Source organism: Oryx dammah, unplaced genomic scaffold (genome assembly GCF_014754425.2).
Source record: "Oryx dammah isolate SB20612 unplaced genomic scaffold, SCBI_Odam_1.1 HiC_scaffold_23, whole genome shotgun sequence".
NCBI lineage: Eukaryota > Metazoa > Chordata > Mammalia > Artiodactyla > Bovidae > Oryx > Oryx dammah.
Genome location: NW_024070207.1, coordinates 24,904,997 through 25,049,092, shown reverse-complemented (window position 1 = coordinate 25,049,092; position 144,096 = coordinate 24,904,997). Strand labels below are relative to the sequence as shown.

At 43.5% G+C, this 144,096-nt stretch overlaps 2 protein-coding genes and 1 non-coding gene across 3 annotated transcripts; all 3 read right to left on the bottom strand.

Annotated features, from left to right (window-relative positions):
* Positions 1-48,303: 48,303 nt before the first annotated feature.
* SLC25A5 (solute carrier family 25 member 5) lies at positions 48,304-51,158 on the bottom strand. The gene is made up of 4 exons (XM_040265144.1): positions 50,895-51,158; positions 49,429-49,915; positions 49,110-49,250; positions 48,304-48,712 (listed from the first exon to the last, which is right to left on the bottom strand). The coding sequence occupies exons 1-4, from the start codon at positions 51,003-51,005 to the stop codon at positions 48,555-48,557; spliced, it is 897 nt and encodes a 298-aa protein (XP_040121078.1). The 5' UTR covers positions 51,006-51,158; the 3' UTR covers positions 48,304-48,554.
* Positions 51,159-61,094: 9,936 nt separating this feature from the next.
* Positions 61,095-103,712, bottom strand: SLC25A43 (solute carrier family 25 member 43). The gene is made up of 5 exons (XM_040265141.1): positions 103,387-103,712; positions 96,029-96,270; positions 90,813-90,985; positions 63,525-63,659; positions 61,095-62,723 (listed from the first exon to the last, which is right to left on the bottom strand). The coding sequence occupies exons 1-5, from the start codon at positions 103,659-103,661 to the stop codon at positions 62,523-62,525; spliced, it is 1,026 nt and encodes a 341-aa protein (XP_040121075.1). The 5' UTR covers positions 103,662-103,712; the 3' UTR covers positions 61,095-62,522.
* Positions 76,828-76,900, bottom strand: TRNAE-UUC. The gene has a single exon. It is a non-coding gene; the product is annotated as a tRNA-Glu (tRNA).
* Positions 103,713-144,096: the final 40,384 nt, after the last annotated feature.

Genomic DNA, 144,096 nt, shown 5'->3' with positions numbered 1-144,096 from the left:
TAAGAGGGCAAGATACCTCTGATCTGAATGAAAATGGGATCTGGGTATGCAACCCAAGGGAGCTACCATCCTGTCAAGTAGCTGAGAATGTTGCTTCCTTGTGTGGACATGTGGGAGGGACACGTGATAGAGTAAGACATGATAACTGAGATCAATACAAGTTATCTGTTGACTCTTTTGTTTCACTTTTGCTGTTTGTGAAGGAGCGTTGTATACATAAATATTTAATGTCACGCTGCTTCAGTGACACCAGTATGTAGTGTTTGCATCATGTTTTTATCTGTTCATCTGTATTGCAAGGTGTTGGGGCAAGAAGAGTACTTTCAGTTCAGTTCAGTTCAGTTGCTCGGTCGTGTCTGACTCTTTGCGACCCCATGAATCACAGCACGCCAGGCCTCCCTGTCCATACCAACTCCCGGAGTTCACCCAAACTTATGACCTCCTTATATTACTTACATGGCTTGTACTTAGCATAAGGCATGTAGTAAGAGGCCGATGGGAAATAGTAGGGCATTTTTCTTTGCTATTTCCCTCCTGATTTCTGAATTTGGAAGGAGAAGTAGTTTAGAGTGAGGGTAGATGTGAGCTAGCAAGAACTGGAAGAAAATAGGGGTGGGAGGCCTGGGAAAGCCTGGGATTGGGCTGTGTGGCCAGGATCTCACACTGCATTTAGCTTTCATGTCTCTTCAGTCTCCTCTGATCTATGACAGTTTTTCAGTGGTATCTCCTACTTTTAATTTGCATTTCCCTAATGACAGATGATGTTGAACATATTTTTCTTTTTTTATTGTGGTAAAAAACATGTAACATAAAATTTACTGTCTTAACCATTTTGAAATGCACAGTGTTGTGCAACAGATCTCTGGAACTTTTTCATCTTATAAATCTGCAAGTATATACCCGTTAAACAATAACTCTCCCTTTCCCCTCTCCCTAGTTCCTTGAACCTCCATTCTACTTTCTATCTCTATGGATTTTACTACTTGAGAAACCTCATATGAGTGGAATCATCCCAGTAGTTGTCTTTTTGTGACTGGCTTATATTTGGCATTGAATAATGTCCTCAAGTTTCATCATGTTGTACCATATGCATAGAATTATGCATAGACCATATTTTGTTTACACATTCATTCATCAATGGACATTCCCGTTGCTTCTACCTCTTGGCTGTTGTGAATAGTGCTGCTGTAAAAACACTGGGTACAAATATCTCTTCAAGACCCTGCTTTCAATTCACTTGATTATATATCCAGAAGTGGGATTGCTGGAACATACGGTTGTTGTTGTTCAGTTGCTCAGTCATGTCCAACTCTTTGGGACCCCATGGACTGCAACATGCTAGGCTTCCCTGTCCTTCACCATCTCCTGGAGCTTGCTCAAACTCATGTCCATTGAGTTGGTGATGCCATCCAACCATCTCGTGCTCTGTTGTCCCTTTCTCCTCCTACCTTCAATCTTTCCCAGTATCAGGGTCTTTTCCAATGAGTCAGCTCTTCGCATCAGGTGGCCAAAGTATTGGAGCTTCAGCTTCAACATCAGTCCTTCCAATGAATATTCAGGGTTGATTTCCTTTAGGATGGACTGGTTTGATCTCCTTGCAGTCCAAGGGACTCTCAAGAGTCTTCTGTAACAACGTAGTGTGAAAGCATCAGTTCTTCAGCTTTCAGCCTTTTTATCATCCAACTCTCACATCTGTACATGACTACTGGAAAAACCATAGCTTTGACTGTACAGACCTTTGTCAGCAAAGTAATGTCTTTGCTTTTTAATATGTTGTCTAGGTTGGTCATAGCTTTTCTTCTGAGGAATAAGAGTCTTAATTTCATGACTGTAGTCACAATGGAAACAGTGATAGACTTTATTTTCTTGGGCTCCAGAATCACTGGATGGTGACCAGCCGTGAAATTAAAAGATGCTTGTTCTTTGGATCATATGGTAATCCTGTTAAATTTTTTTGAGAACCCTCCATACTATTTTCCACAGTGACTGTACCATTTTTCATTCCCAGCAGTAATATACAGGGCTCCAATTTCTCCACATCCTCACCAACACTTATTTTCTGGTTTTTTTTTTTTTTTTTTGTCTGTTTCTCTCAGCTTGTAGGATCTTAGTTCCCTTCCAGGGATTGAAACTGGGCCCTTGGAGGTGAAAGCACGGAGTTCTAACCACTGGACAGTCAGGAAATTGCCTTTTTTTTTTTTGATAGCAGCCATCCTAACAGCAATGATATATCATGGTTTTGACTTGCATTTCTTCAGTGATTAATGATGTCGAGCAATTTTTCATGTGCTTTTTGGCCATTTGTATATTATATTTGGAGAAATGTCTATTTGAGTCCTTTGCCCAGTTTTTAAATTGGATTATTTGATTTTTTTCATTGTGAGCATATTTTTACTTGCTAATTTTCCATCTATGTATCTTCTTTGGTGAAGCATACGCTCAGATCTTTTACCTATTCTTAAGTTGGGTTTGTTTTTGTATTGTTGATTTTTAAGAGCTCTTTATATAGTCTGGATAGAAATCTTTGATCAGGTATGTGATTTGCAATATTTCCCAGTCCATGGTTTGTCTTTTCTTTCTCTCAATAGTGTAATGCCTTTCTGCATGACCCAGGATCATGCAGATTTTTGTCTATATTCTAACAGGTTTATGTTTACATTTAGATCTATGATCCATTTTGACTTAATTGTTGTATAATGTATGAGGCATGTGTTAAGGTTTTTTTTCTTTCATAAACATGTCCAGTTATTCCAGCACCATTTGTTGAAGACATTCCTTTCACCTTTCAGTGCCCTTTGTGCCTTTGTCAAAAATCTGGGAATTCCTTGGTGGTCCAGTGGTTAGAACTCAGAGCTTTCACTGCCATGGGCCTGGGTTTGATTCCTGGTTGGGGAACTAAGATCATGCAAGCTGCATGGCACGGCATGGCCAGAAAGAAAAAATCAGTTGACTGTATTTTTGGACTTTGTCTTCTGTCTATTGTCTGTCTATTCTTGCATCAATACCACACTATTTTGATTTGAGTATTACAGCTTTATATATATCTTGAAATTGGGTAGTGTGACGCTTCTTTGTTCTTTTTTAGAATTGTTTTACTTACTCTAGTTCCTTCGGCTTTCCATATAAATTTAGTGGAATGGTATGGTATGTCCAGAATTCTTGCTGGGGTTTTGATTGGAACTGTGTAAAATCTAAAGATCAGGTTGGAGGACTTCCCTGGTGGTCCAGTGGTTAAGAATCTGTCTTGCAATGCAGGGAACGTAGATTTGGTCCCTGGTTAGGGAACTAAGATCGCACATGCCACGGAGAAAGTAAGCCTGCGAGCTGCAACTACTGAGCCTGTGCTCCACGACTAGAGAGCCCGTGCGCTGCAATGAAAGATTGTGCATGATGCAATGAAGATCCCACGAGCTACAACTAAGACCTTAAGGTAAGGTAAGGTGAACTCGCTCAGACTCTTTGCGACCCCACGGACTGTAGCCTACCAGGCTCTTCCATCCATGGGATTTTCCAGGCAAGAGTACTGGAGTGGGTTGCCATTTCCTTCTCCAGAGGATCTTCCCAACCCAAGGATTGAACCCAGGTCTCCCGCATTGTAAGCAGACGCTTTACCGTCTGAGCCACCAGGGAAGTCTCTAACTAAGACCTTATGCAGCTAAATAAATAAATATGATCAAAAAAAAAAAGATCCAACTTGGGGAGAATTGACTTCTTAATAATATTGCATCTTCCAACCCATGAACATGGTCTATCTCTCCATTTATTTAGATCTTTGATTTCTTTTGTCAGTGTTTTATAGTTTTTCATGTATAGATACTGCCAATATTTTGTTCATTTCTTCTGATGTATACCTTCATTTCTTCTGATGCTATTGTAAACCTTGTTATTGTTGTTCAGTCACTAAGTCGTGTCTGACTCTTTGTGACCCCATGGACTGCAGCATGCCAGGCCTCCCTGTCCCTCACTATCTCCTAGAGTTTGCTCAAGTTCATGTCCATTGAGTTGGTGATACCATCCAACCATCTCATTCTCTGCTGCTCTCTTCTCCTTTTGCCTTCAATTGTAAACCTTACCTCCTTTCAAACAAGGGAAATCATCTCAAGATGTATTTCCAAGCTCGCTAGGCTTATTCTTACATAAACTCAGGCTGTAATTTCCATTTATCTACTGACCCCAGGCCCTGAGTCCTCAGTGTGACTTGTCTTATGGTGTTGTTCTGACTCCCCAGAACCAGTGCCTGAGTATTGCTCTTTTCTAGTTGACAGTAACTCTGATCATTGCTTTCGGGGAAGGCCATACAGCAACTTCATACTACATACTTGTGGCAAGGTCAAGGGGGATGCTTCAACTCTTGGTTCAGAGGTCTCTGGGTCAACCAGTCTGGAATGGCAACAGGCCTGGGAAGTGGGCAGTAACATTTCATTATAGCAACAATGATTAGAGTTAGGTGTACATAAGCCAGACCTATAGTTCTTGATTCAAAAAAAAAAAAAAATTACAAAAATCTGTAGGGTAACAGTCTTCTGCCCAAATATTTTAAGTCACTGCCAATGAGTCCTATTGATCAAACATTTTGGCTAAAGCTTTGAACTTGATTTCTATTATGGCAGCCATGCTTAACTGAAAAAATAGATACATCTTACCTTCTTTGAATATTATAACATCTACCCTGCAAGCTCCCAATTTAGAGTCATTCCTACAACCTGCTTTCTCTGATCTTTTACCCAAATAGATGAATGTCCACATCTTATAAATTAGTGGAGTTTGACATTGTAAAGTTATGTTTCCCATATCACATGGGTTCTCACCATAGCTGGTTAATCCTACTATGTGTTTTGGGTCAGCCACTCTCCTGTTCCCCTCAGGAACAATTTAGAGCCTCCACCACTTTTCCCAAACTTCTCTGCCTATGCGGCTTCTCTCTCTGCAGATGATTTTCCTCCCCAAAGCACCAAGAACATAGGGGCACACTTGGTTGCATATGCTCCCATCCTTTTCTCTATTTAGTCTCAGAGGAAGAGGTGGCCCTCTTCCTGCTCAAGGCTCATCCACCTTTTATTCAATCAACTAAAATATATATTAAGTATTTATTATTTGATAGATATTGCACTAGAAGCTGGGGATATAGTGGAGAACAAAGCAGTTCACATTCTGGGGGCAAGAGTGACCAACAAGTGAACAAGAAAATTATCAGGGGCTTCCCTGGTGGCTCAGTGGTAAAAAATCTGCCTGCCAATGCAGAAAGACACGGGTTCAGTCCCTAGTCTGGAAGATTCCATGTGCCATGGAGCAACTAAGCCTGTGTGCCACAACTATTGAGCCTGTGCTTTAGAGCCTGGGAGCCACAGCTACTGAGCCCACATCCCAGAACTGCTGAAGCCCAAGTGCCCCAGAACCCGTGCTCCCCAGCAAGAGAAGTCACCACAATGAGAAGCCCACTCCCTGCAACTAGGGAGTAGCCTCCGCTCGCTGCAACTAGAGAAAGCCTGCATGCACAGTGAAAACCCAGCACAGCCAAAACTAATACAAAATAGAGAAAGAGTTCACAAGCTGATCAACTCGTGAAACACATATCTTTTAACATTGCCCTGAGACTGCTTTGTTGTTGTTGTTAGTCGCTCAGTTGTGTCCGACTCTTTGGCACCCCGTGGACTGTAGCCCACCAGGCTCCTCCGTCCATGGGATTCTCCAAGCAAGAGTACTGGAGTGGGTTGCTGTTTCCTTCTCCAGCGACTCTGCTTGGAATGAAATAAACAATACATATATATTTAAAAAAGAGAAAATTATCAGTTAAAATGCATGATGTGATAGAGAGTGACAGTGGTCAGGATGGACTGTAAGGAGGGGCCATTTGAGCCATATAAGACCTGAAAGATGAGAATACAAAGTCAGCCAGGTAAGGACCAGGGAGAAAGCATTCCAGATGATGGCAATGGAAAATACAAAGGCCCTTTGGAGAGAGAAGCTTAGCATGTTGAAGGAACAGAAAGAAGGCCAATGTGACTAGACTGTAATGAGTGAGAGAGAATGAAGAAACAACAAGAGGTGAGGTCAGAGGAGTGCGCAGGAGCCAGGCCATGTGTGGCCTTACAGGACTAAATAAGGATTTGGGGTCTCAAAAGTACAGGGGGAAGTGACTAGACTCTCAAGCAGAGGAGTAACATGATTTATGTTTTAAAATCATTCTGGCTGCTACATGGAGAATAGTTTGTTGTTGGGAGGCAAGAAGAGAAGCAGGGAGACCAAGGAGGAGACTAGTGTAGTAGCCCAGGTGAGAGATGAGAGTGGTTGGACCGGGGAAGCAGAGAAAGCAAGAAAAAGTGAATGGAGTGGTGTTCTGGAGGTTTTGTTATCAGTACTAGCTGATAGACTGTGAGAAGTGAGGCGAAGAGGGAAATCAAGGACAACTTCTTGATTTGTGGTCAAATAACTTGGATGAATTGAAGTGCAGTTTATTGAGATGAGGAGGAACCCATTAAGGAGATAGCCAAGTACTCTGTTTTAGACATGTTATGTTTGAAATGCCTATTGACTATTGAAGTGGAGATGTCAGCTAGGCAGTTGAGTATGTAGTCAGGCGGGGAGGTACAGCTAGAGATAGAAATTTGGGAGTTTTCAGCACATTAGTGTTATTTAAAGAGATGTTATCCATGAGATAGGCTGAGACTCCCAAAGATGTAAGTGTAAATAGCAAAGAAAACAGGTCCAGAGATTGAATCCTGGTGCACTCCATCTTTAAATGGTCAAGAGATGAGGAGAAATCAGCATGGAAGACTGAATAGAAATGGCTAGTCAAGTAGAAGGAAAACAGAAATATCCTGACAGCTAAGAGAAGTAGGTGTTTTATATCAGACAGGGGCCAGTTAAAAAACAGAAGCCACACTCAGAATTGTAAACAGGAAAATTTAACATGAGGAATTGCTTACTTAGGTGAGACCTATTCTTCCTGGTAAGAGCTGAGAAGCCAAGGAGGTAATGGTTAATTAACCCAGAAATTTAGCAACAGCAGAAAGCTGCTTCTCTCAGTTCAGTTCCGTTCAGTCGCTCAGTGTGTCTGACTCTTTGCAGCCCCAGGGACTGCAGCACGCCAGGCTTCCCTGCCCATCACCAACTCCTGGAGCTTGCTCAGACTCATGTTCATTGAGTCGGTGAAGCCATCCGACTTCACCTCTACTGGAGGTAAAAGTGATGTCACTTAAGTCCAAGATCAGGGACCATACAGCAGAAGCAGGAAGGCTAGCCCTGCAGGAGTTTTGTCCATGGGGGGAGGGCCTATCCAGGGGGAATCATGGGATGTACAGTCACCGCTAGAGATGACACTCCAAACAGAGGGAAAGGAAGGGGAATACCCTCACTTGTCCACTTCTCCTGCTCTTTCATCTTAAGCCATTGATTCTCATTGGCCAAATGTATCAGGAAGTCAGAGGGACAGGGTGGCTGGGAAATGTCTGTTCTATGCAGCAGAGCAGGAGAAGAGGGAATGGCTCTGAGAGCAAACAGCCAAATGACCATCACATGTAAGTAACATGATGATTTGGAAATGGCTGTGGCATTTAGTGATATGGAGGTCATTGGAGACCTTGACAAGAGCAGTTCAGTGGAGTGGTATGAGCAAAAGCGTAGAGGAGTGAGTTCCAGAGAGATGAAAAGAGGAATTGGAAGCCATGAATACAGGCAACTTTTTTTTAGTGTTGCTATAAAAGGAAAAGAATTGGGAGTATATGAAGTGGGAAATAAGGTTGACAGTAGGTATTTTCGAGATGGGAGAAATAACAGCATATTTGAATGGTGATGAGGAAAAAGCCAAGACAGAAAAAAAAGTTGATAATGTAGGAAAGAGAAGAATTACTGGAGTGATGTACTTGAGTAGGCAGGAGGGGATGAGATCCAGTGCAGAAGTGGCATAAAAATAGGATTTGGAGAAAGTCATTCATAAATTTAGAACAGGCCTTAAACATCACGTGCTCTAATGTCCCACATGCAGGGATTCAGACACATATTGGTCCAGGCTTTGCTTGAAAGTCTCCAGTGAGGGTAAACTTACAATTTCCCAAAGCAGCCATTACCATTTTAAGACAAATATAGTTGTTAGAAAAATATTCCCCTTTCAAAACAATCAGATTCAATTAATGCCTTGTTCTGAATTGGGTTTTGGTTTGGACAAACCAGCTATAAGGGTCATTTGGAGGTCAATTGGGAAAATGTAAATATGTGGTATTAGACGAAATGAAAATTTATTATAATATTATAATGGTGGAGATTGTTGGCTGAAAAAAAGTTTGCAGAACAGTGTGGAGAGTGAACTTATTTGGTGTATTATATATTTGTTCATGTGTACTCACATACATATGCACATAAACAGAGATCTGAAAGTGTACGTATGCATTAAGATATTAACAGTGCTGATCTTGGGTATGTCATTGAGTTCTAGTAGAACTTAAGTAAATAGATCTTACACTGTTTTAGGGAATAGAAAATGTTAAAATTTCCCAATTTTTGATATGAAATAGGATAACTGATACCAAACCTGACAGTGATACAGGAGAAAGAAATATATGGACCAATCTCACCTGCAAACAGATATAAAAATCCTGAGTATAGTTCTAAAAGTTCTAAATAAAGTATTAACAGATAAGATCCAGATGAAATTCTAAAGGCAATTTCATTAATGTCAGGAACAAGACTAGTATGCTTGCCATCACTGCTATTACTCAGTATTATTCTGGAAGTTCTACCTCACTGAATAAAATCAGAAAATTGAGAGAGGGGCTTCCCTGGTGGCACAGTGGATAGGAATCTGACTGCCAGTCAGGGGACATGGCTTCCATCTCTGGCCTGGAAAGATTCCACATGCCGCAGAGCAATTAAACCCATGTGCCACAACTACTGAGCCCAGGCACCTAGAACCTGTGCTCTGAAATAAGAGCGAAGTCACTGCAATGAGAAGCCCTCATACTGCAAGGAAGAGAAGCCTCTGCTTGCTGTAACTAGAGAAAGCCCTTGTACATCAGTGAAGACCCACCACAGCCAAAATAAATAAATCTTGAAAATACAAACAAAAAACCCCCCAGAAAATTGAGAGATAGAAATATTTAGAAGACAGCATCAAAATTATTATTGTTTTAATTAGGCTTTTTAGGGTGTTACAATAGATATTCAAGTTATCATAAATGACAAGAATTTATTGTAAGGATATACATGAGAATAAGGAATCATGAATAGAAGATATTTCTTAATTATGATAAAAGGTATCTGTAAAAAAAAAATTCTTACACCAAGTATCATACTTAAAATCTTGCCTCCTAAAAGGAAATGAGCGAGGGATTCCCCATATTACCATTGTGTTGGAAATCCTAGGCAGTGCAATAAGAGAAGTAAAAAAACAAAAACTTTAAAGACTTGGAAAGGAAGAAACAACACTGTAATTGTTAACAGAAAACAGGATTGTGTACATAGAATATCCAAAAGAATTGAAGGATAAGCATTTGAATTGATAAATGAATTTAGAAAGGTTGCTGAACATGTGGACAACATTGAAAATCAATTGTATTTCTGTATATGATCAACAAACAGTTGGAAACTTCAAAAATATAATGTTAAGTCATTGCAATAGCATAAAAAGTACCCGGGGATAAATCTAGAAAAACACATGCAAGGCCTTGACATAGAAGGCTATAACAGATTATCGGGAAAAATGAAAACCTAAATCAGTGGAGTGATATACTGTGTTCACAAACTGGAAGATGCAATATGTTTAAGGTGTCAATTCTCTGTTAACTGATTTATAGATTCAATGGGACCCCATTCAGAAATCCCAGCGTTTGTATATGTGTGTGTAATTGCAGGAGAACTGACAAGCTAATTTAAATTATATGGAAATAAAAAGGTCCAAGAATAGCCAGAGCACTCTTGAAGAACTAGTGGGAAGACTTATTCTACTAGGTATTATCTTACTATATAGTGAAAATAATTAAAAGAGCAAATAGGCAGTGATAGGCAAATAGATCAATGAAATGGAATAGAATGTCCAGAAACACCTGGACATATCCTATACAGATATAACAGATATACTACAAAGGTGCCACTGGGAAAGGATTAAAAAAAAAACTTTGCTGGGACAACTGTCTATCCATATGGCAAAAATAAAAGTTGACCACTCCCTTATATCATCCACAGAAATCAATTCTAGGTAAATCATAGATCTAAATGTGTGAAGTAAAATATAAAACTTCTAGAAAATAATACAGCAAAATATTTTCATTGTCTTTGGGAAATGAAGGACCTTCTAAAACACAAAAATACTAATTATAAAAGAAAAGATGGATACATTTGATGACATTAAAATTAAAAGAGTTTGTGTTATTAACAGAGTGAAAAAGCAAGCCACAGAATAGTGTTAGTCTCTCAGTCATGTCCAACTGTTTGCGATCCCATGGACTGTAGCCCACCAGGCTCCTCTGTCCCTGGGATTTTTCAGGCAAGAATAGTGGAGTGCATTGCCATTTCCTTCTCCAGGGGATCTTCCTGACCCAAGGATCAAACCAGGTCTCCCGCATTGCGGGCAGATTCTTTACCGTCTGAGCCAGTGGGAAGTAATACAGAAAAGTATATACAGAAGTAATACAGGAAGTGATACAGAAAAGTATATATAGAAACTCATAGCCAAAATATCTAAAGAACTACAAATCATCTTTTAGATAATAGAGGGTTTGACTTTTGACTCTTTGGGCACCAGTGCAGTCCCCAGATCCCCAAAGGAAGGCAAAGCCACTTATTCTTTTCTTTTTTGGCCTTGAGGCTTGCTGGTTCTTAGTTCCAGACCTGAGGTGGAACCTGTGCTCCCTGCAGTGTAAGCTCAGAGTCCTAGTCACTGGACTACCAAGGAAGTCCCAAGGCCACTTATTCCTTTTGCCTCTGAAGGCAGAGCCAGAGTCAGGGAGGGAGGTGGGAAAGTGGGACTTTGAAAGAGAATTTGCTGTCTAAAGACCCTAATTGAAAGGATTTTTTCTCTCAGAAGGACTAGAGGGAATAGGTGTCCACATCCCATCATGCCCTTCATCATAGCACCTCAAAGGACAAGTGAGTGGAGTACTTTCTGAAGGTAGAAGGGTGAACTGCATAAACTCTAAAGGTCAATTCTTTTTTTAATATTTATTTTTGTTTATGTGTTTTTTTTCTTTTTTGTTTGCCTTTTTTTTTTTTTTTTTGGTTTATTGGGTCTTAGGTGCAGCATGCAGTCTCTCTCTCTTTTTTCTTGAGGAACCTCCATACTGTTTTCCATAGTGGCTGCACCAACTTATATTCCCACCAGCAGTGTAGGAGGGTTCCCTTTTCTCCAGATCCTCTCCAGAATTTGTAGACTTTTTTTTTCCACTTTATTTTTTAATTGGAGGATAATTGCTGTACAGAATTTTGTTCTTTTCTGTCAAACATCAACAAGAATCAGTTGATTCTTGTTCAGATTCTTGTTCATGCGATCTCTTAGTTGTGGCAGATGTTATCTAGGTCCCTGACCAGGGATCGAATCCAGGCCCCCTGCACTGGGAGTATGGAGTCTTACCCACTGGACCACCAGGGAAGTCCATAAAGGTCAATTCTTTTTCTTGGGGGGGTGGTGATTTTATTTTATTTTATTTATTTATTTTTAATTTATTTATTTGTTTTAATTGGAGGCTAATTCCACCACAATATTGTGGTGGTTTTTGCCATACATTGACATGAATCAGCCACAGGTGTACATGTGTCCCCTGGTCCTAAACCCCCTTCCCACCTCCCTCCCCAACCCAAAGGTCAATTCTTAATTTCAGCTTGCTTCTGCTGGCTCAGCCCTAATTCCAGACTGAGGAGGAGGAGTTTCAAGGAAGCCTCCATCTGTCCTCCCAGGCCTCGAGGTTGGGGGTGGAGTGGGGAATCCAGGCCTGAGAATCCAGTGAGGCCTTTGGAATGAAGCTGGAGAGAGGGAGTTATTAATAGGCATTCCTGTGGGACCTCCCCTGCCTCCCCTGTGAGTCCAAGCAGGGTTTGGAGGGCTGCCAGGCCGGCATCTGGTTTGGCTCTCCCACTTCTAGGCACCAGACACAATCTCCACTCCTTGTTCATTCGTTCTGACCTCAGCTCCTGCTATGACCCCCCTCAGCTCACTCCCTCCGGCCCTGGTGGTCTTCTCCCTGACCCTCAGATATGTCAGACACACTCCTCCCTGAGACCTTTGCATTTGCTGTTCCCCTGCCTCAAACACTTTTCCTTCAGGTATAGGCATGGCCCATCCCCTGCCCTGTTTCAGGTCTTGACTTAGCTGTCATTTTCTCAGAGAGGTCTTTGCTGCCCATTCTATCTAAAATTTCATTACCCGCCCCCCAATACTTCCTATCTTCCTTCCTTGATTTCCTTTTCCCTTCAGAGCCTGTGTATTTTATTTACTTATTTATTTATTTTTGACTGTGCTGGGTCTTTGTTACTATGGGAGCTACTCTCCAGTTGCAGTGCACGGGCTTCTCACTGCAGTGGCTTCTCTTGTTGCAGAGCACAGGCTCTAGGGCCTGTGGGCTCAGTCATTGTGGCACATGGGCTTAGTTGCTCCTTGGCAAGTGGGATCTTCCTGGACCAGGGATTGAATCCATTTCTCCTGCACTGGCAAGCAGATTCTTCACCACTGAGCCACCAGGGAAGCCCTCCTGTGTATTTTTGTTGCTCATTTTGTTTACTGTCTGGCACTCCCACAGTGAGGACAGGGATGTTTTTTGGGGGGTCACTGTTGTATCTCAGAGCCTAGTAGTTCCTGGTAATGTAGGAGATGCTCAGTAAATAATGGTTGAATGAATGAATCAGCGCTTATTGAGTGCTGACTAGGTCCCCGCCTGTGCTGGGTGCTGAGGGTATGATTGAGAAAGATGCAGGCCTTGACTCCTCAGGGAGTTTGCTGTCTCTTCAAGGAAAGAACGACAAGGAAGCAGGTCTGTTGGGAGCCCCCATTGTGAGACCCCAGACACGAGGAAGAATCCTTGCTTGGTTCCTGCACTCCTGCAGTTCTTGATGGCAGCCCCACTCACAGTGGTTTGGTTTCCAGGTTTCAGAGTGGGGGCCGAACAGGAGACTGCACCACCAGAAATGGGTCCCTGATTTTTTGTTTGGCTTCTTTGAAGCTGGGCCTGAGAAAGGAGCCCCTGTAACCTGTTGGCTGCTGCACTGGAGCCCCGCCACTGGGCCCTCTGCAGCAGTGTCACAGCGTGCCCACCCTGACCAAGGGACTCGTCACCATGCGCTGTAATCACCCATCGACCACCCTGGGGCCACGCTAGAAGATGAGCACGGGGCAGGGCCCAAGTCTGTGCTGCTCACAGCTCTAACCTCTCTCGCTGTGTACTAACCCAGGCCCTGGACCACACTCACCAAGGAGCATGGGCACTGCGGGCCACAGTGCCCGAGTTTGAATCCCAGCTCTGCCACTTACTACCTGTATAATCTGGGGCAAGTCACTTAATATTGCTTGTGCTTCAGACTTTCCATCTGGAAAATGGAGACAATAGCAATACCCCTCTCATGGGGTTATGAGAATGAAGTGGGTTAATATTGCAAAGTGCTTAGAATAGCACTTGGCACATGGTAAGTGTCTGATAAATAGACACATGCTAAATACTAGCTATTGCTTGAATGAATGAACTGCAGTGATGGGCACCCCCACCTGTGCTAAGCTTAAACGTGAATCCCATGTGTCTCTAGCTCTGGAACAGCTCAAATCGACTGAATTTCTGGTAATGGTGTTAGGGAAATTTTTTTTTAAAGTAGTCTTGTTTAGGCTTCAGAGACAAGCAGAGCAGGCTTCTGACCTTGCTTCTAACCTACCTGGACACTGCCCTGATTGGGAGTGACTACCTGCTTTGAGTGCAAGACTCACAGCACTATAGATAAGAGGGGGGAGACACCTTGAGATTGTTGAGCCCCTGGAGGGGGCCTGGCCAACCAAGCCCCAGGCATAGCTGCATTCCAAGTTTTACAAAAACAAAACAAAACAAAACAAACATCATTAACAGGAAACCAGGCTTGCAGTTTGGTCACAGGTTGATGATGATATTAGTTTTCGTCTGTCCAGGGATTATAAGCAGGAACTCTGAACTGTGATCTTTGAAGTCTTACTCATTGAGCAGACACGCTGCCTGGGATCCTTTTCCCAATCTGGACTCCAGATGTGCTGTGACATGGGACTTTAAGTATGGATGTTGGTCAAAACCCAGTTTGGTGATGTATTCTCTGCTCTATTTCTCTTTTCTTTTAATGTTAGTATGTTGAATGTAAGCTAGATAATTCTCTAATAAATATCTGTATTATTTATTTGTATATAACGAGTCACTTATTTTGTTAACAAATCCTTTGAACCTGAGACCCAAGTGAAAACTTTCGGAAAAACAAATGGAGACCAAACCACAGCACCCAGGCTGGCCACCCTCAGAGCAGGTTTCTGTCTGTGTCCTCTTGTATCCTTTCCTGACTTGATCTCCATTTCCGCCCTGTAGCAGTGCTTGTGGCACCCTTGGTGTCCCTACTTTTCATCTGCTCTGCCAGGGAGCTTCATTTCCCTCCATCTCTGTTTTTACATTTGGGGCATGGTGCCCTGATCCCTTTGTGAAAAAGCTTAGCGCTTTCTTATTGTCTGCAGGCCAGGGCTGGGTTCAGTTCAGTTCAGTCACTCAGTCGTGTCCGACTGTTTGCAACGCAGCACACCAGGCCTCCCTGTCCATCACCAACTCCCAGAGTTCACTCAGACTCACGTCCATTGAGTCAGTGATGCCATCCAGCCATCTCATCCTCTGTCGTCCCCTTCTCCTCCTGCCCCCAAACCCTCCCAGCATCAGGGTCTTTTCCAATGAGTCAACTCTTCGCATGAGATGGCCAAAGTACTGGAGCTTCAGCTTCAGCATCATTCCTTCCAAAGAAATCCCAGGGCTGATCTCCTTCAGAATGGACTGGTTGGATCTCCTTGCAGTCCAAGGGACTCTCAAGAGTCTTCTCCAACACCACAGTTCAAAAGCATCAATTCTTCGGCGCTCAGCCTTCTTCACAGTCCAACTCTCACATCCATACATGACCACAGGAAAAACCATAGCCTTGACTAGACAGACCTTTGTTGGCAAAGTAATGTCTCTGCTTTTCTAATATGCTATCTAGGTTGATCATAACTTTTCTTCCAAAGAGTAAGCGTCTTTTAATTTCATGGCTGCAGTCACCATCTGCAATGATTCTGGAGCCCCCAAAAATAAAGTCTGACACTCTTTCCACTGTTTCCCCATCTATTGCCCATGAAGTGATAGGACCAGATGACATGATCTTAGTTTTTTGAATGTTGAGTTTTAAGCCAGCTTTTTCACTCTCCTCTTTCATTTTCATCAAGAGGCTCTTTAGTTCCTCTTCACTTTCTGCCATAAGGGGGGTGTCATCTGCATATCTGAGGTTATTGATATTTCTCCCGGCAATCTTGATTCCAGCTTGTGCTTCTTCCAGCCCAGCATTTCTCATGATGTACTCTGCATATAAGTTAAATAAACAGGATGACAATATACAGCCTTGACGTACTCCTTTCCCAATTTGGAACCAGTCCGTTGTTCCATGTCTGGTTCTAACTGTTGCTTCTTGCACTGTATACAGATTTCTTAGGAAGCAGGTCTGGTGGTCTGGTATTCCCATCTCTTGAAGAATTTTCCACAGTTGGTTGTGATCCACGCAGTCAAAGGCTTTAATGTAGTCAATGAAGCAGAAGTTTTTCTGGAATTCTTTTGCTTTTTCTATGCTCCAGTGGACATTGGCAATTTGAGTTCTGGTTCCTCTGCCTTTTCTAAATTCATCTTGAACATCTGGAAGTTCTCAGCTCACATACTATTGAAGCCTGGCTTGGAGAATTTTGAACATTATTTTGCTAACGTGTGAGATGAGAACAATTGTGTGGTAGTTTGAAGAATCTTTGGCATTGCCTTTCTTTTGGATTGGAATGAAAACTGACCTTTTCCAGTCCTGTGACCACTGCTGAGTTTTCCAAATTTGCTGGCATATTGAATGCAGCACTTTCACAGCATCATCTTTTAGGATTTGAAATAGCTCAGCTGGAACTCCATCACCTCCACTAGCTTTGTCCTTGGTGATGCTTCCTAAGGCCCACTTGACTTCACAATCCAGGATGTCTGGCTCTAGCTGAGTGATCACACAACTGTGGTTATCTGGGTCATTAAGATCCTTTTCATATAGTTCTGTGTATTCTTGCCATCTCTTCTTAATATCTTCTGCTTCAGTTAGGTCTATACCATTTCTGTCCTTTATCGAGTCCATCTGTGCATGAAATGTTCCCTTGGTATCTCTAATGTTCTTAAAGAGATCTCTAGTCTTTCCCATTCTATTGTTTTCCTCTCTTTTTTTGCATTGATCACTTAGGAAGGCTTTACTTATCTCTCCTTGCTATTCTTTGGAACTCTGCAAAGGATGGACATATCCTTCCTTTCCTCCTTTGCCTTTCACTTCTCTTCTTTTCTCAGCTATTTGTAAAGCCTCCCCAGACAACCATTATGCCTTTTTGCATTTCTTTTTCTCGGGGATGGTTTTGATCACCACCTTCTGTAAAATGTCACAAACTTTGGTCCATAGTTCTTCAGGCCTTCTGTCTATCAAATGTAATCCCTTGAATCTATTTGTCACTTCCACTGTATAGTTGTAAGGGATTTGATTTAGGTCATACCTGAATGATCTAGTGGTTTTCCCTACTTTCTTCAATTTAAGTCTGAATTTTAAAATAAAGAGTACATGATCTGAGCCACAGTCAGCTCCCGGTCTTGTTTTTGCTGACTGCATAGAGCTTCTCTACCTTTGGCTGCAAAGAATATAATCAATCTGATTTCGGTATTGACCATCTGGTGATGTCCATGTGTAGAGTCCTCTCTTGTGTTATTGGAAGAGGGTGTCTGCTATGACCAGTGCATTCTCTTGGCAAAACTCTGTTAACCTTTGCTCTGCTTCATTTTGTACTCCAAGGCCAAACAAGGCCCGGTATCTCTTGACTTCCTACTTTTGCATTCCAGTCCCCTATGATGAAAAGGACTTTTTTTTTTGGTGTTAGTCCTAGAAAGTCTTGTAGGTCATCATCTTCTTCAGCATTGGTGGTTGGGGCATAGACTTGGATTACTGTGATATTGAATGGTTTGCCTTGGAAATGAACAGAGATTGTTTTGTCGTTTTTGAGATTGTGCCCAAGTACTGTATTTTGCACTCTTTTGTTGACTATGAGGGCTACTCCATTTCTTCTAAGGGATTCTTGCCCACAGTAGTAGATATAATGGTCATCTGAATTAAATTTGCCCATTCCAGTCTATTTTAGTTCACTGATTCCTAAAATGTCAGTGTTCACTCTTGCCGTCTCCTGCTTGACCACTTCCAATTTACCTTAATTCATGGACCTAACATTCCAGGTTCCTATGCAATATTGTTCTTTACAAAATTGGACTTTAGTTCCATCACCAGTCACATCCATAACTGGGTATTGTTTTTGCTTTGGCTCCGTCTCTTCATTCTTTCTGGAGCTATTTCTCCACTCTTCTCCAGTAGCATATTAGGCACCTACCGACCTGGGGAGTTCATCTTTCAGTATCATATCTTTTTGCCTTTTCATACTGTTCATGGGGTTCTCAAGGCAAGATTACTGAAGTGGTTTGCCATTCCCTTCTCCAGTGGATCATGTTTTGTCAGAACTCTCCACCATGACCCATCCATCTCAGGCGGCCCTGCATGGCATGGCTCATAGTTTCACTGAGTTAGACAAGGCTATGACCCAGGTGACCAGTTTGGTTAGTTTTCTGTGATTGTGGTGGGTTGCCATTTCTTACTCCAGGGGATCTTCCTGACCCAGGGATTGAACTAAGACCCAGTGCAGTCAAATAAGTAGATTAGTTAATTTAAAAAAATCACTGGTGTAGTCCTCAAAATGTGGGAGGTATCATAGCCCTCCTGGGAAACGTACAACCTTGCCATCAGATTGTTTGGGTGCTATCATGTACTGCCTGTGACCTTGAGCAAGTCACTTTACCTCTTAATGTGTCAATGTCCTCATCTAGAAAGTGAATAGTACAGTCACACCTTGGAGATACTGTGGGTTTGGTTCCAGATCACTGCGATAAAGCAAATATTGCAGTGAAGTGAGTCATATGAATTTTTTGGTTTACTAGTGCATATAAAAGTTATTTCTACATTATACTATAGTCCCTTAAGTGTGCAATAGCATTATGTCTAAAATAAAAACATGTACATACTTTAATTTAGACTTTATTTCTAAAAATACTAACCAGCCTCTGAGCCTCCATCAAGTCATAATTTTTTTGCAGTAGTAACATCAAGATCACTGATGATGGATCACAGTAACACATATAATAATGAAAATATGAAATATTTCAAGAAATATCAAAATGTGACACAGAGACATGAAGTGAGCAATTTGCTTTTAGAAAAATGGCACCAGTAGACTTGCTCAGTACATGCTCAGTGGCTCAGTCATGTCCCACTATCTGAGATCCCATGGACTGTAACCCACCAGTGTCCTCTGTCCATGGAATTTCCAGGCAAGAATCCTAGAGTAGGTTGCCTTTTCTTACTCCAGGGGATCTTCCTGACCCAGAGATTGAACTTGAGTCTCTTCCGTCTCCTACATTGGCAGGTGGATTCTTTATGACTGAGCCACTTGGGAAGCCCTTACTCAGTGAAGGGTGGTCACAAACCTTCAATCTGCAAAAAAAACACAGTGTCTGCAGGATTTCCCTGGTGGTTCAGTTAAGACTCCACACTTCCATTGCAGGGCCTATGGTTTCAATCCCTGATTAGGGGACTAAGATCCTACATGCAGAGCCACCAAAAACAACAATGACAACAACAACCTCTCCCCCTAGTATCTTCAAAGTGCAGTCAAGTGAAGCACAATAAAACAAGGTCTGGTTTTCTCCAGATATATGCCCCAGTGTTCACTGCAATACTATGGAAGCAACATAGATGTCCACTGACAGAGGATTGGGTGAAGAAGATGTGGTGCATATACACAACGGAATATCATTCGGCCAAGGAAACAGTGCCATTTGCAGCAACATGGATAGACCCAGAGATCGTCATACTGAGTGAAGCAAGTCAGACAGAGAAAGACAAATACCATATGATATCACTTATATGTGGAATCTTAAAAAAGGCTGCCAGTCTTAAAAAAGGCTGCCAAAACATAAATAGAGTTACAAATGTAGAAAATAAACATGGTTACCAGGGGGTAAGGGAGAGAAGGGATAAATGAGAAGATTGGGATTGACACATACACACTACTATATGTAAAATAGATAACTAATAAGGCCCAATTGTATAGCACAGGGAACTTTACTCTGTAATGGCCTATATGGGAAAAGAATCTAAAAAAGAGTGGGTATATATATATATAACTGATTCACTTGGTATACATCTGAAACTAACACAACATTGTAAATCAACTATACCCCAATTTTTAATTGAAAAATTAAAAAAAAAAAGCAAAGTCTGCCTGTACCTGCTGTATAGAGTTCTTCAGAGGAAAAAAAAAATGACATCATAAAGGCACACCCCTGGGGCTTCCCTGGTGGCTCAGTGGTAAAGAATTTGCCTGCCAATGCAGGAGACTTGGGTTTGCTCCCTAATCTGGAAAGATCCCACATACTGAGGGGCAACTAAGCCCATGCACCACAACTACTGAGCCTGTGCTCTAGAGCCTGGGAGTCACAGCTACTGAGACCACGTGTCCCAGCTACTGAAGCCTGCAAACCCTAAAGCCTGTGCTCCACAACAAGAGAAACCACTGCAATGAGAAGCCTGCACACCGCAACTAGAGAGTAGCCCCTGCTCACTGCAACTAGAGAAAAGCTTACACAGCAATGAAAACCCAGCACAGCCCCAAATAAACAAGTAATAGTTTTTTTAAAAAGCAAAGCCCTTAATAGACTGTGTGGAGCATGATCAAGTAGGCGTTATCATTATACTCTGTGCATGTGTGTTTCTGAGACTAGAGGCTGGAGGATGGTGGACAGTGGTTGGAGATATTGGAACTCTTGCCTAGATCTGACAGGCTGCTGGAAGGAGCTGTAGGAGCTATCCAGCACTGGAGGCTGTGGGCAGCCCCATCGTATTTCTAAGGTAGTTGGAAGCAAGATCAACTCCCCTTGTATCTAGAATGCTTTTAGGGCAGAGCAAGGCAATGTTACTCTATTGGTCTGCCATTCTCTGTGTCCTAAAATTTCTACAATTAGAGTTGCTGATAGCTTGGGCAAAAAACTTGTGCTCAGTAGCAAGTCTCTGCTCCACGCACATTATCCCCAGATGCAATCTGCATTGGCCCAGAGGTCTGTGGGGTGGCTGTGATCTTGTTGCCTCTCTGCCTCAGAAAAGGAGCCCAGGTGAAGCTGAGTCTGCAGAGCTCTGCTGGGGGCCAAGGCAGGCATAGAAGACCCTTTCCTGCTGCTCAGTGGCCATTCCCACCTGCACCTATGGTCACGGCAGGGCCACCCACCAAACCCTTGGCTGACTGTCTTCATGTGGAAAGAAGGGAATTTGAATCCTGACAAGGCTCACCACTGCTTTTGCAACAACTTTTGTATACAGCAGACGGCGCTTGCCACCCAGGTGGCAAAAGGATTCCAGCAATGCTGAGATGTTTGTGCTCTCAGCCTTTGGGCGGCAGAGGGGTGGGGGCGGTTCTGGGTGGAGCCTGAGACGGCTCTTCCTTTTCATCCCAGAGTGCTAAACAAAAGTTCTCTGTGTGCTGCGACATGAAAAAAGTTGCTTCACATTGTTATTAATAAATCATATCTAATCCTTCTGGTCAAGTACCAAGAATTTCACAAGTGCCCCCCTGGGGCCTTGGCATCTTGAATTAACCCATCCATCTTACCCCCCAGTTAAAGCTTTGTCTCAGGTTTTCAGGTATGATGGAGGGGACTTTGTTTATCCCTGTTTCACAGATGAAGAAACTGAGGCATTAGTGAGGTTGAGACCTACCCAGTGCAGTACTGGCATAGCTGAATCAACCTGGTAGGGGTAGCTGGCTTCCCCCACACGAGAAGATGTGAGAGCATAGCCTAGCTGAGAGCCAAGCCCTCTAAGGCTGCCCAGCCAGCGCAGTACCTTTACACTCTGCCCACCAGAGGTCAGTAGGGTCTAAAGGAGCAGAGGGGGTACCTGAAGGCGGCTCCACGGCAGTGGCAGGTGGAGCTCTTCTCTGTGATAACAGCCTTTCCAGGATGTGCCTCCTCCCCAGACGGATCAGGAGTTGTGCCAGGCCAGGGATGTGCCTCTCCTGGGAAGACTGTGGAAGTTTCCAGGGGCAGCCGCCTTCTTGTATGGCCAATCCTCAGAACATGATGAGCCAGTTGTGGCAGGTAGTGCCTGTAGGTGCGGGCTTCCCAGGTGGCTCAGAGGTAAAGAACCCACCTGCCATGCAGGAGACGTGGGTTCTATCCCTGGGTCGGGAAGATCCCTGGAGAAGGACATGGCAACCCACTCCAGTATTCTTGCCTGGAGAATCCCATGGACAGAGGAGCCTGGGGGGCTACAGTCCATAGCGTTTCAGAGTCAGACATGACTGAGCCACTAAACAGCTGCCTGTAGGTGGAGCACCTATCCCACGTGCCCTGTGTCTGGAAGGCCGCGGTCATCTCCACAGGACTAACAGTAACCAAAAATATATATCACAAGGTTGTGTCCCCTGGGCCAGAACCTTCCTGGGTGAGGGATGCTGAGGGTGGGGGAGACTTGAATAGCCATCTATATAAACATCCCCAGGATTTAGAATCAGGACCTGGGTTTGAATCCTGACATGTCCTTTTATTAATCATGACCTTGGGCAAGTTACTTCCCTCCCCTAAGCCTCACTCTCATAATTAGTATCATGGGGAATAATCATACCTGCTTTTCAGGGTTGTCCTGACCACTTACTCATCCCCATTTGACACATAGCAGAGGTCCTAGCGAGTCCTGTCCTAGACTTGCTACCAGAATCAGGGCACATGATGCTTAGATTTAATACCTGGCACACTGTAAGTGCCAAATTAATGGTAACTTCTCTTTGAATGTCAGGCCATGAATTGGGACTCAAGGGAGCAGGCAGCTGGAGGCATTCTGAACAGAAGAGTAGCAGGAGAAAAACACTATTAGGGAAGGTTGCAGTGCAGAGGCAGGATTGAAAAAGGCCAGCCTTATCACTTCCACAGGGTTCTTATGAACATCATAAAGCACAGGCAGAGCAAGAGGCCAAGGGCTGGCTCATCAGGACTTGAGCCCAGACTGCAACTGGGGACCGGAAGTAGCAAGAGGGAGGAGGGGCTGGGAGGAATCCTCCTCTCTGCACCCTGGAAGCTGCTGGGCTTCATTTTCAGATCACCTTGCCTGTCTTTGGGCAGTGGTTTCAGGATGTGGGAAAAGGTGTGGATATGTCTATACTGCAGCAAGGACGTGAGCCAGGGTGTTTGAAGGACATGAGAACACAAGGGTATAAAAATGCCACCCTGTGGGTGAGACTCCATTCCTCTAACCCAGACGAGGGCATCATGGGATGCAAAGACCCCATCATGGTCCTTGAGTCCTTCAGTAAACTGTCAGCCATGAGTTTACCCAAGTCTGTCAGAAACTTGTCTTTTTCAGCTTCTCTCACCAACTGGGATGTTTTCCGCATGTTTGCTTCCTTCTAAAGAAAGTTTTTTCTTAAAAACACCTCTCAGGACTTTCCTTATTGTCCTGTGGTTAAGACTTGATGCTCCCAATACAGAGGGGTTCCATCCCCAGTTGGGGAATTAGGGTCCCACATGCTGTGTGCCACGACCATCCTGCCTTCCAAAAAACCAAAGCCAAACAAAAGAACCACACCTCTCCCAAACTTCACATGATGCCCTTTTCCTAGGGTATCAGCCTTCCCCTCTGCCCACCAGATTGCAGGTGTGTGTGTCAGCAGTACACAGCACGGCTGGAGGAAACCAAGGAGATCTTCTAGAAGAGCCCCTTTAGATAATTTTCTAAAAGCTGGCTTAAAACTCAAATTCAAAAAACTAAGATCATGGCATCCAGTCCCATCACTTCATGGGAAATAGATGGGGAAACAATGGAAACAGTGACAGACTTTATTTTCTTGGACTCCAAAATCACTGCAGATGGTGACTGCAGCCATGAAATTAAAAGACACTTGCTCCTTGGAAGAAAAGCTATAACCAACCTAGACAGCATATTAAAAAGCAGAGATATTACTTTGCCAACAAAGGTCTATTTAGTCAAAGCTATGGTTTTTCCAGTGATCATGTATAGATGTGAGAGTTGGACCATAAAGAAAGCTGAGCACTGAAGAATTGGTGCTTTTGAACTGTGGTGTTGGAGAAGACTCTTGAGAGTCCCTTGGACTGCAAGGAGATCCCACCAGTCAATCGTAAAGGAACTTAGTCCTGAATATTCATTGGAAGGACTGATGCTGAAGCTGAAGCTCCAATACTTTGGCCACCTGATGTGAAGAACTGACTCATTGGAAAAGACCCTGATACTGGGAAAGACTGAAGGCATGAGGAGAAGAGGACGACAGAGGATGAGACGGTTGGATGGTATCACCGACTCGATGGACATGAGTTTGAGCAAGCTCTGGGAGTTGATGATAAACAGGAAAGCCTGGCGTGCTGCAGTCCATGGGGTCACAAAGAGTCAGACATGACTGAGCAGCTGAACTGAACTGAGACTGACAATCAGAGGCATGAAGTGACTTGTTTAAGGTATTACAGCTACTAGGTGGTAGGTAAAACCGGAAATATCCATAGACGTCCAGTCGGAAAACTGACCTGTATTTTTCTTCCCAAGCCAAATGGTTTCCCATTTAGGTTGTATTTTTCTGGACTTCCCTCATTGCCTCTATTCTCTCCACCCCACCCCTCAATTTCTTTTCATTCTGTCTACTTGTCAGGTGTAGGTGCCAAACTAGCCTAGGCCAATCAGGAGAGCCAGCAGCAGGAAGTAGAGCAGTGGACCCTGGAGGAGGGCATAGCAACCCACTCCAGTACTCTTGCCTGGAGACTCCCATGGACAGAGGAGCCTGGTGGGCTATGTCGGACATGACGGAAGCGACTTAGCATGCAGGCAGGTGTTCTGTAACCGGGAAGTTCAGACACCAATTGTTGCTCTTCCAACCTAGGAGAAAAGTCACCTCTGCCACCATCCCCTGCACCCCTCCCTAGCCCCCACTCCATCCCGTGCCCTCCGAGGCCAACGGAAGTGCTAACTGGGAGCCATCTGCTCTTGGCATCAGCCTGAGAACATCCTGGGCAGCTGAGAGCGCAGTGCTGCCCTCCTGTGGTATAGGGGATGGGAACTGGCGAGGGTGCCGATGCAGACACAAGGGCTCAATAGGCTCTGAAAGGGGAGGGTTCAAACAGATTTACAAAAGTCCCACTCTCTGCCAGGCACCCATGTCCCACCGAAACTACCCCCCACAACACATCTTCCAGCTGGTGCCTTCTGAGCACACCATTCATGGGGGTTTGGAGAAAAGGAGAGGCCTGCTGTGTAGTTTGCAGAGAGGCATGACTCTCTGGACTCCCACGTCTCTGGGTCACTAGTACTGTTGCGCTTACGGCTCCACACCACTATTAAGGAGACATTGTAAAACCATGCCTTCTTCTATCAGCAGGCCCTGGGCTGAATGACCTGGGGAGTGGACCAAGTTGGAAGTTCTGGTATGCGTGTCTGGGTTAAAATATTAAAACTTTCTGTTTCCAGGCCAAACTTTGCCCCTGTGCTCCAGACCACACACTGTGGCTTCAGTTCAAGCACCTCCTGGCCAGCCCCACTCGGCTGTCCCAGAGGCAACTCAAATTTGATAGCCCCAACCACGCTAGAATCCTTTCTCTCCCCCTCAAACCCACAGTCTGTCCCTCCCAATGAGCCCGTTCTCAATAAAGTCACTGATGCTCACTTATGTGGCCAAGCAGGAAACCTGAGCACCCCTCTCATCCCACTTGTCCACATGTCTGGGCACCAAGTCAGGCCTCTTCCATTCTGCACGTTTTCACTTCATCAGCCTAGCCCTGCACACCCTGGCAAGACTTGAGGTCAGGCCACACCATCACCTGGACGTGCAGTCTTGGATTCTTGATGTGTTTTCCTGTCTCCAGGTCCCCCATCATTCCTACCCACCCACCTCCATTCTCCACCCTGTCCATAACCAGTCCTGAATGGCGCACCCAAGGCAACAGGAAGAAGGCCCTGCCTGACTGAATAGGTCTTTATCTCGAGTCTCAGGTACCTGACGTTCCAGTCGATTCTGGGGACAGACGCCGACTTCACAGCTAGCTCACGCTTGACCACAGCCCAGTTTATATGATTTATCCTACTGATATCAGATTTTCCTGGACAGTAAGGACAGAACATGAAGTGGAAAGGAAATTTTGACACCAGTGAGGAAGTCAGGAGCATGCCCAGAATAGGGTGATGCACCTGTCCACAGAGCCAGAGGGCATTTCTGGGATTTGGGGAAGTGGCTTCCAGAAAAGGGGTAGCCTGGGTCCTGCAGGGACCACTGGGAAGGAAGACTACCCCGGCAACAGAGAGGTCTCAGGTGGGCAGCTCGCACAGTGACTGGGGAGCTCCAGGTCTTTCTGGGATGGAGTCACTGAAGATTTCCCAGAGGGAAGGTGCTCAGATCTTCCAGAATGTGGTCTGGGGCTTCCTTTCAGAAGAGAGGGAAGAACTGGGGAGAGGAAATTGAGGGTGAGGCTGTAAAAGCAGTTCCCATTCTCCCCCTGAGACTTCTGACCTGAGGAGGTGAGAGCCCCACGTTTCTGCTCTGGGTAGGTGGGGCCTGATTCTCAGAGTCTGAAGGAGGCGTCTCACTTTTCTTTCCTGGTAAGTCTTCACAAAACACAAGGCTCTCTTCCCAACCCCCATCCTCTAGGTCTGCCAGAGAGACAGCCCCTTACAGCAACAGCCCCACCAGCCCCCTACTATAGTCCTGCAAGACCAGGTTGAAGCCCAAGCCCTCCTTGGCTGCTCAGACAGATCCAGGACACCACCCCACCAGTCCTCCAGCAAGGTGACATCACTGGACTTCTCGGGAAGGGACCACCATGCTCATCTTTGTACCTCTAGGGTGAAGTGTCCCCTAAACATAACAGGCACTCAGAAAATTAGCCCTATGCCTCCCTCTGCTCAGCCTACAGCATGCTGCCTTTTTCTCTCCATCCTTGAGCATCCTCTGAAGCCAAGCCCCTTCCCTGACCTCTATTGAAATTATATCTTTAAAAAAAAAAAAAGAAAATTTTTTTTTGGCTGCACTGCATGGCATGTGGGATCCTAGTTCCCTGACTAGGGATTGAACCTGTGTCCCCCTGCAGTGGAAGCATGGAGACTTAACCAGTAGAGTACCAGTAAAATCTCAAGAATATACCTTTGTACCTTCCCTCCCAGCCCTGTTATACAGTGTATGTGACAATGATTCCAAATCTGTAAACTACCAAAAGCTACAAATTAGAAATCCAAACATGAATCAACATTGTGGTGCAAGGTCTTTTTAAAAAAATATTTCTGTTGTATGTATCTCATTGTCCTCCAGATAAAGCCCAGATTCCCACTGTGGCACTTAAGTCAGTTCAAGATTTGGCTGCTGCCAAATGGGGAGATGTTGGTCAAAGGGTACGAATTTCCAGGTATGAGTCAGTTCTGGGGATCTAATATACTGCCTGCTGACTATGGCTAATCATAGTGCATTATAAACTTGAAAATTGTTAAGAAAATAGATCTTAAATGTTCTCAGCACAAAAACGAAATGGTAATTATATAACATGATGGAAGTGTTAGCTAACACTAGGGATGGTAATCACTTTGCAATACGAAAGTAGACCAAACCATCATGTCCTATACCCTGGTCCTCTGTCTGTGACACCTGATCATAATTGTTTTATTATTTGGAAATAATTTCAAATTTTAAAATGTTGTGCAAATAAAAATAGCACTAGGAACACTTGTATACCCTTTACCCAGATTCACCTATTGTTAAAATTTTATCCTGTTTCCATTATCATTTGGCTTTTCTCTCCACACACACACTCTGTATGTACAGTTGACCCTTGAAAAATATAGGGTTAGGGCCGCTGACCATCTGAGCAGTCAAAAAACCTGAAAATCCATGTATAACTTAGAGTATCTGTATAACTTATACATATATGTGTTTCCTCTGTGTCTGCAGTTCTACACCCAAGAACTGTGTAGTATGGTAGTATTTACTTTTGAAAAAAAATCCCCATATAAATGAATCCGTGCAGGTCAAACATATGTTGTTCATAGGCCAACTGTACATCTTCAAGGGCTCTCTCTGTTTCTGTCTCTCTCTCTCTTTCTCTATCCATATATGCACACTTAATTATGTATGTATAGTATATGGTCACACACCATACACATATATACCTATTTGTATATCCATCTTTACACACTCATACACTTTTTCTGAGCATTTGAGAGTAAGGAGTACACACCATGACCCTTTAAGCCTCCACTTCAGTTTGTATCTCCCAAGCACAGAGGCATCCTCTGCCATAGCCATGGCCCAGCTCTCAGCTCATGAACTGAACACAGTCACAATACTTGCCTCTACTGTCCATATTTTTCTTTTGTCAGGTGACACACTGATGTCCTTCAGGACATTCCTCCCTGTCTAGTACCAGAGTTACTCTAGGGTCAGGTATTGAACTGAGTTGCTCCTTCTTTAGCTTTCATTAAACTGGAACATTCCACAGCATTTTGGGGGTCTTTTATGACCTGGTGATTTCTGAAGACTACATACAGTTCCTTCTCCTGCTAGCACTTTTAACAGAATGAATGCTCCTTGTGTTGTTTCCTCATGAGTCAACTGGGGTCGTGCCTCTCTGCTGGCACGCTGCTGTGGAGCTAATATGCTTTCTGATGTGGAGGTACTCAGTGTACGTCTGTCTCTCATTGGTGATGTTAATTTTGATCACCAGTTCAAGATGGTGCCCGATTTCTCTACTCTGTTGTTTCGTTGCTCAGTCATGTCTGACTCTTTGCGACCCCATGGACTGCAGCATGCCAGGCTTCCCAGTCCATTACCAACTCCCAGAGTTTGCTCAAACTCATATCCATTGAGTCAGTGACACTTGTCTTTATAGCTACTCTTCAATCTCTCCCTTGCCCATAATAAGCAGCCTGTGGGGAGACACTTTAAGATTATGCAAATATCCTGCTTCTCATTAAAAATCTCCACTAAATTTAGCACCTATGGATGGTTTTTGTCCAATCTATTCTCTATAATGATTGCTGTAAAATGATGCATTTCCAGCTTCCACACTCCCTCCATCCACATTTACCAGGGTCAACTGTATTTTAAAATGTGTGTGTGGAAAGAGAGCCCAGATGATAAAGGAAACAGGACAAAATTTTAATTTAAAAATTTACCACTCTCTAGGGAACTTCACTAGCAGTCCAGTGGTTAAGACTTCGTGCTTCCACTCAGGGGGCACCAGTTCAATCCCTGATCAGGGGACTAAGACCCCCACCATGTCACGGTTTGGCAAAAAAATAAAAAGTAAATTAATTAAAAAATGAAATAAAATTTACCACTCTAACCATTTTGAACCACTTTTGGTTCACCACACCTGCTAAGAGCTTCCCTGATAGCTCAGTTGGTAACAAATCCACCTGCAATGCAGGAAACCCAGTTTCGATTCCTGGGTCAGGAAGATCCCCTGGAGAAGGGATAGGCTACCCACTGCAGTATTCTGGCCTGGAAAATTTCATGGACTGTATAGTCCATGAGGGCACAAAGTGTCGGACACGACTGAGCAACTTTCACTTTCACATCTGCTAAGGGCTCTTGGCTAATTCCTATTCACCTTTCAGTCTGGGCTACCACAAATGGTGGCGTGCAACTCCAGGGGGGACCCTTTACATTGTAGCCATGTCCAGTGGCAGCCGTGGGTCTTGGTTTCTCAGAAGTTCCTGCTGGAAACTTTCCCAGATTCCCCAAGTGTCAGTTGGACAGTCCTGCTCTTTGCTTCCAATGCTCTGTCTGCTAACCCCATCAGCATCCTTGTCATGTTATATTATCATTGTCTTCTTACTTCTCTGCTTCCCTCATTGGGATATGAACTTGTCAAGCGTAGAACTTTCTCTTTCTCCTTCTCTGCTGTGCCCCGCCCAGAAGATATATCCAGCAAATGTCAAAACAGTTAAAGAGTTGGGTCTCGTATTACAGCTAGTTACCTATATGGCCGGCTTCTCTGGTAGAGGACAAAGTCTTTAAGGGCAAGGACCACACTTAATTCATCTCTGTATCTTCTGCCCCTCCCCTTAGTACTTGGCACAGAGCCTCGTTTTGTAACAGGCGTGGAAAGAACCTTTGCTAAATGAGTCCTCATGTGTATACTGGTCGTTAAGGAAACGTGTTTATTCCCTTTCCACAGAACTGCACTGAACTCTGTGGGCAACGCCTGTGAACCATGTGCTGTGCCCTTTGTACCCCCACTCTTCTAGCCCAGCTGGGCCCAGCCCTGCCTGGTCACAAGGCACAGGGAATGCAGGGGCCTGTGGTGGGGATCACCAGGGTTCTTGTTACTGAGTGTGACTCTGAGAGTGACCAATGGCTGTCAGGGACCCATCCTGAGGCCTGAAGCCTTCCCAGATGACAGTCCCTGGCTCCTTCCAGGGACCCTTCCCAGGAGCTCCTGGCTGAACTATACACAGTTGGCAAGCTGATCTTGGATGCCTTTCTGGTGCTAGATCATTTGGAAGGCACGCTGCTCTGTGGTTGGGTTGATGTGGAAATAGGAGAGACCTCGCGAGACAGCCTAGGAGGAGCTGGGCTGACCACCCGTCCCTTTTGTCTGAAGCTTAGCCTGCCACTCGGGCAGAATGACCTCTGATGACTGCCCAGCTCTGGACCTGGATTCCAGGCTTTCATCTTGCTCAGCAGTCCCTCAGAGTGGAGGTCCGTTGCCATAGCAGCACCTACATCTTTGGGGAGGCTGAGCCATGCCCCCAGCTTGGCAACTAGAGCAACTCTTCCCAGAAGGCCCTGGCTGGCGAAGCTCTGGAGAATGCTCAGCTTAGCCCCCTAGAGGCAGAATGGAGCCTCAAAAGCAGCCCCAGGCAGGAGTCAGTGTAGTGAGACAACTCCACCTTTATGCTGAAATTTTAGCCTAGATACCAGCTGTTCTTTAGGTTTTCCTCTCTATGTAAGACAGCACTCAGTTTTTTCCCAGTAGGAAAAAAAATGCACCCAGGGGCCCAAGATCAGTTAAGTGAAACTCTTGAAACTTATAGTTGGGAATGGCTAAATTCAGGAAAATAGATATAACACGGGAACTGCTAACATTAAAAGTTTTATTTTTTATTTCAAAAGCACTTATATAGCATTTACAGTATGCCAGGGACTGTTTTAAATGCTTCACAATCTAACTCATTACATTCTCAAGACAATCTTTTAAAGTAAGTACAGTTATCATCCCCATTTTTACAGCTGAAGAAAACCGAGGCACAGAGAGGTTACATAACTTGCCTAAGATCACACAGCTGATCAGTGGCAGAGTCAGGACTCCAGCCCATAGTGTGACCCCAGACCCTGTTCTTTTTACCCTTCTGTCCTGCTGCCCCCCTGGGTTTGCGAACCTTGTGAGAACAGAGCAGGACAAGGAGTGGGCCTTCTCCCTCAGCACTCTTTCTTCCTTGGGCACTTTCATTATAGATCAAGTGGAGTCCAGCCTGTCCACTAGTCACCTGAGGAGGAGTGAGTGAGAGAGCAAGAGTGTGTGTGAGAGAGAGAATGCGAATGAAGGCACTCTCTGAATGCTTGGATGCTTCTGGAAAAGCCAGCTCTAGCAGGGACTGAGACATACCGCCATGGTTCCAAAACTCCTGCATTTTATTTCCTGAGCCAAAATTCTGAGCTGAATGTGCTTAGAGACTCCCCAGAGATGAGCATGGCATCTCTTTAACCCTAGCCTCAGGCAACAACCACCACCAAAGAGCAGCCAGAGCTAAGCTTTGGCTTGACAAATAAACAGCAGGGAAAAAACTGAGTGCACCAGGATGGCGTTTCTGAGCTCAGATGTGAAAGGTGACCTGCTGTTTACAGTCAGCAAGGCCCCAGTGACCTCTTCATAAAGCTCAGTCCTGAGAAAGCACAGTCAATGGGTAGCATGTCGGTACACCTGTGAGAACCTCAACTAGACAGAATGGACTCCCAGGCATGGGTGAGGGCAACAAACTTCGGAGCAAACAATCCTGCAACCAACATACTTTTTTGGCAGGCCTGTGTGTTTGGCCCTCTTCTGGGCACTGGGAATACAAACGTGAGTAAGAATGCTACCATTTGTGCTGACCTCTTGCATGCTCATGTCTACAAAGATGATCCCTGGTTGGGGGGGTTATCGGTGGGATCTGGGGACAGAAATCACTTGGCGGTAGTTGGGGACCCGTGGTGGGAGGGTGATCATGTTGCCACTGCAAACCCTTTCTGCCTTGTGAGTTTTGTCTCAGAGGCACATGTTACCTGTATATGACCTCTGCAAAAATAAATAACATAAGAGGGAGAGAGAAACATGAAGATGAGTAAATAGGAAAGTCAACAGCAGGATAAGGGCCCACAAGGACATGTTCAAAGAGCTGTGGGTTGTGGGTAATGGAAGAACCAGGACAGAAAGACTGAATTTACCAATTTGTCTTCCTGGCTTGGGACATAGGCCAGGCTTTAGCCATGCCAGTTATTTTCAAGAGGTTTTTTTTTTTTTAACAATGTCCTCACTAAAGTAAAAAAAAAAGTGTGTTTTCTAGTCTTCCCCCCCCCAAAACATGTCCCATGAAAAAACTACTAACCTGACAAGAATGTGGAGGCAGGTGAGGCCTGCCCAAGGCAGAAGGGATTTTGTCCTTCCACAGCTTCGGCCTCCTCCTCCCTGCTTCGTGAACAAAGGTGACTGCGTGGTAAGAACCATTCACCTGGCAAACACACACGGCTCCCCAGCCAGGCCTGCCCCAGGCACAGAGAAGTGTCTCTCAACAGGCTGGGTGTCTGGCTGGTCGTCGGCCAATGCTGCCTGCTCACCGAGCCTCACCGGGCTGAGGAGCTGGCCCAAGCCTGAGAACAAGGGTCAAGAAAGCAGGTTCTGGTAGTTTTCAGGATAACAAATGGACACCGTCAATTTTCTAGTGTGGAGTACGTCTTTTCTGGATTGTATGCTGACAGTCTTCAATCCTGGTCTGACTTTCACTCACATGCCCCTTGCTACCTGCCGGCTTCCTTTCTCACTATGATCACTACCCTTACCGAACACTTTTGTGGGCCAAGCTCAGGCTAAGTGCTTTATATGTATTGTATTTCACGCAGTCCTCACAAACACCCAGTGAGGAAGGGACTGTGGCCCTCTTGGCTTTATAGATGAAGAGACTCAGACTCAGAGAGACAAACAGCTAGTAAGTGGTGGTGACCAGACAGTGGTTACAAGCCCGTAATCACTGCACTATTAAGGCTTTTAAGCACTCTGTGGTACTGCCTCTCATAAAGTTAATTTTAATATTAGCCTAATCCAACCCTATTTAGGAAGGGTTGCTGCCAAAAAATCACTTATGATATCCTAAAGTTAAATATAAAAGTTTTTCTGTGATTTCTTTTTTGGGGCTATTTAGGCCAAGGCTTTCCTCCAAGGGCCTAGGTACCCAAGGGTTATATGGGTGCATACCATTTGGTTAGACAGGAATTGAGCCCAGCTCAGCTGGCCCTGAATCAGGGCCTGAAAAAAGATCTCTTTATAAGACCAGCATGAAAATCTTTAGACCAGGCCCCAGGGACTAAACAATGCCAAGAGCATCTTTCCAGTTTATTGCCCCTAGCTTGGGGTGGGGAAGGTTCTGCCTGGAGATGAGTATTTTGTAGCTGATAGCTGAAGCTGTTGTGGGAGAAAAGCCAACTTCTAGGTCCCATTGGGTCATCACCTTGGAATTGTAGATGCGCATTTAGGATTCAGAACAAAGAAACTTTCTGACTTCCTTATTCTGTATTCTCCATTTAGTCCTACAGTGGGTACTCCTGCAGACAGACAGTCCCTGGGACTCTTCTTCTTAGCTTGCTGTCCTGGTGGTTAATTCTGTGTAGACTAGGCTGAGGGACAGCTAGTAAAACATTGTTTCTGGATGTGTCTGTTAGAGTGTCTCTGGAACAGATTAGCATTTGAATCAGTTGTAGAAGTAAAGAAGGCAACCCTCCCCAGTGTAGGTGGGCATTATCCAATCTGTTGAAGGTATCCCACTCTCCCTGCCAAAAGGACAAAAGGCAGGGAAAAAAGTCAGATTTGCTCCTTTTGATTCGTCTATCTTCTACTGGGCTCAGACACTGATGCTCCTGGTTCTTGGGCTTTTAGACTTAGACCTAGACTTATGCCATTGGCCACCTGGCTCTCAGGTCTTAAGACTCGAACTGAGTTACATCACCAGTTTGCAGATGGAAGGTCTTGGGACTTCTTGGCCTCCATAATCACATGAAGGTGAAAAAGTGTTAGTTGCTCAGTCGTGTCTAACTCTTTGTGACCTCATGGACTGTAGCCCACCAGGCTTCTCTCTGTATGGAATTCTCCAGGCAAGAATACTGGAGTGGGTAGCCATTCCTTCCTCCAGGGGATCTTCCCAACCGAGGGATTGAACCCTGGTCTCCTGCATTGCCCGCAGATTCTTTACCATCTGAGTCACCAGGGATCACATGAGCCAATGTCTATTATAATACACACATTCTGTTTCTCTGGAGAACCCAGACTAATAGACTTACTCTCATGGATTTGCATTCATCTTCTAACATGCTGAGGCTGGACACCAAGGGACTTTTCTAGCAATAGTCACTGGAGACACTCTTTCCTTCATATCTCTTCCCTGGCTTCTTCCTGCTGAGGTAAGGACTCAACTGCCTCCCTGTCTGGCCCGAGGGTCCTGCTGCACCGACCCCAGGGCAGCTGCCCTGTCCTTGCTAGCACAGACACAGTGGGCTGATCTGTGACCTCGCCCACCAAGTCTGAGGACGTTCACTCTTTCCCTCTTCCTGGAATGCCCTCCCCACACTGCTCTCACCACTCCTGCCTCTTCACCTTCAATGACTCAGGGTAAAACCCACCTCCTATGCACCTGCCATGTGTCTTCCAAGTTTTTTCTGTATTCAATATGTAGCCCATTGCTTTATGATTACTATTAACAATAACAAGGTCTTCAGGGGATTTCCCTAGTGGTCCAGCGGTTAAGAATCCATACTTCTACTGCAGGGGACATGGGTTTGATCCCTGGTCAAAGAACTAAGATTTCACATGCTGCATGATGCAGTCAAAAAAACCAACCAGACAAAAACAAAAGAAAACAACACAAAAATGCCAAGGACTTCAGCTAACATTCATTGAGAGCTGTTGTTAGATTTTCTCTCATTTACACATTATCTCATTGAAATCCCACAGCCACACTATAAGACAAGTGCAATAACAATTACTCTCCCTATTTTCCAGATGAGGAAACTAAGACTCAGGGAAATTAAATGTCTTGTCCTAGGACATAGAGCTAATAAGTGGTAGAGCTGGATCTGAACCTAGGTCTCTCTGATCCCAGAGGCATTCTTTAAACTAATGTGAAATAAATAAATAAATAAATAAATAAATAAATAAACTAATGTGAGTTTACCTGTTCTCTTCCATTAGATTCAGTTCGTTAAGGGAGTCTTTTGTTTCTTCGGGATTTTTCCTCCAAACACCCAGTCCTGGGCTCTGCTTGGAGTGGGCTGCCCGATTGATCTCAGTTTGCAGGAGCTCTGCTCTAACCATCACACCCTGCTGGGCATCAGCCTCTGCTTCTATTCAGCTCAGAGAGGGAGATGCAAACAGCAAGGCAGCCAGGAGCTAGAAGCAGGAGGCAGCATCAAGTGTGAGCAATGACCAATGACCCCCCTGAAGTCAGGCAATGGCTCTGTGGCTTCCTGCTGCTCACCTCGTGGCCACATCACACTTGCACACCTCTGGCAGTGCAGCTAATGAGGCAGGGAAAATAAATGACACCAACATCCTGTTCGTGCTTGTGCTTGTTTGGACAGCTGGAGTATCTATGCGGGAAGATCACCTTTTAATATCACTTCATATCACGGCAACCAGACTCTGCCAGACATCATCTGCCCCCTTGTGGACTGTGCTTCTCTGACACTTGGGGAGAAGAGGACAGGAAAATAGACGCAGTCTCTAAAATTCCTGGGAAAATACCATTGTCTGAAAATCTTGCAGGGTCTGAGAACTGGTGATTTTCATTGACCAGGGACAACAGAAGCCCTTGTGAGCCTTCTGGGTTCTTCTACTCTGACTGGGGCTCCCGACAGCACCTGGCTCCTTGCACTTTGCAGTTAAACCCACTTAGCAGGTCTCTGCATCTTTTTGAGCTCCTACCTGTCTCCCGTTTTAGTCTGCAGCCAGCTCTCAGCAGTCTTCTTTTAAAAATAATAAGTCCCCTTCCTGCTCCTTTTCCCATCATCCCTTTCCTTTCGTCTCCACTGCCCCTGCCCTAGCTTGTCCTAATCCCCTGCCAGTTAGAGCAGCCTCCATGCCTGCACCTCCTCCCCTCCCGCCCTGCAACCCTCGCCTCACCCCACTTTGCATAGGAGGTTTGCGCTGTCAACAGGGTTCAAGTTCAAAATCCCCAATCTTCCCCTTAGCCGAAATTACTGACTGATGGCCTGTTGTATACAAGTTCAGTTCAGTCGTTCAGTCGTGTCCGACTCTTTGTGACCCCATGAATCGCAGCATGCCAGGCCTCCCTGTCCATCACCAACTCCCGGAGTTCACTCAGACTCATGCCCATCGAGTCAGTGATGCCATCCAGCCATCTCATCCTCGGTCGTCCCCTTCTCCTCCTGCCCCCAATCCCTCCCAGCATCAGAGTCTTTTCCAATGAGTCAACTCTTCGCATGAGGTGGCCAAAGTACTGGAGTTTCAGCTTTAGCATCATTCCTTCCAAAGAAATCCCAGGGCTGATCTCCTTCAGAATGGACTGGTTGGATCTCCTTGCAGTCCAAGGGACTCTCAAGAGTCTTCTCCAACACCACAGTTCAAAAGCATCAATTCTTAAATCGCTCCTCAGAAATCTGTTCCAGCCTCAGGGCTGGGATCACAATGGCTACCAACAGTTTCTGAGGGTTGCCACAGGCAATTTATACACATTCTGTCCTTGAATCTCCAGGATAATTCTAATTGAATCTCCAGGTATTATTATCAGAATGGAAAATGAGTCTCACAGATGTTAGACAAGTCTGTGTTCCTCTAATCTCCATCTGACTTGTGAGGTGTGGGAAGCTTTGGTCTCAACTTGGCCAAATTCATTCATCTCTGTCCCTTTCTCCCCTCCCTTCCACCCCTCCTTCTTTCTTCCCTCCCTTCCCTCCACACTTATCAAGATCTTACTATACTATGTGCCAAGGATTGTGCTAGTCACTGGGGATACAATAGTGAGGAAAAAACTACCCTCTGGCACTTGCAGTTTGCAACCATTCAATCCTTCCTGCCTCGCTCCTCTACTCAGGCCATTCCTCTGTCTAGATGGTCTTTCTTCCTTGTATTTCTTTACCAAAATCCAATTCAATCCTCAAAGCTGATCTCGAGTCTGAGTCTAGTGCCTGCCAGGGAGCCTTACCTGACCATCCACCCATAGTGATTGCTACAAGTCACTTGACATGTGCAAGACCTTCTTGTATCCTTAACTTCCACATTTATGCATGGATCTTGTAACCCTGACTTCGTTGCAGAGAGCAAGCCAATTCTGACTCCATGTTGGAACTGTTTCTTTGACTTGCTTTTCATTGCTAATCACACAGAATGGTTAGCCTCAGAGAATCCTGCCCCTCTGCCTAACCGTTAAACTAAAGTGCCTTTTTTCAGAACCCTGTGTACCTGGCAGGAAGGAAGAAATTAACACATCCCCTGCCTGAAGCTTGCCATTCTAGGAGATGTTTGCAAAATTAATGGCCTTTTTACTTTGCTTCCTCCCCTACCCTCATCTCTGATCTATCAAATAACCTGGCATCCAGACCCAATAAGATGGTTATTTTGAGGCGCAAGCCTGCCATCTTCTCAGTCTGCTGGCTCCCCGATTAAAGTATCTTCCTTGCCTCAACACCTCATCTCTTGGATTCATTGGCCTGTTGTGCAGCAGGTTGAGTGAGCTTAGAGTCTATAACAACTTGACTGTTCGTCTCATAATGGGAAACATTTTCACTCCTCAAGAAGCATTTATCCGAGCACCTACTATGTATTTTTAGCAGTGCAGAAAGTGATAAACCTTTGTGGAGCCTCTTTGAATTAACAAAAACTTTTCATAAATAATTTATCATTTGATTATCACAAAATGCTACCACTTCCATTTTATTTTTTGACTTAGAAATGGTAATTTAGATTACTTAATAAATATATTCTCCTCATGAAAGTGGAAATACTATAGGTCTGGCTACCATACTCACTGACCTCCCCTATGCCTTCCCATTCCAGGTTCTCTTAGAGATACAGATGAAGACACTGAGGCTCAGAGAAGTGACCAAGGTCACAGAGCGAGTGTGTGGCGATTTTCTGACTCTAAATCTCTTGTTTCCATTTTTCCACGCTGCATCCCATGAGGAAAAGGACCCTGGTTACATATCTGTGTCCCAGGTGCTGTGCACAGGGCTCTTCACTGAAGCTGGGACTCGGCGGATATTTCCATTATCAGTGGGCTTTCCCGCACACCGGTTTCCTCTGCACAAGGCACTCACTGCCTCTGGAGGAGGGCTACACCGGCCCCACCCGGTTAGTGAAGGCTAAGGTGTCAATTGAGGACACACAGGCATCCTGCTAGGCGCCCCTTCTGCCACCTCCGTGCTCTGACATCGAGGACCCCGACACTCCCCTGGGGAGTCATTATAGTGGGACTTCATGGAGGTGAGTCAAGTGTTCTCTGGGCACTCGCTCTGTGGCTACCAGCGTGCCAGGGGCCGCGAGTGGTGGTGAGGAGGGCTGATATTTCAACCCTTCTGATATTGTTGTGGAGCCAAGACTTCCCAGTACACCAGACACACTTAGCGAGCCAGCCGGCACATATCCGAGTTCTAAATTATGCAAGCGTGGATGATGCTTTAGGGGATCAGGGCAGGAAGAGTATGGCCACAGTGGTCAGAGAAGGATACTTGGAGGAAGTGGGCTGGCCCAAGCCGGGTGGAGAGCAGCTGGCGTGGAGGGCGCCGCAACCCCCTGGAGCCCCGCCCCCCACCCCCCACCCCCCAGGCAGCAGTGCCGGGTAGAGCAGAGACGTAGCGCGCCCTCTGCAGGCAGCTGCGAGGAGGCTACTGAGCCCGGAGAGGCGAGTTCGCCATTGGTTGCGGCGGCGGCTGCGCGGCGGGTCTCCCAGCGTGGGTCTGTCAGCCAGCCTTGCATTTCCAGCAGCTTTCAGTCGTCATCAGGCCCACGGCAGCCTCGTTTTCCCCTCAGGGCGTGCCCAGCCTTCCTCTCTCTTAGTTGCCTGCAGTCGCCTCCGTGGCAGGAGGGGACATCTCCCTCTGCTACTCCCTCCACTCCCCATCCGCCGCAAAGACTATTGTCGCCAACACGCCGAGAGCGCCCACTACAGTGTTTCCCTTGAAAAATCCGGCACCTAAACGGACGAGGCTGGCGGTCTCCAGAGAATCCCGTGGTCATTTCACATCTAAGCGCAAATTCTGTGCCCAACTCAGTTCCAGGAGCCTCGCAAGTACTAACTCATTTAATCTGCACAATAGTGCTGTTCTTGACCCTAGTTTACTGCTGAGCAAGCTAAGGCACTGAGAACTTAGTACCTTGTCCACCTCCTGGCCTCACACCTGGAAAGAGGCAGAGCCCTCCTCTAACCACTATACCAAGGTGTCTCCTGACGCTGCAGACATCGGGTCCTTCCCCACCCAGGCGGATGGTTCCCTACACACCGCTCTCCTTCCTCGGGTCTCCCTGGTCATTTTCCAGGAACTGCAGCATCTCCTGGCTCTCACTTATGTGGGGGGCGGGGGGTGGGGTGGGGCGGAGCTCTGCTTTCAGGGTTTTTAGCTGCAGGTGCTATTTATAAACATATATGGCTTGCCTCAGTTACCCCCATCTGGAAAATGGTAATCACAGCACCTGCATCAAAAAGCAGCTGAAAGGATTAAATAAGAGAACCCATACACCACTGGAAGAGTGTCTGGCCCACAATGAAAAGCTCAAGAAATGACAATGGGTGAGCAATAAGAGACCGAATCCCTGGGGGCTTCCCACCCACTTTCAAAACAGGGAGCAAACCCACTTGCCTTCAGAGTAGATCAGAGGGTCACCTTCACTCTAGGGTTCTCTTCGGCTTTCTGTGGCCAGGGCTGTCTTGGAAGCGGGGAACATCAGGCCCAGGCACAGGAGTATGCCTGGTCTAATCAGCCCTAATATATCACGTGGGTGTGCAGTCGGTACAGCTCTGATGGCAGCGTCCTCAGGTGCCCCAGTAACATGCCTATTCCTCTCCCCTTGGAGTGGCCTGAGTCATGTTGTGTGACAGTCAGTGTTCAGCACTGTCACCATCACAACCAGATATCCATCAGGTATTTACTTGATGGAGGGATCTGTGTTTGGAGTTCATGATCGAATAGGCAGCATATATTCCCAGGAAGCTAGGGGCACTTGCTGTGGAGTCATATCTATTTTTCACATAGATTTGGGGAAGAGGGGTTTCTAAAGCCCTGGCTCTAGCATGGACCACATAGCAGCAATACAGAAACACGGTGATTCCCCAACCCCCTGCTGTCTCCAGAGCCTCCCTCTAAGCCCAGGAGCTGGGCAAACAATAGATGCCAGTCAAGAAGGCCCAGTGCAACATATTACTGCAGAGTTGTTCCCAGGGTGCAAGAGGCTGGATCCAGTCAAAATTTACTCCTGCAGATCAATAATCAAGGAGCAAAGTTCATACGTTCATTCATTTCTCCCTCCAATGGACATTTACCACACAAAGTTTTCTGCTCCATGTTAGGAATGTAAAGAGGAACAAGACACAGCCCCTAATGGGGCCAGACACTTAGTCATTACACAATGACACAAACATCAGAGTTCATACACTTAATTATTTCTTGAGTACCTACTATGTGCCAGGCACTGTTCCAGGCACTGGGGATACAACCATGAATTGAGCATAAATACTTTAGCAGTTCAGAGGAAAGGGCAGCAAGCACTGACTAGTGGAGTCTGGGAAGACTTGTGGAAAAAGGGGTGATCTCAGCTGGATCTTGAAGGACTGTGCCTTGGCAGAGGTAGGGAATGGCAGCTTGGGGGGGTCAAGTAACTGGACAAAACTTCTCTCCATTTCAGTAAACAAAGAATGTCACTGCCATCAAGCCATCAGCCACTGCAGTTGCCACCTTCCCACCCTGGTGTGCCCTGAGGGGGAATTCAGAATGGCTAAAAAAGAAGATACCAACCCTAGATGCATATCTGAGGAATAATTTCAATGACCCTGGATTCTTGCATCTTCTATACACACAAAAGTGCTACAATCATTAACTTGAGATGTCTCCACTGTATCCTGGTTCCTCCTTTGCTTTTCTGGAACATTTCCTAGGAGCTATCTGAGAGGCCATCTCCTCGAATATGGTCCTCAAAAAGGTCCCTGAATAAAACATACCTCACACCTTTTAGGTTGTGGTTTTACTGCAGTCATAGTACATCAAAGCTTAGAAATATGAGCATGAACACCTGGTGAGGGAATGGCAAGTGGTTTGGTTTGGGACTTTGGAGCATGCACAGATGTAGCAGAACAAAAGGCACAAGTTACTGTCTCTCCATAGATGGTTCAATCAGCTAAAATAGACCAGCGCCCTGGTGTCAACATTTTTCTGAGACCTGCCCCCCACCCTTGGCAAGAGGTCAGGGGGCGTCAAACACCACCTGGTCATGTGGTTGTGTTAGCTGGGTTGAGCCTTACCCAATGGTCCAATAACACAATAGCCCCCCCTGCAGGCAAGTAACCTTAGTAGGGGGCTCAGCATTCCTTGCTAAGAGCCTTCTTTTAAAAGGAGTGTCTGTCCTGAAAAAGTTAAGGAAATTTGAATAAATCAAATGTAGCTTTAGGTTAAAGTAATTATTCTTGAACAATAATTCTTAAATTGGCTGGAATAGTAAATAACTCATATTCTAAAATTGAACTCTGTAAACAGTGCTTTGGTTATTACAATTTCTATTTAATATTTGTCAAGTGGTTGTCTGTGGTTGAAACTAGTCAGTTTTCATATTTTAATATATCATGACTCAAAATAAATAGCTGGACAGGCTCACCTTAAAGTTCTCTTTGAAAGTCAAGGACAGCTCAGAGTGCATTACCTCACCTCTTCAAGCCTCAGTTTCATCAGCTGTAAAATGGAGCTTATAATAATACCTACCTCTCAGGACTATTGAGAGAATCAGGAGAGTTAATCCAGGCAAAGTGAATAGCACAACATTGGCATATAGGAGGTCAAAATAATTAGTTATGATCGTGATTCTGTAGTTTTAGAGAAATCATAGTATTTGGTTGTATTGATTGTTTAATCAGCAGGAGCAGGCTTAACAATCCAATCTGTCTAGCTCTAGAAATTCTGAAAAGAGATTTGGTAGAAGATTTAAGAAATGATGTTGCAGCTAATACTGTTAAAACACACACACAAACACATACGTGTGTGTATAACTGAATCACTTTACTGTACATCTGAAACTAATACAACATGGTAAATCAGCTATATTTCAACAAATTTTTTTTTTAATGGGGACTTTCCTGGTTATCCAGTGGTTAAGAATCCATCTACCAATGTAGGGAACACAGGTTTAATCCGTGGTTGGGGAAGATCCTACATGCTGTGGGGCAACAAAGCCTGTGTGCCCCAACTACTGAAACCTGTGCACCCTAGAACCCATGCTCTACAACAAGAAAAGCCACTGCAATGAGAAGCCTGTGCACTGCAACCAGAGAGTAGCCCCTGCATGCCGCAACTAGAGAAAGTCCATGCACAGCAACGGAGATCCAGCCAAAAACAAATAAATAAATGAAAATGATATTGTAACCCAAACAAGAAAAGTTGATCTCCAATTCTCCTGGTAGACAGACTGAGGGACTAATCCATGATGAGCTCTGATGTGACCTAAGAGAGACAGGGAAGCATGGAGCTGAAGTGGGATTACAATTTCAGTGGCCAAACTCCCAGCTTTCTATCCTAACTGGCAAGCAGCATGCTTTTACCCAGAAGTCCAAGCCCTCAGCCTCCAACCTTCACTTCTAGGGTCAGCCCACTACAAGGCTCAGTTTTTATAATAAAGGGACTCTTAACTCCTGGACTGAATTGCAAAAGTGAAAGGAGATCTTTTGCTTCCAAAAGTCTCAGTGTTGCCTCTCCCCAGCAGCTTCTTTCCCTAGGGAGTCACATCATAGACTTGGGTAATCAGGCAGGGACCTCATGGATTCCTGGAAATACTGTAAGAACAAAGGGAACCCTGATGATCACATAGCTCTCCTGGGCCAGCAGGGCAATGGGGGTCTGGGTGTGAGGCAGGATGGATTTTTTTTGGCCTCTGCTCCCTTGAATAACCAGAATTGTAAAGTAAGTGCTCTAACTTAAGAGTTCAGGATTACCACCATAATCACACATTCCTATTCAGTGCATTCCAAGTGTTTTTTTTTTTTCTTTCTTCACAACCTTTTCTTTCTTTGTGAGAGAGAGAGATTCACTTTCTATGGGACATGTGGCATTTTCACGACTGTTTTAGAAATCTGTAGGTCAGGGATAAGTCCATTACATCAGTATCCCATGGATGAAACAAAACTCATTTAAGGCATTCCAATAAAACAGTAACAATCATTGTTGTTTAGTTGCTAAGTCATGTCTGACTGTTTGACCCCATGGACTGTAGCCCACCAGGCTCCTCTGTCCATGGGATTTCTCAGGGAAGAATACTGGGGTGGGTTGCCATTTCCTTCTCCAGGGGATCTTCCCAACCCAGGGATTGAACTGGGGTCTCCTGCATTGCAGACAGATTCTTTACCATCTGAGCTACCTGAGAAGCCCAGTAACAGTCAGCAAAACTGTGTAAAGCAGGTGTCCACTTTGTTCTAAGCACTTTACACATATTAACCCTGTTAATTTTCATGAGGTAGTGTTCTTATCTGTGTATGACAGATGGGGAAACTGAGGCAGAAAGCAGTTAGGTAAAAATTGGAGAGTTGTCAAGTGAGAAAGTTTGGTCTTTGAAAATGAGACCTCAGCAGAAACTGACACAACATGGTAAAGCAACAGTATGTGTATTAGTTGCTTAGCCATGTCTGACTCTTTGCGACCCCATGGAATGTAGCTCTCCAGGCTCCTCTGTCCATGGAATTCTCCAGGCAAAAATACTGGGGTGGGTTGCCATTTCCTTCTCCAGGGGATCTTCCCCACCCAGGGATCGAACCTGGGTCTCCCGCATTGAAGGCAGATTTTTTTTTTATCATCTGAGCCACCGAGGAAGCCCTCAAATCAACTATACTTGAATTTAAAAAAAAAAAAAAAAGAAAAGAAAAAAAAAGAAAATGAGACCTCCAGTCCAGAAGAGTCTTATGAGCAAGTCCTGGGCGAGAAGATGGGGAGCAGTGAGGATTTCATGTACAGAGTTGCCTCCAAATTCCTTCATGTACAGGGTTGCCTCCAAATTCCTTCATCTATTCCAGCTCCACCAGCAGGTGTAGATGCAGGTTTTGTGGGGATATCAGTTTATATAATTATATTATTTGGCTGCCCCCTTTTAAAAAACACAAACATATCTTTTGAACATTTTACAAAGCCCAATGATGAGATGAATATATCGCTGTGGCACCTCTCAGGGCTGGGAAGGGGCCCATGCAATGGGTGGCTTCAAGGCTAAAGCATCGTTAGGTTCTTGGCACGTCTCTATCAGGAGAGAGTACATTTGCTTCTCACCCAGCAGGGCATTGGAAACTCATTTAGACAGAAGCATTTCCCTTTGCACTCCCAAACACAAAGCCCTAGGAAGCTGATGTCAATAGTGGTCTAGCAAAGACTTTGCCCTAGTTATGTCTTTATGGCCACAACCATCTCCATTGTGGGAATGAAAACATTAGAGACGGTGAAACGTGTCTTGTGATTAGATCCCAGAAGTTCCCACTAAAAATTTCCTCCCCTCATTACAAAAGTCACCCAAGGAAATGAAATCCCAGGATGGGCACCTCTCTTAAACTGACAGTTATGGATTAATACTTTTAGCCTGTAACTCAGTTGTGTCTCTGAAGAGTGTATAGTGAAAATACTGCCCAATCTGTCACTTGAACATTGTTTATATTTGTTGCCGGGATACCAAAGGCTCTTTTAAGCCTTTGGCTAAGAAGAACACCATGCATCTGAACTTGTTCACCTGCATTTAAACCAAATAAATGACTGAAATGATGGGAAAGCTCCTCCAAAAATTTTGAGTGGAACACAAGGTACTTTTTTTTGTGTCCAGAAATTGTAGCATCCAGTATTTGTTGTTGAAATAAATCGCCACTTGCATACCAAAGTGCATATTACAGATAATAAGATGAGGCTTTGAAAAGACGGATATTAACTATTTTGAGGTAAATCAAACCTCCTTTGACCCAAACTCCAAGCTGTAATTTTGTTGCTCAGCTTCTTGGTCTCGAAATTAATGTAAATCTTTACATTTGCAATTTTACTTGCCAACACCAACCCACCCACACAGTCTGCAAATGACTGTTCTGAGTCAGAGACTATTCAACTTACGACTGTGTTAGATAGTTTAAAATGTTCTCGGGGAGGATTAAATCACCTAATCCCAGTCCTTTCACTGATTCTGCTTTATGTAAAAATGATGGAGCAAGAGAACATCTCAACTGGAAGGAACTTTAAAGGAGAAATTAAGGTTCTGATGTGAAAAGTGACTTGCCCCCAGGTCACTCAGCAACCAAAGCTAAAACTGCAAAGGAAAATACTGGCTTTCTTTTAAGGTTTTAATAAAGGATCACATTTAGAAATCCTTGCTCAGAATCCAGAAACTACCCGTTCCCCACCCTCCTGCCTCCAACAGCGTCTGTAAGTCCTGGTCCCCAGAGTCTGACACTGGTCTAAAAAGAATCATGCCATTTTGAATCCAAGCTGTCAGAATAGGATTCAGATAAAAAAACAAATCAGCTACTCTCACAACAATATGCATTACAAATTTTTTTTGTCTGAATAGACAAGAAACTGTTCATAATGGTTACTTTTGAAGACAAGGGTTAGGGATGGGACAGAGGAAATGCTTACTGTTCATTTTACATCTTTACTGTTCAACTCTGAGGACCACGTACAGATACTAACTGTGTTAAAAAACCCCAAAACAAATTAGAAATACTATGCTTACAAACCTCCTAGGAAAAAGGAAACATACCGCAGGAACACAGACCCTTGAAAATCTAGCATCTGGCACGGCAGTACTTTAAAATGTTTTTGTACCTTAGTATCTGTAATGGCAGAGGAGGCTGAAAGGGTTCCCCCTGGGGTCTGAAGGCAGTGGCAGAACTCTTTCTACAGCTTTAAAATACATTCAGATTGTGCAATAGACTCGCTAACATATCCACATCTCTTTTAATACAAAATAATGGCTTAAATGACTTACCGTCCACGACAACTGCCCCTGTGGGAAGACACCCCTGGTTTCTTTATCCAGTGGTGGCGGTCGGAACACCCGGAGCACTGCCTCCGGTGACTGAGCCGAGTGGCCCCTGGAATGGAGAGCGAGGCTGTGTGCAAGCTGACCTGTATACTGGCTCTCTCACCTGGAATCGGGCTTCACAGATTCTGTTAGGCTTTGAATAGTAACAAAACAATGGCATAAATTAGGGGGTTGCTAAGATTGTGTACTATCAATGTTCGCATGAGCATAATGGACATAATGAATTCTATAGCACTATCCTGCACAGCTTGGAGAGATTAAAACCACTTTGTCTTTAAATTAAATTTCAAAAATCATTGAACAAGAATAGAAAGAGGGGGAAAAAAACACACCTCATCTATGCCAGCCACCCAATTGTAGGAAGCACCACTTCTTTCTGATCATTAACGCTTGGTCCTAGGTTTATTTTAATAGCTGCCAGCTCAGTGAGCCCACATCTATTGTCATAACCATAAAGGGGGCTTGGGTTCTCTTGTATTATGGTTTGCAGCCCTAAGTGAAGAGCCTCTTATCCCCTTTCAGGATCAAATTCTCTGAAAAAAGACCCAATCTGAAGTTTATTTTATATAAATCCTACACAAAATAGTGTATCTAGGCTGTTGCAGAGAAAAGAGAAGTGGGTTTGAGTTCATTCTTAAGTAGTTCTCTGCTTAGGCAGATCTTCATTCCACAAAATGGATGTCTAATTATGAAAAACTCACATCAGAGAGCTTACTAGATGCCGGGCACTACATTGATTGCTTTACATGCTTTATGTTATTTAACTCTCACTCCCAAGATGCCAAGGAAATATGGCTAGCACTGTTATATCCCCATTTTACAGATGAAGAAACTGAGACCCAGGATAAGTGACTTGTCCAAGGCCATAAGTTAAGTAAGCAGCAGAGCTGGGATTCAAATCCAGGTACTTCTGATTTTGGAGCCCCTGAAACCTTAACTGTCTCTTAATAATTATCATAGTTACCACTTACAACATTATGTATGTTCTATGGTAGATGTGGTGGTATTCACTCAGTTGTGTACAACTCTTTGTGACCCCTTGCCCACCAGGATCCTCTGTCCATGGAATTTTCCAGGCAAGAATATTGGAGTGGGTTGCCATTTCCTTCTCCAGGGAATCTTCCTGACCCAGGGAGTGAAGTGGAATCTCCTTTAATCCTTGAAACATCTCTCAAAGGCAGGCATTATTAGTATCCTCATTTTATAGATGCAGAAAACTGAGGCTTGAAATTAACTTCCCCTACAGCACAGTTGTGGCAGAATCCAGGCTTGATACCGGTAGTCTTGTGGGGTTTTTTTTTTTTAGCAACTTTACCAAGATATTTTTTATTGTATCACTGAAGGTAAGGGATAAATCCATTATATAAAAACATTGTGTATATTTAAGGTATATAACTTGGTATGTGTATATTGTGTTGACTCAGGTGCTTGGCCAGGTGGCACATAACAAAAAACACTAGGATCCTGTGGGCAATAACGCCTGCCATGCAGACCCTATCTGTGAGTGGCAGATAAACATGCTAGTCTATGTCGCATTCCTCAGGAACTTTCACCTGTGCAAGTGGATTACCTATCATTTTCTACTTTGAATGTTGTGGTTTGCCAGCCATGGTGCTTCCTACAAACCTCGTTTTAGGTAAAATCCCTGGATTTCTGAGGCTACAAGAGCTGCAGAAATTGCAAACACATTCTCATGTGGATCCCAAGGAAGGACTTTCCCATAAGAAACACACATCCTCCATTAACTGGGCTGATTAAAATATCAGCCAAAATGTAGATGCAGTTTCCTTTTTGTAAAGTGAGATTTGGGTTCTTGGCAGCTCTCTCCATAATCTTTAACAGTATTGCCATCTCAGCACTGCCTAACTATGCCAGTTCTAATCCTCTGCTTTGAACAGGATTAGATTGACTTGAGACAGGTGAAGATGAAGGAGGGAAGGCAACTGGACAAAAATTGGTTAACTGTTACCACCTTATGGGCTTCCCTGGTGGCTGACAGTAAAGAATCTACCTGCAATACAGGCCTGGGTTTGATCCCTGGGCCAGGAAAATCCCCTGAAGGAAATGGCAATCCACTCCAGTACTATTACCTGGAAAATCCCATGGACAGAGGAGCCTGGTAGGCTACAGTCTATGGGGTCACAAAGAGTTGGACACGACTGAGCGACTTCACTTTCACAACACTTTTGTTTAAATGAGATGAAACTCATGGAGGAATGAATTTCATCATAAAATGAGATGAAATTCAAGTGTAAAATTCAGCTAGTACTTCATTAATAAGCACAAGATAGGAAAGGTGGTTCCAGAGTGCTTTTCAGAGAAAGCTCATCAGCTGTCACTGTCCACAGGCAATGGACCAACAGTTTTCGGTTGCTCTGGGTCTGGAATGTCAATGGGTCACACAGCCAAAGTATTCTTTGCTAAGTGGATGGCTGAAGATTGGTTTTAGAAGAACGCTCATCACCTCAGGATATACTGCAGCATTTACTCAAACGTAGCCCTTACTAAATTATCTAATGTACTTTTAAATGAAAATAAACCACAAACAAAAACTATTCCAGGTATTTTTTATTTCTTCAAATTTGTTATTTGCCAGGAGTGACTGAAATAAAAAATTGGGTCCCATCGTCATCATGGAAATGGCTTTAAGAGAAAACTGGTCAGGTGAATATTATTGCTTCCCATTTTCAACCAGTAAATAGTTGCCATTGATAAATAGACAGCTAACAGTCTGTCAGGAATGCTCAAGATATGTTATATAATACAACATGCCTAGTCACAGGAGAAAAACTAGGAAATAACTTAGGTGAACTTCTTGATTTCATCATACAGGACAAGCACAAAAGCCCCGCCCATGCCTCTGAGAACATTGGACCACGCGCCTTTGAAAAAGGCTTTGGCTCCTTCGTCACGAGCAATCTTCCTCCAGCAGTCAAGCGTGCCTGTGTACATGATATCAGCTGCAAAGGACAAAGACAAAGGGTTGGTGATCTGAGGCTGAGGTGAAAAGTCCTTAAGTTTAACTAGACTAACCCAGAGCCCCACCTCTAAGAGCTATCGTCAGTTTTTAAAAATCCAACATTTACACATTAGTGTGGCCAATACTGCAATCTTAATATGGTGACTAAAGGACAACGGGGAGGTGCAGACAACCTGCTGGCCTTAACCTCTAACACCAGGCAAGCCCCCTTGGGCATAGGCACCCAAAGGGCCCACTGAAAGGAGACTGTGCAGTGGACGCAGACCAATCAACCCCACCTGGGATCGCAACACACTGCCATTTTCAAAGGCAGGCATGGCTGGTCTGTGCCCATGTGCCATGCCCACATCTGTATCTTTTGCTCCAGTGGAACTTACTGCCTTTGCGCCCTGACTGCATCATCATGCGGCGACGCACAGTGTCAAACGGATAGGAAGTCAACCCAGCAACCGCCGTGACTGACTGTGCGATCATCCAGCTGATGAAGATATGAGTGTTCTTGGGATCTGGAAGCATTCCTGAGAATAGAAGAGACACACTTTTGCCAGTAAGCAGAGTCTTCCTGACTTGTTTTCCACGTCCCCCACCCCCAACATCTCTGTACACAAAGGGCTGTACAGGGTGACGCTGGCTGCCTTCAGACAACCCTTTAAAGGTTCTCACATGGACAGTTCTGAAGCCCACGGGCAAACTTACCCTTCGCAGTGTCATAGATACCGAAGTAGGCAGCTCGGTAGATGATAATACCCTGCACAGACACGTTAAAGCCTTGGTACAGGCCTCTAATCCCGTCAGATTTGTAGATCTTAACCAGGCAGTCACCGAGGCCTCTGAATTCCCTTTCAGCTCCAGCTTTGCCCACGTCGGCTGCTAGACGGGTACGGGCAAAGTCGAGAGGGTACACGAAACACAGGGACGTGGCCCCGGCGGCACCACCTGATGCCAGATTTCCTGCAAAGTAGCGCCAAAACTGGGTCCTCTTGTCCACACCACCCAGGAAGATCTGCTTGTATTTATCTTTGAAGGCAAAGTTGAGAGCCTGGGTGGGGAAGTATCTGATCACATTGGCCAGGTTACCACGCCAGAAGGACAGGACTCCCTGCTCCTTGGGGATACGAACCACGCAGTCTATGATGCCCTTGTACTGCTTATCTGCAGTGATTTGCTTGCTGGCATGCTGCACCTGGCAGACAAGGAGGCCAACAGAAAGAGTGATAATCACAAGAAGGGAAGAGAATATAGCATCTCAACCGACACCCTTAAAGGTTAGCTGGCTCCCACCTGCCCCAAGTCTGGCCTTCTAGGTCCCACAGGTGGGACCCTCCTAACCTTCTGCCGCTGTCACAGCTAGAAGCATTAAGCCTCCACCCCTCTGGGTGAGGAGGTGCCACCCTCAAGTGGAGCCGTGACCTTTAGACCTGGGAGAAAGGTCATTATCTCAGACCCTGGTTCAGAGACATTAGGGCGCGTCCCACGTCAGGTGCGGTCACCCTGGTGACCGTGGTCTTCGCCTAAGGTCCCTGGGAGCAGCTTCCCTCCCGCTCGGGTCCCCCTCTCCTGGAGGTGACCCGAGGGCCACCACCCGTCAGCCTGTGCGGGCGCGCCCTCTAGAGCCGGAGTAGCAGAACGCGCCGCCAGGCCGCGGGAACGCGCCGGCGGCTGCGCGGGGGCAGACGCACAAGGGACACGCGCTTCCCGGCGCCGGCTTCCGGCCCGGCCGGTCTGAGCGCGGCTGCCGGCTGCGAGGCCGCTCCACCGGCCGCATGGCCTCCCCCAGGCTGTTATCTCCTTGCCACGACCCTGAGGTCCTCGGTACGGGCAGGTGTCCCTCTTTTCAGCGTCTTCGCCCTTGACCCAAGGCCCGGGAGCCAGTCACTCCTGGGCTGCCCCATCCGAGTTCGCTGCCTCTGGGATGCCCAGGCCCTGGTCTTCCTCCGCCCACCCTCCGCCCCCGACCCTTTCCGAGATCCTGAAGTTCAGATCACTAAAACACCTCTCTCAAGTCTGCCTTTTTTGGTCCAACCCCGCGGCCACCCCCGCTCCCACGCTGCCACTTCCCTGGGCAGATCTCGAGGGCTGGTTCCCCTCAGGCCCCGGACCACCGCTTCCCGCGCGGCCCCTCCCCCCACTTCCTGGTCAGGCTCTCGGATTCCGAGACGTACCTGCAGCAGCAGCTTCACCCGCTCGATGGGCGCGACCGCGGTCTTGGAGATGGCCGCCGCCACTCCACCTGCCAGGAAGTCCTTGGCGAAGGACACGGCGGCATCTGTCATCTTGGAAGGAAAGAGTAAGCGGACGACTGAAAGATCGACGAGGAACCGGCTTGCACTCCGGGGCTCTGGGGCGGAGCGAAGCAAATGGCTGATTTATATAGGGGGAGCCGGCGCCCGGGCGGCCGGCGTCGGGGGCGGGCCCTGAGCCCCGGCGCGCGGGGCGGCGGGGCCGCTGATTGGCTGAGCGCGCGGAGGGAGGAGCCGTGGAGTGCAGCAGGGACCGCCCTCCGCGCTTCCCCGGGCTCGCCCGCAGCACCTGACCCGGCCCGAGGAGGCGGCGGCCCCAGAGTACCTGACCCGGACGCGGGACCCTCCGGGGCGCGGAGGGGGAGAGGTCACGGTGTGCCTGGACCAGGGTGAGGCGCGGTATTTAAGGGGACCCTAAAGAACCAACAAACAACATCCCCCCTCCTCGCTACCCAAATTTGGTTGTAAAGAGAAATAATATTGAATGCAATATTTAAAAAATTCATATAGATAAACTGTGGCGCGCTGGTCGGTCGCCTGTTTTTGTAAATCAAGTTTACTTGGAGCCCCAGGGCTAGGGTGACGGTGAGGCAAGTGAGGCAGGGCCCTGCCAGTGCAAGAAGGGAGCCTGTCTTTATTCAGAAATTTGAAATGTTGTTCATCAAGGATTTTTGTATTCCTTTGGATTTTTAAATGGTGCATTAAAAAGAATCATTCATTTTGATTCCTGAGTTGTTTGGTGTCCGCTAACATTTGGCACCCGGGCAAGTGCCTCACTCTCCTCACCCTAAGTCTGGCCCTGGCCTGGAACTTTGCCAGTGTTCTGTTCAGTTCAGTTCAGTCACTCAGTCGTGTCCGACTCTTTGCGACCCCATGAACCGCAGCATGCCAGGCCTCCCTGTCCATCACCAACTCCTGGAGTCCACCCAAACCCATGTCCATCGAGTCGGTGATGCCATCCAACCATCTCATCTTCTATCATCCCCTTCTCCTCCTGCCCTCGATCTTTCCTAGCATCAGGATCTTTTCCAATGAGTCAACTCTTCGCATGAGGTGGCCAAAGTATTGGAGTTTCAGCTTCAACATCAGTCCTTCCAATGAACACCCAGGACTGATCTCCTTTAGGATGGACTGGTTGGATCTCCTTGCAGTCCAAGGGACTCTTAAGAGTCTTCGACACTACAGTTCAAAAGCATCAATTCTTCATCACTCAGCTTTCTTTATAGTGCAACTCTCACATCCATACATGACCACGGGAAAAACCATAGCCTTGACTAGATAGACCTTTGTTGGCAAAGTGATGTCTCTGCTTTTTAATATGCTTTCTAGTTTGGTCATAACTTTTCTTCCAAGGAGTAAGTGTCTTTTAATTTCATGGCTGCAATTACCATCTGCAGTGATTTTGGAGCCCAGAAAAGTAAAGTCAGTCACTGTTTCCACTGTTTCCCCATCTATTTGCCATGAAGTGATGGGACCACTGGTGAAGCCAGAGGAAACTGGAGGAGCAGCAGAGCTGGGACACTGTCTGCGTGCCCCAGACCCTGGTTTGCAAATGCAGTTTATCAAAGATCTTGCAGGGAATTGGCAGAGGAGCATGCAAAAGGACTGGGCTGGAGGGTTGGGAAATTATTTGAGCCAGAAGCCAAAGCATAGAGGGTATATCGTTAAGGTTAAGAGGTTGTGTGAACTAGATTGGTATTTGGGTCTCTGTGCCCAGGTAAAGCACTCTTGCATTGAGTGGATTGCTAATCTCCAGAAAAGTTTAGAGGAATCAACAGAACTAGATTGACACACCCATTGTTGTCAAGAGACAAGGGCTTGTTGACTCCCTTAATCTCTGCACTGGGAAAACGTTTGCCACACATGTCCTTAAAAACCTACTTGTTAGCTTAAGTGCCCTTCCTCAGATTCAGAAAAGAAGCTGAAGGTGTCTTCACAAATCCTATGTCTAAGTCATCACAGCCATGTTTACAAAAATAACTGTTGAAAACACCCACTGTAGCTGAGCCCTAGGTACCCAGCACACTGAAAACATAGATGGCATGCCACTCAATTTCTTGCCCTCTCCCACCTTCTCCAGATCTGCCTGTTAAAGGACCCAACTCTAAGATTCCTCCGGGCATGTCAGGTTCTTCCTCTAAGTATACTTTGCAATTCATTAGTCTTTCCATGAACCCGAGCAATCCAAAGTGATGACCACAAACAGCACATGTTCAGAGAAGAGCAATTTTCACTCCAGTTTTGTTGATCCTGGGGGCTATCTTTGACCAGTGTTCTGGAGAGTCCACTTGGTTCTCATTAGTTGATTATAATAGAAATGCAGCTGGATACAGAAATGACCTTGCTGTGCAGTTTCAATGATAGAGTGTGTTCTCTGAAAGTGATAGCCAATCCTCTACCTCTACTGGTGAGAGAGTGAACAGTGAAAACAAAACATCAACAGCATTTTGTTTAGAGGGAGGTGGTTTTCGAATGCATTTCACTATACAATTCAAAACCTTTCTAGTCTGAACTCTTGACATTCTGATGAATGCATTTTTATTCAAATATTAATTACTCTGACCCAGCTCACTATCACCTATGTACCCTTTTCTTTTTTAACCTTTCCTTGGCCACATCTGCTACTTCCATTGAGCATGATATGCCTGCCATATTCTACTCCAAAGCTCTTTATTGTTTCAAGGATCTCCACATTTACTGTTCTGTTACATTTCACTCTCCACAAAAAGATGATCAAATAATTACATAAAATTTGCCCCTTCTCAGTCTTTGGGTCGGAGAAGGCAATGGCACCCCACTCCAGTACTCTTGCCTGGAAAATCCCATGGGTGGAGGAGCCTGGTGGGCTGCCATCTGTGGGGTTGCACAGAGTCGGACACGACTAAAGTGACTTAGCAGCAGCAGCAGCAGCAGCAGCAGTCTTTGGGTGCTTAAGTGTAGTTTTACTGAAGGTGAAATACATTTAAGAGTGACTCCATGCCATGACTTGGTATTTTGCTGAATTCACTGTGAGGTGGAGCTCTCCTGGCTGCCTATGACCAGGTATACTTAAAGGAGTTGGATGTTCTCAAAAGTGTCAAGGTCATGAAAGAAAAAGAAAGACTGAGGAACTGTCACAGATTAAAGGAGACTAAGGAGAAAGACAGGTTAATACAATGTGTGATCCTGGATTGGATCCTGGACCAGGAAAAGGACATGGTGGTACTATTGGTGAGATTTGGATATATAATCTGTAGATTAGTTAATAATATTCTACCAATACTATTTTTAGTTACAGTGGTTATATAAGATGTTACCATTTGAAGAAGCTGAGTGCAGGATACATGGAAATTCTTTATACTGTTTTTTTTTTTTTTTTTTGTGGGCAACATTTTTATTTCTGAAAGTTAAAAAAATTAAAAAGTCAAAAGAAAAAAAAAGAGGAAAAAGAAAAGAAACCAGGAGCAAGAGTCTAGGCAAACAGGGACTAATGTCAATGATAATGATGATGATGTTGATAATGATATAGACTAGTCAATTCATTAAAAAGAAATGCCTTCATTGAAACATAGTGGGAGCTCTTAGTAACTACTATGTTTCTGGAAGTTGTGTAGAATACACATACAATTAAGGAAGAGAAAACAGAGCTAAGGCAGTGCCTACTCTCTCAGAAAAAACAAGGAAGAAGGTCAGAAATGATACTTAATGCCTCAGTTATCTATGTACTCACACACCCACTGTATGAGTAATAAAGTGAATGTAAAATGTTAATACAAGCAAGAAAAGACAATTTTATAGGTATTGTTCAAACTTGGTAGAATGAGACTTCTGACTGGCATCAGTAAAAAGAAGGGTAAACCTGGTTCAGAGAGATACCATATGGGAGAGCAGAGGAGTAATATATCAAGAAAGTATAGCCAGTAATTCATTGGTAGGAGGGTGAAAAGCATTCCATGAAAATGAAAGGGACAAATGAAAGTGATTGTCATTGTGAAAGCATACAAGAGACTGCCCATATAGATAAAAGCTATGAATAGTACTTCATGAAGTCATCATCTTGGGGAGAAATGTTGATCAGAGACAAAAACCATCTGAGTATCTGCTACAAGTTTCATTATTCTGATAGCAACACACTGATAAATACTTGACTCTCTTGCTGATAATTATAGTTCTCAGAAAACTGAAGAAGCAATGAGGTAAATTGCTAAACTAGGCTTACTCCTGATAATAAGTAAGGAAGATCTCATTGTAAAGTGAAAGCGACAAGAATCTTAGGGAAACAGACCAAGACTGACTGATCTGGATCTGTTAAACAAAGGAATGCTGGGCACAGTTAGATAGGTTAACTAACCTGTGTATGTGTGTGTGTGAGTGTGAGAGAATGTGTGTGTATGTGTGTGTGTGTGTGTGTGTGTTTTAAAAGTCAAAAGGATCAAAAAAAAAAAAAGATAAATATCTCTTGTTCAAACTCCAAATAGAAAGATAGCTCAGGAGTGTGAAAGATTCCAAAGATAAAATTCAGATCCATACAATTTGCAAAAATTCCAATGAGAAATTAAAAAAGGAGAGATATCTAGTAAATTAAGCTGTCCTTCCAGATTCTTCTCTGATGAGCTCAAATTTTTAAAGTACATATATAGATGACAGAATGAAGGCTAGACTTCCAAGGACAAAGACTAAAGAGTATCACAAATGTCTAGGAACTGAGTCAGAAGGGCTAAAGTCCAGAATAAACCGAGGCTTATAAAATGGGAAGGACCACAATAAAGGTTTCTAATGTTCTGTTTAGTGCAGGACGTTTAAGGATAAGAAGCTAGAGCATGTGTGAAAAAGAACTGAGGGTCTTAGTTGACTGTAAGTTGGCAATGCCAAAAAATGCTAATGAGTCTTGAGATGGGTCAAGATGATAGTCATGAACACATCAGGGGACTTTCAGTCCCATTTGGGCCTCTGCTGTTGGCCCATAGAGCTTTGTGTTCACTTCTGGATGCCATTTTAAGAGGACATTAACAAATTAGGACATGTTTAAAAAAGACAGTTAGGAAAGTGAAGTGCCTTCAAATCATGTCATATGAGAAATGGCGGAATGAATGAGAGATTTAACTGGGAAAGGGCTTTGAGTGAAGGAGGGCCATCATGACTCTCTTCCTAATTGAAGGCCTGTCTGTCAGATGGAAGAGAATTAGACATCCTGTGTAGAATCAATGGCAGCTGGTAGAAGTATCATGAAGGTAGACTTCAACTGAACAAGAAACGACTTTCTAAAACATGAGCTACTTGGGAATTCCCTGGCAGTCCAGTGGTTAGGACTGAGAAGTCTGACTGCCAAGACTCAAGTTTCAATCCCTGGTCGGGGATATCCTGCAAGCCTGAGGCTGAAACAAACAAACAAACACAAAAAACCAAACCACCAAACCAGTGTGATCGTGGAGGAGAAAACAGCTCTCATTTGCTGGCCAGTCTTCCTGTCTTTAATGTCTCATTTCTGTTTCAGCTTCTTGAACAATCTTGTTCACGTCCAGTTTTCATCATATCACCTATGTTGCTCAAGAAACCAGTGACTCTCTTCTGCTTAGTGGATCAATCCTGAACTCTGCAGCTTAGCATTTGAAGCCCCTCCACCTCACCCAAGGGCTTTGTTTTTGACCCCTTTGAGCAGACTTAGAAAGTGTTTGATATATTCCAGCCCTGGATAACTGCTCCAGATAAAATAAAATATCAGTCTTATTGAGGTATAATTACATACAATGAAACTTATATATTTAAAACTTTTAACATACATAAACACCTATGAAATTATCACTGCAGGTAAGATGGTGAGCCTATCCATCACCACAGTTTTTCTAGAACCCCATTGTAATCCCTCCCCAAGCAACCACTAATCTTTCTATCACTATAGATCAGGGTGCATTTCCTAGAATTTCCTATGAATGGAATAATATAGTATGATACCATTCTTTTGGGGATGGGGGCATCTGGCTTCTCTCATTATATATATATATATACACCCTGAGATTCACCCATGTGTTTTGTGTGTTTGTCAATACTCAATTCCTTTATATTGCTAAGTAGCTCCATTGTATGGCTATATAACATTTTGTTTAGCCATTTATCAGTTGATAGACATTTGGGTCATTTCCACTTTTTGCCTATTATGAATGATACTTCTATAAACATTCCTGTACAAGTTTTTGTGTGGACATATGTTTTTCATTTCTCTGGGGTAGATACCTAGGAGTGGAATTGCTAGGTCATATGGTTAACTCCATATTAAACCAGTTGAGGAATTTCCAGACTGTTTTCAAAATGATTGTACCAATAGCAGAGTACAAGAGTTCCAGCTCCTCCACATCTCGAGGCCTTTCCTTAGCTAACATCTCAATGTCATTTCTTGTTGCTTCCCTCTCCCCCAGGGCTTCCCAGGTGGTGCTAGTGGTAAATAGCTTGCCTGCCAATGCAGGAGACTTAAGAGTCATGGGTTCGGTCCCTGGGTCAGGAAGATCCCCTGGAGGAGGGCACTCTAGTATTCTTGTCTGGAAAATCCTATGGTTAGAGGAGCCTGGTGGGCTATCGTCCATGGGGTCGCAAAAAGTGGGACACGACTGGAGTACTTAGCACACACACCTCCTCACCCAGGAGTTTCTTTCCATCTCCTCCTTTGGTTGTCTCATTCAGTCTCTTGGCTTTACATGCCATCTATCTGCTGACCACACCCAAATTTCTACTTCCAGCCACCACTCCCTCCTGAGCTCCAGACTTGTCCTGTTTGGCCAGGACAGCCCAGGTATGCTTTGTATCCTGACATAATTATCAATAATGTTCTGCTATATTAGTTTTCTATTGCTGCTGTAACAAATTACTGCAAAGTCAGTGGCTTAAGCAACACAAATTTATTATCTTAACAGTTATAGAGATCAGAAGTCTCACACAGGTCTTACTTGGCTAAATCAAGGTATCTGGCAAGATTGCAATGCTTTCTGAAGGCTCTGGGGGAAAGTCCATTTCCTGGCTCATTCAGGTTGTTGGCTGAATTCAATTCCTTGTGGTTGTAGGAGGAAATCCCCATTTCCTGGCTCTTGGGCATCTTTGTATTTAAAGTCAGCCAAGTCCTTCTTGTTCCCCATTTCTTCTGCCTCATTTTGCAACCTCGAATCTCTCTCCCACCTTCCTCTTCCACTTTATCTGGCCCTACCCAGATGCTAAGTGCTAAGTTGCTTCAGTCATGTTTGACTTTTTGTGACCCCATGGACTGTAGCCCACCAGGCTCCTCTGTCCATGGGATTTTCCAGGCAAGAATACTGGAGTGGGTTGCAATTTCCTTCTCCAGGGGATCATGCGGTTTTTTTTTTTTTTTTTTTTTACCAGTAGCACCACCTGGGAAGCCCCGATAAACTATGATAATTTTTCCATCTAAATATCCTTATCCTTAATCATGTAAGTCCCTTTTGCTGTGTAAGGTAAATATTTACAGGTTCTTGGGTATTAGGGTGTGGACACCCTTGATGGGGGGTTCATTATTCTGTCTACCACAACTGGTTTGGACAATTACATGAACAGCCTATGGTCTAGCCAACTGCCTACTTGACTTCTCTACTCGGATGTCTCATGGGCATTTCAAATTTAACATGTCCAAAACAGAACTTTTAATTCCTGCTCCACCAAAACTTGGGCCCCCACCAGTCTTCCCCACCTTAGCAAATGGCAATATTATCTACCTTTTTAATAAGTCAAAAGTGAAAAACCTAGGTGCCATCCTTGATTTCTTTCTTTTATCCCCTACATTCAATTGCTCAGCACATCCTGCTGATCCCAAACTGAAAAATCTATCTTGAACCTATTCACTCCTCTCATCCTTATGGCCACCTTTCTAGTCCAAGCCATCGCTTAAATTTTTAAAAAAATTTTTAATTTTTTGGCTATGTCGCTTGCAGGATCTTAGTTCCTAGACCAGGGATTGAACCTGGGCCCATGGCAGTGAAAGCACCAAGTCTTAACTACTGGACTTCCAGGGAATTCCCCATAAGTCATCATTTCTTACTTGGACTTTGTAGTAGCCTCTTAACTGGTTTTCCTACTCACAGCCTTGCTTCCTTCCCATCTATTATCCACATAGCAACCAGAGGGATATTTCAAAAATGAAAATCAGATTATATAGCATCTCTGCATAAAAGCTTTCAATGACTCCCTGCTGCACTTAGAATTAAACTTGTTTTACTCATTTATTTTAGAATTAAACATTTTACTATGGCCCAAGTGGCCACATATGACCTGGACCTCTGTCCAACCACATCTCATCTGTTCTCACTCACCACACTGGCTGTGCTTACTTCTTTGTCGTTCATCCAGCCTTTCCCACTACCAGTACCACTGTTGCACCTTCCGTTCTGCCTGCCAAGAATGCTCTTCTCCCTAGTTGCTTATGTGGTTGACTCATTTTTATTTTTCAGGTCTCGTTTCAAATATCACCTCTCATAGTGGCTTTCTCTGGGTGCTTGATTAAAAATACTTCCCTTACCTCCCATGTAATTCTCTAATAAAGCACCCTGTTTATCCCCCTCATAATATTAGAATCTATACCTCACTTGTTGATTAGTTTTTTGACTGCCCCCCTCACTAGAACATGGGCAAGGACCTGAGCTGCCTGGTGTACCATGATGCCCAGAGTGCAAGCTGTCATTGAATGAATGCACGAAGCCAGTCTTCACACTCTTTTGCAGATACCTTTTGCTTCCTTCCACCTCTGTGATACCACATGCGCTACCTTCAGCCTGCAACATATTCTCCCCTCAACTTATTCTTCACCAACTAGTATCCTTTTACTTCCTTCAAAATGTAATGTAAGACTCATTCCTTCCCAGGACTTCCCTGGTGGTCTAGTGGCTAAGACTCTGAGCTCCCAATGCAGGGGGCTCAGGTTTGATCCCTGGTCAGGGAACTAGATCCCACATGCTGCAACTAAGCATTTGCATGCAGCAACTAAAGATGCCATATGCTGCAACAAAGATCAAAGATCCCACGTACCACAACTAAGACCTGGAGCAGCCAAATAAATAAATATTGCAGGAGACTTGGGTTAGATCCCTGGGTCGGGAAGATCCCCTGGAGAAGGAAATGGCAACCCACTCCAGTATTCTTGCCTGGAAAATCACATGGACACAGGAGCCTGGCGGGCTACAGTCCATGGGGTCGCAGAGTCAGACACAACTTAGTGACTAAACCACCACCACCATATTAAAAAAGACTTCTTTTTTTCAATTATACTTTAAATCACTGATTCACTAAGTGAATCAATTATGGAGCCCCTTGGTAATCTTGTTAATGGTTGCTGCTATATTATCATGCCCTTGCTTGTATTTGCTTTGTAATTATAGTCATTTCATACGTGTAGGTATGTTTTGTTCCTGAAGACTAGAAGTTACTCCTGGCTCAATATTGCATCACATATCTTTATAATCCTCCCAAAGTACTTAGCCCAGTTTGGTGGTGCCCATTGCAAACCATAAAGCAGAAGAGCAGAACACTTCCTTCATACCTCTGGGAAAATACAAGAAGTTGGAAATTTGTTTTAGGAACAGTACTAGAGTTTTAAAAATATTTTTTTACAGCTTTCAGAATTTTTTAAAAAGTTGTTCATCTCAAGGAAAATCAAGAGTGACTAACATGAACTATTCACTCTGGGTTAAGAATCTGTTAAACTCACTTGTCACCCCTAAACTCACCTGATGCAAAGAACTGATTTCTTGGAAAAGACCTTGATGCTGGGAAAGATTGAAGGCAGAAGAAGAAGGGGATGACGGAGGATGAGATGGTTGGATGGCATCACTGACTCGATGGACATGAGTTTGAGCAAGCTCTGGGAGTTGGTGATGGATAGGGAAGCCTGGAGTGCTGCAATCCATGGGGTTGCAATTGACTGAGTCAGACACGACTGAGTGACTGAACTGAACTGAAACAGTAACTGATTGGGCTACAGATGAGATTTTCTTGTGTGTATTAACTTCTCTTTTCCATAAAACACAGTCTGCCCCAGTGGCTGAAAAAATGAGTTATTTTGATATATTCCAATAGGACAAGTTTCTGAGAGCTTAAAGATTTTGGCAATAGTTTTCTAACTCAAATTAGTAATAAATGACCAACACATCATTTTTCTTTGGAAAATAAATTTAATAGGGAAAAATACTTCCAACATACTGAAAGTCTCTTTCTATTTGTGTATAAATTAACAACTTAATATTAGATATTGCTTTTTAATGCATAGATAGGCTATTTAAAAGGTACAATTACATAAACTTGACATAGAATCCCCAAGGTAGAATAAACCCAAAATTTGATTTAAAAAAATCTAGTAGACATGATTAGCCCAAAGTGCTTTTTTAGTTACATTGTGGGTCTGTGTGCGTGTCAAATGTTCTATTTGATCCTCTCTAGGCAACTGGGACATGCTGTGAGAATAAGTTGACTAAATAATTTATTTTCTGGGTAGGCTTGCAAAGCAAGTTAAAAAGGCAGAGAATTCAGGCCATTTGGACTATACATGACTAACTGAAAGGTCTTCCGGGGCATAACAAAGCAGTCATGCTATAAACTACCTTCTAGAAACACAAGAAGGCTTCAAATTTAAATAAAGAAGGCTGGATCTACTATGATGGTGGTAACTTTTAAATGTTAAATGTTTTTCATTTAGTTTCTGGTAAGGCATAATTTATATCATGGTGTGTGCACTCCAAAGTCAGCCAGGATTGTGAGTTCTAGAATGACTGGATTGGGAAGTCTCAAGTGAATCTGGGTGAAACTAGGCTGCCATGGGTTAGTGTAAGCTGTGAGCCTGTCGTGGAGCTCCAGCATGCTGTCTGCCCAGTTACTTCAACAGCACGTTGCTCTGAGGGGTCATGGCCAGGCCCTTTCTTTGGTGTTGTGTACACTGCCTATTTGATGCTTTTGAACTATTTGATGGTTTTGAACTGTGGTGTTGGAGAAGAGTCTTGAGAGTCCCTTGGACTGCAAGGAGATCAAACCAGTCAATCCTAAAGAGAATGAATCCTGAATATTAATTGGAAGGACTGATGTTGAAGCTGAAGCTCCAATACTTTGGCCACCTGATTTGAAGAACTGACTCATTGGGAAAGACCCTGATGCTGGGAAAGATTGAAGGCGAGAGGAGAAGGGGACGACAGAGGATGAGATGGTTGGATGGCATCACCGACTTGATGGCCAGGAGTTTGAGCAAGCTCTGGGAGTTGGTAATGGACAGGGAAGCCTGGCGTGTTGCAGTCCATGGGGTCGCAGAGTTGGATATGACTGAGTGACTGAACTGACTGACTGACATTGCCTATTTATATCCACAGTGTAAACTGTACATTTTATTACTGCTAGGTTTTGTTATAAAATCACGGTGGTGCAGGTGTTCACAGGGCCATTGCTCTGGAGCTCAGGTGTGGCTGAATCTTCTCATTTCCAAGAGCAGCAGACAGGAGCACCCTCTTGTTACTCCACACGTGCACAGTTCTGAGGCTACATTCCTCTCTGATTGCAACACGCCTTCAATCAATGCACCTCTAGTTCCATTCAGTTTTAAAGAGTTGGTTTTTTAGACTTTAGTTGTCCAGTTTTGAAGAACTTATTTAATTCCCGTAACTCCTGGGGCTTCAAACTCTGATCCACCCCTGGGGTCAATTTATAGCTCAGAGGAGACATGATGTAACCATTTTGGTAAAGACAGATTCTCTTGCAGAACTCAAAGGTGCCAAACATAACTCCAAAATATGGAACTATCTGTAGAGAAAGAAAATGAAAATCATGTGAAAATCTTAAAACAGCAATGCATCTGCAATCAACTTCGATCAGGGTAAACTGAGATAAAGGCTGTGGACAATACAACATGGTCATTCTTTTTGGAATCGGGGAAGATGGAAAAATGCAAGCCGGCCCAGTGAGGGTTGGGGAGAGGAGTGGCAGAGCCAATGAAGGGCCTGCTCTGGGGAAGCCTGGGTGTGGGTTGATATGCATGTAGACAATCTAACACTGCCTGTCAACATACACTTGCCTTTTTTTGGCCATGCCATGCATGGTTTGTGGGATCTTAGTTCCCTGACCAAGGACTGAACTCAGTAGTGAAAATGCTCAGTCCTAACCACTGGACAGCTGGGCAATTCCTAAGATAATCTTGTCTTGATTGGAATCATTTCTGTGCCAACTAGTGCAAGGTTAGTCCACAGTTCTTAACCTTTTTTTTTTTAAAGTCATGAAGTTCTTTTGGAAAATGATAAAAGTTCTGGATCCTTTCCTCAGAGAGATGCACATACAACCATATGGACACATTATTTCATACAATTTTAGGATAGGGGGTTACAGTCCTTTTAGGAGTCTATGAACCTCCCGTTTGGGAACCTTGACACTAAATGCTTAGCTCCTCTGGGATGGGGTATCGGATGTCCCAACACTGCACAGGGTACCCACTCTTCAGGGCCGACAGCCAGCCTGTGCTCACAGGCTCTGTGCTAGAGGAGGTGTTTGCAGGCAAACTACAGAGGGACAGCAGAGGCGGACAAGCGGGAGATGGACCACTCCTCTCACCTTCAGTAGGTTGGCTGCCAGTCCATTCCAGAGCCCCAGGACCCCTTGGGCTTTTACTATTTGCCGGAAGCAGTCCACTGCTCCTGAGAAACGGACATCCACCCCTCCACCATGGGGAAGGTAGGGGCTCTGAGCCTAGTAGGAAAGAGAAGATGGGATGAAGTGATTTAGTCACCAGGAAATAATGGTTTTGTCAAGCAGCCAAGGTCTCAAGATTCAATGTCTTGGCCAAGATGATGAGGAAGAATGGCCGCCACAGGACTCAATGAGTATTAGTGGGCAGGAAAGCCATGACACCCTATTCACATGTTTGGGGCTATTGTTCTTGGAAGGAAGCAGCTATTCTGGACAGACTCCACTTCACACTTACCACTGCCTCTCAATCTATACCCTCTGGACATGGTAGACACCTCTCAGGCCTTTAATCTTTTTTTTTTTTTTCATTTTCATTTGTCTTCTTTATTAGCTATAAGGATTTAACACATACTATACTCACAAACAGCTGCAAGCTGCCAAGGATACTTTTACATTAAACACGTTATAACAGAGACTTTAATCTTTTTTAAGTGCCTTCTGTTTCCTGTCTTAAATGATCCCTCCTCTGTGAAGCCCTCAAGTGGGGGCTGCTCATTTCCCCACCTCACAGATGTCCTGGAATGGGCAGCAGAGGGAAGGGCATTCTTCCAGCTCCCGCTTTCTGTTCTCAGACCCTGGCCACTCTCATGTCAAAAGCTCTCAGCTGGGGCTGGTGGCACTAAACCACACTTGTTGCTGTTTTCAGTTACTGGCCTCCTGGCCACTCTTCTACACTCGCTGAGGCCTGTGACACCTAGTAGCTCCCCCTCTTCCACACTCACCACCATCATAGGGAACTTTAGCATCTATAGTCATTCCATCTTATACCTTATTTCTAGACATAGGCATCAGTGATCCTCACCTTGACACCCCTTTGACCACCCACTCCTTTGGTTACCCAATGGATTTCATCACCACTCCCAGTATCATTCTGGCTGACCACCAAAATGCCCCATCTCTGAAAGTAATTTTTTGTCCTTTAACAAAATAATTATTATGATCAAATGAAAGAACTTTTCAATATATCATCTACAGGCAGAATTGACACCACTCATCCAGTGTGTCAATGCTCAAACTACCACACAATTGCACTCATCTCACATGCTAGTAAAGTAATGCTCAAAATTCTCCAAGCCAGTCTTCAGCAATATGTGAACCGTGAACTTCCACATGTTCAAGCTGGTTTTAGAAAAGGCATCAAATTGCCAACATCCGCTGGATCATGGAAAAAGCAAGAGTTCTAGAAAAACATCTATTTCTGCTTTAATGACTATGCCAAAGCCTTTGACTGTATGGATCACAATAAACTGTGGAAAATTCTGAAAGAGATGGGAATACCAGACCCCCCGACCTGCCTTTTGAGAACCTATATGCAGGTCAGGAAGCAACTGTTAGAACTGGACATGGAACAACAGACTGGTTCCAAATAGGAAAAGGAGTATGTCAAGGCTGTATATTGTCACCCTGCTTATTTAACTTCTATGCAGAGTACATCATGAGAAACGTTGGGCTGGAGGAAGCACAAGCTGGAATCAACATTGCCAGGAGAAATACCAATAACCTCAGATATGCAGATGACACCCCCCTTATGGCAGAAGGTGAAGAGGAACTAAAAAGCCTCTTGATGAAAGTGAAAGAGGAGAGTGAAAAAGTTGGCTTAAAGCTCAACGTTCAGAAAACGAAGATCATGGCATCTGGTCCCATCACTTCATGGCAAATAGATGGGGAAACAGTGGAAACAGGGTCAGACTTTAGTTTTTTGGGCTCCAACATCACTTCAGATGGTGACTGCAGCCATGAAATTAAAAGACGCTTACTCCTAGAAGAAAAGTTATGACCAACCTAGATAGCATATTCAAAAGCAGAGACATTACTTTGCCGACTAAGGTCTGTCTAGTCAAGGCTATGGTTTTTCCAGTAGTCATGTATGGATGTGAGAGTTGGACTGTGAAGAAGGCTGAGTGCCGAAGAATTGATGCTTTTGAACTGTGGAGTTGGAGAAGACTCTTGAGAGTCCCTTGGACTGCAAGGAGATCCAACCAGTCCATACTGAAGGAGATCAGCCCTGGGATTTCTTTGGAAGGAATGATGCTAAAGCTGAAACTCCAATACTTTGGCCACCTCATGCGAAGAGTTGACTCATTGGAAAGGACTCTGATGCTGGGAGGGATTGGGGGCAGGAGGAGAAGGGGGCGACAGAGGATGAGATGGCTGGATGGCATCACTGACTCGATGGGCGTGAGTCTGAGTGAACTCCGGGAGTTGGTGATGGACAGGGAGGCCTGGCGTGCTGCGATTCATGGGATTGCAAAGAGTGGACACGACTGAGTGACTGAACTGAACTGAACTGATCCAGTGTGAGAGGGACAGCCCCTTATAGCTGGCTTTCAGAAATGCTGACACATTTACATCAAGCAATGCACCTACTTTGGTTCATTTCTGAGATGTCTAGTTGAGGTCAATATAGCATTTTATTATGATGCAATCAAGCTTTTCCATGTGGGAGAAGCAATAGAGTATATGAGTCAGAGAAACATAAACCCTGGAGTCAAACAGGTTGGGTTCTATTCCATCGCTGCTCTACTTACTGGTTATGTGACCCTGGGTAACTCATCTAATCTTTTTGCGCCTCGGTTTCCTTATTTAGAAAACAGGAATAGTATGTGCTGTGAGAATGAATGAGATGTGCATGCAAAGTACTGGTGTCAGGCACATGGCAAGGATCAATAAATATGAGCTGAAAGTGAAAGTGTTAGTTGCTCAGTCGTGTCAGACTCTCTACAACCTTATGGACTGTAGCCCGCTGGGCTCCTCTGTCCATGGAATTCTCCAGGCAAAAATACTGGAGTGCGTTGCCATTTCCTTTTCCAGGGGATCTTCCTAACCCAGGGATTGAACATGTGTCTCATGCACTGCAGGCAGATTATTTACCATCTGAACCACTGGGGAAGTCCTGCTGTGACTATTCTGTAGAAAGTATTCTAAATATCAGTCAAACCCCTAACCTGACATATGAGTCCTCTGTCTCCACTTCAGAACTGCTTGGACCAGTGTCCTCATCCATCCAGCTCCCCCGCTCCCTGATGCCTATTAACCATAACCATTTGGATCACTGACTGATCTAGTCACATGTCCTCTCCCTTGTCTCCCATGACATTAGTTCCCTGTTGGCTTCATGGTCCTCCTTTTCTTGTCTTCCCAGCCCTTCTTTTTGTTCCTCATCTTAAAATCCTTGCCCTTCGTCCTTCAGCTGATCTCCATTCCCCTTCCCCACCAACCTCTTCTCTGCACCAAGCTGCTGAACACGAATCCACAAAGGGACAGGTCAGCACCACTGAAGCTTTGAGGTCTCTAGCCTCTGCTGGACCATCATACTGCAGGGCGAGCTCTGAAAGCATCGTTTCCCATTCCTCCCAGGGGCTCTTCCCAACCTCACCAAACACAATGCCCTGCACACCACACTGTGTCCTCCATCCCAGACTTAGTTTGTGTTGTGCCGCACAGTTTGTGGGGAAAACAGATCATTTTTCCTTCCCACTGGTGCCCTGGATCTCACACCTTTGAATTCCTCTTGGCCACCTTTCCCAAGAGACCTGATTTCCTCCCTTAGTAAATGAATAAACTCAAGTCCCTCCCATATGAAAAGACGACTCCTTCCTCCAAGCTTTGTCTTTTAGACTCTGCCCAATCTTGTGTTCCCCAAGTAACATACAGTAAAATTACCTTGTTTGGGTGTAGTTAGTTACATGAGTATAGACACATGTATAGATGGGCTTCCCTGGTGGCTCAGTGATAAAGAATCCGCATGTCAGTGCAGGTTCAATCCCTGAGTCAGATCCCCTGAAGGAGGAAATGGCAACCCACTCCAGTATGCTTGCCTGGTAAATTCCATGGAGAGAGGAGCCTGGCAGGCTACAGTCCATGGGGTTGCAAGAGTCAGACACGACTGAGGACTGAGGATACATGCATGCACATGTATAGATCTGTGTGACCACCCCTGTAATCAGGACATAGAACTGCTCCACTAGCCCCCAGAATTTTCCTGCTCCTTTATAATCACAGTCACCCCCACCCTAACCCAGGGCAACCACTGATCTGTTCTGTTCCTATAGTTTTGCTCCCTGAGACTGTCATATAAATGGAAACATAGAGCTTGTAACTGTTTTGAGATGGGCTTCTTTCACTCAGCATGACACCTTTGAGTCATCCATGTTGTTTTCATCAATAGTTTTTTTGTTTTTTTACTGCTGAGTCAGATTCCATTGTGCGGACATATCATAATTTGCTTATCCATCTAGCTGTGGATGGACATGTCTCTCCTTTTCCATCTGCACTTCTTGAAATAGCTGTCTACTCTGGCTGACTCCACTTCCTCTCTTTCCACCTCCCCACTCTACCCACTCAGTTTAGCATCTGTCTCCATTACCCTGCTGAACTGATCATGGCCAGGCCTATCTCCTTTCCTTGCTCTTTCATAGTTGGTATAATTACTTATTTTCGTTATTGGTTGCTCCTACCCCCAACTAGAATTTCAGCTCTGTAGGAAAGGGATTTCTGTTCTCCTTCAAGGCAAAGAGTGAACTTTGGGGTTAGGCCTTCCCCTTGAGGTATAATAACAACCAAGCACAGACAGAGTATGAGAAAAGGAATGTGAAATGAACAAGCTGAGTCTCCAGCCTAGTTACAGGAACCAAAAATGGTCAGGGGTCTTTGGCGGATGTCTTTAAAGTGTTCATCTTAGCACTGTTCCAACATGTCCTCTTTTCCCTCCTATCCCATTGAGAAAGAACTGCCGTTAAAGAGATATTAAGCCTCCTTTCCCTTAGAAAGAATCAGCCTAATTGCAAGGTTTGAAGCACCTCCTGCTACTGAAAGATTGAAATATTAAAAAGAGGAGATTGTGCTCATGCAGGAAATTAACTGTCTTATTCTGTTATGAGATAATATTATTGATTTATCTTCTGCTGGTTTCCAGTAAAATAGCAAAAAGCCCCCAGTTATGAGTCAAGGTAATAATTTTGCAACCTGAGGTCCCCTGCTGTTGCTGCTGCTGCTGCTGCTGCTGCTAAGTCACTTCAGTCGTGTCCGACTCTGTGTGACCCCATAGACAGCAGCCCACCAGGCTCCCCTGTCCCTGGGATTCTCTAGGCAAGAACACTGGAGTGGGTTGCCATTTCCTTCTCCAATGCATGAAAGTGAAAAGTGAAAGTGAAGTCGCTCAGTCGTGTCCAACTCTTTGCAACCTCATGGACTGCAGCCTACCAGGCTCCTCTGTCCATGGGATTTTCCAGGCAAGAGTTCTGGAGTGGGGTGCCACTGCCTTCTCCACTGGGGTCCCCTACCACCACTAAAACAAAAAGCACTAACCAAGTTACATGAATTATATAACAGGTTCAGTTATAGTCAATTTGTGATGAATCAGGGGCCATCTGTGGTCAATCTTGGGACCCTAACAATCTTTCAGATGTCTTTCCTTCACTCCACCTTCAGTGTTCACATGGACCATTGCAGCAGCATCCTTAGTAGTCTCTTTGGGACAGAAAAAGTTTGTGACTTCTTGCCTTCTGTCTCTATAGAGCAGCCAGAGTGCTTAAAAAAAATAAAATCTTTTTACTCACCGGCTTAAAATATTTTAATGACTTTATTAAAGCCACTGAGAATAAATATAAATTTTTCACTGCTGTCTGTAAGCTGTAGTGGTAATATTGTAGTAAATATTTAACAACTGGTTCTGTGGGTGGAAGAAGCCCTGAGTTGTAGCATTTCTTCATTTCAATGTTGTAAATACTCCTACCATGGCAGATTGCAGGCTACCAACTGTGAGGTCAACCAGCACCCAAATCTGCTGCAATTTAATAATCAGCTCTCTTGAGCTGGTAGGAGCTGGCTGAACACATGACATGAAGGCTCAGGCCCTGTGTGACCTGCCCCAGTACATATTTTCAGTTTCATCTTGTGCCACTACACTTCAACTGCACTGGCTTTCTTCCTGTTCTCCTCTGGCCCCCTCTCTCCTTTGAGCCAGAGGATCATATAACCAACTATCTACTTGACATCTCTCCACTTAAAAGTCTAATAAAAACCTGACCTCTTTGCTCAGGCCCCAAATTGGAGTTACCCTTACGTTCTCTTCACCCCTCGTGTATACCACTCAAAACTCATCAGATACTGTCATTGCTTTGCTTTGAAACCTTTACCAATCCCCAATTTTCCAAAGGAAAACTTCCAGAAGGAGTGTTTTCCAAAAAAAAACTTAATAGAATTCAAAACTCTACAATTTGGCCCCTACCTGTCTTCCCAGCATCATTTCCCAATATCACCCCATGATGGGTTAGTTTCATGTGTCAGCTTGGCTAGGCCATGGTCAGTACCCAGATATTTGGTTAAATACCAGTTGGGGTATTACTGTAAAGGTATTTTGTAGATGTGATTAACATTTAAGTCACTAGACTTTGTTAATTTGATAAATTAGGAGTTTGCGATTAATATATACACACTACTGTATATAATATAAACAACAAAGACCTACTGCATAGCCCAGAGAACTATACTCAATATTTTGTAATAAACTATAATAAAAAGGAATCTGAAAAAGAATATAAATATATATGTGTGTATATATATATATATATATATATATATATATAACTGAATCACTTTGCTGTACACCTGAAACTAACACAACATTGTAAACCAACTATACTTCAATTAAAAAAAATCACTAGGCTTTTGAGTAAAGCAAATTACCCTTCATAATGTGGGTAGTTCAGTTCAGTTCAGTTCAGTCACTCAGTTGTGTCTGACTCTTTGTGACCCCACGAATTGCAGCACGCCAGGCCTCCCTGTCAATCATCAACTCCCAGAGTTCACTCAGACTCACGTCCATTGAGTCAGTGATGCCATCCAGCCATCTTATCCTCTTGTCGTCCCGTTTTCCTCCTGCCCCCAATCCCTCCCAGCATCAAAGTCTTTTCCAATGAGTCAACTCTTTGCATGAGGCGGCCAAAGTACTGGAGTTTTAGCTTTAGCATCATTCCTTCCAAAGAACACCCAGGACTGATCTCCTTTAGAATGGACTGGTTGGATCTCCTTGCAGTCCAAGGGACTCTCAAGAGTCTTCTCCAACACCACAGGCCAAAAGCATCAATTCTTCGGCACTCAGCTTTCTTCACAGTCCAACTCTCACATCCATACATGACTACTGGAAAAACCATAGCCTTGACTAGGCGGACCTTTGTTGGCAAAGTAATGTCTCTGCTTTTGAATATGCTATCTAGGTTGGTCATAACTTTCCTTCCAAGGAGTAAGCATCTTTTAATTTTATGGCTGCAATCACCATCTGCAGTGATTTTGGAGCCCCCCAAAATAAAGTCTGACACTGTTTCCACTGTTTCCCCATCTATTTCCCATGAAGTGATGGAACCAGATGCCATGATCTTAGTTTGTGGCTAGGCCTCATATAATTAGTTGAAGGCCTTTAGAGGGAAAAAGACTGACTGAGGTGCCCTGAGAAATGGAATTCTGCCTGCAGTCCCCCGTTGGACTTGAACTGAAACATGTCCAGTGTTTTCCTGTTTTGTGCTCCCTGAGGTACTGGTTAGACCTCTGCCATGGGCCAGGCTACCTGGTATAAGTTATCTGGATGCAATCTGTGGGCTGGTAGCCAGCAAGCTCATGGGAGCAGACTCTAGGCAGTCCTCACTGTCCCAGCTCTTCAGGGTTTAATAACCTTCATTGCACATACCAGGCACTCGTCAAATGTCAAACAAAATTCCCCTCAATATCAGTGTCGCTAGTAGCTTTCCCCAATACAACTGTTTACCTGTGACCAGGCTCAAATAAGCCACATGTATGGCCAGGAAATAAAATAATGGCCAATATTTACAGAGTTATAGGTGTCAGGCATTACACTGAGCACTTGACATGGACTAGTTCATTTAATCCTCACAGAAGCCTCATGAAATAGGCAGTATTATCTTACTAGCCCAGTTTTATGGATGGCAAAATAGAGCCTGAGAATAGAGAAATTTTCAAAATCACAGACTGCTTGAAAAAAGCATCAACTTGAATCTGGGTCAGATTGAAGCTCTACCCCACTAAGCTACACTATTTCCAGTTAGATTACTACCTCAGCCCTCTGCAAACCTGTTACCACATATCAACCTCGAATGTGGGTGCCACAGCACACACTGAATGAATGCTTTATGCTAGGACTGGGGCTCATGGCAGTGGTCATGTCCGGCTCTTTGTGACCCCATGGACTACAGTGTGCCAGGCTTCACTATCTCCTGGAGTTTGCTCAAAGTCATGAGTTTGCTCATGGTGTGGTATGAATAAATGCCTCTACAAGGATTACACTAAACAGATACCCAGAAAATGGATAACCAATAAGGTCCTATTGTATAATATATGGAAGTCTGTTCAATATTATGTGATAGCCTTGATGGGAGAGGAGTCTGGGAGGGAATGGATACATGTACATGTATGGCTGAGTCCCTTTGCTGTGCACCTGAAACTATCACAATATCATTAATCAGCTGTACTCCAATACAAAATAAAAACTTTATTTAATTAAAAAAGAAAAAACAAATAGACACCCAGTTGCCAAGGCAAAATCATATTGCTGGTTGCCCCCTGGACTGAATGTCTGTGTGTCCCCAAACTTCATATGTTGGATCCCTCATCCCTACTGTGATGGTATTTGGAGGTGGCAGGTGATTAGGTGATGAGGGTGGAGCCCTCATCAATGGGATTAGTGCTCTTATAAGGAGACACACAAGAGAAATAATGTCTCTCACTCCACCATGGGAGAAGACAGCAAGAAAGTGGCTATTTGCAAACCAGGGAGTGGCTTCTCACCAGATACCAAACCTGCTGGCACCTTGATCTTGGACTTCCCAGTCTCTAGAACTGTGAGACGTAAGTGCTTGTCAAGTCACCTAATCTATAGTATTTCTGTTATAGCAGCTCGGATTAAGATATCCCCAAAGAAAGAAAGAATGGTATGGCTATATAGCCATGCTTCTCAACCTTTAGCTACATATTAGACTAAATATGGAAGCTTTTCAAAACCATCAATGATTGGAATCACCCCTGGAGACTGATTTAACTAACTTGGGGTGAGGTCTCGACGTCAGCATTTTTGGCAAGCTCCCCACATGAGTCTGATAGGCAGACAGGTTGAGTTTCACTGGTGTGGGCCCTTCATAGCACACAGCAGCTAAGGCTAAGACCCCACCCCCCAGCTGCTGACAGTGAAAGTGCCTGGGCAGTGAGAATACATGGGCACTGAGGCCAGACTGCTTAGATTGAGACCTCAGTTTGCCACTCACTAACCCTGGGACTTTGAGCAAATGCCTTGACCTACCTGAGCCTCAATTTCATCATCTGTAAAATGGGATAATAATAATAATGCCTATCTTATAGGATTGTTGTCAAGATTAAATGAAATACATGTAAAGTGCTTAGAACAGCATTTGACAAATAGTAACCACCATTATCATTACTATAGAGTATTTCAGCTTGGAGAAGAGGGAATTCCCTGGCAGTCCAGTGGTTAGGAGTCTGTGCTTTCACTTCCAAGAGCTCAGGTTCGGTCCCTGGTTGGGGAACTAAAATACCACAAGTTGTGCAGCATGGCCAAAACAGAAAACCCCCCAAACCTAAAAAACTCCCCCAAATAGCCAAAGAACAACAGCAACAACAACAACAACAAAACTCCCAAACCTCCCAAAGATTGGAGAAGAGACAAGTGCACTGAAGACTAAACCAACCCAGGAGCCTAGAATGCTAGACTGCCATTTGCCCAAACTGTATCTTACTAGCAAAGAGACACAAAGCATATCAGGTTACTAACCACAAGGCCCTGAACTTAAATCCTCCCTCCATACAAACCCAGACGACTATCCTGTGGTGTCAGTTCAGATCTGCCAGAATGGACACGCAGTGTTCTACAGCAGACACCACTTGAGAAAGCTGAGTCCTAGATCTGGCTCTGCCACCATTTGCCTCACCCTGACCAAGTTCTTGAATTCCTTGAACCTTCCTTTCCTCACATGTCAGGTTAAGGAGGCTGAAACTAAATGACCTTGAAGGCTCTTTCTTGCTCCTCTAATCCACGCTGCTGGTCCCACTCCACACTCCTTCCTGCCCCTAGGACTTCAAATCTGTGCTTTCCTTTCCCTAGCTAAGTCTTTCTCACCGATGAGCCTAAACATTACTTCTGCAGAGAAGTCTTCCCAGATCTCCAGCCTAAGTCAGGAGCCCAGTAAACACTTTTGGTCACCCCGTACTTCTCTTTCATGGCATGTGATACAGTTTGTAATGATCTAGTTAGTGTATAGTGCTTCCCTGGTGGCTCAGATGGTAAAGAATCTGCCTGCAATGTGGGAGACCTGGGTCCGATCCCTGAGTTAGGAAGATCCCTTGGAGAAGGAAATGGCAACCCATTCCAGTATTCTTGCCTGGAGAATCCAACAGACAGAGCCGCCTGGAGAGCTATAGTTCATGGGGTTGCAAAGAGACATGACTGAGCAACTAACATTTTCACTTTCAGTGTATAATTATTTCATGTCTCCCCACCCCCCATACCTCACAGACTAAATACCATGAGGGCAGTGACTATATCTATCTTGTTTATGGTTTTGTTCCCAAAGGCTACCGATATGCTCAGCACCCAGAATGTGCTTAATACATATTGAAGGAAAGAAGGATCGGATTTGCAGTCAATGGAAATGATAGGTAAACATTTCAAAGCAATGTGCTTGACTGTTTCTGTGATAAACTCCCCAGAGGTCTTCTACCAGAGGCAACATTTTAGGTTTTTCATTCTTTCCATGAGTACTGAAATAATTAAATAATACTTGTGAAGATGTAAACTCATATTCCCTTGATTAGCACAATCTTTATTTTAGGAATCTGTCCTATAGATACATTTGCCCATGTGGGAAATGATGTATGTTACAAGCATTTTTGTTGTGGCATTGTTGATAAGAGCAACAAACTGGAAATGATCTGAATGTCTATCAAAGAGATATTATGCCATACTATGGAACACTATGTCACCATTTAAACGTATGTGGCAGTTAAACCTGGACTGATAAGGTGCCATCTCCAAGATACATTTTAGGTGAAAAAAAAAAGAAAACAGCGTAGAAGAGATATATGCATGCTGCTGATTTTCTAAAAACAAAAAGAATATAAATATGCATATTTATGTATATCTTTGGATAGTCAATCTTTGGAATGACTAGGTAAAAAACTGGAAAAAATAGGGTTTTCTCTGTAGAGAACTGGAGGGGTCAAGGGACAAAGATTGGGGAAGACTAATTTTTTAATGGACATTATTTGTACCTCTTGGATTTTGTTTAAAATGCGAATGTTCCCTAGGCAAAAGGTAGAATGTTAATTGTAAAAGAGCATTAATCAAGGCAATAAGAAGACAAATCACAGGTTAGGAGAAAATATCGGCAAAAGTCATATCTGATAAGGGACCATAGAGAGAACTCTTAAAACTCAACGATAAGAAACAACCAAATTACCAGTACACATCAACTAGAATGGCCACAATCCAGAACACGGAGAGCAACAGATACTAGTGAGGATGTGGGACAACAGGAACTCTCATTCATTATTGGTGGGCACGCACAATGGTACAGTCACTCTGGAAGACAGGTCGGTGGTTTCTTACAATGCTAAATATACTCATACCGTAGGAGCCAGCGATTGTGCTGATTAGATATTGGTATTTACCTGCTGCTAAGTTGCTTCAGTCGTGTCCAACTCTGTGCGACCCTACAGATGGCAGCCCAACAGGCTCCCCCATCCCTGAGATTCTCCAGGCAAGAACACTGGAGTGGGTTGCCATTTCCTTCTCCAATGCATGAAAGTGAAAAGTGAAAGTGAAGTTGTTCAGTCGTCTCTGACTCCTAGCGACCCCATGGACTGCAGCCTACCAGGCTCCTCTGTCCATTGGATTTTCCAGGCAAGAGTACTGGAGTGGGGTGCCATTAAGGAGGTTAAAAATTTATGCCCTCACAAAAACCTGCACATAGTTGTTTAAAGCAGCTTTATTCTTCATTTCCAAAGCTTAGAAGCAACAAGATGTCCTTCAGTGTGTGAATGGATAAATGAACCAGTATCAGACAATGAAACATTACTAAATTGAGAAAGGTATGAGTTATCAAGCCACAAAGAGACAGAGGATACTTAAGACGTCATTACACATTTGCATAATAAATCCATAGAATGGACAACACTGAGAGTGAACCCTAAGGTAAACTTTGGACTTTGGGTGGTTATGTTGTGTCACGGTAGGTTCATCAGTTGTAACAAGTGTACCACTCTGGCGGGGGATGTTGATCCTGGGGGAGGCTGTGCATGTGTGGAAGCAGAGGGTCTATAGAAAATCTCTGTATCTTCCTCTCCATTTTGCTGTAAACCTAAAACTGCTCTAAAAAACCCAAAGTCTTCATTTAAAAAAAGAGTATTTAAAAGGAGAGACCAAAGAAAGAATACACAAAAAACGAAGAAAAGAGTCTGCTAGTTGGAGCCAACAGGAGCTCATAACCTTTCACTTGTTATTTGGAAACAACTTCTAACTTCTGCAGTAATATAGGGCACAACCTGAAGACCACACCATCCAGTTTCCAAGCCGTCTGAGAATGTATATTCGTGGAATGCAGTTGGGCTAAGAGACTTCTGTCAGTTGGAAAATCCCGAGGAGTCAAACAAGCCAAAAAAACCAGCGGTATTAAAGTAAAAGGGCCTTTATGTCTTGTGAGCCACACGGCTCAAGTTTCTCTTGGCAGTGCTAGGTCCCCCCAAATTGTCCTCATACAGCTGAGAAACACCATGGCTCCTTGGGTGGGGGGGATGTCCATGCAAGCGGGTATAGGCAGCTGCTCCCAGCTTGGCAGGCCTACAAGCCATCCCCCATAATGACCTACTCGGAAAGCCTGCAATGACATGGGGGCAGCGAGGAAATGGACAGCAGGCTAGCATTTTTCTTGGGAAGAGAAGAGAAATAGTTTCCACGTACCAGCTGGGGGTGGAGGTGGGGAAATCAAAAGTGCAGCTGGACCAGACTTGAAAGCAATTGAGATGCAGGCACGGGAGCAGCCGAGGGTGGCCGTGGGAGTGTGTGCAGGGCAGAGCCAACTTTTAGTGTTACCTTCTAAAATTTTGTGGGTTTTTTTTTGGCCACACCCCACAGCTTGCAGAATCTTAATTTCCTGACCAGGGATTGAACCTGGGCCCTTGGCAGTGAAAGCACCAAGTCCTAACCACTGGACCATCAGGGGTGTCCCTAGTGTCATCTTGACAGGGAGTGAGGAAGCTTGCGGGAAAAGAATTGGCACATGCCAGTTTTCAGCAGGCTGGGAATACACAGACATATGCAGTAGCTGCACCCAGTGGCCTCTGGGTAAACACCTGTTAAATTAACCCAACAAATGAATGATCCACTCCACTACCACCCCTTCTCACCATTATCTATAGAGATGGAAGATCTTTTGAGGTCTTGTGATGTTAGCTCATTTGTGTGTTTATAGTGATCATAGGAAACACATAAACACACCTGGCCTGGCTTTTGTACCTTTAATCAGGCCTTCGATGCCTGAGTAGATTCTGAAGAGATGCTTCAAGAGTAAAAATAGTACCTTAGCTTTACTGAGTATTTATCATGTGTCTGGCTCTGTGTCTGCATTAACCCCATTCAGTCTTCTCCACAGGAATATGAACCAGGCACTAGGCTTCTCCCCGTGTTTTACAGAGGAGGAAAGATGAGGTTCAGAGAAGCGATGTGGTTTACCCAAGTTCACACAAAGAGTAAAGGGCAGGGCTGGCATCAAAAGCCCACACTCTGGACCACAGAGCTAGTCTGCCAATGAAAGCTTTAAGATAAACACAGCTATCAAAAGCAAATGAGCAGGGGAACTTCCCTGGTAGCTCAGTGGTAAATAATCTGTCTACCAATGCAGGAGACACAGGTTTGATCCAGGAGGATCCCACATGCCTCGGGGCAACTAAGCCTGTGCGCCTCCAACTATTGAGTCTGTGCTCTAGAGCCTGTGAGCTGCAATTAAAGAAAAAAAGCCCATGCAACAATGAAGACCCTGCACAGCCAAAAACAAGTAAGTAAATTATTAAAAAACAAACAACCACCTCCCCTAACAAATGAACAGGGACTTCCCTGGTGTTCCAATGGTTAAGACTCCAAGCTCCCAATACAGGAGGCACGGTTTCAATCCCTTTCAATCCCTGGTCGGGGAACTAAGATCCCATATGCCACATGGCGTGGCCAAAAACAAACGACAAAAAAAAAAGAAACAAATCTCCAAAACAAATGAATAACATCTATGTGAGGGAAAGGAGGTAAAAACTGGTGCTGCATTTCTAAAGCTGGCTTGATGCCAGCAGAGGGATTCACAAACCCCAGTGTGCATCTCCCCCTGACAGCAGGGCCTACAGATGAGTGCTCACAGCTGTGGGCCTTTCCTGGGACTCCCCTCCCTTCCCCTGTCTCTGTTCACCCCAACCCTGGAGGCAGGGGGAAGGGGAGCTCCCATTTTAGCTGCTGTTATTGTCCAGCTAGAACTCAAAGAAGTCTGCTTAGCAGAGGCTGGCCATTTTGATTCCCAGACTTTATCTCTTGGAAGGAATAAGACAGTGCAAGTCAGGAGGAAAGGGCAGAGCGATTTTACAATGAGTGGAATTAGGAAGGCTCCTCCCTGTGGCCCCGGGCCCACCCCCCACCCCTCTGCCCCGCCCCGTGCCTGCCCTCTAGGGAATAGTCTTGTTTCCATGATCAACAACTGCCATCCCTAAAGTATTTAGGGCACTCTACACCTTTGGAAAAAACAAAGGGGAGACTTTTCCTTACACCTTAATGATGATACTCAAACAAAGCCACCTGGCCTGAGGGATGTCCAGACCTCTACCCGGATCTGAAAAATGTCCTTTTTTCCCCCTCAGAACGCCAAGGCAATTCTACTGACCGAGGCAGAAGCTGTCAGTTCCCAAAGGGCCCAGCCCCCAAAGCAAAATGATGGCAAGGAGTTAAAGATGCAGTGAACTCAAGGTAACGTTCCCATCCTCTCCCATGACCCCGAGAGTTGAGAACCCAGCAGTGTTTTTATTTCTGGACCAGCGGGCGAGTTGGCTGTGCTGGGGAAACAGAACTCTAGTCCTCCTGAGACTAGATGCTATGTGAACCAAGAAATGCTGAACTAGGCAGAACACCTGAAACTCATGTAGTGCTTCCTGGCAGGTGTGATGAGAATAATCTACACTTTCTCATGCTGGGGCTTTGCACCTGCTCTGCCATGGGCTCGGCAAGCTGCTGGGGCTTTCTTCCCGGTCTGTCCAAGCAGCATAGCCAGTCTGAGGCGGCCAAAGGTCCACGGCTGCTGAATGTTCTCCGCTCCTCATTTCAATCTGCAGGCTTCAAGCTTTCCGTTGTCAGGCTGCCAGCGACCAAACAGCCTGGTTTTCTAAAGATTTTTTTTCCCCTTCCAACTGAGTTAACCATTCCTTAGCCAAAGCCACTCTCGTGCCCGTTTCTGAGCTTGCGTGCTACTGGTTTTTTTTTTTTTTTCAACTGAGGCCCAGCGTTCCCAAATCTCAAGATCAGGTTTTATTCTCTGTCATCCTGAACTGAAAAAAAAAAAAAAAAAACCCTAACTGATTACCTAGCATCTAGGAACAAGCCCTGGAGAAGGCAATGGCAACCCACTCCAGTGTTCTTGCCTGGAGAATCCCAGGGATGCGGAGCCTAGTGGGCTGCCGTCTATGGGGTCGCACAGAGTTGGACACAACTGAAGCGACTTAGCAGCAGCAGCAGGAACAAGCCCCTGGAGCCCTGGTGGATAAAGCATGGGCCTGAAGGAGAGACCTGATTTCCTAGCCCCCAAACCACTTGGTAGCTAAGTGAATGCTGGGCAGGTAACTTACCCTCTCTGTGCCTCATGCCTCACTTCCTCACCTAGAAACTAGGGATACTAACTATACTTAATAGGATGGATGAAGAGGATGGAATGGGATGATACATGGCCTGGTCCACATTACATGATGAATAAATGTAGTTATTATCACATTATTGTCATTTATTTACTTCCCTGTGGTTACCTCCTCCAGACATATTTTGTCCCCATCCTTATGCCAGATCTAGATCTGTTCCTTCATATCACGTTTACTGAAATCAACATGCAAGTACAAACACTATGATGCTGATTCATCAAGCACAAAGTGGTGGCAGGCTGTTGTGAAGAGGGGGTGTCCATCAAGACTGTTTTTCTCTGTCCTTTTAGCATATTTACTTATCTTGAAATGGTAACAGGTGTTGGAGCTGAGATACACAGAACACGAGAGGTAAGGCCGGGGGTAGGAGATAGTGCGTTATCAGAGCAAGGATTGCAGGCAGTTTGAGGCAGGGGACAAAGCTGAGGTTTCCCTAGGTCAGCAGGGAGGAAAAGGCAGGCTGTTCTTACCTTCAGCACAGGGCAGGGATGAGCACACAGGCTTGGGGCTCACCCAACGGCAGCTAAGGTTCAATTCTGTACTAACAAGGCAGTGGGAACTCAGAAGCCAGCCCCGAACTTTATTCACTTTAAAACAAGTATCAATGCCTGCAATATGAGGTTATGTGCTTTGGGGACAAACAGATGTGTATGACACACGTCCCAAAGGCAAGGAGCTGTCTGGAAGGAATCATGAACACAGAAGATTATGACACAAGGAAGCATGTGACATGGGCCTGCAAGCTATAGAGAGGGAGCTATGGGCGTTTAGAACTGGGAACCTCTTTCCTCTTGAGAAGGTGAGAGAAGGTTTCAGGAGGGAAGAGTGGAGGCGTACAGCAATGGTAGAGAGATGGTAGGAGGTAGGGCACGTGGAGAAATGCTATGGAAACTAAACCAGCTGGACCAGAGTGTACACACAGGCTAAGTGTATTATTTAAAAAGAATTGAAAAGTGAAAATGAAAGTGTTAGTTGCTCGGTTGTGTCTGACTCTTTGCGACCTTGTGGATGGTAGCCCATCAGGTTCCTCTGTCCATGCGATTCTCCAGGCAAGAACACTGGAGTGGGTTGCCATTTTCTTATCCAGGGGATCTTCCCCACCCAGCAATAGAACCCAGGTCTCCTGCATTGGCAGGCAGATTCTTTACCATCTGAGCTACCAGGGAAGCCCTAAGAATGCTGGAGTGGGTAGCCATTTCCTTCTCCAGGAGATCTTGCCAGCCCAGGGGTTGAACCTGGGTCTCCCCTATCACAGGCAGATTTTTTTTCACTATCTGAGTCACCAGGGAAGCGCCTAAAAGGGGCTGTTCAACCACAAAGCTTCTGGAACAAAATATGCCCTTGGGGGTGGGGGTAGTGACAGTGAAGACAGCATCTATAGTTATTGACAGCGCACTTTTAGTTAACTTGGATTCTCCTACCCCCAAATGCCCTCCGAAGTGGTTTGGAACACCCTCATTTGTGGTTTTACAGAGGCAAAACACAAGATGGATGTCTTGATCCATCACAATAGGACCGCTGTTTGAGGGGTAGGAAAAGTGAACTCATTTATCAAATGAGATCAACAGATATGTGCTGTTGTAAGTCAAAAGAGCGCTTCCCAGGTGACTCAGCAGTAAAGAATCCGCCTGCCAATGCAGGAGATGCAAGTCTGATCCCTGGGTTGGGAATATCACCTGGAGTAGGAAATGGCAACCCACTCTAGTATTCTTGCCTGGAAAATCCCAAGGACAGAAGAACCTGGTGGGCTACAGCCCATAGGGTCACAAAAGAGTTGGACATGAATTAGCTAAACAACAACTTGATAAGAGCCAGCCACCATGAGGCACATCTCAGGTGAGATGGATGTGGATGCTCCAGGCAGAGGTGACAGGAATGTGAAATTCTTCAGGAGGATGGAGGAGAGGGGCTAAGGAGACAATTTTGATTGAACTGGAGGCTGGAACAGGCAGAGGTTAAAAAAAAAGTCCTGTTTTGTTTAGCTCAGGCAAAATCTAACAACTTGTATTTGGCAACGTTGAAAGATTGGGGGATCTCACAGGAAAATCTGGATTTTAGGCTCCCTTGAAAAACAGGCCCACATTTCTAAAAGGCATCTACCGTTTGGAGAAGGGGAACTCACTGCAGCCTCCCCTGGCCACTTTGTTTCATGCTGTGATTCATATTTAGATGCTGATCACATTTTGTAAGCACAGTGCAGTTAGCTCTCCAGAATGCTTCTGAAAGCCAGGATGGCTCAGAGTGCATTTGCAAGCTTATTCTTTTGGAGGTGTTAGTTATATTATCCGGGTTTCCCTACTTTCTCTTTTTTCCATTACTTCCAAGTTCCTGCCAGCATCTGATTGTGCAACTCCTGATAGAGGGGGCCTCGGTGCAACGAGGGTGGCAAAGTTGGTAAGGACAGCCTGCTGGGCCAAGGGGCCCAGCCTTTATTCTCTCAGGGTAATAAAGGACAGACACAGGCAGCTCTTAAGAAAATTCAGAAGCCCATAGGCTGGGCTGGAGGAGGCAGAAATGAATATTGACCCTGGTGATGCAAGTTACTCAGTTCCTGAGTGTGTGGACTTGGGCGGGCTATGGAACCTCTTAGTGCCTCACTTTTCTCCTCTGTAAAATGGGCTTGATAAGAACAGTACCAATCTGGCAGCTCTGTTGCCAGGATTAAAATGAGATAATGAGCATACAGCATGTAGCACAGTGCCTGGTTGGTACATCAGTGCCTAATGCTTATGATCATTTTTAGAATGAATCCTGAGATCAATTGCAGTAGTCGACGTGTGAGCTGATAAGGTCCTAAAGGAGGGAAGGGACAGTGACAAAGACCAACATGGGAGTGTTAGGAATGAAGACCCAACTGGGTTCAAGGCTGACTGGGGGAGGGGGAAGAGAGACAACTTTTGGGTCTGCAGCCTGGGTATGAGGGGAATGACCACACTGAAATGGAGAACCCTGGGAAGACAGTTTCAGGGGAGGGAGAGGTCAGTTTGATACATACTTCAAGGTGACCCTGGAGAGGTGGTGGCCAAATGGCAGTGTCCAGCAAGCAATGAGAAGTGCGGGAGCAGGGCTGGGGAAATATGGCTCAGGGCTGAGGATGTGGGTTATGAACATGAGGAACCCAGAGAGGGGAGAGGCACCCTGGAGGGAATGGATGAAGTTCTGTGCCCAGTTCAGCATCTCGGTTTGAACAGCTGGGGACTCTCTTGACCCAGAGACTGTGCATATTCTGCTCAGTCAGCTGTGCCACTTGGATACCACCTTTGTCCTTCATCTTATGTGCTTTTAGTTCAAATGCTGACCGGGCCTAATCCTGCTTGCCTTGTGAGCCCTGATGAGGTCAAAGTCCCCTGTGTAGAAAGTGACAGGCTAACACTTGGTTTTATGTTTGATGAAACGGAGACACCTAATATGGGCTGCAGGGAGGGGGGGAGGTCAGGCAGAATTGTGGGGGACCCAGCTTGTGGCTGACGCCTTCCTCCTGATCCTCTCAGAAGGCCCACCGTGTTCCAAAGCTCCACCTTCTCAGCTGCTCCCTACCTTTTCCCGGCAGCTTCTCTCTCTCTTTTTTTCCACATGAACTGTTCAGAGAACCATTTGCTCAGGACTCCCTGGTCCTCATGGAGGCAAATCAATCTCCATCTACTTGTTTCCCTTCTACTTGTTCTTTCAATACACTAAGTGCTGCCAGCCTCTTCAGTCCCAAGCTCTGCGTTAGGTGTGGGAGAGACAAAGGTGGCAAGGCTGGGTGTACCTGGAAGAGCTTGAGTTGAAATGTGCTGAAGTGTGGCCAAGGGCATTTCAGGCATGGTGGTCTTGGGGGCCACGAGGGCATACGAGGTGGGGGGCACCTCATCATATGTGTGCACAGGGCTGACTCACCCCCTTCCCACCAGCAGCCATCCCATCAGAACATGCACATGCATAATTTTATTTACCTCTCCAGTCTCTAGCATGCCAGCCAGGAGCCAGGGTAAGAGAAAGAAAAAGGAATAAAATGAGTGTAAGCACGGTGAAGGAAGGGCTCAGCTGGTTAAACAAGACTTCTGATTACTGCCATTAGTGCTCAAAAGAGTTCCAACCCGAAGTGGTGTTAAATGGACAGATTGTGTATGTGTGTGTCTGGATAAAGCATATATATTAGAAGAACGAGACCTTCAGACAAAGTGGCCAGTCAGTGTGGGGGTGAGGAAATTTCCTATCCAGCTGGTTATCTAATGCACACCTGATGTTGATTTGCTTCCTGATGGACAAGTGTAAGGAGGAAAGCCAATGGAATGGAAATGTTACCATTAAGTGTGCTCAGGTCAGAGGAGCCTGGCTGCCCTGCAAAGCTCTCTCCTTATACATTCAGCTGGCAAACCTTGCCTGCTCCCCAGGGGGAGGTGGAGGGAGACTGAGGAACACTCTCTCTTCTTGGAGAAGTTGGATTGAGTACTTTGCAGGAACAAACAACCGCAATAGAATTTAGTGCTAGCCTGTTGTTTCTAGGTTCTTTATCCTTCAAACTGAAGATGTATTTTGAGCTAGTATCAGGAGGTTGTAAACTGGATAATGATCACCAGCTGCAAGGCTTCCATACCCTCAGGTAGTGCTCAGATACGCGCCGTTACTGCAGCGACATCTAATGGCCAGAGAAAGCAATGCATATTTGCATTTAAAAGCAGCCTGCGGTTCTGCCTCAGGAGGTTAATTTTTTTTTAAGTAGGTTGTCATATATGGAATTTAGAAAGATGGTAATGATGACTCTATACACGAGACAGCAAAAGAGACAGAGATATAAAGAACAGAATGGATTGTGTGAGAGAATGCGAGGGTGGGATGATTTGAGAGAATAGCATTGAAAATAATAACATGTATATTACCATATATGAACTAGATTACCAGTCCATGTTCAATGCATGAGACAGGGCGCTCAGGGCCGGTGCACTGGGAGGACCCTGAGGGATGGGATTGGGGGGGAGGTGGGAGGGGGGTTCAGGATGGGGGACACATGTACACCCATGGCTGATTCATGTCAATGTATGGCAGAAACCACTAAAATATTGTAAAGTAATTAGCTTCCAATTAAAATAAATAATTTTAAAAATAATGTAGGTTGGACAGGGTACTATTGTTTATTGTTATTGTTGGTTAGTCGCTAAGTCATGTCAGACTCTTAAAATTCCATGGACTGTAGCCCACCAGGCTCCCCTGTCCATGGGATTTCCCAGGCAAGAATACTAGAGTGGGTTATCACTTCCTTCTCCAGGGGAACTTCCAGATCCAGGAATTGAATCCGTGTCTCCTGCACTGCAGGCAGTCAGGGAAGCCCCATTATTGCTTATTAACTGCTGTAAAATAACATTTTGACTGCAACCCTAAGAATTCACTTCCTGAATCTTTGGATGACATTTATGTTGTCATCCATAACTGGACGTTAATCATATTTTATAAAAACCAAGTAATTGCCTCTTTGAATTTTTTTCTTACAACCATCATGACTTTGCACTATTTTAAAGCTTCTTGTTGGAGCTCTGTGTATGCATTATGAAGAAGGTTTCTATTGAAGGGAAAAGATGATCAAATTTTCCTCCAAATACCCAGTTCTGGGCTTCCCTGGTGGCTCATGGAAAAGAATCCACCTGACAATACAGGACATGACGGTTCAATCCCTGGGTTGGGAAGATCCCCTGGAGAAGGAAATGGCAAACCACTTCTTGCCTGTAAAATCCCATGGACAGAGGAGCCTGGCGGGCTACAGTACATGGGGTCACAAAGAGTCAGACATGACTTAGGGACTAAATGACAACAACCCATTTCCACTATATAGTAAATTGTTGTGGTAAATATATATTCTAGAGTAGAATGGTGGTAGTGGCTAGATTTCCCCATAAGAGGTCACTGTTCTAGCTCTTGGGTAAAGAAAGGAATGCTAAAAGTTTACAGAGAAGATTGAAACCTCTATTGATTGAATTTCATCTGAAACCCTTTGCAATACTGTGATTTATAATAAATGTATACTTGATCCTCGTCCCCATTTCTGGCACAGAGCTCCTATAATATTAACTTGACATTTCCTAAGTGATGAGAGCAATAAAGGTGCCTTGGTATTCATAACAAACCCCTTTCAGTCACACCTGAGTTTATGTTAATACAGTGACTTTTGGAAAGTGTCAAAATGGATGGAGTCCGGTTGCCAGTAATCCAGTGAACAAACTAGTTTCCTGAGTTCTGTGAGACACTCTAGCAAGTTAATCAGATTCAAGGCTGTGTGAACCTCTAATTTATACTTCAGAAGCTCAGGTGGCAACCTAGACTTGAGATCGGCATCTGAAGTAGGGGGCAGTCTGGTGGGACTGAGCCCTTAACCCAAGGAATCTGATGCTGTCTCTGAGAGTGTCTGAACTGAGTGGAATTGTAGGACTCCCATGTGCCACTGGAGACTTGCTTGGTATGCGGGGGAAAAACCCACGCACTGGAGTTGGTCCTAGAATCTAACCCTTTTTCACTGACTGCCCCAAACCCTGGGCTTCCCAGGTGGTACTAGTGGTAAAGAATCTGCATGGCAATGCAGGAGACACAAGAGACGTGGGTTCAACCCCTGGGTCAGGAAGATCTCCTGGAGAAGGGAATGGCACCCCACTCTAGTATTCTTGCCTGGATAATTCCATGGACAGAGGAGCCTGGAGGGCTCAAAGAATCAGACACAACTGAGTGACTGAGCACACATATCCTAACCTCTAGGTCCTGGGTTTGGGAAGGCTTGCTCTAGGGAGGAAGTGAGGTCATGAAACCTTGAACTCTGCATAAGGAACACTAAATTGTAAGAGGTTCCAGAAACTGCTGGGTAGATGCCTCTGGCTTTACTGTTTCAAAAAGTGATCCTCAAAGCATGGAAGCCAGTGATATAAGCAGCCTTAGTCTCATCCATCTTTTGATGGCCAACCAGCGAGAGCCCATTTTCACTCCTTACAGGAAAAGAAATTCTGAGGGCCAGGATATTAAAAAATGAATAAAAAGCTTGTAGTATATCATACTTCTTTCCCACTCAACTTCACTCTGGATTTTTTAAAGAAGCTATCTTTTTTAGAAAGACCATACTTTGGCCACCTGATGTGAAGAACAGACTCATTGGAAAAGACCCCGATGCTGGGAAAGATTGAAGGCAGGAGGAGAAGGGAACAGAGGATGAGATGTTGGATGGCATCACTGACTCAAGGACATGAGTTTGAGCAAGCTCCAGGAGCTGGTGATGGACAGGGAAGCCTGGTGTGCTGCTGTTCATGGGGTTGCAAAGAGTCAGACACAACTGAGAGACTGAACTGAATAATTATCATATGAAGAAATCAACTTTTCTAAGAATTGACCATATGAAGTTGCGCTATGGGTATGTCAAAAAAAGGCTGTTGGCAGTGTCATATGGTTCAGTGTTAAAAAAAAAAAGACTGAAACTAAAGGGGAGATATACTGTATTCCTCAATAAAGACAGAATATTTTATGTAAATTATTCCAAGTATATAAGTTTAACATAAGTCCAGTCATAATCACAAGGTAGTACTAAAGTTCATCAGAAACAACAAATGACTGAGAATAATCAAGGGAAGATTGAAGAGTGTTGAGGGGGTAGATTCCTTGCCAGACATTAAAGGCTCTTATAAAGCTTTAGGAATTGCAATAGTGTCGCACTGGCATGAGGACAGGCCGACAAATCTACAGTTCAGGACACACAGCCCTGAGACAGACCCTATGACATATATACATCTGCTGCTGCTGCTACGTCGCTTCAGTCGTGTCCGACTCTGTGCGACCCCACAGACAGAAGCCCACCAGGCTCCTCTGTCCCTGGGATTCTCCAGGCAAGAACACTGGAGTGGGTTGCCATTTCCTTCTCCAATGCATGAAAGTGAAAAGTGAAAGTGAAGTCGCTTAGTCGTGTCTGACTCTAGCGACCCTATGGACTGTAGCTTACAAGGCTCCTCTGTCCACGGGATTTCCCAGGCAAGAGTCCTGGAGTGGGGTGCCATTGGATGGGCCAAAAGCCATAGAACAAAGTAGTGAGAAAAGAGATTATTTCAAAAATGGTGCTTAAACAATTGGTAAATTATTTTTGTTTTTAAAGTCAGGTGAAAAAAAATGAAAAAAAAAATAAAGTCAGGTGATTACCTTACATCACACCACAGGTAAATTCTAAATACATTAAAGTGATAAGTGTAACAATTACAATAAAATATTTAAAGAAATATATCAGTGAATAGTTGTATGATTGTGGGATGGGGTAGATCTTTTACACAGAAGAGCAAAGTTAAAAACCCCAGAATAGTAACATGTAATATAATTGCATAAAAATTGTAAATGCTGTATAATAACAGCATAAATAGCATTGGAAGCCAAACGTCAAATGGATGAAGTAAATGACAAAGGGTTAATATCTTTAACATATAAAGACTTCTTACCAATTAGTGGAAAAAAAAAAAGCTAAATGATCTAGAAAAATAGGCAATGGGTACAGATGGAAAATTTACAAAGAAATACTAATGGCAAATTGATATATGAAAAGCATGCAATTTGCTTATAATCAGTGAAATTCAAATTAAAGCAACATGACAACATTTTTCAGCTATTAGGTTCACAAGGATTCAGAAAGTGAAACCACTCTACTCACTGCTGTTGCAGGTGTCAACTAACAGCCTTTCTGGGGTGCAAACTTCATGAAGACCTTAGATTTATTTTTATTTTGTGGCCTGTATTTCTAGGAATACAGCTAAACAGTGTCATTATAGATGTGAAAAAAATACAAGGGCTTTCACTGCAGTATTATTGTACTGAAGAATTAGAAACAGCCTAAACATTTAAACATGGAGAAATTGTTATTTATGGTACAATGGAAGCAGAGATTGAAATTATACTGCCACAAACCAAGGAACACTTAGGGCTACCAGAAGCTGAGAGAGACAAGGAAGATTCCTCTCCTAGAGCCTTCGAAAGGGGCATGGCCCTACCAACATCTTGGTAGTCAACTTCTAGGCTTCAAAACTTTGAGAGAATAAATCTGTTTTTTTTGTTTTTAAATTATGGCACAACCAAAAGAAGTTGTGCTACATATATATACAATGGAATATTATATTACTCAGTCATAAAAAGTAAAAGGAATGAATTTGAGTCAGTGGTAGTGAGATGGATGAACCTAGAGCCTGTCCTACAGAGTGAAGTAAGTCAAAAAGGGAAATACGGAATCTAGAAAGATGACACTGATGAACCCAGCTGCAGGGAAGGAGTAGAGATGCAGATGTAGAGAGCAGACTTGTGGACGCAGCAGGGGAAGGAGAGGGCGGGACGAATTGAGAAAGTGGCACTGCCATATATACACTATCATGTGGAAGACAGCCAGCTAGTGGGAAGCTGCTGTGTAACACAGGGAGCCCAGCCTGGCGCTCTGGTGCAGGACGCGGGGGAGGCTCAAGATGGAGGGGATAGATATATACGCAAATATATATATATTTATGATTCATTCACGATGTTGTACAGCAGAAACTAACACAACATTGTAAAGCAGTTATCCTCTAGTTAAAAAAAATATTAAAATGGAAAATAATTATGGCATATCCAAATGGTAGAATATTATGGGATAATTAGAAGAGATGTTCTTAATACTTGATGGCCTGAGGCAATATCCATTCAATAATAAGTGATAAAAGCAGATAATTTTTCATTTATTATATAATTTTTACATACAGTAGAAATGCAATTTTATGAAAAAATAACTTTCCATATACATATATATTTATGCATACACATCTGCATATACATATGAGCACACAGAAGTAAAACTTAATCACATAACGCATAGCTATTGGGTTTATAGGTAATTCTTTGTCATGCTTTTCTGTATTTCCCAAGTTTTCTATAATCTATGTGCATTCCTTTTTTTTACTGTGGTAAAACACACATAACAGAAAACTTGACCATTTTAACCATTTTGAAGTGTATGTATTATTCTTAAAATGAGGGATAACAGTTTTTATCAATAAACATACATTAGGCAGGCTCTCAGCTTGCATCAACATGACAATTACAATAATGTGACAATTTCAAAAATTTGTTTGGACAAAGGACAGGAAAGGAACACAGTCCAGAGAGATGAAAAGTTTGATGGGCTGGAACAGCAGAATTGGGTGTAACTGTGATGTATGTTGTCCTGAAGGCAGCTTTTCTTTATAGGTTGAGATAAATAATTGCAGGCTTTTTGGTGCTGAGGAAAGTGAGGCCTGGCTCAGCCAAAAAAGGCACATGGGAAAGCTGGGGGCCACTGAGACAATAGAGGGAGAAGTTACAGACATGAGGAAAAACAAACTCAGCTGGGGCTGATCATTTAAAACTGGATTCAACTGGCCCCAAATGAATATCTGAGCAGCTCTTCAGGATACATCTACTGTATAAATCCAGATTTGCCCAGAAATGTCCAGGAAGGCAGGTAAGCCTTTTGATGTGGAGTCTGAGGGGAGGATAGCAGAGAAGGAGCATGGTTCAGGGCACATGCGAAGCCCCATTTGGTTCTGAGTTCACCCCACAACTGTGTGAACCTGCCTGTAATCCTCATCCTTACTTGGACCATTCTGATTTTTCTTCGATCAGAATTGGCTGATTCTAGGCTCAGTTCCTCACTATAAGACCTTGGCTATCAGGCTTTTGCCTCTGTGGTCTGTAGAGAAACAGTTTTCCTAGGTCACAATTAGGAAAATGCAGGGCCAAGCCCACCAACACACTGACTCATTTCAAATGCAGTTACTTCCTTAGCAGGGGAATCAGGGACTACTGGCCCCTTGTTAGTGACAGTTCCTGGCTTAGTTTGGTTCTTTCCAGGCTGTTTCACTGAAGTAAGGACAGGCTGTTAAGGCCAGAGAGACCTGTGCTCACTGTGGAAGCCACCTTGATGTGACAGGCAGTGCAGCTATAAAGTGAGGGAAGAAAAGTGGACCTCACCTGTAGGTCCACTTCTCTGTAGACCTAACAGAGCAGAGGGTGGGAATGGGGAGGTGGCGTGGGCCCATGCCCATTGCCCTGAAGTTACAGCAGAAGTGCTGCGGAGTGGGGCTTTGCAGAAGGTTTGTATGAGCAGTCATGAGCATTTTGGATCCTAGTCTCGCTCAGGTTCTGTGTTCTTTGCTGTTGTTACCCACCCACAAACAAGGCAAGGTCTGCCCAAACACAAGTCCTCACCTGCATCTTCCTCTTCACCGTGTCAAAGGGGAAGGAGAGGGTCTGGGTCACTGCAGCAGCCAGGCAGACATTGGCAAAGTTCTGGAGGAGAGAGAACCGATCTCGCGGTCCATTCCAGATTTTCTCCAGGTTCATGTAAACTAGAAGGGAGCCAGCAGAGAAAGGGAGAGCACCTGAAAAACAAGGCCAGGGAGGCTGTGATGGCTCAGGAGACACTGGTTTGAGAACATAAATGCCAGTAGGGAACCCTGGGGAAAGCAACAGGACCAGCTCTGCACTTGTGAAAAATCACTCCAACAGAAGCAGCAGGCACTTTCTTGGGTAATGGTAACGTGGCATATTTTGATCGGGTTTGTGTCATTGATCACAATGCATCGAATGATTCCCTGCAGGTTTGTGTATTCTATGTCCAATTCACTTTTAAAAGAATCATAAACAAATATCGAACTCTAGTTAATAATATGCATGCTGAAAGGTTGAGGGGTGAAGTGTATCAATGTTTGCAATTTACATGAAAATCATCAAAAAATACATGACTGATGAATGGCTAGAGGGATGGACAGATAAATGATAAACCAAAACATTCACTGAAGGACCTGGTATATGCTGGGTATATGGGTATTTCCAATTCTTTTTAAAAAATTTATTTATGTATAGTTGATTTATAATGTTGTGTTAGCTTCAGCAGAGTAAAGTGATGTACAGCAAAGTGATTCAGTTATATAGTCTTTTTCATATTTATTTCTGTTATCATTTATTATAGGATATTAAATAGAGTTTCCTGTGCTATACAGTAGGACCTTGTTTATCCAGAGTATTTCCAATTCTCTTAACATTTTAGGGTGTTTGAAATAAAAAAAATAGAGTGTTGGGGGAAAAAATCACTCCTAAATAAAAAGTTAGTGGGAGGTACTTAATCAAGCTTTGGAGTTTAGGGGATACTGATCTCCAGCTGAGAAGGTATAACATTCTGTGAAAACTGAAGAGTGAGATCATAGTGGTGAGGGAGGGAGGTTACTTGACCTTGCTTCTGGGAATGACGTGGCCATATCAGGGCCCAGTGGGCACCCTGCACTGTGTGGCAGTCTCACCTTTCTTTTTATTGAAAAATTTTATATTGGAGTAGAGTTGATTTACAATGTTGTGTTAGCTTCTGCCATACAGCAAAGTAAATCAGTTATACATATACATATGTTCACTCTTCTTTAGACTCTTTTTCCATATAGGACATTACAGAGTACTGAGGAGAGTTCCCTGTGCTATCCAGTAGGTCCTTATTAGTTATCTTTCCTTTTTAACTTTTTATTTTGTATTGGGGTATAGCTGATTAACGATGTGGTAATTTCAGGTGATCAGTGAAGGGACTCAACCATACATATACATGTATCCATTCTCCACCAAACTCCCCTCCCACCCAGCAGCCTCACCTTTCTAGGAAAAGATGGTGAGCAAGTAGTGCAGTAGTTGGCACTTTGAAGCTTCCAGAAAATTTTGGACCAATCTGAAGTTTACACAGGGACTAAATTTCTCCCTTAAGATGAGATTTAAAAGAGGGCCTAACACTAGTTGGGTTGCTCATCTTTAGAAAAATGTATTTATTTAATAAAAACAAAAATGACATACCAACACTATATTTTCATTCAGAAAACATTTGTGGAGCTAATGCTATGTGATGGGCCCTTTGCCAGGTGCCAGGAATACAAAGAGGAGTGAGCAGGCTAATTCCTGGAGATACTCACCATCTAGTGGGAGAGACAGACAGATAACGAGTCATAGTAGTGGGGCTAGGAGGGCTATACAAAGTGATGTAGGTACACAAGGATCAGAGGGATCCATTTTGCCTGAGGGAATCAAGAAGGACTTCACAGAAGAGAGAACTTTTCAACTGGGTCTTCAGGAATGAGCAGGAGTTCATCAGACACTGACAGAGCAAGCAGACGGAACAGCATATACAGAGAGAGGTATTTCCAAGAAATGCCAGTATTTCTGGATGGCCAAAACAGGAGTGCAGGTAGGGCATGGTAGGAGATGAGGTAGGGACTGGCTGGCAGGGCCAGGTCTGAAGGCGCTAGTATGCCAGAAGGATCTGGGTTTTTCCCTGTAGCTCACAGGAGTCAGCGAAGGCTTTTAAGGAGGGCAGTGGGAAGAGGTTGATGAAATGATTAACTTGCACTTAGAAAGCTCACCACACCCCTGGCAGCAAGGTACAGGGTGGACCAGGGCAGGAAGACCCAGGACTGGGACTAGGTAGGAGCCTCTCGTGTTTGCAGGAAAGATGAGAGCATGACCTGGGGCAGAGAAGATGCGGATGGAGAAGGGGCAGGCTTGAGAGTTTAAAAAGGTGAAATTGACAGCACTTGGGGCTGAAGTGGGCATGGAGTGAGAGGAGGAGTCAAAGTTGAGGAGATTATCAGTTTCTTCTGGCTTATGCCACTGGGTGAAAGAAAGGCAGTCTTGTTCACAGGGACACAGGAAGGGAGCAGGCATGCAACTAATGAGGACATCAGGTTTAGTCCTGACTGATGTATCAAGGGAACATCAGGTGGGGGTGTCCAATTGCAGGCATTCATACTACCACTGGTAGTCAGTGGCTAAGAGAGATGGCTCTGGGGTTGTATTGCTAGATCTTCTGCTTTCTATCTATGTGGTCTTGGGCAACTTGCTTAGCTTCCCTAAGCATCTATTTCACCGGTAAAATGTGGCAAGCATCTATTTCACCGGTAAAATGTGGCTTAAATGAGGAGCTGTGTGCAAAACGTTTAGGACAGTGCCTGGCACATAATAAAGAGCAATAGATATTAGTCATTGTTATTATAGAGGTGAGATTGGGAGTCATTAGAGTATAACAATGTTTGTTTAAGCCACTAACTTAGATGAGGCCACCCAGGGAGGGAATGAAGAGTGAGAAGAAAACTCAGAAAGGAACCGGGGAATAGCGACAGGTAGAGGGCTGGCAGCATCAGATGAGCCACTCAAGAAAGAGCCAAAGAGAGGTGGGAAAAGACATCTAGAGACAGTGGGATCCTGGAAGACAGGTTTCTAGAATAAAGGGTGGTGGATCTCATCAAATACTGCAACAAAGGTCAGATAAAAGGCAAAAGTCTACTGGATTGGCAATTGGGGGTCCTGGTGACTTGTGCAGGTGTAGCCCTGGCAAAGGTTCCAAAGATCACAGAAGCTACAGTTGCTACCTTGGTTGTGCTCATACATGTATGGATGTACTCGGAGACTCCTTCCTGCAGTCATATGGGGAGTGTGTGGGACTGTTTGCCTGTCAACTTGTGCTGAGCCACCTGCAGGCTGTCCTGCTCCCTCCCAGGCCAAAGTTAGGAGTGCAGTGTATGGCTATGGAATAGAACAAAGCTAATCAACTCTATATTGAATCCATATGACCTTGAACTCAGATCATTCTGTCATTTTTGAAGCAGAAGATATTAAGAAGAGGTGGCAAGAATACACAGAAGAACTATACAAAAAAGATCTTTATGACCCAGATAATTACAATGGTGTGATCACTCACCTAGAGCCAGACATCCTGGAATGTGAGGTCAAGCGGGCCTTAGGAAGCATCACTACAAACAAAGCTAGTGGAGGTGATAGAATTCCGGTTGAGCTATTTCAAATCCTAAAAGATGATGCTGTCAAAGTGCTGCACTCAATATGCCAGCAAATTTGGGAAATGCAGCAGTGGCCACAGGACTGGTACAGGTCAGTTTTTCATTCCAATCCCTAAGAAAGGCAATACCAAAGAATGCTCAAACTACCACACAATTGCACTCATCTCACACGCTAGTAAAGTAATGCTCAAAATTCTCCAAGCCAGGCTTCAACAGTACGTGAACCCTGAACTTCCAGATGTTGAAGCTGGTTTTAGAAAAGGTAGAGGAACCAGAGATCAAATTGCCAACAATTGGATTATGGAAAAAGCAAGTGAGTCCCAGAACAACATCTATTTCTGCTTTATTGACTATGCCAAAGCCTTTGACTGTGTGGATCACAATAAACTGTGGAAAATTCTGAAAGAGATGGGAATACCAGACCACCTGACCTGCCTCTTCAGAAATCTGTATGCAGGTCAGGAAGCAACTGTTAGAACTGGACCTGGAACAACAGACTGGTTCCAAATAGGAAAAGGAGTATGTCAAGGCTGTATATTGTCACCCTGCTTATTTAACTTATATGCAGAGTACATCATGAGAAACTCTGGGCTGGATGAAGCACAAGCTGGAATCAAGATTTCCAGGAGAAATATCAGTAACCTCAGATATGCAGATGATACCAACCTTAAGACAGAAAGTGAAGAAGAACTAAAGAGCCTCTTGATGAAAGTGAAAGAGGAGAGTAAAAAAATTGGCTTAAAGCTCAACATCCAGAAAACTAAGATCATGGCATCTGGTCCCATCACTTCGTGGCAAATAGATGGGGAATCAGTGACAGACTTTATTTTTTTGGACTCCAGAATCACTGCAGATGGTGACTGCAGCCATGAAATTAAAAGATACTTGCTCCTTGGAAAAAAATTATGACCAACTTAGACAGCATATTAAACAGCAGAGACGTTACTTTGCAGACAAAGGTCCATCTAGTCAAAGCTATGGTTTTTTCCAGTAGTCATGGATGGATGTGAGAGTTGTACTATAAAGAAAGCTGAACACTGAAGAATTGATGCTTTTGAACTGTGGTGTTGGAGAAGACTCTTGAGAGTCCTTTGGACTGCAAGGAGATCCAACCAGTCCATCCTAATGGAAATCAACCCTGAATATTCATTGGAAGGACTGATGTTGAAGCTGAAACTCCAATACTTTGGCCATCTGATGTGAAGAACTGACTCATTGGAAAAGACTCTGATGCTGGGAAATATTGAAGGCGGGAGGAAAAGGGGATGACAGAGGATGAGATGGTTGGATGGCATCACCGGCTCAATGGACATGAGTTTGAATAGACTCAGGGAGTTGGTGATAGACAGGGAGGCCTGGCATGCTGCAGTCCATGGGGTCGCAAAGAGTTGAACATGACTGAATGACTGAACTGAACTGAACGGACCTTGAACTCAGTTAAATGAATTTAATGGGTTACAAAGATATTCAATACATTCATATATATCCCTTGAACTCAGTAAAGTAGATTTCACTGGTTACCAACAAAGATATAAAAATCATTTGTATAGATCCAAGAACACAGCCTTTTCTTGGACAAGGTGACAAGTTCCATCTTACCTAAAACAGTAAGGGAAACCCCTCGATAAAGGGCCAGGAATCCTTCCTGTTGATAAATAGTAGAAAATGCATGGAGGATCCCCCTGTAGGATGGTTCCAGCATGTTCTGCACAATTAACCGGGTTTTGATGAGGTCTGTAGGATATGTCACAATGGTGGAAACCATCCCTGCGAGACTCCCAGCCATGATGGAGCTCCACTGGGAAATATGGCCCAGGTCATCCGTGAACAGCACGACAAACCTGGGAGAAAACAGGGAGAAAGGCCCAAGGGAATCAGCTATGGATTGTTTTGGAGTGTTCAACGCTACTGATTGCAACATTTCCCCACGTTTGGAAATGCTTTATGAAGCAAAAATTACTATACTAATGTATTAAGATAAATGAGTAACACATTCAATTCTACTCTATTTATGTAATTCTACTTAGCTCTAAGGAAGAGATATCTAACCTTCTTATTTACATCTAACCCTAAGTCCATTCACTTCATCTTAAGCATTTTCCCCTTTTATTTGCATAACTGTCAACCCTGGCTTGCCTGTGGGGTGTAAATGAACAGAAGTACTCGATAAATACTGAACTGGAATGTGCTCCTTTGATTTGGTTGCAACTTCAATAAAATTGCTTGAAACAATGACTTTAAGCATTCCCAGTAATTGAGGTTTTTTGTTTTTGGCTGCCTCAGGTAACAGTAACAAAATACCATTTCTCACCCAGCTGACAGGAAGACAGTCCCACACACTCCCCATCTGACTGCAGGAAGGAGTCTCCAAGTACATCTTGTGTCTTCATATATACAAGAGTTTCTCTAGGATATGCACTGAGAAATGGAATTGCTGGGATGAAAGTAGGCTTTCTTCCAATTTTACTAGAAACTGCAAAGTGACCTGCCAATGTACACCTCTCCCAGCAGTGGGTGAGCATTCCTGTTTCCATACTTTCTCACCATCACTTGGTGTTATCAGACTTTTTCATCTTTGCCAGTCTGTTGGGTGAGAAATGGTATCTTGTTACTATTTTTATTTGTTATTTCTCTGACAGTTGGTGGGGTCATGCATCTTCTCTTACAATTATTAAACCAATATATTTTAAAAACTCAAGGGACTTCCCTGGTGGTCCAGTGGTTAAGATTCTGAGCTTCCAATGCAGGGGGTGCAGGTTCAACCCCTGCCTGGGGACACTTATTATTAACACATTGTTTGTAAGTGAAATTGAATAATCTAAAAGTCCATTGGTAGAGGAATGGATAAATTGTGGAAGTCATATAATGATACCATAAATGAATACACTTAGAACTGTGTATTTACATGGATAAATCATAAAAGCATAATGTTAAGTGAAAAAAGCAAGTTGCAGAATGACCTATAGTGTATGGTAACTATCTACAGCCATTTCTCTGTATTCACAGGTTTCAGAAACCCCAACAGATACCAACATCTGTGGATGCTCAAGTCCTTCATATAAAACGGTGTATTATTTGCCCTCTAGTATACTTTAAGTCAGGGGCTTCCCCACTGGCTCAAACGGTAAAGACTCTGCCTGCAATGCAGGAGACCCAGGTTTGATCTCTGGTTCAGGAAGATACCCTGGAGAAGGGAATGGCAACCCACTCCAGTATCCTTGACTGAAGAATCCCATGGACAGAGGAGCCTGGCGGGCTACAGTCCATGGGGTCACAAAGAGTTGGACACAACTGAAGCAACTTATCAGGTACACACGCATACTTTAAATCATCTCTAGATTACTTATAATACTGAATACAGTGTAAATGCTATGTAAAAAGTTGCTGGGGCATGGCAAATTCTAGTTTTGCTTTTTGGAACTTTCTGGAATTTTTTCCCCTGAATACAGTATTTCCAACCTGTGGTTGGTTGAATCAGTGGATACAGAACCTGAAGATACAGAGGGCTGACTACATTTAAATCAAGAAATACATCTACAAAACCATATCGTAAAGTAATTATGGATAGATATAGACATGTAAAAAAAGTATAAAACAGACCCCCAAGAAGGTGGAGAGCAGATGGGACTGAAAAAGAGAATGAAGGGGACTTTACCATTATCTGTAATATTTTATTTCCTGTACTAGGTCTTCCCTGGTGGCTCAATTGGTAAAGAGTCTGCCCCTAATGCAGGAGACCCTGGGTCGGGAAGATACCCTGGAGAAGGAAATGGCAACCCACCCCAGTATTCTTGCCTGGAGAATCCCATGGACAGAAGAGCCTGGTGGGCTACAGTCCATGGGGGTCACCATTAGCTTAAAAGATACTTCAAGTATCTTTTTTATTTCTTGTATCTTTTAAGCTAATTCTCTTTTATGCTGTCAATTCTGCACTGTGGGTATATGAGTGTTTGCTAGACCATTCTTTGTGTTTCGCTGCAGTTTCACAATTAAGTCCCAAATGGTTTTGGGTGGACTTTTCTATTGGCAAACTAGAAAGCCACTCTGTTACAATTCCTCTTTCTGGAAGCAGTACATCCCCAGTCATGAGAGCCTACGTTGGCAGAAATTGTTCTAAGAGGACTTTTACATGGTACACGTTCGCGGGACAGGAAGCAAAGGAATTTTTATTCATTCTTGGGAAATGTGGAGAAAATAAAAGAGGGCTTGGAAACCAGAAAAATAAGATTTTCTGTGAGAGTGGGTAGGGGGTGCGGGAGAGGTATAACAAGGATCTGAATAAAAGGAAGGTGAACAGAGCTAGCTAATAGTATTTTATCTTTTTTAAAATGAGAGCATCCTGAATACTTTGGCTTCCAAAGCTCCAGCGAAGATGTGTATTTCCTGTTTTTTCAGTTTGGCAGCAGGCCAGGGCCCCCTGACTGACGAATAAGTGTTCAGGTGAAACCACTGAGAGTTCTAGATTGGCTCCTTTGCTTTCAAGTAAACACTTATCTATTAAAAACATCTCCTTCAAGCTGTAGGAAAGTCTGGACTTCATTTTGTCAGCCTCACTTAATAGTCATTTGAGTGAAACAGCGCGACCTTCTAAAGATACGGGTAAACCAAGCTGGTTCTCCCTAGTGGGCCGTTTGCCTTGGTTTCACTGCCTGCACCCTTCTTGAGTCCTTCCTCCCTCCTCTCTCCCCTGGCCAGTCGAGTGGGAGGGGAACCTTAGCAGAGGGAGGGGAGACAGAGGAAGTGGAGATGCTTGGCTAGAGGGGTGGTCTGCAGCATGCTGGAATAATCTAGAAGGAGGAGGAGTTTGAAGAAATACCATTCATTCTCATTGCCTCCCCCTTATTCGCCATCCCAGGGCACTCGTGCATGCATTCATTCCCCAGTCACTGAATATATACACTGTGTGAGCTTTCAGCATAAGATCATGAGAGTTCAACGGACCTGCCAGAGAGACGTCTGATAAGGGCGGCCCGAGAGAAATTAGGGTCTCTGAATGACTTGATGAACTAGGAAGAACCCTGTCTTCTATAAGTTTGCTTTATAAAGAGGGTTTTGCTGACAACTATACAAAATCGAAAAGAAGAACCAAGGAAAGCCCTTTTTCTCAGACTCTTACTATACAGAGGTGAAGACTACAAATCGTTCCTCTTACAGAGTCAAAGCAGGGCAACCCTGATAGGCCATCAATGACGTCATCTGAGTCCCCACATCTTAAGTGCTTGTCTGATTGGCTGGGGCAGCAGTGTTCCCCTTTCTGCTCTTCCTTGCACTCCCACACACTGCACAGAAGCTTTTCCAGCAAGACTGGATAAGCTGATGCACGGCAGTAACCCCTTCATTTCAGGCACACGGAGATTACACACACCCTTGATGTATGTAGTTAGAACTGCCAATACTTCAACCTAACACAAGTTGGCAGCCCAACACAAGCTCGTGAATTGGTTACACAATAAGGAAATGGTGGTGGTGGTGAACAATTTCAGAGTTTCAGGGACCCAAAACGATGCTTATACAGCTAGACAAACAGTTGTAGCATAAAGTTGGGTGAGGGTCTACATCTGATAGCCACCAATTGTGTTAGATTTTATTTGTTTAGTACAAGGACCTAGCTCCTCCCAGACTCTACTGAGTGGATTCTTTTCATTGTAAATCCAGGTAAGGAGATATGTCATCATCAGTACGTTAAGCTGAGCACTGGACTAAGCAAGCTCCAGCTCTGCCATTAATTGTGTTTGTGAGCAAGTCACTGAACTACTGCATTTTCTTTTTTTAATTTTTTATTTATTTTTGTCTGTGTTGGGTCTTTGTTGCTGCATGGGCTTTTCCTGAGTTGCAGGGAGGGGGGGCTACTCTCTAGCTGTGGTGCATGGGCTTCTCATTTTGGTAGCTTCTCATTGCAGAGCACAGGCTCTAGAACTCCCAGGCTCTAGAGCACAGGTTCAATACTTGTGGCATGTGGGACCTTCCTGGACTAGGGATCAAACCTGTGTCTCCTGCATTAGTGGATTCTTTACAACTGAGCCACCAGGGAAGCCCTGAACCACTGCATTTTCTGAAAATTCTGTATGTTTATGCTTTTTTATTCAAACCCACAATCACAGGCTGTACCATTACCCACAACTAACTGTTCTGCAAATTCAGTATAATGATGGATCCAAGGTATTGTCTTAATGTAGGAAGCCTGGCATCATGATTGATCAACCACTTTGCTGCCTATCACTGAAATATTTCCTTTTAATTTTCAGAAAGAAACTAACCTTTCAGGAAAACATTATTAGCAAACCAAGCCTGAGTAGCTATGTGTTCTTCCTCTCTCACACATCTCCTTTTCTCCATTCCCACTGTCATCAGCCCATTTCAGATGCTCTCAGCCACCACATGGACTAGTGCAACTGGTTCCTAACTGGTCCTGCTGCCCCCAGCCTTCTTCCTCTTTAGATATCCTCTGCAGCTACCAGGTGACAATTCCTGTTGAATTGCTTTAATCACAGCACTCCCCCATCAAAAATCCCCCACAGTTACCCTTGCATTCCAAGTGAAGCCCAAACTCCCTAATCTGCCCCTCCAAGATCTCATTCCAACCTGCTTTTCTGGCTGTATTTTCCATTACAGACAGAGGCACACCTTATGCTCCAGTCATGCCACATGCCTTCCCACTGCTGTGCCTTTGCTTATGGCATTACCTGCAATATCTTTCTCCCCATCTTTGCCAGAAAACTACTCATTTTCCCAAGACCAAACTTGGATGGTTTTTCTCCGCTGCGACATCTTCACATCTCTTCCCTCATCAGAAATGTGAATTTCTATAGCACTCTATCCTTGGCAGTCACATGCTATGGACACACTAGTTTTATTCTATTGCTCTGGAAGCTCCGGGACACAGGGACCATGCCCCTTTCATCCTTGCGTTGTCCCCAGCATCATGCATACAGTGGGCACTTAATGAATGTAGACAGAAAGGCAGTATGAAGTAATAGGGCATGGGTATTAGAGTCGGAAGGCCAGGTGGTGGAGTTCAGCTCTGTCACTGATGAGTGGTGTGGCCAACCTGAGCCCAACAGTGCATCTGTAAAGTGGGCATACTTCCTGTCCTGTGGATGGTACAGGGAAGGAGACAGGTGTTGTAAGTATCCAACGATTTTCACACGCATACATACACACACGAAATGGTAACTAGGTAGAGGTAATGAATGTTAATTAGCTTGATTGTGGCAATTATTTCACAATGTATACATATATCAAAGCATCAACTTGTACACCTTAAACATAGATAATTTTTCATGTCAATGATATCTCAAAATCTTAAAAATCCAATGATATACAGTCATCCCTCTGTATCCATAGGTTCCAGAACTAACTGCAGGTTGAAAATATTCAGAAAAAAATTCCATGAAGTTCCAAAAAAGCAAACCTTGAAGTTGCTGCACAGTAGCAACAATTTACATAGCATTCACATTATATTTACAACCATTTCCATTATATCAAGTAGTATAACCAACCTAGAGATGATTTAAGGTATCCAGGAGGATTGTGCAGGTTACATGCAAATACTACTCCATTTCATAGAAGAGACTTGAGCAACTGGGGCGGGTTGGGGGTGGAGGTGGAGGTTGTCCTGAAACCAATCCCCTCCCTGATATGGAGGGATGTCTGTATATATTGGAGAGGGTTAGCAGCAAAGCCACAGTACTTAAACCAGCCTTTGAAGTTCTGCTTCCCTCTCCTTGGTACACATTCCAAAGGAGGAGTTCCATACTTTGTGGACAATACAGTAAAGTGGGGAGAAATTGAGTCATTAAAACTCAGAGGAGAAATGTTTACAGACTGCAGGCCAGATGTTGCTGAGAGCAAGGGGGCTGGGGAGGAAAGAGAGCCTTGACAGAGATTCCCCACCACCTCACTACCCTCCTTTCCCAGAGTAAGAGAGGCAACGCTATTCCCAGGCATAAGTGAAATAGGTGCTGGCCTCGAGGAATCAGTGATAAGGAAGATTCCACTGGGCTTGTCAGTTGTCGGATGAGACTTCCAGCTCCAGCCTCCCTGAGCCAAAGGCAAAATCCTTCGACTGTCAGTCTGCAAGGCAGACCTACAGTGGTCAAGACTGTGGGTTGTGTTTCTCTAATTCTGAGCCAAGGCTAGGCTTCAGAGTTGGCTGCTGTTCCCAGTGAATGGGGAACCCGGGACCATCCCACCAACTACAGAAACATCTCTACCTGAAACCCCATCTCTACCACTTCATTCTTTTAGGCTGTGTTTCCAGTTAAAACGCAAATATCTCTGAGTTCTTGAGGAAGCTTCAAGACTCATCAGGCTAATTTACATCTTTAGAAGTTTTTCTAAAAGCAGCTTTTTTTTGTGGGAGGTGTTAAAAGGAGGCCAGTGAGCAGTGAGGGTGGGGCAGCCTCTGTAGGACCCCAAAGGCCAGCTTCTTGGGGGAGAAGGTAGGGAGCCGAACTCCACGGCCTTTTGGTGGCAGTAGATTGGGCCCTCTGTCCCTAGCAAGCACTGTCTTCTGGGGGTTCTGGTCACACAGATCCTCTTCCATACATGTATCTTCAGAGGTCTCTCTCCCAAGCCAGCCAAGCAAAATTTCCAAGTTGGTGGACAGTGGGGAGGGGGTTAGGAGCCATCTATCCAGAGATTTCTTCTCTCCTTCCCCCCCAAATCTCCTTTCACCCTCTTCCGCCTCCTCGCCTGTCCAGCCCCGTCAGCCTCTCTGGGCCACAGCTGCGTCCCCCTCAAACTGCAGAAATCCCCAGAAAAGGTGAAGAAGAAAAGGTGAGGACTGCACTCTGGGGGCCGAAGAGGTCGCCTTCTGCCCCAAGGGGCTCCCATGAGATCCGGAAGGAGGCGGGGGCGCACCGCCGGCCAGATCCCCAGCACCCCGGCGGCCTCGGGCCGCGGGATACCCGGCGGCGGCCTCCCGGGCCTCGGCCCCGCCCACGCCCGGCTCTTACTTGCGGTAGGCGGCTAGCTGGACGGCGCTGCAGGGGAAGAGGCGCAGGCAGGCCACCGCGTTCCCCTTCCATAGGGCGCGGGGCCCCTCGGCCCGCCACACGCGGAGCCCCGCGGCCCACGGCCCCCGGGCGCGGCCGCGCACGACGCCGACCTGGGCCAGTACGGTGGCGAGCTCCAGCGGCGCGGTGAGGCTGAGGCTGAGCGCCCCCGCCAGCCCGGCGCATAGCAGCCGCTGGCTGCCCGTCAGCCGGCCGTCCCGCCGCCAAGTCGCCATCGTGCGTCCGCGGCCCGAGCCACGGGCGACCGGCCGATCGCGTGGCTCGGGACTGGGGCTCCCGGGCTCCGGCGCAGGGGGCGGGCCAGGCTCCGCCCGGCGTAGGGCGGACCCGCGGACCGGACGGGAAGCCGGTCCGCGGCCGGGCCTGAGCGGGCCTGGGGCTGGGGCGGGGTTGGGGAGGCTGGTCCGGGGTTGAGGAGGCTGGTCCGAGGTTGAGGCTGTGGCCGCGCCGGTTTAGTGTCTGATTTTCGGCCAAGACGTTTCTGTTTGCAGTTGAGAAACACTCACCGCGTTCTTTCAAGGCCTAGGCCGTTCTATTTGTGTTCTGAATATTCAGCCCCCGCCTCCCCCGTCTTATTTATACCCTTTCTCCCTTTCCAAGTTCCACCTTGCTCCCTTCCTTCCCTTGCCTCTGTTCTCATCCCTGCGACCTTTTTTCTGCCCCTAGGGAAAGCTTTACAGATTTCTCAGGGCAGAAGGAAAAAACCTTCTATAACATACACACGATATCCAACACTTGACAAGTATCAGGCTTTTCGTACATTGTCTTATTTAATTTTCAAAACAGTCCTTAGTAGGTGTGTCCCCATTTATTACTCTAAATTCGAGAGGTCATAGGTACGGTGCTTAGAGCTTCGACTCCAGCCTGCGTTAGCATCTGAGCCCTGCAGTTTACCAGCTGTGTGACCTTGAGGAAGTCACTCAACCTCTCTATGCCTCACTCGCTTCATCTATAGTTTTTTTTTTTTTTTCCCCTCTAGGGGTTGTTGTAAGTAGTAAATGAAAAATGATACAGGTAAGTACTACAGATGTGTTAGCTATGATTAGATGTTGTTTTTACAACAGGAAGAAGGAAGAGGAAACAAAGAGAGATTGACTTGTTCTAGGCACACAGCGGCTAGACGCCATCTGGATTCAGGTCTGTTTTGTGACAACATTCCCAACAGCTACACTAAACATCCACTAGGACAGCAGAGTGTCTCTCGAGTAGAGACATTTTCGGTGGTTTTGTGAGCTAAGGGGACCACAGGGGCAAAGAAGGCTTAGCAGTCAGTGACTTGGCCAGAGTCTAAGAAGGATTTTGATAAGTTTTAAAAAATTCAAAATTTCTCCCTGTTTTCTCTTTTTAAAAAGCCATTTCAGTAACAATAATGGAAAGGTCCAGCAGTCTGTTAGTATAAGACATCCCAGTTGCTTTTAGGCTTGTATTGTTATTTTCTACATTTACTGACACACATGATGATATAACAATCCTTTTCTAAAAGCTGTTGCAGGGTTTTGATCAGGGGAACTTGTTCTACCTATTTATTAAACAGTAATAGACTCACAGAGAGAATAGACTGGTTGCCCAGGGGGATAGAGAGTGGGGGAGGGATGGCTTGGGGGTTTGGGAATGGGCTTATGCAAACTATCATATAGAAAATGGATAAACAAGGTCCTACTGTAGAGTACAAGGAACTATATTCAATATCCCATGATAAACAATCATGGAACAGAATGTGAAAAAGAATGCATATGTATGTAACTGAATCCCTTTGCTGTACAATAAAAATAAACACAACATTCTGAATCAACTATACTTCAATTTAGAAAAAGGAAATGGAAAAGAGGACTTGTTCTAGTTATAGAAGCCTTGCTCTGTTCTCAACCATTTGGGATGTTTGTTTTTCTTGTTTTGTGAATTCTCCTGTCTTGTAAGCTAATTTCATGGCTGTGGGAGGTTGAGGAAAGTAGGTTTATGACTCTGAAGACCAGAGGACATGAATTTCACAGGGTTTGAATTGGAACTGGGGGACTACAGTAAGGAAACCTTCAGTTACTAGTCCTGTCCTAAAGCACTCTGTTGGACAACAGGACTAGATTCTAAAGGTCCTTCAGGGAGCTCTGCCCTGGGAATGGAACAGTTGATGAAATCACCACATTATGTGGAGTTTGGCTTGACTGGGTTGTACTGGTTTTGTTTGGCTTTAAGGCAACTTATATGAGCATTTCAACTGCACCCACCTCGGGAACCAGGTATCCTTTTTTCTTGAGCACTACTGTTCTTTTTGTCTTCACCAGGAATACGATGTTCTAGTGAGCCAGAGGCAAGAAGAATCATTTCAGTCTTCCCAGCTGTGGGCCAGGAGAGATCGTGAGTAGATGGTCTATTTTAACCTCAAAAGTAATTTTTCACAGTAGGTACCTTGCACAGTAAAATGAGTAACCGCAGAATATTTTCTTTGCTGCCTTCTGTCTTTTCATGGCCATGTGCAAACAGAACAAGGTTTGTTCCTATTTTACTCAGCTAGAGTCCCATTCATTTGCTAAACCTTGGGAATATTATGTAGATTAATCTTAAACATAAATCAGTCCTTGAGGGTGTCATGTATTTGGATTGCCACTTATAGACTTGTTAACCTCAGTGCCTCTTCATATTTGTTGAAAAGTCTGTGAAGAATATATTAAGTTAAGGATCTCCAACTTTGGAAAAGGCACACAATATGAAACTGGGGTGCTGTGTTAAAAATAAATGTATGATAACTTAGAAGTAGTATTGTAACTTGAGGAAAAAGGGTGGCTAGCTGATTCAGGCCAGTAGGCAGCCTCCTGTCCTTCTCAGCAGATGTTGGGAGATGCTCACGGTTTTGGATTCTTCAGCACTCACTTTTTGTTTCTCTTCTCACAGAGTGAAATCTTCTCTCAATACATTACCTTAGTTTAGCTTGCTGATGTTTCTAAGATTATAATTGATCTTGCTATATTTATGCCAATGTTGGTGGATTCCTGCTCTAATTTGTATTTTATTCTTTTAACCTTATGGGATTTTGTAAATTGCAAATGTAGAATATACCTGTCATACCAAGGAAAACAGTACAGAAGTGTATTTAAAAAACTGTCTCCCTGAACATCCTGAGGTAACATTAGAGAAGCCAGCATTAAGAGCTTGATGTATGTATGCATGCACACACACACACACCTTTTCTGCAGTCAAATGTTCTACCAATGAGCTATACCCTCTCTTCTGGGTGTATCTTTCCTCATCTTTTTTTTTTAAATGTTCAAACAAATATTCATTTGTATGAGTATTTCCCCCCTCTCTCTCCCTCCCTTCCTTTTAAACAAACAAACAAAAAAAAGATAAAGCCACTGTAAAAAACCCTGATAATCAGATTATCTCTAGGGAAGAAAACTGGGAATGGTGGGAAGGGAGGTGGAAGGGAGATCAACTTTTGACTATGTGCCCTTTTGTACTGCTTTCTTTTTTCCCCTCTTTTCATTTTACCTTGGGTATGTCTTATCCATTAAAATAAAATCTCTCTACCATCATCAATTTTCCCCGAAGCCTTTCCCATTAGGTACAGTGTTTCTCATTAGGTGACATTTGCCTTGCCTTCCCGGAGGTGTTGGCTTTGAAATGTTGAACAACTCTTGGTGAAGTTCTGGATGAAATAGAATACAATCTGCTTTCTATTTACATGGTAATTGCATTCCTAGGAAGTTCCATGTGCGTAAACATTCTGCAAAAAATGTTTTGTCTTTATGAGTTAAGCAGAGTTAGGTTTTCAACTCTGATAATGAGAAACAGCTTTTCCACTTATATGGGTGCCTGGTGGGATCTTTGAAAGTCATGAAGGATGCAGGACAGTCTGGTGCATTGCAGCTCTGCAGCATCCCTGCCCTGCCCATTAAATGCCAACGGAATCCTCCAGTCTCTGTGGGCTCCGTCCCCCCAAACTTCCAAAATGCCCTCTAGGAAGCAGCGCCATTCCTTTTGAGAACCACTACTCTAGTTGCTCCCTCTTCTTGGAAAGTTCTTTCCTCAGATATTTGCAGAGCTGATTCCTTGTCATTCTGAGCTCAGCTTAAATGTTAACTCCTGTCAGAAGGCTAACCAGCCCACCCAGTCTCCACACCCTCATTCACTCTGCCACATCGCCCCATTTCAATCCTCTGTGTGGCATTTTCCCCTATTTGCCATTTTTCTTTCTTGGTTTATCATCTGTTTCCAGTTACCAAAATGTAAGTTCCATAGGGAAAGGGATCTTGTCTCTTGTTCACAACTGTGTTCCCTGTGCCTGAAACACTGGCTGGTGCATAGTTAGTGCTCAGTAAACATTAGATCAATGAAGGAATTTCTTTCTTCAGTTTTCCAAGTTGGAAAAGATTAGCAGAACATAATGTCTTACAGAATTACTTATTTAGATTTAAACCATGGTAAAAACTCAAAAGATGAGCTAGATTCACAAGCTTGTAGATTTATCAATTCCCAGTAAATACTGTCAGTTTTGTCAGAAATTAGATGTTTGCCATTTTAAATTTCCAGCCACATCTGTAATTCTAAAGTGAACTGTGATATCTGATAGAGACTCTTTGTATCCAGTCATCATTTTCACCATGTCTTGAGCAGAAGTTTTGGCAAGTGTGTCAACAATGACTTCAGTAGCCCTGGCCTTTGTGGTTAAATAGAACACTGTAAAGTGTGGCTTCCACAGCTTTTTCATTTTTCTCCCTTGGCACATTGTATTTTAGCTTTAAGCGATGTTTGAATATCCTTCCATTCTGCTTCAAACTTTTTGATGATGTTGAAGACACAGGGTTTCATATCAAAATGTGTAAGCCTTTTCCTTCTTTCATTTTCTCACTTGTTTATTCATTCCACAAATGTTTGCTGAATTGTTGCTCTGTATCAGGAACTAGGTTCGGTTCAGTTCAGTTCAGTTTAGTCGCTCAATCGTGTCCGACGCTTTGCGACCCCATGAATCACAGCACGCCAGGCCTCCCTGTTCATCACCATCTCCCGGAGTTCACTCAGACTCATGTCCATCGAGTCCATGATGCCATCCAGCCATCTCATCCTGGGTCGTCCCCTTCTCCTCCTGCCCCCAATCCCTCCCAGCATCAGAGTCTTTTCCAATGAGTCAACTCTTCTCATGAGGTGGCCAAAGTACTGGAGTTTCAGCTTCAGCATCATTCCTTCCAAAGAAATCCCAGGGTTGATCTCCTTCAGAATGGACTGGTTGGATCTCCTTGCAGTCCAAGGGACCCTCAAGAGTCTTCTCCAACACCACAGTTCAAATGCATCAACATATTTCACATAGTGCAATTTAGTTTGCTCCCATTACCAAGCCATGTTAATGCAAATTTCAATGTGTATGTGTGTTTTTTTTTTATGGTAGTCACATAATACTTTTAGTTTCTTTGTTGCTGGTTTGTTTAGTGTCTTTGTTTCTTTATTATTTTGATAACACTAAGAGATGGTCCAGGTGATGAAATGTTATGTCTTTAATATATGTCTGAAGACCTAGGACTGAAGGAGGAAACAGACAGAACAGGCTCCATCTTGAAAGCGGGACTCCATCTTGGGCTGGACTGTGGACTGGGGCTGGATTGTGGACTATATGCCCAGTATCTATGGAAACGACATACCAACTGGAAAATCAGACCCCCCGGATGGAAGAACCCCAGGGCTCATACCTACACTCTCCATTGCCTAAATGAATTCCCTAATTATCTGTGTAACCAAATAGAATCATAAATTCTATTATGCTTATTGGGGTATGACCACAGACCTATTGATAATTGTCCACTGTTAACTGCCTAGGCTTAAGGCATTTGAATCACAGGTCAACTCTGATTGTATCTTTCTCTTCCTTTGTTCAGACTAGTTTCATGGAATTTGGGGAGGTGGGTTTGGGCACGTACACTTAGGGTATATAAGGTTTTCACAAATGCTGGTCAGGGTCCTTGGCTAAGAGGAGACTCTGCCTTGGGCCTGCCAGTGTAATAAACTGTATTTCACTATCTGCATTATCCTTCTGAGTGAGTTTGTTTTTTGGAACACGTGGCTACAACAAGACTAAATTCATTACATTCTTTTTGGCCTTGCTGTGTGGCATGTGGGATCTTAGTTCTCTGACCAGGATTCAAACCCATGCCTCCTGCAGTGGAAACATAGAGCCCTCAGCACTGAACTACTGGGGAAGTCCCTGAACTCATCACATTTTAATCACCAACTCCACCTCTACACTTTTTGTCGTTTATGTACAGTAAAATTACCTTATTTTGGTATAGAATTTGTTATACGAGTACTAACACATGTATAGATCTGTGTAATTAGCCCCAATCAGAATACAGAACTGCTCCATCAGCCCCCAGAATTCTCCTGTGCTGTCTGTCTGCAGTCAAAGCCTCCCTGACTCTCAACTCTGGCAACCACTGATCTGTTTTTATAGTTTTTCCCTTTGAGAATGTCATATAAATGAAAACATATGGTTATATAGGGGCTTCCAGGTGGCACTAGTGGTGAAGAACCCAGTTGCCAATGCAGGAGACATAAGATACATGGGTTCGAACTCTGGATCACAAAGATCCCCTGGAGGAGGGCATGGCAAAGTGACTTAGCATGCATGCACATGGTTGTATAACCTTTTGAGACCATCTTCTTTTACTTAGCACGATGCCTTTTAAATTCAACCATGTTGTCATGTTCATCAGTAGTTTCTTCCTTTTCATTGCTAAGTCATATTCCATTGTGTGGATGTAACATAATTTGGTCTTCCATTCATAGACATTTATGGTGATTCCAGTTTTTGTCTATTATGAATAGAGCTGCTACAAAACATTTGTGTATAGGTTCTTGTATGAAAATATCTCCTTTTGTTACATAAAAGGTGACTTTCTATAGATACAACATTGGTACTTGCTTTTTTCATTGTATACTATGTCTTAGGTGTTACTCCAACTCAGTTTATAGATATCATTCTCACTTTTATTTACAGCGGCAAAATATTTATTATTTTTTTATTTAGATAAAAAATATTTATTTACAGTTGCATGGATGTACCACAGTTTATTTAGCCACACTCCTAGGAATGAGTGTTGAGGTGGTTTCCAGTATTTTGCAATTATAAAAAATATTGCAATGAATAACCTTGTGCATGTGTATTTTTGTATTATTGGGAGTTTATTTTTATCTACTGTTAAACTTTAAAATCCCATTTGTAATCACTGATCCATGGTGAGTTCTATGGAAAGCAAAACTGAAAAGAATGAAGCACAGGCCTAATTCCTAGTTTAAAAAAAATGTATATACTTTTACATAGATACTGTACTAAAGATTTGTCAGCTTCTGGAAATCATGTGTTGATGTGTAAATGAAAAGAATGCATGGACCTTCAAGATACAGGGCCCCATACTGCTGCTCTGGATTGTGAAGTGGCAGTGGTCCCTGGCAATGGGCAGATAAGGAAACAAGAAACCAGGGTGCTGGGTGGTTGACCATGTGAATGTTGAAGTGACTGAGAATGATGGGAGAAGTTGGGACAAAGAGGACAAATAGTTAAGAACCAAAGCCAATATGGGGTTCTCAAGGTAAGAATACTGAAGTGGTTTACAGTCCTTTCTCCAGTGGACCACATTTTGTCATAACTCTCCACCATGACCCATCTGTCTTGGGTGGCCCTGCATGGCATGGCTCATAGTTTCATTGAGTTAGACAAGGCTGTGGTCCATGTGATCATAGCAAAGTAATGCTCAAAATTTTCCAAGCCAGGCTTCAACAGTACATGAACCATGAACTTCCAGATGATCAAGCTGGATTTAGAAAAGGCAGAGAAAGCAGATATCAAATTGCCAACATCCGTTGGATCATCGAAAAAGCAAGAGAGCTCCAGAAAAACATCTACTTATGCTTTATTGATTACACCAAAGGCTTTGACTGTGTGGCTCACAACAAACTGTGGAAAATTCTTCAAGAGATGGGAATGCCAGACCACCTTACCTGCCTCCTAAGAAATCTGTATGCAGGTCAAGAAGCAATAGTTTGAACTGGACATGAAACAACAGACGGGTTCCAAATCCGGAAAGGAGTATACCAAGGCTGTATATTGTCACCCTGCTTATTTAACTTATATGCAGAGTACATCATGAGAAATGCCAGGCTGGATATGAAGCACACGCTGGAATCAAGACTGCCGGGAGAAATATCAATAACCTCAGAAATGCAGATGATACCACCCTTATGGCAGAAAGCAAAGAAGAACTAAAGAGCCTCTTGATGAAAGTGAAAGAGGAGAGTGAAAAAGTTGGCTTAAAACTCAACATTCAGAAAACTAAGATGATGACATCTGGTCCCATCACTTCATGGCAAATAGATGGGGAAACAATGGAAACAGTGAGAGGCTTTATTTGAGGGGGGGGGCTCCAAAATCACTGCAGATGGTGACTGCAGCCATGAAATTAAAAGATGCTTGATCCTTGGAGGAAAAGTTATGACCAACCTAGACAGCTTATTAAAAAGCAGAGACATTACTATTCCAACAAAGGTCCATCTAGTCAAAGCTATGGTTTTTCCAGTAGTCATGTTTGGATGGGAGAGTTGGACTATAAAGAAAGCTGAGTGCTGAAGAATTGATGCTTTTGAACTGTGGTGTTGGAGAAGACTCTTGAGAGTCCCTTGGACTGCAAGGAGATCCAACCAGTCTATCCTAAAGGAAATCAGTCCTGAATATTCATTGGAAAGACTGATGTTGAAGCTGAAACTTAATACTTTGGCCACCTGATGCAAAGAACTGACTCATTGGAAAAGACCCCGATGCTGGGAAAGATTGAAGGTGGGAGGAGAAGGGAACGACAGAGGATGAGATGGTTGGCTGGCATCACTGACTCGATGGACATGAGTTTGAGCAAGCTCTGACAGTTGGTGATGGACAAGGAAACCTGGCATGCTGCAGTCCATGGGGTCACAAAGAGTCAGACACGACTGAGTGGCTGAACTGAACTGAACTGAAAACCTATATGAATGAGGGTAATCACCAGGAAGGTGATAGAAGACTACCACCAGGGTGGGGAGAAGGTGAAATAACAGGAAGGTGTGAAAGGAGGAGGAGCCAGAGACTTCTCAAGAGTGGGAGCAACAAAAATCAGAAAATGGCCTTGGGGTGCAAGGAGAGTTCCAGCTCTATCACTTGGCACTCTCTAAGGAATTTAGCTGTGGGGAGACGAGAGAATAAATAGCCTGTGCTTTAGAGGTGTCATCAGACAGTGAAAGATTCAATTACAGTAGGATGTGGAGGGAACATCCTGAGGAGAGGTTCAAGGCTATTGGGACCTGTTGTTGTTTAGTCACTAAGTCATGTCTGAATCTGTGCAACCCCATGGACTCTGGTCTGCCAGGCTCCTCTGTCCATGGGATTCTCCAGGTAAGAATACTGGAGTGGGTTGCCATTTCCTCCTCCAGGGGATCTTCCCCACCCAGGGATCAAACTTGTATCTCCTGCGTTGGCAGGCAGGTTCTTTGCCACTGGGCCACCAGGGAAGCCCCTCCTTGGACTTGGCCCATCATAGACTGGAAGTTCTAACCTTAATCCAATCCTAACACCCACTTAACCCTCATCTTCACCCTAACCTACTGGTGAGATTCAGCTGTTGTCGTGGAGTGTTCCTTTACTTCTAGAACTGCTGGATTGCTTCTTGGCCTTTTGGTTAAGATCAAGTGTAGATCAGCTGGTGCTGGCAACAGCAATGAAAATAGCAGCAACTGGCTACAATGAGCATTGTAGCCCTTTGCCCTTAGGGCACTGGTAGTGGTTTTCAGTGTCTCTCTGGATGTTCTTCAAGATTGAACGTGAAGGCCTGGTTGGAGGGTCACAGGGCTCAGCTCCTCCTGCAAGTTTGGCAGCCACAGTTCTGGTGTTTAGTGTCCCCATCCAGAGTCTAGCCACATCTCCCACAGTATTGCCATGCTACTGCTATTTTGCATGTAATTTGCATGAGGTTTGTTGCATTTCAAAGATGTCAAAGGGAAAAACTGACTGACTAATCAGCCAGATTTCACAGGACAGTAGTACCTTGGAAGGGGTCCCTGCTATCTATTCCTTAGCTTGTGGATCCAGAAATTTGGTGTTATCAGTGTACCCTGTGGTAAGCTCATTCCGGGGGCTCTTTTTAAAAAATTATTTATTTTTGGTTGCACTGGGTCTTAGTTGCCATGTGCAGGCTTTTCTCTAGTTGCAGCGAGCAGGGGTTACTCTCTAATTGGGGTTTGAGGGCTTCTCATTGTGGTGGCTTCTCTTGTTGCAGAGCAGGGACTCTAGGGCAGGCAGGCTCAGTTGTTGCAGCTCATGGGCTCTAAAGTTCAGGCTCAATAGTTGTAACACAGGCTTAGTTGCCCCGAGGCATGTGGAATTTTCCTGGACCAGGGATCGAACCCTCATTTCCTGCATTGGCAGATGGCTTCTTAACCACTGGACTACCAGGGAAGTCCCTGGGGGCCAACTCTTGATAACTACTGGTCACTCCTTCTCAGTCTCCTTTGCTGGTTCTTCCTCATCCCCACAATCTCTAAATATTGGAGTGCTCTAGGCTCAGTCCTTGAGTCTCTTCTCTGTTTAAACTAATTTCCATGGTGATTCATCTAGTCTTGTGGCTTTAAATACCATCTCTGTCCTGATGACTCTCAAATAGGTATCTCCAGCTTGGAATGCCCCCTTGAACTCTAGATTCTCTACTAGGACATCTAATGGGCATCTCAAGCCTAATGTACTTCAAACCAAACCCTTGGTCTTCCCCACCAAATCCTTTCCTCCCCTTGTCCCCATGTCAGTAAATGAAAACTTTTTTGTTGTTGTTGTTTTATTTTGTAACTCAGGCCAAAAATCTTATATCTGACACTCATTTTTTCTCTTTAAAATGAATTCTCTCTCCCTTCCATTATCAGAATTTCCTCCTAACAGGCCCACCACTGTCCCCTTCCCTGCTTTCTTTTTGTCTATAGAGTTTATCACTGTCTGACATACTATGTATTTTCCTTAAAAACCTTTAGCCCACTAGAATGTAAACTCCACGAGGGCAGGAGTTTTGTTTATTTTGTATACTTTTATATTTGTGGCACTTAAAACAGTGTTGTGGCACAGAGTAGGTTAGTAAGCACTCATTAAGTGTTTGTTGAATATATGAATGAATGAACCAACTCATAAGATACTGACCTATCTGATATATACTGATGTATCAGTATCAGCAGAATGTCTGTCTCTTAATTGGCTGTGAGAAGTATGACTGCTAAGCAGATCTGAATAGTCACATTAGATATTCAGGGTACCCTCTTCCCTTTAGGGGAATCTTAATGGGCTATCACACTACAGTGAGAAGTTAGGGAAATATTAGGATACTCTTTACAGGTTCAGTTCAGTTCAGTTTAGTCGTCAGTCATGTTCGACTCTTTGTGACTCCATGGACTGTAGCATGCCAGGCCTCCTTGTCCATCACCAACTCCTGGAGTTTACCCAAACTCATGTCCATTGAGTCAGTGATGCCGTCTAACCATCTCATCCTCTGTTGTCCCCTTCTCCTCCTGCCTTCAATGTTTCCCGACATCAGGGTCTTTTCAAATGAATCAGCTCCATGCCCCCCTGTCATGGATGCCTGTCTTGATTGATCTCACCTAATTGCTTTATGATGACTTACTCAGCAAGAGACAGAAGGAGAAGGGGGGGTGTCTTGAATTGAATTTTGAAGGACAAGTGGGCATTGCCGGTCAAAGATAGATAAAGCACATTTCAGGTAGGTAACTTATATGTGAATTATGGGGTATAGAAAAAGAATTCTTCAAGTTTATATTTTTTCCAGGAGGTTGCTATGTAATTGCATCACAATTTGTTGAACAAACTTTCTTCTCCCAGTGTCAAATGACACCTTCTACCTTTATCATATTCTTAATGTGTATGTGTGTCCATTTCGGCTGCTATAACAAAATACCAAGCACAGAGGGGCCCATGAACAACAGAAATTTACTTCTCACAGTTCTGAAGGCTAGAGGTACAAGATCAGGTACCAGTATGGCCAGATGAAGGCCCTTTTCTGAGTTGCAGACTTCTCTCCTATAGGAAGTCTTCTGCATATGAATGAGTTCTATTTTGAAAGTGTGCTTGTAAGCCCAATTTGTACGTAAGTCCAAAAAAGTTAGTCTTAGTACCCAACTAACAGAATTGGCTATTTACTACTGCTTCTACACTTGCTTTGGGACATTCTGGGCTAGAAATAAAGAGACTGTACTAATGTGCTCTATACTGTACTGTGCAGTAAAGTACGCAAAAGCACAACCACTTGTAGAGGATGGATGCATGTGACAATGTCCACCAGACACGTGAACTAAATTGTGTGACTGGACATGGGAATGCAAGTTCTAAGCTTTGAAAGTTTGCAATTTGAAGATTCCTGTGTAAGGGACTTAGTGTATTCTGACAAGGCAAAAGGAGCTAGGGAGCTCTGTGAGTTCTCATTGTACGAGCATTAATCCTCATTCTTGGGGGCTCCACCCTCATGACCTAATTATCTCCCAAAGGCCCACCTTCTAATATCAGTCACACTGGACATTAGGTTTTCGACATGAATTTTGGGGGAAACACATTCAGACAAAACCTCAGTGTGTATGTGTGTGTGTGTAGTTGATTTTTGTATTCTCTTCTTACCTAGCGAATGGTAAGTCTAACCATGTACCAGTACTAATCCTATACCAGTACTTCTCTATGTAACTATGTAGTCTTAACCATATGCTTTAAAAGCTAGTAAGGACTGCCTTCCATGCTCATTAGTCTTCTTTTTCAGAAATGTCCTGCCTCTTATTACATGTTTATTTTTCCACATATATTTTAGAATTAGCTTATTTCCTACACCAATCATATTAGTATTTTTGTTGAGATCTTATCACAATTATAGAATAATTTGAGGAAAATTGATATCTGTATAAAATTTTTCATACTCCCCCAAAATAGATATCTTTCCATTTCATCGGGCATTATATTGTGTTTTTCAGTAGCATTTCAGAATTTTCTTAAAATAGCTATTGCATATTTCTTTTAAAATATATTCTTAAGTAATTATCTGTTTGTAGCTATTATAAATAGTGTCTTCTATTATAAATATAATTGGTTGTTAGTGTATAGGAACACTGGTTTATATATTATTGTTTTTATCCAGCCATCTAGCTCAATTCCCTTAAGGTACAGCTGTCCCTTGATATCTGTGGGAGATTGCTTCTAGGACACCACCGCCAACCATCAGATACCCAAATCCATGGATGTTCAAGTCCCTTATAAAAAGTAGTGTAGCATTTTAGTGATTACATATAAACTACACACATCTTCCCATATACCTTAAATCATCTCTAGATTACTTATAATACCTAATACAATGTGAATGATTCATAAATAGTTGTAAATATAATGTAAATGGTATGTAAGTAGTTGCCAGCATATGGTAAATTTGAATTTTGCTTTTTGGAACTATCTGGAGGTGTTTTTTTTTTTTAATATAAATTTATTTAATTGGAGGTGAATTAAAATAAATATTTTAAATCCAGAGTTAGTTGAATCCTTGGGTGTGAAACCCATGGATAGGAAAGGCTGGCTGTATATGATACTTTTCTCTTGGAGTCTCCAGATATACAATTATGTCATCAGCAAATAATGTTGCCTCTATTGCCCTATGTTTTAAAGATAAACTTTAAAAAATCTTAGAACAATTTCAGATTTACAAAAAAGCAAAGGTAGTTTCCAGATATCAGAAAGTTCCCAAATATCACACATATTGTTATTAACTAGAGTGCTTACTGTATTTCTAAGATTTTTTTCTACTAAGATTTTCTTTGTACCCAATGTTCTTTTTCTGTTCCAGGAACCCATTCCTGATCCCACATTGCATGTAATAGCCATGTCTCTTGAGGCTCTTCTTGGATGTGATAATTTCTCAGACTTCCCTTATTTTTTGTGACCTTGATAGTTTTGAGGAGTACTAGTCAAGTATTTTATAAAATGTTCCTCAACTTGGATTTGTCTGATGTTTTTCCTATTAGCCTGGGACTATGGATTTTGGGGGAGGAAGATTGCAGAGGCTGAGTATCCCTTTCATTGTGTGATACTGTCAACATGCCTTATCCCTCCGTGTTAATGTTGATGTTGACCACATAGCTGAAGTAGTGTTTGTCAAGTTATTCCACTGTCAAGTTACTCTTTTTCTCTCATTCCATATTGTTGTATTTTTTTGGAAGGAATTCACTATGTGTAACTCACTCTTCAGGAATAGGGAGTTACACTCCATCTCCCTGAGAGCCGAATTACCTGTGTCACATATCTGAAATTCTTCTGCATGGGAAATTGGTCTATTCTCTCACATGTATCCAATTGTTTATATCAGTTTTGACCCATAGATATTTATTTTATACTTTGGGGTATAGTACCAAAAGGTTACTTACTTAATTTATTTGCTCATCTTGTTACAGCTTTGGCCATTGGGAGCTCGTTCCTGTCTTCTTTGATGTAACCCCATTACCATGGGGCTTTTTTATTTTTTAGCACTTCCTTTCTGACACAATAAGATCTTTCAGGCTCCTCTTCTATATTTCCTCTCTGAGCCCTACAATCAGTAATTTCTCCAAGAAGCCTAGTTCCTTTATTGGAAAATAATATTGGGAAACAAGATCTGTGCTTATTTCTACATTTGTTTCTTTCAGATTTTGGGAGTATCATTTCTCTTAGACCCTTTCAGCTAACAAGACAAAGAAATATATGTATGTATACACATGTGCCATTTATTTAACTGTTCAATTCAAGCATACATGTATAAACGTATTAGGATTGTTAACCTATACCCATATGAGAAAGAACACTATCAACTAGATTACAGTGGTTTTATCTTTTGCTTTTAGTCTCGCAAACTAGATTTCTAAAGTTATTTAAGTCAGGGAATCTTAGTGAGGAGGTTTCATACAGTTGTAATATAATTAGATTGTTCAATCAAATTCTGCATTCCATTCTTGATGTCAAAATGTTTTTTTAATATGCATACATTGATTCACTTTTTGTGCTGTATGTAAGGTTCTATGGGTTTTGACAAATATGTAGGGTCATGTATTTACCATAACATCATACAGAATAGTTTCACTGCCCTAAAACTTTCTCTATGCTTGGAGAAGTATTCTTGCCTGGGAAATCCCAAGGACAGAGGAGCCTGGAGGGCTACAGTTCACCAGGTCTTAAAGAGTCAAATATGACTTAGTGACTGAGCACAGTCATTTTTAGGAAGAGCATAGGCCACACAAAATACATCAGTGGTTCCTAGTTTGTGGCCTCTGGTTTAATATGTTTCTTTCCCACTTGGCTGTCTGCTCCACAGGGGCACATGCCCACATGCCCATGTCTGCTCTGCTCAGCACAGTGTCTGGATTTAACAAATGGAAAAATAGAAATAGAAGACTGAACCCCCCTCCCAGTAGGGCATCAGGTTCAGAAAGAATACACTGGCAAGGAGATGGCATTCTGTCACTCCCCACCTCTTTTTCGATTGCCCGCTGGAAATGTCACCATTTCCCTTTAAGTCCTACTCCCAGTTGGCCCCTGCAAGCCTCCTTATCCTCTGCCCTGAAGTCATCACAATGGCCACATGGCTTCTGGCTGGGGCGGTGCCCTCTATGCTGTTACCAAGGGCCCAACCTTGCTTGGTCCTCACTCTCCAGGTGCCAGGGCAGACTAGAACACCAGGGGCCATTTCCTCTCGGCACATCATGTGGTCCCTCAAACGGTTCCTGTGCTTATCCATGGGTGTTATCAGTGTTGTTTACTTCTCAGAGAAAGAAAGCTGAAGAACTCCAGGGGAAGGTGCTCTGTGGAGGACACTTTCTAATTTGGCAGAATCTACCGGAGTATGCCCAAGATTGGCTTGAGATCACGTTGCTCTGGCTTTTCTTCATTGTGCTGATGTACGTGTCAGTGAAGTTGGCAGGAGAGAGTGGCGAGAGTAATGTGCAGACTCCTCCTTCCCATCGGGGCAATTCATCTGGCTCTCCCGGAAAGAAAAAGAAAAAGGCTTCCCCCGACAAAGACTATATGTTCAATACCTTAACCCTGCTCGAGATGGACCTTGTGAAATTTGTGTCCAGGGTGCATAATCTGAAACTCGCCATGGTAACCGGCGACCCTCCCAATGTTGAGGTTCCTGCAGACGCACACAGTAACATTACAGTATATGAGCTATGGGGCAACGAAGACTCTGATTGAGTGGATTTGTGTGTCAAAGTAGGAGAGGAATTGTTGAGCGCTGACATACTGTATCCAAACTAATAAAACTATTCTGAAGTAAAAGAAAATAGTCTCTGATATTTTTTATTTGCTCTAAGTTTTACCTTTTCCAGAATGTCATATAATTGGCATCATGCAGTGTATAACCTTTTCCAGACTAGCTTATTTACTTAATAACATTCATTCAGGTTTCATCCATTTCTTTCTGTGATCTGATAGCTCATTTCTTTTTATTCTTGAATAATATTCTGTTATATTGGTGTACCATAGTTTGTTTATCCATTCAGCTATTAAAGGACATTTCCTCCAACCAGCTCACATCCATAGGACAGAAACTCTACTCCAGACATAGTAAGCTGAGAATACTAGGCTTCAATAATCTTCAAACCAAGTTCCCTGTAGAGCTGAGATTCCATACTGGGAGAGACAAACCAAGAAAACCAGCAATGCCCCATCCCCTCCTGCCCCCCAGCCTAGAGTCTTGCTTATATGAGAATGGCATTGATAGAATAAAAGTTCCTGTTCCATCTCTGGAGCAGTAGCACAGAGATTCTGCAGAGGGAGAGAGTCAGGCCATATGAACAGAGGTGTGTAGCTCTCCTGAAGAGACTAACTTTATTTGGAATAGAGACTGAGGAAGTTCAAGTTTAAGGATGCTATAAAGAAGTGCAGGTTTTGCTGCTGAGCAAACAATACAAAAAATGGAAGAGGAGATGGAACTGTATAGGAGTAACATTTCTACATCTTACTGTCATTGTTGTTCAGTCACCCAGTCGTCTCTGACTCTTTGTAACCACATGGACTGCTGCACACCAGGCCTCCCTGTCCCTCACCATCTCCTGGAGTTTGCCCAAGTTCATGTCTGTGTTCATGGCATCAGTGATGCCATCCAGCCATCTCATCCTCTGACACCCTCTTTTTCTTCTGCCCTCAATCTTTCCCAGCATCAGGAACTTTTCCAATGAGTCAGCTGTTTGCATCAGATTACCAAAATACTGGAGCTTCAGCATCATCATCAGTCCTTCCAGTGAATATTCAATGTTGATCTTCCTTAAGATTGACTGGTTTGATCTCCTTGTTGTCCAAGGGACTTTCAGACGTCTTCTCCAGCACACAGTTCGAAGGCATCAACTCTTTGGCCTTCCTATTAGACCATGATATTCATGGAAGGTGCTTTGGAATCACCCATGCATTGGGCTCTTTGGCTCTCTTTTTTGTAGTTTCCATGTAAAGGAAACAAAGGTAACTTCTAAATTTTGGACTTATAAGTGGATAGAGAGGCTTCCCTGGTGGCCCAGTGGTAAAGCACTGCATACTAAAGCAGGATATGCAGGAGACCTGGGTTCGATCCCTGGGTTGGGAAGATCTTCTGGAGGAGGAGATGGCAACACACTCCAGTATTTCTGCCTAGAAAATTCCATGGACAGAGGAGTCTGGTGGGCTGCATATTGTCCATGGGGTCACAAAGAGTTGGACACGACTGAGCACACTTGCAAGGAAGGAGGAAATGGGTAGATAGTGAGGCAATTAACAGAGATAGGGAAGGATATCATGAGAATAATTTAGACTAGAATTAATGTATAAGGATATATATGAAGGATGTTAAAGTGAGAAGGGAAAGTGTTAGTCGCTCAGTTGTGTCTGACTCTTTGCAACCCCATGAACTGCAGCCCACCAGGCTTCTCTGTCCATGGAATTCTCCAGGTGAGAATACTGGAGTGGGTAACCATTCCCTTCTTCAGGGGATTCCTGACCCAGGGATTGAACCTGGGCCTCCTGCATTGCAGGCAGATTATTTACCCTCTGAGCCACCGGATGAAGAATGTTAAAACTGTAGTAAATTGTTTCAAGTATTCAAACTGTTATACCAAAAGCAAAGTCTACTATGGCAGAGACTGTACACCGGTATTCATGTGGTCCTCTATATTTTCCTATGGTTTTCCGTTTAGCCAAGTGGGATCATGTGGTTTGATATGACCAATGGAAGTGGATGATGGGATTGATAACTGCCACTTCAGGCCTGGCCCATTCAATAGCCCTCATAATTTTTCATGCTGAAACTCTCTGATGTTGATGCAGCTGGAAGCAAAGGAATTGAGATGGCATAGCATGATGCAAAAAACCTGGATCCTTGAGTTCACCACTTCAGTTCAGTCGCTCAATTGTGTCCGACTCTTTGCGAGCCCATGGACCGCAGCACGCCAGGCCTCCCTGTCCATCACTAACTCCTGGAGTTCACCCAAACTCATGTCCATTGTGTCGGTGATGCCATCCAACCATCTCATCCTCTGTCGTCCCCTTCTCCTCCTGCTCTCAATCTTTCCCAGCATCAGGGTCTTTTCCAATGAGTCAGCTCTTCGCATCAGGTGGCCAAAGTATTGGAGTTTCAGCTTCAACATCAGTCCTTCCAATGAACAACCAGGACTGATCTCCTTTCACCACTTAAAGGAAACCTATCTAGAATAGTTGTTCAGACAGGAACCATCTCATAGGACTTTGTGTGAGTGAGAAAAAAATCTCTGTATTAAGCCAGTGAAATTTCAGGGTTTGTTTATTATTACAGCAGAGTCTAATCTACCCTGACAAACATGTCTGTCTATACACCGTTATCCATAGGAAGACTCTTTCCACTGGAGCTACACATGGAGATGCAAGAGAAGCACTTAATGCTTGTCAGTTTTGTTAAGGATTTTTTTCCTCAGCTTTATGACTTTTGCTCAAGAAAGTCACTGACTCATAAGGAAAAGTCATCACTTGATTGTTTGAGTTTCAAGAAAAATCTGTGTCTTTCTGGGAAAAAAAAAACCCTCAATTTGAATGATTATAAGCATGGCTCAGATTGACTTTGAACAACCCAAATTTATGCTTTTATGATGAGCTTCATCATTATGGTACCATGCAAGAGAAACTGAATGCAGTGGTGGGAAAAACTGTAGCTGTAGCACATAGGCTTTTGATGGAGATTGTGAGTTTGGGGTAATAAATGATTTTCATTGTCTGAATTACCTAGCTGTGAAGTAAACTGAGGAACTTGCTGAAAACATGTTGATCATAACAGAGAGACTCTTGAAATGCTTGATTAAGTGTCTCCTGCAGAATTTCTCAAAGTGGATGGCGGTAGTGAATGCTTAATTGCGTTAATTTGGGTCCTCTGGGAAGCAGATGCTAATATGGAGTTAGGAATGCAAGATGTTAATTGGAGATAAAGCCTGTGAAAGATAAAAGGGCAGGGAACAAGACTAGGTTAACAGACCATAATGTGGATCTAACACATGTGAAAGGGTCGAGGGAGGGAGGGAAACTGGGCAGAGATGCCTTAGGCTGCAAGACAGATGTGACAAGGTCTTGGCCAACCCAATGGAGGGTTCTGGAGGAAAGATCGCCTGTTAGAAGAGTCCGAAGTTGGAGAGAAATGGCCAGGCCCTAGTATCACCACTATTCCAGGTTGTTGGCTGGAAACTTCCAAGGGAAAGTATGGCTTTGTCAAGAATACTGCAGCTGATCTTGGAAGACAGTGTAGTTTGAGCCTGTCAGCTAACTTCACTCCTTACAGATATTTGGCAAATTCTTTCTTGAAAGGTGATCTAAGCCATGCACTTCCATGCCTGCCCAGCCTTCCCTTTGCATTGCATTGATTCATTTCTCCAAACCTGCACAATGTTTCTGTGAGCCTCTATATCTGAGGGGAGACAGAAGAAGAGTCTAGACGGACCTTGCTGCAATTGTCTCAGGGCTTCCACTGATTCTCATCTTCTCCCTTCTCCGTTCATATTGATTTTCTGTCTTCTGGATCTATCAATTACTAACAAAAGGATGTTGAAATCTCAAATTCTGATAGTTGGGTATATCTATTTTTCCTTTCAGTTTGTCAGTTATTTTTTCTTTTTTTGGGGGGGTGAAATCTTAGTTTCCTGACCAAGGATCGAACCCATGCCCACTGCAGTGGAAACATGGAGTCCTAACCACTGGACCACCAGGGAAGTCCCTGGTTTTGTCCGTTTTTGTCTCACTTATTTTGATTCTGTGTTTTCAGGTACATATACATTAAGGATTGTTATGTCTTCCTGAGATTTGATCACTTTATCATTATGTAATGCTCCTCTTTATTCTTGATAGTATTCATTGTTCTCAAGCCTCCTTTGTCTGATAAAAATGTAGCTACCCTAGCTTTCTTTTGGTTAGTGTTTTTTTGGTATATTTCTGTCTATCCTTTTTTTTTTTTAACCTACCTGTCTTTATAATTGGGTCTTTTTAAAATCCACTCTGACAATTTCTGTCTTCTAATTGGTGCATTTAGACCATTTGTGTTTAAAGTGATTATTGATATAGTTAGATTAATATCTGTCACCTTTCTAACTGTTATCTCTTTGTTACATTTGTTCTGTTTCCTCCCCAACCTCTTTTTCTGTCTTCTATGATTTTAATTGAGCTTTTTATATGATTCCATTTTATTTCCTTTCTTAGTATACCAATTCTTTCTTAGTATAACAGTTCTACTGTGTGTTTCTTCACCTTTTTACCCCTCTATTAGTATCATGGTTATAATTGTTGCCCTAGAGTTATAATATACATTTTAAACTAATATAAGTCCATCTTCAAATAATACCATACTGCCTTATGTGTGGAGAAGGCAATGGCACCCCACTCCAGTACTCTTGCCTGGAAAATCCTATGGACGTAGGAGCCTAGTAGGCTGCAGTCCATGGGGTCGCTAAGAGTCAGACATGACTGAGCGACTTCACTTTCACTTTTCACTCTCATGCATTGGAGAAGGACATGGCAACCCACTCCAGTGTTCTTGCCTGGAGAATCCCAGGGACGGGGGAGCCTGGTGGGCTGCTGTCTATGGAGTCACACAGAGTCGGACATGACTGAAGTGACTTAGCAGCAGCAGCCTATGTGTAATACAGGTGGTTATATGAATAACAGAGTATTTTTGATTCACATCTCCCATCCCTCTGGTGTCCGAAGGCTTTGCTGGCAGCTTATAGTTCAACGGGATTCTTGCTATGCCCCTGGTAAGAGTGTGCCCTTTGGGTACCAGTACCTCTTACACTGCAGAGCTCAAAACTATGGGGGACTGAAAGCACAGTGTCTCTCTATGTGCATGTGTGCTCAGCCACTTCAGTCATGTCCAACTCTTTGTAACCCCATGGACTGTACCCTTCAAGTCTCCTCTGCCCATGGGATTCTCCAGGCAAGAACACTGGAGTGGGTTGCCGTACCCTTCTCCAGGGGATTTTCCCCAGGGATTGATTCCGCATCTGCCTGCATCTCTTGCATTGCAGGTGGATTCTTCACCCACTGAGCCACCTGGGAAGCCTAATGTCTCCCTACTAGTAGGTTATTGGGAATGACTGTGTACATGGTCACTTCTGCTTCCTTTCCTTGGTTCCTTCACCCATGTATTTTTCCTCTGGGGGATATGGAGCCATAGAAAGGTCTTGGATTTAGCATTTACATCATATACTGGAGGATGGTACCACATCCTTGTAGAGTATTGCTTCTGAGCTGGTGCTTCAGCTGCAGCTTTAGCAGGCCATTCCATTGCTCTATGAGGTCAGCATCTTCTGAATGGTGTGAAAGGTAACATGCCAGGGGGTCCTGTGGTCACGGCACACTCCCACACTTTTCTTGAAGCAAGTCCTTGGTTAGTTGCTATTCCATGTTGTGAATGGTCAGGTACTCCTTAAGTCCCTAGATAAAGTGGTGCTGGCTGAGGATCTATGGGCAGTTAAGGCAAAACCACACCCAGAGTAAATTTCCATTTCTCTGAGTGAACTTCTGGTCCTTCCTAAATGGAAGAGGCCCTGTTATCCCTATTGCTAGTTATAATCCCAGTTCTGGGTTTGCCCTGCCTACTGTTGGCCCTGGCCTGCAGAGGAGAGTCACATGAACTTCTGAAAGGTTGTTGCTGAGCCATGAAAGCTGCCAGGATTCTTGGCCTCTGGAGGAGAAGAATTCGATCTGGGGCCAGTGACAAGGCTTGATTGCTCAGAGCTTTTGTGTAATAAAGTTTTATTAAAGTATAAAATAGAGAAAGCTTCTGACAGACATCAGAAGAGGGGAGAAAGAGTGCCCCCCTGCTAGTCTTTAGCAGGAAGTTATATACCTACTAGCAGGCTGCTAATTAGAGAAAGGAAAAGTTTCAAAACTCAGAGAGTGGCACCAAGCCCCTCACCCACAACATGCATTTTGAGATAACATTGGCATAAAGTGAGTCATCCCAGGCCATAAAACGATTGACATGACTCTTGAAGAAAGGCAGGTTTCCAAGCAAATACATAGTCTCATTAACATAGCTTAAGAGAACATTTCCATAAGAAAAATGCATTGGTTAGATCAAGGTTTGAAGAAAGTTAAGTTCAGGTGGAACCAGGTGTTGTCATGGCAATACAGAATTTTAAAAGAAACCTCTTTTTAATTTTGTATAGAGAAGGGGAAAAAAATCTGACACTTGTAGTTTGTTTCCTCCTGCCACTTAAGAGATAGATAAAATGAGTCTGACACTTGCAGCCTGTTTCCTCTGTTTGGGGACCCCTAGCCTTCCTGCCTCTTACCCTTTCACTTCTCAGTGATGCTGGTGCTCTCACCAGCACATTCCACATGGCCTTGATGAACAGTGTGTTCCCTGAGCTGTTCTGTACAGTATAATCCTGCAGTGGGTATTCTGACCTCAGATAACACATCCATGCCAGCATGCCCACCTTCCTGAACCTTCTCATCACTGTTGTGGCAACTGAAGCATTTTTAATTTATTAATTTCAGGCAAAGTTAATATCAACCAACATGTTTTCCATGCTTCTAGGATCTAACCTTCTATGTGTGTTTATATCATCTTTCAGGGTCCTAGCCAGGGTGTTAAATCCTGTATTCCAGAAGAAAACTCCTGTATTTATAAACTATCTTTTATCCAAATTTGTGTTCTGCCTCCCTATTTATTACCTGGAACCCCTTACTAGAGAGACACTTTAGGTCTCTGGGTATTAATGTCCAATGAGCATCTAAATGTCTCCCCTTTCCCTAGCATAGAGTCACCCAAGTCAATGGCCACACATCCCTTCAGGAAAGGACTGGAACTATTATTATGGTATGTAATTGCCATGGTGATGCATTGTTCTTCCTCCTGGGGGCCTAGCCATTTCTTCAGCCAGGGGGTTCTGGGTCTGAAAACTGACTGAGGACCAGGAACTGGGTAGGGCATCATGGCTTTTTATTGGGGTGTTAACTCCTGGCCTCTTTTCTATTGCTGCTTTTTAAAAATCGTATTATTAAACAACATCCTTATTGGCTGTCTGTTTGCATCCGTGCATGTTAAGTCAATTCAGTTGTGTCCAACTCTTTGTGACCCTATGGACTGTAGCACCCCCACCTCCCCCACGTCGGGGCTCCCCTGTTCATGAGATTCTCCAGGCAAGATTATTGGAGTGGGTTGCCATGCCCTCCTTCAGGGGATCTTCCCAACCCAGGGATTGAACCTGCATCTCTTACACCTTCTGCATTGGCAGGTGGGTACTTTACTGCTAGAGCCACCTGGGAAGCTGCATCAGTCTGTTTACCCTTGGGCTATTCACTTAGTTTTCAGTTGTTAATTGCCCTCAGCAATTTTATTCCTCCACAGGGTTTCAAAGCAATTTATTGATAATAACAGCCAGCCAATTCCACTGTCCTTGTAAACAACATTATCCACATCTTTTCATTGCATCTGCCAGAGCATTTTCTCTCACCAGAACATTCTGTCAACTCACTACTAGTGAAAATTTTAGCAATTGGGCCACCATCTTGTGCCAGGGACTATCCTAGGCCCACATACGAGCTGGGATGAGGTCCTTATTTCATTTCACTTAGTAAGTGATCCAGTCCCAAAGCCCCACCTTACTTCTGCCTTCTCAGATCAATCCTAGTACCAGTTGTTGCCAGTTCAGGTTCTCTGGGAAGCAGATATGAGAGTTTGGAGTGCAAGAGGTTTATTGGGGGTACTAGCTGTGAAATCAGAGAAGGCAATGGCAACCCACTCCAGTACTCTTGCCTGGCAAATCCCATGGACGGAGGAGCCTGGTAGGCTGCAGTCCATGGGTTCGATAGGAGTGGACATGACTGAGCGACTTCACTTTCACTTTTCACTTTCATGCATTGGAGAAGGAAATGGCAACCCACTCCAGTGTTTTTGCCTGGAGAACCCCAGGGACGGGGGAGCCTGGTGGGCTGCTGTCTCTGGGGTTGCATAGAGTCGGACACAACTGAAGCAACTTAGCAGTAGCAGCTGTGAAATATGAGAGGGGAAGAAACAGGATTGGGCAGGAAATGCCACAGACCATAATGCAGACCTGACACTTGTGAACAGAGAGAAGCTAAATAGGAGAATTGAAAAGGGTGAGTCTCAGATTACAAGGCAGATCTGACAAAGTCTAATCTCAAAAATGTTAGAATGCTCCAGGACTCAGTCCTTGGTCCAAGTCTTTTCTCCTGCTTAACTTACTCCCTTGATAATCTCTTCCGTTCCCATGGCTTTAAATACCACCTCTACCCGACTTCCAAGGAGTGGTGGCTGTGTGGGCTCAGGAGGGCCGAGAGGAGCTACTCCAAGTTCAAGGTCAGGAGGGGGCGACTTCGTCCAAGGTAAGGAGCAGCAGCTGCACTTTGCTGGAGCAGCCGTGAAGAGATACCCCACGTTCAAGGTAAGAGAAACCCAAGTAAGATGGTAGGTGTTGCAAGAGGGCATCAGAGGGCAGACACACTGAAACCATAATCACAGAAAACTAGCCAATCTGATGACATGGACCACAGCCTTGTCTAACTCAGTGAAACTAAGCCATGCCGTGTGAGGCCACCCAAGACGGGCGGGTCATGGTGGAGAGTCTGACAGAATGTGGTCCACTGGAGAAGGGAATGGCAAACCACTTCAGTATTCTTGCCTTGAGAACCCCATGAACAGTATGAAAAGGCAAAACGATAGGATACTGAAAGAGGAATTCCCCAGGTCATTAGGTGCCCAATATGCTACTGGAGATCAGTGGAGAAATAACTCCAGAAAGAATGAAGGGATGGAGCCAAAGCAAAAACAATACCCAGCTGTGGATATGACTGGTGATAGAAGCAAGGTCCAATGCTGTAAAGAGCAATATTGCATAGGAACCTGGAATGTCAGGTCCATGAATCAAGGCAAATTGGAAGTGGTCAAACAGGAGATGGCAAGAGTGAACGTCAACATTCTAGGAATCAGCGAACTAAAATGGACTGGAATGGGTGAATTTAACTCAGATGACCATTATATCTACTACTGGGGGCAGGAATCCCTTAGAAGAAATGGAGTAGCCATCATGGTCAACAAAAGAGTCCGAAATGCAGTACTTGGATGCAATCTCAAAAATGAAAGAATGATCTCTGTTTCCAGGGCAAACCATTCAATATCACGATGATCCAAGCCTATGCCCCAACCAGTAACGCTGAAGAAGCTGAAGTTGAACAGTTATATGAAGACCTACAAGACCTTTTAGAACTAACACCCCCCCCAAAAAAAGAACTAACACCCAAAAAAGATGTCCTTTTCATTATAGGGGACTGGAATGCAAAAGTAGGAAGTCAAGAAACACCTGGAGTAACAGGCAAATTTGGCCTTGGAATGTAGAATAAAGCAGGGCAAAGACTAATAGAGTTTTGCCAATGCACTGGTCATAGCAAACACCCTCTTCCAACAACACAAGAGAAGACTCTACACATGGACATCACCAGATGGTCAACACCGAAATCAGATTGATTATATTCTTTGCAGCCAAAGATGGAGAAGCTCTATACAGTCAGCAAAAACAAGACTGGGAGCTGACGGTGGCTCAGATCATGAACTCCTTACTGCCAAATTCAGACTGAAATTGAAGAAAGTGAGGAAAACCACTAGACCATTCAGGTATGACCTAAATCAAATCCCTTATGATTATACAGTAGAAGTAAGAAATAGATTTAAGGGACTAGATCTGATAGACAGAGTGCCTGATGAACTATGGAATGAGGTTCATGACATTGTACAGGAGACAGGGATCAAGACCATCCCCATGGAAAAGAAATGCAGAAAAGCAAAATGGCTGTCTGAGAAGGCCTTACAAAGAGCTGTGAAAAGAAGAGAGGCAAAAAGCAAAGGAGAAAAGGAAAGATATACCCATTTGAATGCCTAGTTCCAAAGAACAGCAAGGAGAGATAAGAAAGCCTTCCTCAGTGATCAATGCAAAGAAATAAAGGAAAACAACAGAATGGGAAAGACTAGAGATCTCTTCAAGAAAATTAGAGATACCAAGGGAACATTTCATGCAAAGATGGGCTTGATAAAGGACAGAAATGGTATGGACCTAACAGAAGCAGAAGAGATTAAGAAGAGGTGGCAAGAATACACAGAAGAACTGTACAAAAAAGATTTTCATGACCCAGATAATCATGATGATGTGATCACTAATCTAGAGCCAGACATCCTGGAATGTGAAGTCAAGTGGGCCTTAGGAAGTATCACTATGAACAAAGCTAGTGTAGGTGATGGAATTCCAGTTGAGCTATTTCAAATCCTGAAAGATGATACTATGAAAGTGCTGCACTCAATATGCCAGCAACTTTGGAAAACTCAGCAGTGACCACAGAACTGGAAAAAGTCAGTTTTCATTCCAATCCTAAAGAAAGACAATGCCAAAGAATGCTCAAACTACCACACAATTGCACTCATCTCACATGCTAGTAAAGAAATGCTCAAAATTCTCCAAGCCAGGCTTCAGCAATACGTGAACCATGAACTCCCTGATGTTCAAGCTGGTTTTAGAAAAGGCAGAGGAACCAGAGATCAAATTGCCAACATCCGCTGGATCATGGAAAAAGCAAGAGAGTTCCAGAAAAACATCTATTTCTGCTTTATTGACTATGCCAAAGCCTTTGACTTTGTGGATCACAATAAACTATGTGATCTATGTGGAAAATTCTGAAAGAGATGGGAATATCAGACCACTTGACCTGCCTCTTGAGAAACCTGTATGCAGGTCAGGAAGCAACTGTTAGAACTGGACATGGAACAACAGACTGGTTCCAAATAGGAAAAGGAGTATGTCAAGGCTGTATATTGTCACCCTGCTTATTTAACTTATATGCAGAGTACATCATGAGAAACGCTGGACTGGAAGAAGCACAAGCTGGAATCAAGATTGTTGGGAGAAATATCAATAACCTCAGATATGCAGATGACACCCCCCTTATGGCAGAAAGTGAAGAGGAACTAAAAAGCCTCTTGATGAAAGTGAAAGAGGAGAGTGAAAAAGTTGGCTTAAAGCTCAACATTCAGAAAACTAAGATCATGGCATCTGGTCCCATCACTTCATGGGAAATAGATGGGGAAACAGTGAAAACAGTGTTGGACTTTATTTTTTTGGACTCCCAAATCACTGCAGATGGTGATTTCTACCATGAAATTAAAAGATGCTTACTCCTTGGAAAGAGAGTTATGACCAACTGAGGTAGCATATGAAAAAGCAGAGATATTATTTTGCCAACAAAGGTCCGTCTAGTCAAGGCTATGGTTTTTCCAGTGGTCATGTATAGATGTGAGCATTGGACTGTGAAGAAAGCTGAGCGCCGAAGAACTGATGCTTTTGAACTGTGGTGTTGGAGAAGACTCTTGAGAGTCCCTTGGACTGCAAGGAGATCCAACCAGTCCATCCTAAAGGAGACCAGTTCTGGGTGTTTGTTGGAAGGACTGATGCTCAGGCTGAAACTCCAAATCTTTGGCCACCTTATGCGAAGAGTTGACTCATTGGAAAAGACTCTGATGCTGGGAGGGATTGGGGGCAGGAGAAGAAGGGGGCGACAGAGGATGGGATGGCTGGATGGCATCACCAACTCGATGCACATGAGTTTGGGTGAACTCTGGAAGTTGGTGATGGACAGGGAGGCCTGGCGTGCTGCGATTCATGGGGTCGCAAAGAGTTGGACACGACTGAGTGGCTGAACTGAACTGAACTGATGACTCAAAAAACAAAAAAATCGAGCCCAGACCTTCAGCCCTGAGCTCCCAACTTGAATATTCGATTGATGTCTCCACTTGAAAAATTGGTATATTTCAAATTTAACAGGTCCAAAATGGAACACTTGATTCTGACCCTAATCCAATCTATTCTTCCTAGGGTCTTCCTCACCTCAGTAAATAGCTCTCACTGGTCACCGAGTTTCCATGCCATTTTTGTCTCTTCTTCCTTATTTCCCATGAGTATCTATTTCTTAATAAGTTCTGCTATCCTTTCTGTTCTTTAGATATGCCAAGGTGTTTCCATATGTAATTCCCTCTATCAGAAGTGATCTTTCTCTGTCAGGGATATCCTTCTACTTCACTCTCAGCTTAAAGATTCTCTCTCCAGAGAGGACTATTGCAAACACTCTCTTATGCTCCTTGTTCAGTCACTCAATCATGTTCGACTCTTTGCGACCCCATGAACTGCAGCACACCAGGCTTCCCTGTCCTTCACTTTCTCCCGGAGTTTGCTCAGACTCATGTCCATTGAGTCGGTGATGCCATCCAGCCACCTCATCCTCTGTCACCCCGTTCTCATCCTGCCCTCAATCTTTCCCAGCATCAGGGTCTTTTCCAATGTGTCAGCTCTTCATGTCAGGTGGCCAAAGTATTTGAGTGTACTCTCTCATAGTGCCCTATATTTCCTTTATATCATTTTTTGTCCTTATATATTTATTTGTTTTATGTCTTTCTCCCTCACTAGTGTGTAAGCACCATCATGAGAGGAGCCAACTTGCTATGTTCCCTACTGTATCCCCAGTAAGTGCCATATAGCAAGTGTGCAATATTTCTCAGATGAAGAAATGGATTAAAATTATTTCCAACAATTTGTTGTCTTCTGTCACTGAATAAAATCATTTTTTAAAACTGTGGATTGGGGAAATAGAGAAATGTCCTTAAGGACATCCAGCTCCAGTAATATGGTGGACATGGTCAAAGCTTCTCAACTGTACTGATAGTATTAATATCACTAAGAATAGCAGTAACAAAGTACCAGAGTCTGGGTGCAGACATTTATTGTCTTACAGTCCTAGAGGCTAGTAGGCTGAGATCAGGTGTCAGCAGGTTTGGTTTCTTCTGAGGGCCGTGAGACAGAATTGCCTCTCTTAGCTTCTGGCAGTTTGTTGGCAGTCTTTGGTGTTCTTTGGCTTGGAGGTGCACAGCTCCAGTCTCTGCCTTAATCCTTATGTGGCGTTTTTCCTCAGTCTCATTTTGTGTGTCCAAATTCCACCTTCCACCCCCTTTTTAAGGATACCAGTTATATTAGACTAAGGCCCATCCTAATGACCTCATTTTTAACTTGATTACCTCTGTAAAGACCCTACTTCCAAATAAGGTCACATTCGGAGGTACTGGGGGTTAAGATTTCAACAAACCTTTTGAGGGGCTATAATTCAACCCTTAACTCCAACCCTTTTGAGGAGGAGGATGAAAATATGAGAATAGCTACTTTTATTTTTAAACCAGGAAGTAAGATATTGATTTTTAACCTGTGGATTGACATCATGAGCATGCTGACATAGTCTTATGCCTGACAATGGGTGTCAGACATAGGATACAAAGTAGATATCTTTAAATAAGAATGGGAGTTTCACAACCCAGAGGGTTTGGCAGTGGTGTCATACTCATTCTTTTACTTCTAGTGTATTGCGAGGTTTTGCCATTCACTATGTCAAATTAAGTGAATTCATGAATAACATGATCTTGTTTTAAGTTAACCCTTGCAAAATATAAAAATAGATTTAAATGATTCCTGTACAAGCAAAATAAATACCCGTCTGCTCAACCTCCCCACAAACCCAGCTGTAGATTAAAAATAACACTAATACTTCAAGCACAAATAAATAGCAAAAAAGAAAAAAAATAGAATACATAGAAAGCACAAATTAAAGTGGTAAAAGGAAATCCAATAAACTAGCAATGACAAGTATAAACAGATGAAATGTACAAGTTAAACAACATATACTGAAAAATTATATTTTTGGGTATTTATTTTTCTTTGGCTGTACTGGGTCTTAGTTGTGACATGCAGGATCTTTAGTTGCAGATTCTAGTTCCCTGACCAGGGATCAAACACAGGCCCCCTGCCTTAGGAGCACGGAGTCTTAGCCACTGGGCCACCAGGGAATTCCTGAAAAACTGTGTTTTTAAAGATCTAACTATGCTGTTTATAAGAGATATACCTAAAATATAAAGACACAGAAAGTTTGAAAGAAAAAGACAGAAGAAAATATACCCAGAAAATTATAACCAAAAGAAAACTGGTACCATGTTAATATCAGACAAAAATAGGGTAGAAAACATTAGGCATAAATATGGTCACTATATAATGATGAAGGGAACAATCCATCAGGAAGATATAAAAATTCTAAACCTGAAATGGATTAAGGTCCTAAATGTGAGACCAGAACTCCTAGAGGAAAATATAGGCAGAACACTCCCTGAAATAAATCGTAGCAATATCATTTTCGATCTGTCTCCCAGAATAATGGAAATAAAAACAAAAATAAACAAATGGGACTTACTTAAACCCAAAAGCTTTTTGCACAGCAAAGGAAACAATAAACAAAATGAGAAGACAACCCACAGGTGGGGAGAAAATATTTGCAAATGATGTGACTGATAAGGGATTAGTCTCCAAAATTTGCAAACAGCTTATGATGCTTAATATCATCAAAACAAACAACCACTCAAAAAATGGGTGGGAGACCTGAACAGACATTTCTTCAAAGAAGATGTACAGATGGCCAATAGGTACGTGAAAAGATGTTTAACATCGCTAGCTGTTAGAGAAATGCAAATCAAAAGTATGAGATATCACCTCACACCAGTCAGAATGCCTATCATCAAAAAATATCCAGAAACAACAAATGCTGGAGAGGGTGTGGAGAGACGGGAACCCTGCTACACTGTTGGTGGGAATGTAAATTGGTACAGCCACTGTGGAGAACAGTATGGAGGTTCCTTAAAAAACTAAAAATAGACTGCCATATGACCCTGCAATCCCACTCTTGGGCATATATCCGGAGAAAACCATGATCTGAAAGGATACATGCACTGCAATATTCACTGCAGCACTGTTTATAACAGCCAAGACATGGAAACAACCTAAACTAAATGTCCATCAACAGAGGTATGGATAAAGAAGATGTGATACATATATATATTAAAATTTTATGCAGCCATTGAAAAATAAAATAATGCCACTTGCAGCAACATGGATGGACTTAGAGATTATCATACTGAGTGAAGTAAGTCAGAGAAGGAGAAATATCATATGATACCCGTTATATGTGGAATCTATAAAGAAATGGTACAAATGAACTTGCAAAACAGAAAGAGACTCACAGACTTAGAGAATGAACTTATGGTTGCCAGGCGGAAGGATGCAGGGAAGGGATAGTCAGGGAGTGTGGGATGGACATGTGCACACTGCTATATTTAAAATGGATAACCAACGAGGACCTACTGTCTAGCACAGGGAACTCTGCTCAATATTATGTGGCAGCCTGGATGGGAGGGGAGTTTGGGGAGAATGGATACACGTATATGTATGGCTGAGTCCCTTTGATGTTCACCAGAAACTGGCTCAACGTTCTTAACTGGCTATGCTAAGTCATTTCAGTTGCGTCAGACTCCTTGTGACCCTACAGACTGTAGCCCACCAGGCTCCTCTACCCATGGGATTCTCCAGGCAAGAGTACTGTGGTAGGTTGGCATACCCTCTTCCCAGGGGATCTTCCCGACCTAGGGAGTGAACTTGCGTCTCTTATGTCTCCTGCACTGGCAAGTAGGTTCTTTACCACTAGTGCACCTGGGAAGCTCAGTTGGCTATGACCCATTACAAAAGAAAAAGTTAAAGAAATTCTAAGCCTGTATGTAATCTAATTATATTGCTGTAAAAAAGCAAAAATGGACAAAATTACAAAGAGAAAAGGAAAAGTACACTCAAATAGGAAAAATTTTAACATACTTCTGTTTGTATTTGAGAGATTATGCAGACAAGAAATTAGTAGTGTATAAATGATTTAAAAGTGCAATTAAAAGGCTTTCTCTCCTAGACATATTATCAATTAGGTAACACATATTCTTTTCAAGAAATACAATAGTTTAAAAATTGATCATTAACTTGCAAACTAAATAACAAACACCAATGAATATTTATCATGGAAATCAGTCTTTGATCACAGTGAAATTATATAGAAATAATAAACAAGAGGATAATTTTAAAGCCACAGATACTTGGATATTTATAATCACATATCATATGGGTCAGAGAAGAAATTGTACTGGAAACTAGAAAATATTAGAACTGAATGATAATAAAAATGCAAAATATCAGAGCTTGTGAGGGTGCAACTAAGGTGGTCCTGAGAGGAAAACATATAGCTTCAAATTCTTATATTAGAAAAGGTGAAAGTCTAAAAAGTAACCCAAGAAGTTAGGAAGAAAACCAGAAAGTAGAAGGAAAGAATTTCAAAATGGTAAGAGCAGCAATTAATAAAATAGAACAACAAGCCAAATCAAGAGGAACAACAAAATAAAACTCCATTTTTTTAATATGAATATAAACATGACAAATATACATGCTGAATGTGCCAGGATAGGGCTTGATCTCACATGCTTAACTGTTACATTAACAGATAATTATTCTTGTTGAAGTTTGTATTTCTTCTCATGTAATTTTATTCAAAAATGTTATTGATTAAATAGAGAATTAATTAAATGACTCAGCCTTCATAAGTCTATCTTGTGAATGCATTTACAAGTGAGAAATAAATGAACACCTGGTTGTTTGAAAAAAATGAATAAAACACACAATTCTCTAGCTAGGTGAATAAAACAGACAATTATCTGGAAAAAAGTAGAGAAGGCACAAGTAATAAAAATGAACGGGGTGTAAGGTAACTGACACAGTAGATAGGATATTGACACAACAATAAGAGATCTTTATGAACAGCTTTATGCCAGTGAATTTGAAAACTTAAATGAAATAGACAACTTCGTATAAAACTATCAATATAATTTGCCATAATTGACGCAGGAAGAAATGGGAAAACTGAGCAGACTTATGATTATTAATGAGATTGAAACAGTCATTAAAATCTATCAAGCAACCAACAAAGAAGCACATACACAAATCACCACAGTCCCAGGAAATAGCTGGCTGTGTGGGTGAGTTCCAATGCACATACAAGGAGCAGAGCATCTCAATACGATATAGACTGTGGCAGTAAATACTCTCCAACTCATTTTACAAGGCTAGCATAATCTCGATACCAAACCAGACAAGGCTATTGAGAAAGGAAAATTACAGGCTAACTTCACTTATGAATATACATGCAAAAATCCAAAACAAACTACTAGAAATCAGAAGCAATAATGTATTAAAAATGCATTATGGCCAAGTTGCATTTATCTCAGGAGTATGAATATTTTAGGATCAGAAAAAATCTACTAAATCACTACTATAGTAGAATAAAGGGGCAAGACTAGCACTTCTATTCAACCTTGTACTGTGGGTCCCAGTCAGTATCATAATAAAAAGAAAATAAATAAAAATATCAAAGGTGAAACAAAGATTATTAACAGGTGACATGATAGTCTATATAGAAAATACAAGAGAATATGCCAGAGGAGAGTGAAAAAGTTGGCTTAAAACTCAACATTCAGAAAACTAATATGATAGCATCCAGTCCTATCAGTTCCTGGCAAATCGATGGGGAAACAATGGAAACAGCGAGAGACTTTATTTTGGGGGGCTCCAAAATCACTGCAGATGGTGACTGCAGCCATGAAATTAAAAAACGCTTGCTCCTTGGAAGAAAAGCTAGGACTAACCTAGACAGCATATTACAAAGCAGAGACATTAGCATATTAAAAAGCAGAGACATTACTTTGCCAACAAAGGCCCGTCTAGTCAAAGCTATGGTTTTTCCAGTAGTCATGTATGGATGTGAGAGTTGGACTATAAGGAAAGCTGAGCGCTGAAGAATTCTTGCTTTTGAACTGTGGTGTTGGAGAAGACTCTTGAGAGTCCCTTGAACTGCAAGGAGATCCAACCAGTCCATCCTAAAGGAAATCAGTCCTGAATATTCATTGGAAAGACTGATGCTGAAGCTGAAGCTCCAATACTTTGGCTACCTGATGCGAAGAACTGACTCATTGGAAAAGACCCTGATGCTGGGAAAGACTGAAGGCAGTAGGAGAAGGGGATGACCAAGGATGAGATGGTTGGCTGGCATCACCGACTCGATGGACATGATTTTGAGTAAGCTCTGGGAGCTGGTGATGGACAGGGAAGCCTGGCGTGCTGCAGTCACAAAGTCGGACATGACTGAGTGACTGAACTGAACTGATGCAAGCTATTGAAACAAGTAAGAATAGTTAGCAAGGTTTGAGGATATGAGAGCAATTATAAAAAAAATCAGTAGTGCAGCAGTTAGAGCTTACAGTAGCAACAAAAACTAAAAGACACTCAGGAATAAATCTAATAAAAGATGTGTGAGACCTCTGTGGAGAAAAAATAGAAATCTTTATTGAATGACATTAAAGAAAAGCTGAGTTAATTGAGGAACATAACCATGCTCATGTACAGGAAAAGTTAGTGACTAATGAGTCTCCCTAAATTCACTTAGAGGTTTAATTAAATTCTAATTAAAATTCTAAATAGGAACAGGAAGAGCAAAGACAATATTAAGCAGCACAAACTACCCTACCAGATGTCAACACTTCTTATAAGCTATAATAATTAGGATAGTGCAGAGAAGAAGAAATAGAGCAGTGGAATATTACAGAGAACACAGAAACAGACCCACGCATAAATGGAAACCTGATACCTAACAGTGTGGAAAGGAAGAATTATTTAACAGATGTTACTGGAACCATTGGTTAACCATATGAAAAAAAAGTTCAGTTAGATCCCAATTGCACATTGTATACAAAAACAGATTCAAAGAGGTTTAATGACTTAAATGTGACAAGTACTTCTAAACTTTTGGATGATGATAATACAGGCAAATACCTTTATGATCTTGTGGTAGGGAAGAATTTCTTAAAATGCAGAAATAAACCATAAGTAAAAACTTGAAAAATTTTTCTACATTGAAATTTAAACATTTGTGTATAAAGAAATAAATCATGAACAAAATGAACAACAACAACAAATAACCAAGCCACAGACTAGGAAATGATATTTGCTATATGCTTACTCCTGCCTCAGACCCCTGGCACCTGAGCATCCTCTGCCTGGAACAAACGTCATCCAAATACAGGTTTCAGTCTCTCCGTCAACTCAGTAATGCCTCTGTTCCCATGTCACCTCCTCAGAGAGGCCTTGCTGTCCACCCTATTGAAAATAACACCTCTGTCGCTTCACCTTCTTCCTCTGTTTTCTCTTCATAGCACTTATTGCTACCTGATACTCTATGTCTATTTGCTCACTTATTCATTACTCATCTCTCTACTCCTTGAGAGCAGCGACTTTGTTTTGCTGTCATATTTCTCAGCACTCAAACAATGTCTAGCACATGGTGATTCTAATACGTACTTTTTGAGTGGATAATAAATGAATATAGACAGTAAGGGATTAGTATTCAGAATATGTAAAGAACTACAGATCAATGAGAAAACTTTGAACACATGGCTCAATAGAAAAATTATTTAGGTCTATGAATAGGCAGGTCACAGAAGAGGACACCTGAAAGGACAATAAGAATATGGAAAGAGATTTAATATCATTTGCGATCAGGGAAATGCAAAGTTAAATGATGACTTCACACAAGAGACTAGCAAAAATTAGAAGTCTGATATTGCCCATAGGGAAACTTAGTGAGTAATGGTGTCAAGTCTCCCTAAATCTGCTGAGAGATTTAATTAAATTCTAATTAAATGATTTTCAATAGATTGTCAAGAAGGAGTCAAGGAAAAAGGAACTCTGTTCACTGTTAGTTGGAGCATAAATTGGCACAACCATCCTGGAGAAGAATTTGAAAATATCTAATAATCATACACATGCACTTACCCTAAGACCCAGAAATTCTACTTCCAAGTAAACATATTAGAGATACTTTTTAATATTTGGGTCAAGTGACTACACAAGAATGTTTATAGTAGCATTGTTTTAATAGCAAACAACTGGATATAAACCAAATGTATACCACCAGTAGACTAGACAAACCATGGTGTAGTCATAAAATGGGATAGTCTATAGCAATAAAAAATTGCTATAGCTATAGTCTATAGCTATAAACAAATTATAGCTGGCCCTCCATAACTGAGGATTCTGCATTCACAGATTTAACCAACCTTGGATTGAAAATATTCAAAATGAAATTTCAGAAAGTTCCAAAAAGCAAAACTTGAATTTGCTGCACACTAGCAACTATTTGCAAAGTACTTACATTGTATTTACAGTTATTTATATAGCATTTGAAGGCTTCCCTGGTGGCTCAATGGGTAAAGAATCTGCCTGCAATGCAGGAGTCTCAGGAGCTGCAGGTTCAATCCCTGGGTCTGGAAGATCCCTTGGAGAAGGAAATGGCAACCCACTCCAGTATTCTTGCCTGGAGAATCCCATGCACAGAGGAGCCTGATGGGCTCCAGTCCATAGGGTCACAGTGAGTTGGACATGACTGAGCACACACAGACACATATAGCATTTATAATATATTAGGTATTATGGACTTAAATGATTTGAAGTACAGGGGAGGATATGTGTAGGTTATATGCAAGTACTGCTCTATTTCATATAAAACACTTGAGCATCCATGGATTTTGATATGTATCGGAGGTCCTGGAACCAATTCCCTACAGATACGGGAGAACAACTGTATACACACATCATTGTGGGTGAATCTCATAAACACAGAGAGCAAAAGAAGCAAATTGCAGCATACATGTTGTATAATTCCACTTATGTAAAGTTTCAAAATATGATAAACTGTGCTGTATGTTGTCTATGAATAGATGGACATGTGGTCAAAGGGTAGTGGTTTGCTCTGAAGTGGGAGGGAATGGCGTGGGATTAGGAGAGGGTACAACAGGAGGCTTCAACTGTCTGTGGTTTGTTACTTTAATAAGAAACAAATATATTAAAATTTGATAAAGAAGTGTGAGTAGTGATAATATCATGACATGACATGAATAATAACTTCATTATTCCCTTAGTATGTGCTTGAAATGATTCATTTGAAGAAATTACCATTAGCTCAGTATCATCTGTGTTTGGGTACGTGTGAGTTAAATGCTTAACCAGTTTGCTAATGCTACTATTTTCCCACCTTCATGGCCTCCTCTTTCTGTTTATACTATCCAGCTTCAGAGTTATTTGCTGAGTGGGGAATCACACAGTTCTTGAACTTGAACCTCAGCCTCATTTGGGACAGGAGTCAGCCAACTTTTTCTGTTAGGGCCTAGCTCGTAAATATTTTCAGTTTTGTGGAAAAAACAATGGAAAGCAATGGGGTGGGCTGAATTCTAGGATGGCCTGCAAGCTTCCTGGCCCTAATGTACATATACTTTATCCCAGTTATTCAACTAAACACTGATCTAGGTGCTGCTGTGAAAGGATTCTGGATATGTAATTCAGATCCCAAATCAATTGACTTTCAGACTATCCCTGATAGGCTTAACCATCAGATAAGAGAAGAGACTCAACTGTGAGGGAGAGTCCCTGTTGTTGGCTTTGGAGGTAGGAGGGCCATGTGACAAGGAATGTGGGTGACCTGTAGGAACTGAGAGCAGCCTCAATTTTACAGCTGTAAGGAACAGTTCTGTCAACAACCACTTGATAGAAGACTTTGAGCCTCAGATGAGGCTGCCACCCTAGCCAATCCCTTCATTTCAGCCTCGGAAGACCTTGAATGGGAACCAACTAAGTCCTGCCCAGACTTCTGACCTACAGGAACTGTGAGGTTATCAAATGGTGTTGTTTAAAGCCACTACGTTTGTGAGACTTTGTCATACAACCATACACAATGAATACAAGTAGCCAGAGATAATGCACAAATGAATGAGCATGGGAGGTTGTTCCAATTTCATATGATTTTCATGTGTCACCAAATTTTTTTCTTTAGTTTTTTTCCCCACCATTTACATATAGAAAAGTTATTCCTAGCTCATGGGTTATATACAAACCAGTGGTAGGGTGAATTTTGGCTTGTGGGTTATACTTGGCAATCCATGATCTAGGAATTGGTGTGTTTTTAAATTAAATCCTCTGAACTTTTGATAATGTTTCAGATCTCATAAGAGTATGGAAATGTCTAAAACATTTTCTTCTTCAAGATTTGAAATCTGTTATCATTTATTTTCTTCACATAGCATGATAAGCATGATAGCTTTTCTCAAACATATGATAATGTTTTAAAACAATTTTCTCTAATGGCCTAAGCCTCTTCTAAATATCAAATCTGAACTAGAAAAGCATTTCAGTTATACATCAATTTCTAACACTCAAATAGGTTCAAAGGAACATTGCCAGCTATTTAATGAAAATATTGTGGTTATTTATTTATTTTATATCCCCAAGGAAGTCTCCTTTATTTTTTTGATTGTGTGATTCTAATTAGTTGAGAAACACGCATGGCCTTTCTTGAGACATGTTAATTAATATGGATGTTGCTATAACAATCTTCTAGTAATTTACATTTTCTGAATATCTGGTATATCATGCATTCATTTTTATCATTTAATGAAATTACTAAATCAGGAATTTATAATGCTGTGCTTAAGCTTTCTTTAATTAGAAATAGAAATAGGAAAGTGGGCAGGACCCTTGGAAACAGTGGTTTGATAGCACAAGATAGACATGCTTGGGAGAACTTTCTGGAGTAGTTTCCTTGGGCTGCTACAACAAAGTACCACAAACTGGGCAGCTTAAAGCAACAGGAATTTATTCTCTCACAGTTCTGGAGGCTAGAAGTCTGAAGTCAAGTTGTCAGCAGGGCCATACTCCTTTTGAAACCTGTAAGGAAGAATCCTTCCTTCCCTCTCTCTCTAGCTTCTGTCTTTTGCTGGCAGTTGACAGCTGGTTGGTGTTCTTGGTTTATAGATGCATGAATCCAATCTCTGCCTCTATCATTGCATGGCTGCCTTCTCCCTGTGTGTTTCTTTCCATCTTTCTTTCTTTAACAAAAGCATGTATTAAAACATCTTATTGGAAATGTTAAAAAATGAATGCACTCTAAACTTTATGGTTTCCTTGAGGTTATAATTTTCAGCTACTCTTAGTACCATTTCAGAGAAAACACATATAGACTAAGACCACCTTCCAGACACCCTGATTAAATACACTATATTTAACAACGAATAGCTCCACTTTCAACTCAGCAACCTAAACCCAAGAAATGAAGTGGAGCTGGACTCTATAATCCTTCCCCCGACCCCCATATTCTCTGCTTGCCCTTTTGTCTGTGGAAAAACTTTAGCCAAGTAAGTTTAATCAGAGAAGTGAGAAAATGTAGAAACAATAATAGTCAAAGGAGACCAAATAATAATAGTTTAGTCATTAAACATAGTCAAGGACCTTTAGTTCCTCCTCAAGATCTGTAGATAATATTCTGAGCCATATCTTATAGATATTGAAACCCTCACCAGATGGATTAAGTTAACTACATGATGCCCAGACTGTAGCCATGACATAAGCTGCCACAATTCTGAGAACTGGCCTCAAAGAAATGGAAACAAACCAACCTTGGAACTGAAGATTAACTGTACCTACATCTGATACGAAGAGCTGACTCATTGGAAAAACCCTGATGCTGGGAAAGATTGAGGGCAGGAGGAGAAGGGGGTGACAGAGGATGAGACGGTTGGATGGCATCACTGACTCAATGGGTATAAATTTGAGCAAACTCCAGGAGATGGTGAAGGACAGGGAAGCCTGGTGTGTTGCAGTTCATGGGATCGCAAAGAGTAGGACATGACTTAGTGACCGAATAACAAGTCTCACAGCTTGCAAGTGGCCAGGCTGAGATGCAATCATAGGCAGAGGCTACATTCTTAATGACTTGGCTACTTTGCACCTCCCTTCTGAACATCAACGTTTCCCCACCACCATATGCTTGCATACCTTCTAGACTTTGCTGAAGGGCCCTCCTGGAGGTCCTCCTTAAACCCACCTTCCCAGCATGGGCCCTGCATTTCAAAAACATCTCTTGGACTCTGCCTGTTGTCATGATGAGGTGATAAAGAAAGAAACCAGCTGACGGTATGAGCAGGGCCTCCAGAGGCCTAGGATCCATTTCTCAAATTCGAGGACTCAGAAACTTTGTCTTGTTGGCATCCTCAGGAGTGTTCAGGTCTGGGTCAGAATTCCCTTGTGTAAATCTACAAAGGGTTGATT

Excerpts from the sequence above, each read along its gene's own strand:
- SLC25A5 (XM_040265144.1), bottom strand. The coding sequence starts at position 51,005 with ATGACAGATGCCGCCGTGTCCTTCGCCAAGGACTTCCTGGCAGGTGGA. Across the intron at positions 49,916-50,894 it reads GGGTGAAGCTGCTGCTGCAG|GTGCAGCATGCCAGCAAGCA; the intron begins GTACGTCTCGGA and ends CTTGTCTGCCAG. Across the intron at positions 48,713-49,109 it reads GCAGTCAGGGCGCAAAGGCA|CTGATATCATGTACACAGGC; the intron begins GTAAGTTCCACT and ends TGTCCTTTGCAG.
- SLC25A43 (XM_040265141.1), bottom strand. The coding sequence starts at position 103,661 with ATGGCGACTTGGCGGCGGGACGGCCGGCTGACGGGCAGCCAGCGGCTG. Across the intron at positions 90,986-96,028 it reads GGTTTCCCTTACTGTTTTAG|GTGCTCTCCCTTTCTCTGCT; the intron begins GTAAGATGGAAC and ends CTTGTTTTTCAG. Across the intron at positions 62,724-63,524 it reads TGGCAGCCAACCTACTGAAG|ATAGTTCCATATTTTGGAGT; the intron begins GTGAGAGGAGTG and ends CTTTCTCTACAG.